Consider the following 120,475-nt stretch of genomic DNA (forward strand, 5'->3'; position numbering starts at 1 on the left):
TTATGCATAATTAAAGCAGTTTTCGGTAGTTACTTTGTCATTGGTCACTTAATCCATACGAATTTTGTGAATGTTCCTTTTCCTGTTCTATTTAATCTTAGACAAATAAATAAACATTTAATTATTGCACATCAAGTGAACATAGATAGCGTTGATAATTAGATCGCCAATAACCCAAATGTTTATAATTGCATGTTAAAATTGTTCTAACATTTCTCATTTTGTTCATTAACTCGATGACATTTACCCAATTCCAAATTATTCAAGTTCCTATTTCAATCACTTTGAATCATCTTTTTATCTAACTTTTAATCAAATCTTATAGTATCATAAAGTTAATAGTAACACATAAGTCACCATTCCACTTGAAGAAACTGCACCGCACGATTAATCCACCGCCGTCAATACTTCCGACTCCACATCACCACCAGCGGCGATGACACCTGCCTCCTCCCGTCCGACCACATCACCTTCCCCTCCTCCCACAAAGCAGTCCCCGGCCTCAACGCCATCTTCTCGGCCTTTATCCTCACCTTATAACTCCTCTTCTCACCCTTCGCCCTAAACATCATCACCGCCGGCATCACCGTCACACTCACCCCTCTCGGACTCGTTACCGCAGCCACAAACCTTGCCGCGCGGTCCCCAACATGCGTCACGGTTCTAGTAACCACAACCTCAAGATCACCGCCCGCCGAAGCCTCCGCCGCCTCAAACTGAACCACAATCGCCGGATAATTTACATCCCACGGCTTCAGTTGTTTTCTACCACAGCTAAATCTCTTTCGATAAATGCGCCTTATTTCATCGCCACTAAAATTCGACGCACATAGAAAGTTCAAATAATCAACAACCGTCAGATCATACACGAGACCAGGATCAACGGCTCTCTGTGGGTCCACGTGTCCAGCGCCTACATCCCAAATAGAGGAGATATTATACGATTGCTCATCCAGCAGGGGCATGCCGTCTCTGTATCGGCTGTACGCCGTCGTCATCATCGCCGACCGGATCATCGCTGGCGACCAGTCGGCGTGTGCACCTTTGAGCAGCGCCGCCACGCCGGAGGCGTGCGGGCAGGACATCGACGTCCCCGACGCCACGTTGAATTCGGTCTGCCGCGGATCGTCGGCGAGCTCGGTGGGCGACGATCCGGCCGGCCACGCCGCCAGGATGTTGACTCCCGGAGCGATCACGTCTGGTTTGAGAATGTACGGTGAATCAATGTTCGGACCCCTAGCTGAGAACGACGCCACCACCGGCGCCGGCTTCACCCCAATTTTGTGCCGCGAAACGCTATCGTCGCCCTAGGGTTAGGGCTCGAGTTTATGTAATCGTGGATTGATTTTCCCGCGGATTCCGTCACGGCGAGGCCGGGCAACACGAGCGGGTCGGCGATGAGGCCTTCCCCGATCGGCGCAACATTCGCCACCACCACACCAACACCGCCGGCTTTTCTCACGACGCCGGCCTTCGCCACCCGAGAATTGCCGCCGCGATCGCACACCGCGATCTTCCCGCGCACGGCGTTCTCGTCGAGGGATCCGTCAAGGCAGGTGGCAGAGGAGAAACCTCCGGCGCGCTTAGTGACGTCTCCGCCGATTAAAGCATTTCCGGCGTAAATCAAGGGCAAAAAGGTCTTTTTGGGAAGGGGCGGGCCACTATAAAGTGACGCGCCTGTGATCACCCGCCCATTCCCGAGCACGAGATCAGCGGGGAAAGTCCTATCAATTGTGCTGGCGCCAACGGTCATCATCCACGGGGAAACGTTACTGACGGTGAGTTTAGTAGGGCCGTCGTTACCCGCGGCGGCGGAGACCAAAATTCCCTTCTCCATAGCTCCAAACGCGCCGATCGCCATCGGATCAAGGTAGTAGGGCACAACGCCGCCGCCGACGGAGATGGAGATCACATTCACGCCGTCCCTCGCCGCCTGGTCGAACGCGGCGAGGATGTCCGAATCCATGCATCCATACTGCCAGCAGATCTTATACACCGCGATCCGCGCCTTCGGCGCAATCCCGACAGCGACGCCGGCGGCGTAGCCGAAGAGAGAGGCGTTTCCGACGGCTCTTCCGGCAGCGGTCGACGCCGTGTGAGTGCCGTGGCCGTTCGTATCCCTGGCCGATTTCAATTCCTCCGACGAATTAATCCTCCCCCTCCGAGCCTCGTAGCCGTCGGAGAAGTACCGAGCGCCGATGATCTTCCGGTTGCAGAGATTTTTTGTGAAATTATCTCCTTCCACGCACTCGCCTCTCCAATTGGAAGGGACTGGGCCGAGGCCTTCGTCGTGGAAGCTACGGTGCTCCGGCCAAATTCCGGTATCGAGGACTCCGATAACAACATTGGAGCCGGAATCGGATTCAGTGAGCAAACCGCCGGGATTGTTGTTGGATAGGCCTAGGAATCGCGGCGAGCGAGTCGTTTGCAGCTGGCGCACGCGATCGGGGAAGATCGCGACGATTTCCGGCCGTTTTTGAAGCTGTCGAGCTAATTTTGGAGTTAATTTCACGGAGAATCCATGGAAAACAGTTTGGTAAATATGAAGAAATTCACTAGATTTTCCGATTCCGCTAGGGTTTGAATCCAGGTTATGAAGAGTGGATTTGTACCAACGTTCTACATCAGAGAAAGCTGAGGGTTTCAACTCATTCTCGACTCTAACAATGAATGTTAGCACGATTTCGCTATCATCATCGTAGAATTCACCGGAAACGGCGGCAAATAGGAGAGGGGATAAGAGTAGGAAAGACCAAAAACGGAGCATTTGGATTCAGCTGTGAGAGTTAAAAGGAGAAATTTAATCGGATGAGTCATCGATTTGCAACATCGTATTTATAAGAAAATGATCGGAGAGTAGAGACAAAAATGATGAAACGAAGTTGTTAGAGAGGGGTATGAAACGTTGAAATCCCAGAAAATGGCTAAAAATATATGTGCGAGAATTGCATGCGATGCCTATTTCACGCCATGCGAAGGTGGCGAAACTTGAGTGTTCTTTCCTTTTTCGAGTAGGGAAAGTGATGCAATGCACTTTCTTGCTTACAACTCATGCAATCTTTTAGTACTAGTAGTAGTGGAGTACTATTTTTTAACATATATGGAAGTGTTAATTTCATGTGAGCATCATCAGTTTGGAACATTAGCTTGTTTAATTCACATCTACCATTATTTTTTAATTTTAATAACTTACATAAATTACTGTCATTAATTTTACAATTTACATAAAATATCAAGCTTGACTACTTCTTTTTATTTTTTTATTTAAAGTTACAAAATATAAACAGATTGAACTTTCATTTTATTTAATTCTTAAACTTAAAGCATCAATAATGATCAATTTTTTTTGGATTATTTTTATAGCTCGACTTTGATATGAGACCGATACTGTCATTTTTGTACGACAACGTGTTAGGGCACCCACAGTGAGGCGGACGATGGGCCGCCCGATGCCTCGAGCGCGCCATCGTCCGCCACTGTGGGTGCACGGATGATGCGTCGTCCTCGCCCGACAGATAGTCCGCGGAGGAAGCGCAGACGATAGGGCATCGTCCGTCCACTGTGGGCGACGCGGATGATGCAACGCGTTTTTGTTTTTTTATTTTTATTTTTAAAATTCGAAAAATTCATTTATATAAATACCCCCTACCTCACCTTCATTTGTAACGGCCTCGATGGTGCGAACGTTGTTGGACACGCATAACGCTCTCATGAAGTGTACGGACCCGGCCAGAGCCGAATACCTCCAGGGGTTGATCGATGAGCTGCGACAGAAGTTGAAGCTTTTGTAGAGTAGTCAACTTTTTTTTATTTCTAACTCCTGTAATTTTTTTTAATCAATGTAGTATTTGTCTTTTTTTAGTTAATCGTTGTGTTTTTTAATTAGTTTGTATTTATATATTTGAAAACATTTAAACTAATTAACAAAATAATAGTAAAACCTATAGGGCGCCCACTACAGGTGAAAGGGTAGGAGGATAAAATGCTAACGTGGCGGTGCATAGGGCGGGCTTTAAGGCGCGTCTTAGGGCGCCCCACTGCTGATGCCCTTAGTCATTTATGAATGTCTTATTTGTGGAAAACATTATACTATTACGCAAAAATATCCAATTCCGCTAATTTTGATCATTTAAGGCGGTTTGCTAAGTGTATGTAAATTGTGCAGCAAATAAGAGTGTAAATGCAGCTACACTACGTCAACAGATCACGCAACCCTCATTATTCATTTGCCATCTTAAAGTTAAAACTTAAAATAATGTTGATATCTTGCTCCATATCAAATCTGTTAAGATATTATTTTCTCAAAAAAGATTTAAAAAAAGAAAAATGTTTTGGAGACATAATGTCTAAGACATAATAAGGTTAAAGTAGTCATTTTAGATTGTTTTATATTTTTATTTAAATAAATGTTTTGTACATATACCATAATACCCTTGTGCATATAAAAACATTTTTTTATATTTAAGAATTACTTGCTTAGGAAAGTTGTGTGCATTTATATGGATGACATGATTTAAGCAAATATATACTCTAAAATCAAATAAAATCTACCTGTAACAACTAACAATTCAATTATTCAAATCTTGTGAACAAAATCTTGAAGCAATGAAATGGGAAATGATATTTTTAATTTAACATTATACGTATTTTATTTGTAATTAAATTTATAAGATGTTCATATACCTTATTACTCCTACATTTATAAAACATATTATTTGTTTATAAGAGTTTTAATTCTGGAACGTTAACTATATACATTTACTTTTAAAATACAAATTGTAAAAGGTTATATCTTACTTTCCAAAATACATCTTTTTATAATGAGAAAAAAATTATATACCTTCACTTTCCAGATTCAATTTATTAAAAAAATATAAAATAGTAGTTATATTTTTAAAATATTGGTTAGATGAATTAAAAGTACTCCGTATTTGATTATTTTTTATCGGGATTCAAAGTAAAGTTTCAAAATTTTAAGAATTTAAACAATTTTATATTTAATAGAAATGATACATTGTTACTAATGGAGTTTACAATTTTGATTTTAAGAATTTCATAATTTTAATTTAACTCTTTACATTCAAAATTTTTATTTCTTTAAATTCTTAATTTTTAGAACATTATGTTGAACCTATTACGCATTTTTAACTCATCTATTAAATATCTTAAAGTACATAGTTAATATTTCTCCTTTTCTTATGCAATATTAGAGTTCTTAGTCCAGTTCACTGTAACATACGACAAATTAAAATTTAAGAATTTCATACCTTTGATAGTAGTAATTCTTTACGTTCCAATATATTAATTTCTTTAAATTCTAAATTTAAAAAACGTTACAAATGTACCCCAATCAAAAAATTAATTATATATTCTTTTGATTGAGTGTATTAGGTAAAATAGTGTAATTTGATATGAGTTGACTTTGATAATAGTTTGATTGATGTATATTTAGATAAAAGAAAGTAATTTGATATGAATTGTCTTTCCTTTTATGATTAATTGATATATATTTATTTATTCAATTATTATTTAATTCAAAATAAAGGGTATATTAGTCCATATTATAATTTGGCTTATGGCAAATTGACATAGGGGTATTATGGCTTGGAGACATTATGTCTCTAAATCATCACTCTTAAAAAAATCAGTTATGATAGTAAATAGAATTAATTCTCATTAATTGTCTCAATAAAGAATCTGTTAGGATAAGAGTACATCAAAGGAGAAAATTTTTAATACTTCTCATTGAGGAGTAAGGACCACTCAACTAATTTTAAAACTAATTAATTAGTAATTATTGTTTAACTAATTAGGGCTTAATAAATTTAATTGGAGGACATCAAACTGTAATTAGGAATTAATAAACCTTAATGGCAATTTTTGTAAGCAAATATTAACACGATGAAATGAAAGGGAAATGATTTTTAGACAGAATGGCAATGCCATAATGAGGAAAAATGAAATTAGTTTTAAGTGTATACTAAAACAATGCAATTGATATAAGCCTCACAAATATGGGCTTATTGGGCCAAACGTAGGGAAAATCCGAGATGATTTGGATTAATTATGGTCGAAATGCAACTAAGTAGTACTCCCTCCGTCCCAAGCTACTCGCACTTATTTCCTTTTTGGGCGTCTCAAGTTACTTGCACTCTCCCCATTTTTAGTAAAAATTTTCACCTACAGCCGTCATTTTTTACTTTCCTATACACTCATTCCTTAATCTCCGTGCCGAAAAGGAAATGAGCGAGTAGCCCGGGACGGAGGGAGTACTAGAACTTAGTATGGAGTACAATTTTATGAAATGAAATTAGGCATTTTGGATTTTTTTGATTTGGGAAATGTGACAATAATTACATACGCGTAGTGCATAAAAGGTTGTCGGTGAAGCAATCTGACTGAATCCATAATGAATAAATCAATGTTCCGTACTATTATTAGGACGTATGATTTCGATTATGGGGGTCCAATACCGTTAACAATTATAGTATACGTAGTATTTTTTTCGATACTATACATATATAGTTAAAGTTGTGAATGTTGGGGGCAATAGACCCAATGTAGTACTACTTGATGAATTTGATTCATTTGCTTATATATACTATGTGCTTTTTTACTGTGTTAATTTTAATACTATAAGTTGAAGCAAAAACTTAGATTTAAAAACTCGAACAGCTTCTGTTAGTACTACAAAAAATAGTTAATGTAATAAATAAGAGCAGACTAAACAATACTACTAGTATTTTGTTTTCCTAAGTTTTTCAGGGTGGGTGGCAAAGCAGTGTGCGGCCGCCGCCTTTTGACTATATGCGAACAAGGCAGTAAAATACCTGCCAGCGCCCACTGGAATCAGCGCACACTTAATTATTCATAAATGATTAGGTATTAGTACAAGAACATTTCAAGTAAATCCGAATTCATTTATATATTTTTCCCTCCTAATTATATACTAAGAAGAAGGGGATAATGATAGTGTTCGTACAAGGTTACTCATTATTTTAATCAAGAATTGCTCGAGTTATATGATAGTACTATGAAGGAATCATACTCTTAATTCTGAATATCTTAATTAAAAAAACAAGGTTTTTCTAAGTCGTAGTGTTTTAATGGTACCACCAAATAAAATAAAATTTTCGTAGTCTATTCGACGTTTCTATTAACTAAAAGTCTAAAACATTCGTACAAATTTTCAAACGGCATTATCGCTAAATGATAATCAATAAATTTATCTAATATTAAAATTATCAGACTCCTTGTCGTTCGATTCTACTTTGGACTTTTGAGTAATACGCATTCGAAAAATTTATTAAAAATAATTGGATTGCATAAAAATTAGTACTGCAAAAATAACAAATTTTGCAATTACAACGAATAATCCATGATTAATCAATAATTAACAACACAAATACACAATTAACACAAACTACTAACACTCATCGTCTCCGCTAGAGTTCACCGGAAACTTCATCGAAGCTCCACAGCTCCACCGTATCCGGCGGCGGATTACTCGGCGGTGGCGGCGGCGCCGACTGGCCGTCGTAATACGGAATCTGATAGAACTTCATGTAGTTCTCGTACGCCATCAGCTCCTCCGACAGCTTCTGCACCTGATCCTCCGCTGCAAGTTCAATCGCCGCATTTTTACTGTCAATCCCGTCCACCTCAGGCTTCGCTTCGGCGGAATTATTAACGGCGTAGAATGATTCCACATCGTCGCCAATCCCCAATCCAATTTGATCGAATTCGGCGTGATGCTCGAAATCGATAAGTTTTCTAGGGTTACGATTGTAGCTGCAGCTGTAATCAGCGTCCTCGTTTGGGAAATTGACTTTGGCCTTTTTGCCTCTGATTTTGCGCGCTTCTATGTCGTAAGCGCGGGCAGCTTCTTCAGCAGTGTTATACGTCCCCAGCCAAACGCGGACGCCTTTCCGCGGATCGCGAATCTCCGCCGCCCATTTCCCCCATGGCCGCTGCCGTATTCCTCTGTACAGATTTTTCCTCTGCTTCCTGTTCTTCTCCGGAGCATAGCTCGCGACGCGATCATCGCCTACGTAGATTTAAATCTCCGTAAATCAGAAATTGAATCGATTTAAATGAATTAGGAATTCGGAGATGGATAAATAATAAATTCATCGAGTCAGATTACCTGCAGAGGATCTGGATCTTTTGAGAAGAGGAGTATCGGTGTGGTCAGAATAGGTGAAAGCAGCGGGCCAGAAGTCGGAGGCGGAGGGGAGGACGTCGGCGCAGGAGACGCGGCGGCTGGGAATAAGTCCGGCGAGGATTGAACCGCCACACATTATAGGTGAAATGACTCCGAAATCCGTAGAAAAAAATTAATTTGGATAGAAAAGTGAGAAGAAGATGGAGAAATGAGGGGTAGAACTTAGAATCTTTATGGTGGTTGTTTAAGCTTGCGAGTTGGCGATTTCAAATTATGAGTGAAACAGACGAAGTTTCATGGTTATATATAGCAGTAGCACTGAGATCTCTGTTTCGCGGTGCTCTACCTAAAAGCGTAGTAATAGCCTAATACACTACACGGTACAAGCCGTAAGCTTTGACGTAGCTTATAATTCGATCTTTTTTTAAATTGCTAATTTGCTAACTCATATACTATGATGATGAGTTAACAAGTTAGCAACTTAAGAAAAGTTAGCTACAGATCACCTTCGTACAAGTTTATGCCCCATAATAATTAATTTTTATTTATCCCATAGTAAATTAATTCTCCCCATTCCAAAACTATTTTTTATTTAATTTTCTGCATGAAAATTGTTATGGTAGTCACAGAATAACAACTGCAAATATAATTAAATAAAAACAATTTTTAATAACTGTTTTAGTCGTAAACGAAGAATATTGGAATATTATTTTATACATAGAAATTAAAAATGAAAATAAACAACTGGCATGAGTAAGTTATTACTCCTACTAGTATTTCCATGCTTTAAAAAATCCTGATATTTGATTAATAAGTTATGTACTGGATTGGACCATTGAATTGCATTGGATTGGACCGCTAATTTCGAATTGGGCCCTTCTACTTAAAGGAGTAGTTCAAATCAAATAACTTAATGGCTGATGTCAGCTAAGTCAGTACGAGTACCAATAAAAATAAAAATACTAACATATACTACATGTGTGTACTTAACAAATTTTAATTTGCTTAGATTATAAGTATAAGATAAAATATCAATTTACTCCATTTTATTTATATGATTAATGATAATCTCTTTTAGAACATCCCAGGAACAAAAGATAATTAGTGTTGTATTTCCTTTGTCTCACAAGAGTAAACACTCTTTTTTTAGCCTGTTATATAAGAGTATGTATTTTTTAATTTTAATTTTAATTTTATTTTTTTTTAATGAAGTGAGATCCATATTTACTAGTAATATTTTAATTATTGTTATAGGAGAGATGAAGATGGAGTATTCTACCACTAAGGTTGAAAATTCGAATCATGAAAATCACAAAAAGTAGATGGAAATCAATATTGTTTTTTATATAAACTATTTTCCACAACTTAGTTTTAAAATGAATTATACTCCATCTTATAAGCCAAATTAAATGAATGTAAATATGTAGTTAGAAAAAGGTGATTCGTTCAAAGCTGATCTAAGGCAGGATTTGTTTGACAATAATCCCCAAAATGGAAAGCAAAAAAAAAATAAAACCTCGGAAGCACGTTGTATCTCCCATTTCTAAATCAAGTGAATATTTTAATATACGAGATTCAACAACTCGAAGAGAAAAAATATTAATTTCAATCATTATCTAGTTAGCTGTCTAAATTTTCATTTTATTCTAACCTTCCACTGTTCTATTGAACGTAGTTCAAACTTTTTTGTTTCTGTTTGTGTATGCGTGTAACATATAATACTACTAGTAAATACTGGAATAGTATCAATATTTTATTCATTTAAATACATACATATATATATATATATATACATATATATATAATTTTAAAATTAATTGAAGTATAATAAATTGGTATACATAAGGTGCAATTTAAAATTCATTTGTAGAATCGTAGCTCACGGATTATGTATTATATATGTTTGATTATTAATTTCATAACGTACGAAAAACAGTAATTCGAATTAAAATTATAGATATATGACTTTTTCAATTGGATAAAAATATCGATAGAGAAACTTATGATAGTATTTAATACATTAATATTAGGAAATTTCAGTAGCACCAAAGGACGTGCTAGCTTCTCACCTCTATGTGATTGCACATCTTCAGTATAAGTACCGTCAGATATCAACAACCAAAATTTTGGTTTTAAATAAATATCCATATGCAATTAATACATTTTACAATAAATGAATTTTGAAAAATACTCCATATCTTAACTACTAAATCCGCCACATCAATCTTGTGAGACCGAGAGGCTTTCGTGTGCTATGTACATATGCATAAACTTTAGTCTACATGTACACTAGTAATATGAGATGCTAATTCCTTGGAACATACTATGTTCCAATTTGCATGAGCTATTTTAATATTACAGTCATAGCAATGAAAGTGTTGATTATATTTGCACTATGGCTGCGAACACAAGATTTATAATACTCCTATAATATAGACATAAATTTGCTAAACTCCCCTGTAATAATGGTATGGAGTTAATTACCAATATTTATCCTGAATTAATTAAATTTTAATTAGATTAGATTAGTTAGATAACAATTAATCTTAGTTAATTGTAACTAGTACCTAATGACTCTATGACATGCATTGATTAAAAATATAATCCTATAAAATAATATTATTGCAATTAAAAAAACCCAAACCTCTTATAACTAATTAGAGCATTAAAAAAAAGAAAATATCGTGCTGGCAAGTAAAGCAAATTACAAAATCGTGCGTAAACATCAGACATATTTATGTATATAAATAAACAATATATATGGGTATAAAAAGCAGTGGATTTGAATCAAAAGAAACAAACGGAGTTGAAGAGTCGAACGACATGGCTCTGGGAAACGGCTGTTCGTTGTTGCTAACGTTGTATCTGTTTCCGTTGACTGTGGTTGTCGGAGCTTCGGCAACCGGTTACGGGTATGGCCCGAATCCGAATTCATATGTTTCCAAGAATAAGTTTTTTCCAGAAGTTTTCAGCGTGCAAGGAGTCGTTTACTGCAAATCTGCCGCCGGAGTCGTCCCGCACAAAGGTCTACATTTTATGTCGTTTTTCTATTTTCATAAATTAAATTTTCATTAAGTGAAGAATGTATTAATATGACAAAAAGTAAATTGTAGATATTTTTTTGTGATTTTTCAAAATAAGAAACACAAAATATGGTTGATGCTATAACCATGCTTGAATAATTACGTGTCAAATAAAATAACATTTTTATCATCAATTTCACAATTTTATCATCACTTTAAAATGTTTCAAGGAGGGCTCCGCAATTTAAAGGTTTCAAATTTAATATTCCACATTAATTTGACTATTGAGCAATGAAACAATCAGAGGCGGATGGGTATTTTTTCAAAAATATATATATTTATAGTTTTTATACTCTTACTGGCACACCCAATAAATCATGCACACCTTATAACTCGTTTTTCAAATTACTAGCTGAAAAACTTTTTAGCAGTTAAATAAATTTACTCAACAAAAATATCTTTATAATTAACTCATATTATTCTCTCTATTCATAAATTAAACATAGGAAGCGTAGTAAGAATGACATGCCTAGGGCTTGATAAAGACGGTTATGAAACGGCTCCATTCTCGGTTTTGAGCCGGCCGACCGACGCCAACGGCTACTTCCTAGCCAAACTTTCAACCGAGCTGCTTGAAGCCGAAGGCTTCAGAATTACGCAGTGCAAAACCTTCCTCCACAGCTCAAAGCTAAAGGCTTGCCCTTACGCCACCAACATTGGCAGTGGCATGAGCGGCGCGCCTCTATCGGCTTATCGGACGCTCGGCTCTACCAAAATGAGGTTGTACTCCGTCGGCCCTTTTGTTTACGATTCTACCCCTCAACAAAAGACACCTTCGCACTATTGAAGAAGGTCATTTACGGTAAGATAATCCTAAAGAAATCATCATGCATATTGTATCTTACATTTTTATTTGTTTATTCATATCAGAGAACTTGTTATTATTATATACTAGTATTTTTTGTTTTGGCCGTGTAATCAATGAATATGTATATTGATCCCTCATAATTTTGTCATATACTCTACCAACTGTTACATGTGACCAAGAGCTTATTTGGTGGTCCAATTTATGCTTGCGACAAACCCAATTATATTAAGCGTATAACTATTGGGTCAGGCCCGACATGACATATTTTTTTCTTTAAATTGCTTGGGCTCTCAGAATAAAGCAAGTCGGGTTACGAGGTGGTCCGTACAATATGTTGATCAGTAGTATAGTACTTTTTTTAAAGATACATACCCCATACTAGCAATTGATGATGAATTACTGTTTAGATTATCTCTTAAGATATACTATTAATAACTTAAACTAGACAATTACTCAAAAATCAATCTCATTTTTTGTTTTAAGTAAAATATACCCTAAAATAAACTCAAAACATTTTTTCAAATATTATGATTAAAAATAGGTAGTGAATAGATAATACTATTATTTAAGTTTGAGTTTTATTTAAATGATTGGAGTAAAATCTCTATTTGATGTGACATTTACACTAAATTGGTGTAAATGATTGGAGATGCTCTTAGTTGGTAAAACAAGTTATCTCGAAACAACATGTCAAACGTTCGAGTCATATCGATCACGAGGGTAAAGTAGGAAATTTCATTCTGCATTCTAAACCAAACTTGTAGCCTTGTAGGATATTGATTAAATTCGAAATATAATGCCTCGATGAAATAAATTGATCTTTAAGAGCTTCTTTAATAGACTGTTTTTGTTTGTCATAATTTAGCATGTATCCTTACTAATGGATGCAAGTGTCTCAAAAAAATCACTAATCACAAGAAAAATAAGTATAGCTTGATTTTAGTAATTCTTGGTGAGGACTGAGAATATTAAAAATACATTCAGTAACTATTGAAGGGATATTATTATAAAGGGTTTTATAATCACACCAAACATTTGATAGTGAATAGTAATAATTGTTTGTGACCGAGGCCCATAAATCACCATGTATGTTACAACCTTATTCTAATTTAAATTAATGCCACGGGGTCACTATTTTGGTTTGGATATTTGTTTTCAAACTGATAAATCAATATTTGTATTTAATTCTATATAGTTAACAGTACACTAAAATTTATTAAACAATGATACCGGTCATAAACAAATTACTCACTAATAAATATAGGTACCTGGTATTTGACTATACATGTAATAGACATATTCTTTATTAAATAAATGAAAATTGTTGACATGTATATCAATGGTCCCCAAAATTAAAAGTGCTCTGCAGTCAATACATGATTAGGTGGGCATCAATTCACTCGCACCAGGCGAACCAATAAAATTTCTACTAATCTGAATGTTTAAAATTGGGACTCGCCAAAATTAAATCAAATTTATGAGTTTATGCCAATTTTGACATGTTTTTCAACCAATAAGTTACCAAAAAAAAAAATGATTTACTCCGTAAAATGGAGTGCGACGTCCGCTTCAAACTCCGAAAGCGTATATTAAGAATCAATGAAAAAACTAGGCATTAATTACAACAAAAAAGACACGCATTCACACACACCCACACACACAACCAATACTGATTTTTGGCTTGATCACAAAGAAAGGAACATCATATTGAGCATGGCCGAAACCGAGAGATCTCGATATGAACAACGAGGGAGCAACAAATTGGACATAAAACTCGGTGGTGGAAGCGGCGGCGGCGCTGTTGGAGTTGTTGTTCTGTTAGGCGGCGCGTTGGCTACCGCAGCCTTTGTGTTCGGCCAAAAGAGGTGGAGCTCCGGCAAGCATAACCGCCGCCGGAATTCATCAACTGAGATCGACGAGAAGAGAGAGAAAGAGCATAAACACATAAGGTTTGTGTGATTTGCGAGGATTTTTTGTATATGATTTCGAAGAGTTGTTTGTGTTTATGGTAGATTTTTGTGTAAATCGGAGATTGATTTTGTGCAGGAAAGGGGGAAAAGGAGAGGTTCAGTTGGAAAAGGTTTCTGCTCACAGCTTGAAAGTGGTAACTCTGTTTTTCTCTGTGTTATTTTAATTTGGTTATGCAACTGTGAAGAATACATATATGATTTACGAGCGTGTTTATATGATAATTTTGAATTGAATTTGATCAATTTACTTACTGGAAATTTCAATTTACGAATTTCTTCAGGATGTAGAGGCAGAGGCAATTTCTGATGATGGCTTCGTAATTGTCAGGCCTTCACCAGAAATTCCTTTGTTGGGTAAGAAAGAGGAATTGGGCAAAGTTGTTTCGGATGATCTCTCAAAAGATGAGCAAATCTACATTGAAGATGATAGTGCAGAGGGAGAAAGTGATGGCGATGGTGAAATTACTGAGGCATCTGAGGGAGAAGAAGAAGATAATGGAATTGATGATAAGCATTTAGATATGGAAGTGAATGAAAAAGAATTTGTGGTGTTTTGCAGTGGTAAAGGAAGAATTAATGAGGAGAAATCTGTACTTCATCTATCACCAGCGAACATTCTCAACGCCGATAAGGAAGAGCTGATTTCAACGGAAGAGGTGGAGGAAACCACGAAAAATGGTAAAAGTGAGGAAGCTCCCCAAAATGTGGAGCTGAGTGAGAATGGGGATATGTTGCAGCAACCAGACGAGAAAGATCATTTGATTGATAACGGAGATGGTGAAGCTACAATGAGTGAAGTTGCAAATGGGGAAGTTGATAGCGAAGATGGTGTGGTTATGGATTATGGTTTTGATAGAAGGGGGGATTCTTCGAAGTGGGAGGCGCTATGGCAAGCAGAATGGCCAAAGAGGTCGTCTGTGGTGTCTCAGAGAGTCAAGCTCGTGAGCTACGAAGTGGGAGGGAAAGTTCGGGAAGATTCTGAGGCAGTGATCAATAAGTATGCGATGGAGACGGGGATGGTGAAGGAGGACCAAGCTAGTTCGACTAGGGTGAAAATGATGGTCTGGGCGCTGTCTGTGCTATCTTCGCTCTGGTGCTCCTGGTTCTTCGACCTGTCCTTTGCTAAGCTCTGCCTAGTCGTGTTCCTCACCGCGTTCCTGCTGGAAATCTACGGCTATTCGCTGATTAATCGCCAGCACGCTGCGAAAGGGGAAACTGAGAACTTGGGTAATATGTGATGATATTTAGTTTAGCAGAAGTTAGACTTGTCCTAAGATTGGAGGTGTTTGTCACTGAAATAATGTATTGGCAATTTGGCATGCTGTAATAATTCTTGATCAGCTTTGAACTTTGGCATGAAAAACACAGTACACACAGTGTGATAGTATATCGATGATTGGTTTTGAGTCTTTTGACTAAGATGTGACGTAAAACAAAAACAAAAAGAAGGAAGAGAAAACCAATGTTTTAAAAATCAGACTAATAAACGAACCATCTATACTGTCGGTTCATTATTTGATACTCATCGAACCGGAGTGTATATTTTAGTACTATGATTGTTCCATAAAGTCCTTATCTTACAAATACAATAAATCTAACATTCTAACAAGTAACAAAGCCCAAAATGTAAGAGAATAAACCACAACTACCCCAACACTAAATGCTGCTACATCACAGTTCAACAAAATAAACCTGCAACACCAAAAAAATATGAACATTCTCAAATTTGCCAAAGAATATTCGAAGACCAGAACTCCAAATTTCATTTCTTTTAGTTGGGAAATGTAAATTTAATCAATACTTTAACTAGATATTCCAATAGTGACATAGTTTTTGTCTTTTTGGAAGAATTATCCGTGTCGCTATACAAAATTGTAACATCTTGTGATGAGTAACTATTATGCATCTCTCAATTAAATACTCCTTCGGTCCCATAAAAATAAGAACTTTCTTTTTTCTTTCGACGCATAAAAATATCTCATTTCCATTGGAAAGTTCTCTCAACTCATTACACATATAATCAATATATTTACAACTTATACCGCTAAGACCAATCAATAAATACTGTTAATAGTGTGGATCCCACTATCTACTTACACCATTTTCAATACACTTCTCTTCGGCTCTCTTACGTTACCAATTATGCATTAGCCCCAGTCGTCTCAAATGTCTTTATTTTTTGGGACGGAGGAATATAAAAGCACATCATAACATTTAGTGACATTAATTTGGGGGTGTCTCAATTTTTTTAAGTAAGAAAATACAATATGTTTTAATGTCACAATTACAACAACCCTAAAAGTATTGTATCATAAAAAAATATGAGCAATCATATTTGAGAAAATGAAGTGCTATTTGTATTATGATTGGAGAACTTGTCTCTTACATATTTACTCCATATTATAAGTAGTAGTAATATAGAAAAGGAAATAAAGAGTTGATGAATAAAAAAAAACTTGTGATTTATTCAAAGGAAATGCAATAGAAAATGAGAAGTAAAAGGCTAGCATTTGGGAGCAGGAGGGTTGAGGACGCCGGAAGTTTTGATTCCAACGGCGCTCTGACAGGCAGACGCGACGGACTTGGCTTCTCCCGTGGGTTTCAAGTCTATGTCGGCCAATTCGATGTTTGAGCATGGCTCCTTTTTGCTGCAGTTCAACAACACCGGAATCTCTGACGTGGTCGTGCCCTTGATTCTTCTGAAGTGGACGTCGCTAATCTTTACGCTTGATTGCTACCACCAAAATAATGAACGATATACGAGTTTCAGTAGTGTTGATCGAGTCTCTCTCTGTGTCTCTCAGTTTTGAAAAATGAAAAAAGAAATGAATGTATATGTACCTCGGGTTGAGTCTTGGAGAAGTAATGTTGATCGATGATGATGGGGTTCTTGACATTATTCATAGTCAAATCTTCGAAGACGATGTTGGTGGCGGACAGCACCGGCGACTTGTGGTAGCTCTTGATCCTGGCCCCGTTGGTTGTGCCCGTCAGAGTGCAGCTCGAGAAGGTGATGTTCCCCACGCTAATTTCGTCGGGGCGCTTCCCCAAACTCCCCACTCTGGGAGTTATATAGTATATTTTAATTAATACATATAAAAACCAAATACTCATAGTATTATACTACTAGTAATAGGTGCTCACGCGAGTCCGTGTCCAGGGCCACATTTGAGATTTTTGACTAAGATGTTTTTGCTGCCGGTGCCGATGGAGATGCAGTCGTCTCCGGTTCCAATGACGGAGTCGATGATCTCGACGTTGGTGGCGTTGCTCAGATGGATTCCATCCGTGTTGGGGCTCTCATCGGGGGCGGTGATAGTCATTTTGGACACCTTGATGTTGACGCTGTCGATCAACTTGCTATGGAACCCCATTGCGTCCACGAATTTCAGGTTGCTAATATCTCCATTTGATGACGATTGGAACGTGAAGCTCTGTCATAAATATCATATAGGGATAATTGCAATTTAAATTATACACTACTCTACTATATATATATATATATATATATAGGTAAACTTACGACAGGCAAATGGTTGGATTCTCCGGCAAACTTCCATACGCCGGCCCCTTGGGCATTGAGAGTGCCTCCTCCACCGATCTTGATGTTGTCGACGTGCTCGACCAAGATCCACATCTTGTTGGAGTAGGAACTCGGGTCGGGATTGGCCATGATGGTACCTTGAATGTCAACGATCAGTGGCGGTGGCGCCGTGCACTTGCCACTCAGGATCACCTCCCCCATCATGAATGTCCCTGGTGGGACCACAATCTTCGCCGGTGTTTTGCTTTCGCATCCTGCCCTAAATGCCTGAATAAAAGACTGCATGCCAAATCACATTAGTTATCTTCTTTATTACATCACCACAATTTAAATACACTACTTATGATTTCACACCATTGCGTCATCGGTTTTGCCATCGCCCTTGGCGCCGTATTTCGTGATGTCGTACGCGGTCTCACCCAGGAGCCGCCGTTGATCCGCGCCAACCGCCATGCCATACATAATAATCAAACAACTTAAGCCTAAGGCCAAGGAGCCCATCATATGAGAACAGTTACCCATATATTTTTTTCACTTGATTTCTTATCAACTTTATTTTACTGTTTCTCATTTCTATTGTGTTGCCCACGCATTATATATGCCATCGTCTGCGAAACTTTTAATCCTATTTTTGGCTTCAAATCGATAATTTCTCCCAGCTGTTCATTAATTTGAATTGATTTCCGCCACAGACAGAATATGAAAAAAATTGTGAGGTGATGTAGAAATAAGTGGATCTTGAATTATTCATAGCAAATTGTTACGAACAAGACTAGATTTAATTAAGCAAAAATATTAAAAGGATTATAATATGTGCTTCTAATAGAAAAAGAAACTAGATTCAATAAGATTAAATTATCAGAACGGTATAAGTAGGACTTCAGAAACACTCTAATTAAGTATTGTCAATATTAATATATTTTTTTTCTATTTACTATTTATATTCGGGTTCAGTTTATCATACTTCATTACTCGCATTTAATCTCAACATTTTATCAATGATAAAAACCAAATCCAAACTCATTGATATATATGTACGTATCATGTTACGCGAACATTACACAATAGAAATTTAACATATTAATCAACATAATTATGTGTGTAAAATAAATTAGTGGACGCAAAAATTTGTTTCGCTAGGAACTATATATTTTAAAATCAGAGTTTGGAATTTTGAGAAAATAATTACTGTATTATATGTTATGTTGAGATGGTAAGAGCTTTTGTACAATGATTCACGCAAAATACAGTAAATTCAATGATATTATACATATAAATAAAAAACGACTAACATATATGCCATGGGGCTTAAGCCATCGATTATGTCAAACTTTATCGTATTCATTTTTTGTCGGCTTGATGTAATACAAATTACAAACACAATAATTTTAGACTGAGTTAGGGCTCTCGAGTTTGATTCAGGTCGGATTCATATAACCTGTTAATAATTAACATCATTACTCTTAAATTTATTAGAATTAGAAATTTGAGTTTCATATCCTCAGTTTACATATGTTGCCACCATTCCATTATCTATATTCACTGCCACGACTATCACTACCACGTCGTCGTCGGTTCATATCTCATTCGCAATGCGCATGAATCATTCACGTAATTATCATGAAGTTGTCATGTCGAGAGTTTGTACTGTCATTATCGTGTTGTACGTCGGGTTAATGCCCTTATATATTGAATTGTTATCGTGTCGTGTCAACAAAATAAAATCATGTCGTCAACGTATTTCTGTCATGTGCGAGTAGTGTTCGAATTTGTCATCCTTAACCCTTTAGGCATAACTAACGTCTAAGTACACATATTACAAAACTTAGATCAAGATATACACGAATGAGATTTAAGAAAATACGCTTCATTACATCGGTATCAAAATTTTGTTATGAGGCTAAAATCTCCCATAGTGTGATTTTGATCAGTTGATTTATTTTAGGAACGATCGAAATTTTAGGCAACCAAAACTTCACCATGCACACGGTACGAGATTGAAAGGAAAATTGTCTTATTACATAGGCATGAGATTTTCATATTGACAACATTAGGGATATCAATTTAGTCTGAAACCCGCTGGTCGACCTAAATAATCCAGGAAATCATAGGGTTAGGGCTTGAAAATCGGAACACAAATGTAGAATAGGGCGACATGGGCTGACCCGTTCGGGTCAGTGGGTTATGAGAGCTGGCCCGGGTGGGTTGCGGGTTAGCCCATGGGTTGAGCATTTAAAATAAAAATATAATTAAAATTTTAGGTTATATATCTATATGAAGTATATATGATAATATTAATATTAAACGCAACATTGAAATGAAGTATATATGATAATTATGTCTTCTCTCACAAATTGAAAGATAGGGTTATATGGAATATGGTTGATATGAAGTACTACTATCTATACTATTTTTATTAATTGCTTAAAATTTATTTTTCGGGTGTACAATTAAGAAAGTCATTTAACTCCTTTGAAATGCATGATTTTCATTTAATTGTAGTCAGATTCAAGTGTGCTACTAAGAGCATCCGCAATGGCGGACTTCCGCGCGGAATTCCCACGGACGTCCCGGAATTCCGTCGCGGACGTCCGCCATTAGGCGTGCCCGCCACGGATACGGAATTGGGCTGAGGACGTCGTAGGTCCGCGGCGTTAAGCGGAATTCTGCGGGGACGTCCGCCATTGCGTCGACTCCCGCGGAATTCCGCTTTATTTCATTTTTTTGTAATGTCTATATATACCGCTCGTTGAACTTCGACTCCATAACGATATTAAGTGTGGCAGCGTAGGGGTCGTCGTTGATGTAGTTTTTAATTATTGAAATGTATTTTTTTTATTTGGTGAAATGTACTTTTCTTATTTTAATGGATTTTTTCCCTTATTTTCGTCAAAATTTTAATTACGTAAATTGTTTACTTCCGGAAATTGTTTAACTTGTGAATTTATGATTTTTTTAAGGTGGGAATTCCACAGGGGAATTTCGCCGTTGTGCAGTGGGAAGTCCGTATGACGTGGCAGTGCAGTGGGAAGTCTGTATGACGTGCCAGGAGGTGTTTTTGAGAATTCCGTGGGGAATTCTGCCGGGACATCCGCACCATTGCGGATGCCCTAATTAAGCGATATGTTTATGTATTTTGTTTCAATTTTCAATTGTTATTATTTTCTTTCTCTTGATCACTTTGGTAATACTTTACTATTTGCGACAATCTGTTTTTTTATAAGTTAAATTATTGGATTTGATAGAAAGTAACACGTAAGATCACTTTTTGACCCGAATAGCCCTTGGGTTAGCTCGAAACCCGAAGATTTAGGATTATGGTCAAAAATTTATAACCCGAAAAATTCACAACCTGAACAACCCGAACCCATTAGCCCGAAAACCCGAGTGGATTGGCCCGAATCCATGCGGGTGAGCTCAGTTGACATCCCTAGACAATATGTTTAACATATATAATAATAAACTATCATGATCACTCATGTGATGACAAATATAAATGATAAACTACATCAAATATAACTATACTATATCTCATAATGAATATTACTACTATGTAATATATAAAGATTTTGTAACATTATGATGACAAGCAGTTAAAACTGTGATGAAAATTGACGAACATCTCGTGAAATCGAAAATCAAAGGATATATTCACGTTAACTATGTTAATCGAATCAAAGTGGACGAAAATATAGTTAGATCATAATTGGAAAAATTGAGCGACACTACATATTTACACTTATATATGGTTTTTTAATTAGCAAATGAACAGAAATTTAAAGGTTTCAACCAGTAATTATCACTCTACGATTATATATGCTTTCAATTTAATTAATACTTGCCACATGTCTTATTAATTACTACATATTTATTAGATATTCCAATTTATTGATTTATTAAGCATTTGTTATCTAATAGGATTTGGTTATGATTTTAATATAACATCCCTATTCCTATACATTATAAAAATTCGACTAAATTAATGAATTAGAAGGCACATTTTGTTCACCAAACAATTGATTAAGAAGTAGAGGAACATCTCTATACGTCTAATGGTTGATAGATTTGTAATTGTATATATCTTTTCAAGTTTAATGTTTCAAAGTGAACAATATTAATTAAATATAAAAAATAACAATTTTCTTACTTTGTGTCTATTTTTTTTGTTTACATTAGCAGAACAATCATGAATTAATTAAAATATACACATTGTTAAACACGAGATTGAGTTCAAACAGCAGTTTTGATTGAATCAGAATGCAAAATTCTAAGCGACAGTACAAGTAGTCGGAACTGGCGGGATTATGGTGCCGCTGACTTTCAAGTTGGTGGCGCTGACGCACTCAGACGAGCTCTCGGTCATCGGAGGCACCGGTTTCAAGTCAATGTCGGCCAATTCAATGTTGTCGCATGGATACTTCGAGCTGCAGTTCAATAGGATTGGAACTTTCGAGATGGTCGTGCCCTTTATGTTTATGAAGTGAACGTCACTGATCTTCACGTTCGATTGCTGGAGAGAAGACGAAGACGAAAACCACGTGAATGAGCATTCAATGCAATCGGTTTTCACGTTTTTACTTCAATTCTAAATAGAGAATGGATTAGATGAACATTTTCAGGTTTTTACATTTGTTAATTTTACTACATACCCTAGTCTTTTAAAAATAGAGACTTTTGAAACTGACACGTATTTTAATGCACAATTGGTAAACTAAGAGAGACAGAAAGAAAAAAAGTGATTGAAGTATTGTTAGTGGAGAATGGTCCTACCTCGTCAGAGTATAAAATTTTATCCTAAAATAGAAAGTTTCTACTTTTAAAGGACAAATGTAGTGAGTATGTGATTTATGCACGTGTAATTCGTGTTTACTAGCGTACCGCTTTCTTGGTCAGAGTCGTAATGTTGATCGATGATGATTGGGTTCTTGACTTTACCCATTATGATGTCTTTGTATATGATATGGTCGGCGGTGAGCTCGGTCGAGTCGTGGTAGCTCTTGATCCTCGCGCCGTTTGTGGTCCCCGTCAGGCTGCAGTTGAGGAAGGTGATGTTTCCGACGGACAGTTCGTCGGGCCGCTTTCCCAAGCTCCCCACACTAAAGAGATTATTTTAATAAAATGAGTTTTGCATATGATTTAGGTATGTAGCTTCATATTGTATGTTGAATTAAAATGTGGTATGTATGTACGAGAGTCCGTGTCCGGGCCCGGATTGGAGTCGCTGGAACAACATGTTCTTGCTACCCGTCCCGATGGAGATGCAATCGTCCCCGGTCCCAATGACACAATCGGACATGTCGACGTTCATGGCGTTGCTAAAGTGCATTTCGTCGGTGTTGGGGCTTTCCTCGGGAGCGGTGATCTTCAAATTGCTCACCTTAAGTCGATGATGTCGATCAATTTGGTATGTGTTAAATTATCTAAATTATGTCCCACATCGACTTGGTGAAGATCCCATCTAATCTATATAAGTGTGGATAACCGTCCCCCTTATAAGACCTTTTAAAGGGTGAGTGACCCATTTTTAATATGGTGTCAGAGCGGGTCCAAGTCGATGATGGTTTTCTCTTTATCTCTTATCTACCTCACGAGTGGAAGACCGATGTCATTTCCGGCCCACATCGATGATGGTTCTCTTTTCTCTTGCATGGCCTACCCACGTGATGGAAGACCGATGTCCTTTCCGGCCCACGCGTGAGGGGGCATGTAAAATTCTCTAAATTTTGTCCCACATCGACTTGGTGAAGATCTCATCTAATCTATATAAGTGTGGATAACCCTCCCCTTCCTTATAAGGCCATTGCATCCACATATCTAATAGTTTGGAATCCCATTGCATCCACGAAATTTAGGTTGTTTATGTCTCCGTCTTTGGATGATTGGAATGTAAAACTCTGCCAAAATAACAATATCAATTACTCCGGCCAATTCTATTCACACAATTCACTTAATTCTAACCTTTAAAATTACCTCCAACATATCTTAACAAATTAACCGTTTTAAAATTACTATAAAAAGAAACTGGGTAAATAGTTGGTGGACGGAGGGAGCATGTGATACTTAAAAAACGCATACACAAGACAAATATTTTTTCGAAAAGTGTCATGTGTGAAGTATGTAGGGTAAGGTGTACGATTACTCTACATACTTCACCCATGACACTTTTTGGAAAATAAGAATGAACAGTAAGACATACGACGGGCATATGGTTCCCCTCATCTGCATACTTCCAAACATTTGCTCCTTGCCCGTTAATGGTGCCTCCACCAGTGACAATAATGCCTTCGACATACTCGATCAAGATCCACATCATATTGGAATAGGAGCTGGGGGGCCCGGATTGGCGTTGAGGGTGCCCTGGATGTCAAGTATAATTGGCTTCTTCGCGTTATCATGAACGATTTCCCGGCCGGGACTAGAACCCTAGCTGCCCCAGTACTATCGCATCCCGCCCTCCATGCCTGAATCAATGCCTATGAAAGATATATGTATTGTGTTTTATTTAATTAAAATTAGACTGTTAAATCAACTACTACTATGTTTTCTTATACTAATATAGATGCATGCATGCATTTCATATATCCTAAGTGGTAATGATACTAAATTAACACTTTCGATTAATATGAAAACACAGAAAAGTGTTAAGTTCAACTTCTCCACCATTGCATCGTCTGTAGTGCCATCGCCCTTAGCGCCGTAGCTTGTGATATCGTAAACAGCTCGCCCTGCAGGATGCGGCCTTTGGGGGCACCATCAATTCCAAGCACAACTTAGCTAACCAATATGCAGAAAAAACATGTCTTTATCATATTTGCAATGTTTTTCTTGTCAACTACAACAATCTAAATAAAAGCTAAGGTTTATATTTATATGTGTGTGTGTGATTGCTTGAGAAATTAGCTCTTAAGAATTTCTTGTGTGTGTATCACTGGCCACTGCACAAAATGAGCTGAAATTAGCTCTTAAGAAAATACCCAAATTGAACTTTCTGTAATTGCACTTCAGTCCTTGACTTCAGCTATATTCATTAAAGTAACCACACCTCAACAAATAATTTAAATTTATGTGTTCTTTTATGTTATTAAAACAAATATCATACCGATTCAATTAATATATACATATGAGTTCATTTTGTAGTAGGAAAGATATCGCCACTCGTGGAAGTTTTGTCACTTTGTGTGCCTTTTTTTCTCCATGTTTGATTTAGGGTTAAAATACTTAATTATTTATTGGATAATATATAGCTAAGGAAAATTTGATTTAGAAAAGTACAATTGTTAAGTGTCTTTTGGAGGAATGATCAAAAGGTCTATCACATTTTTTTATATATATAACAATCATTGTTTTTTTTCATGAATAAAATGCTCAAAATCAGGTGTTGGCAAGCAAAGTTTATCAAGATTGATGACCATCCAAAAACACAACATACAAATGTTTACTGAGTCTCACTCATAGAATAACAAAAAATACTAGTAATATAATGATCATTGTTAGTTAGCTAGTTAACATATCCATATACGTATGTTTTTTCGTGAAGGTTTCGACTAATTAGCTATAATCAGTTTTTGCAATTTTGTTTGATCATTGTTATGCAACTTAACTTTTATGATCCCATATTTCATTTCCTTATAATTTATTCTTCAAAAAAATTCCATGTATGGCATTGTACACTGAAAAATAAAACATACTCGTAATTCTTTAGATTAGAATTATTGAAAAATGATTTATACAATTTGCCAGTATTTCACTTTTACATGTGTAATAGTTTGTCAGTTATATCAAGCCTAATAAATTCCAATCCAACTACTCGCATCGAATCATTTTATACCCAAGTGAAGCCCCATTTTTATGGCCTGTGGGCATGATCCAAACCCAATAAACAACATTTTGCTCGATAAATAATTGTTGTATCTCAATATCTTTTATTGGATTAACTCAACATTTTGGGTAGAGCTAGCTAGTAGTTAGGACTTAGGCATGGATATAGCATTCCCTTATGTGTGAATTGCGGTTGAATTTTGTAGTCACGTAACATATAGTAGAAGAAGAAATGAATTGTAATCTTAATTGAGTGAGAAACATACTCCTATTAATTGGCGGATTCAGATAGGTCGGGTCGGGTCGACGATCTCATGAAAATTACAATTGTACCCTCTTTCAATATTAATGACCACCTTCATTATTATACTTACTCCTATAAAAGAGACGTGTAGCATTTTTACACATACTCTATTTGTTTTGGAAATTGTAGAAAAACCATGTGACGCACATAGTTCACTATAAACCGGACACGAATACAGTATTCTAATGTGCATTTTCTATTATGGGTGGGCCCCACGTTTTAATCCTGATTATCCAATTCTTTATTAAATTATTTCACTTCTTATCCAAAATATTTTTATCAAAAGTTCTGTACACGGCTTGTGACTATTAAAGCTTATGGCGATGCATTATCCATCTCAATTATACATTCTACAAGTTCTTAATATGCCATTCAAATTTTCCTACTTCTGGGAAACCATTAAATGCACCACATTTATTCGACAAGATCACGATTTTAGTATATAACAATATACTACTACAAATTATGAATTCGAGATAATCAAATAAGGTAAGACATGCCCAGTCACACTTATTTGAGTTTATGTATGCTAATTACTAGTAGTATTTGTTCATCTCTAATTTCTATATTGCATCTCAACATCTCATCTCACTTTCTACATAAAATCAAAATGCGCATAAGCATATTTTGAAAATGTAAATAACTCATTTATAGATGAAATTCTATAAAATAAATAACATTTTTATTTAAAGAAATACATTCCTAGATGAGTTATTTTTTCTACCAAAGAACTTAGAAGAAGCGATGAGATATTTATTGAAATGTCTGTTAGTATGTTATATAATAGTATAACAATATCATGTCTGATTGGTTTTATACTAGAGTAGTATTTTTCACACCGATAATAAATGCTTAAGAATGATGATCATAGGTCATGGGTTGAGAACGTACGTGTCTCAAAAAGGGAAATTGCACATTATTTACTCTCTTCATCCCTGAAAATTTGTCGCATTTCATTTTCTGCACTTATTATTCTCTCTCTTATTTTACGCTTTTTCTATTTTAATTATTTATTATCATTTTTTCAAAATATATGAAGAAAATGAAATGTGACAAATTTTTAGGGAGGGGGAGTATAATTTATGAAATTAGGTATATAGAGATTTTTTTTGCTAGTTTTGATTTATAAAATTTTCATTTTATATCAAACAAATTGTTATAATGTTAGTAGTTACTATATTGGAAGTAACTTTCAAAATCTTATCGTGACCAATAACTTGATATATCCCTGTGTTATGTCACGTGGTGGCACTTAATTTAACCTACACTTCCAGAGTAATCCATCAACCGCCACCTTTTCTCTCTCTCTCTCCGTCACAGCTCTCTCTCCACTCCATTTGGGTACAAATTGAATCAGCATCACTCCGATTCTCTCGCGTCTGATTTTAATTTCAAGTTATAATCCCCAGAAATCGGAGAATTTTAGGTCAGGAATTTGTAATTATTTGTTTCACGCCACTTTAGATCTCAATGGGGAAATCGAGATTACAGAAGTTGCCCAGCATGAGAGAAAGGGTTGAAGACACTCTTTCCGCTCACAGAAACGAACTCGTCGCTCTCCTTTCCCGGTCTCTCTATCTCTCTTTCTTAGATTATCTGAAAATTCCATTAATATCTCAACCTTTTTCCCACGCAATAAACTAGTGTGTGATAAGCAGCGATTTCTTCAAAGTGCAGATCATATTATATGATTTTTTTTTCAGCTGCTAATTTGATCGGTTAGGGTTTAAACCAGAGAGTAATTTCGCTGATTACTGTATATGCCGCGTTACTGAATTTCTACTGTATGTGAAGAACAGAACTAGTGCCTGATACGCCCCTGTTAGGTTTCTTCAAAGTCGAGATCATAGTAGTATTATTTAATTATTTTGGTTTGATATTTCTGTTTGGTTTTTAATCTGAAGTGTGTATTTCACTAATTACTATACTGAGGTTTTGTTTTTTGTTAACCATTTCAATACAATGGAGAGTATTTGTGTGAAGAAAGGAGAGCCAATAATCATATCTGAATTATGCATAGACATGGCACCTAAACAAGAGACAAAGAGTTGGAGAGATATTGTTGCAGGACCACCAAAAAGGAATCCGGATGCAGAGAGAAGCCAGCATATTGTTTGTGGTCCTCACAAGATTGCATTATGATGTGTTGCCACCCAATTGGTTCAATGCTGGTTACAATGTTCCCTAATCAGCTATAAATGTAGTGAGACGATTATGCAATTCTCATTCTGAAATATACAAGTTTTACAGAGCTATAGAGTTTCCATTTTCATGTCTTTCGCTGCAATTCTTTCAATTTTCTACTGTGTGTTAAAAACTATGTTTAGTGTGCCCCTTTAAAGTTTCTTCAAAGTGGAGATCATGTTATTTACTTGTTTGGTTTATCTTTTTAATTTTAGCTTGAAACTATTTGATTTGGATTAAAATCTGAAGAGTATTTCACTGATTACTATGCCGTGGTCCTGATTTTCTACTGTGTGTGAAGATATGTGGCGCAGGGGAAGAGTATACTTCAACCCCATCACCTGATTGACGAGCTAGAAAACATCTGCGTTGATTCTGCAAAGGAAACTCTATGTGATGGCCCTTTCAGCGAAGTTTTGAAGTCTGCTCAAGTAATTATATTTCAAATTTTTAAATATTTTCCATGACTACTGGCCTAGCTTCATTCATTTATTTTTCTCTAGAGGAATATTATAATGGGGGAAATTCTTGCCGAGAACGCTCTAGTTTCTTCATATTGTTAAGTTCTTATTTGATGATTTGCTTGTGACCGAATAGTGCGGATTTTGAGTGTGTGTTTTGACAAATTCATTATGTGGTGGCGGTTTCTATGTTTTAGTTGAAAGGGAAATCTTTATTTTGATCTCAGGAAGCTATTGTTTTACCACCTTTCGTTGCTATAGCTATTCGGCCGAGGCCCGGTGTTTGGGAGTTTGTGCGTGTCAATGTGTATGAACTCAGTGTCGAGGAGTTGAAGGTTTCTGAATATCTACGTTTTAAAGAAGATCTAGTTGATGGGGAGTGAGTAACATTTATATTTGCTGCTTAATGCTCGTCGTTTTAAGTTGCTATATTGATTCTGTGATATTAATTTTTTTCACTTGCAATGTTATTAGGAAGGATGATCCCTATTTTCTTGAACTGGACTTTGAGCCATTTAATGCATCATTTCCTCGCCCTACTCGCTCTTCATCAATTGGCAACGGGGTTCAATTTCTCAATCGCCATCTTTCTTCAATCATGTTTCGGAACAAAGACTCTCTCGAGCCATTACTTGATTTCCTAAGGGTACACAAGCATAAAGGCCATGTAAGTTCTGACTGTCTTGCACTTATACCACCTCTCTGTTTCAGCTTGTATCAACTTGTGGGATATTATGTTTAACCAATAAATCCTGATTCGTTCTTGGGGATTGTATTTCAATTGCATATTTATGCCTATCAAAAGAGTGGACTGTTTTTCAAAAGTTTGTAACTGTCCAAGTGAATCAAAATAATGTTATCTGTATAGGTTTTGATGTTGAATGATCGGATAGGGAGGATCTCCCAGCTTGAGTCTGCTTTGGCGAAGGCTGAGGATTATGTTAACAAACTAGCACCAGAAACACCTTATTCGGAGTTTGAATTCGCGTGAGTTTTGTCTACAATTTCAGGCAGGGACGTACCTTTGAGAAGTTAGATTCATGTCATTTCATGCATTTTTGTGCCCTTGTGCAGATTGCAAGGATTGGGTTTCGAGAGAGGTTGGGGAGATACTGCTGAACTGGTTGTTGAGATGATGCATCTCCTCTCTGATATCCTTCAGGCTCCTGATCCTTCGACTCTGGAAAATTTCCTCGGCAGAATACCCATGGTGTTTAATGTTGTCATTCTATCGATACATGGATATTTTGGACAAGCAAATGTCCTAGGTCTGCCTGACACAGGTGGTCAGGTAATAATCTCTGAAGACTGAATATGTTATTGGGTTAATAACTGATGAGTTCAATATAATACATCAGCTATATGAAGAGGCTCTCAGAGACAATGTTTCGTGGCATTATCTGGGATTCATGCAAATGAAAGTGTAACCTTAATTGATTGTTAAAGAGTAAAATGGAAAAAATATTCAATACTGTTGGGATGGCATCAAGAAAGAAAGTGAACCCAAAATATGTTCAAGTTTTCTAGTGTTAGTGTGGGTAGGTATTTGGTTATTACTTTGTACCTGTATTCTTATTTTATTCTTCTGCAGATTGTGTATATACTAGATCAAGTGCGGGCCTTGGAAACTGAGATGATCCAAAGGATTAAGAAGCAAGGACTGAATATTATACCTCGAATTCTAATTGTAAGTTCATGTAATAACATTGCTTTGTCTGCTCGTTTATGTGATGCTTATGTTTTTCTATCTTTACCTACCTTTTCTTTTTCCAGGTTACTCGATTAATTCCCGATGCAAAAGGCACCTCATGCAACCAGAGACTGGAGAAGATAAGTGGTTGTGAGTACTCTCATATTCTACGTGTTCCTTTTAAAACAGAGAATGGGATACTTCGCCAATGGATTTCGAGATTCGATGTCTGGCCTTATCTAGAGAAGTTCGCAGAGGTATGGATGACATTTATTTCTAAATCATGTCTTGAAAATGGCTGTTGTGCTTCATGGTGGCATGAATGAATTGCCAAAAAAATTGTCTTTTTTCCGCTGTTAGGATGCTGCTGGTGAAATTGCTGCTGAACTGCAAGGTGTACCAGATCTAATTATTGGCAACTATAGTGATGGAAATCTTGTAGCTTCATTATTATCCCATAAGATGGGAGTCACAGAGGTGAAACCCGATACTTGCATATTTCTTTACTTAAACAGAGTTGGTTGCTGTATATAACTATTGTTCTTGGTTCTGTATCCAGTGTACCATTGCACATGCCTTGGAGAAAACTAAATATCCAGATTCCGACATATATTGGAAAAAGTACGAGGACAAATATCACTTCTCATGTCAGTTCACTGCTGATCTGCTGGCCATGAATCATTCTGATTTTATTATCACCAGTACATACCAAGAAATTGCTGGAACGTAAGTAACATAATTTTGCTTATTGTTGTCAATATTTGCACTGAACTTTAACTTGCATTATGGTTCTGTTTAGTGGGTATTTGATGCCTTTGCTCAATTCTTGTTTCTTTTATGGTCTCATTTCTTTCTGAAACTGCCACGGGCCTTGAGTAAATGTATACCTTGAGTTCTTTGTGCCATATACTCTGTTTTCAGATTTTTAAAATATTATATGACCCATATGTCCTTATAGATGCTGCAAGCCAACTAAAATTATCATCATACAACCTGAACTTTGGTAGGTCTAGAAACTATACTACTTACAAATAGCATCCTTAAGCTGTTTAAGTGCACAGAAGAGCAACTAGTTTGCATCTCAAGTTATCATGACTGACAGCTGCTTTGGTTCCAGGAAGAACTCCGTTGGTCAATATGAGAGTCATACAGCTTTCACTCTCCCTGATCTGTATCGTGTTGTACACGGAATCGATGTTTTTGATCCTAAGTTCAATATAGTTTCTCCGGGAGCTGATGAGAGCATATACTTCCCCTACACTGAGGAGGCAAGGCGACTCACTTCTTTCCATGAATCCCTTGAAAAGCTTATATATGATCCTGAACAGACTGATGAGCACATGTAAGTGGAATTTACATGATTGCAAGTCCCACTTCCAATCTCTTGTTAGATTATTGTATTTACGATGAATATATTGTTTAGGAGTATATAGTTGTATTGTGTACAGAAGAATTTTTTACTTTCACTCTCATTCTGTATGAACCAGTGGTACACTGAAAGATTCATCAAAGCCCATAATATTTTCAATGGCAAGGCTCGATCGAGTGAAAAACATCACAGGACTGGTGGAAATGTATGGTAAAAATCCGAAGCTTATGGAGTTGGCTAATCTTGTGGTGGTGGCTGGTTACAATGATGTAAAGAAATCAAGTGATAGAGAAGAAATAGCAGAAATTGAGAAGATGCACGCCCTCATTAAGGAATACAGCTTGGACGGCCATATAAGGTGGATATCAGCGCAGACAAATAGAGCCCGTAATGGAGAGCTCTACCGCTACATAGCTGACAAGAGAGGGATTTTTGTTCAGGTAAACACATTTGCAACTAACTCATCTGCTATTACTTGAACTTCATTTTCTTGGTTAAAATATGTACTTTTTGTTTCTTGCTTCAGCCTGCATTCTATGAAGCATTTGGTCTAACAGTGGTCGAGGCAATGGGTTGTGCCCTCCCGACTTTTGCTACTTGCCATGGTGGTCCGTTGGAAATCATCGAAGATGGTATATCTGGATTTCATATTGATCCGTACCATCCAGATAAGGCTGGAGCCCTGATGGCAGATTTCTTCCAAAAATGCAAAGAAGATCCTAACTACTGGGTGACTATATCAGAAGGAGCTCTTCGCAGGATTTTGGAAAGGTATGGATTGTGAAATTCTTCACTTTCAGCGTCCAGTGGACTTCAAACTGTAAAAATTAAGCATTCAAAATCGCACTCCTGTTTTATGAAGGTATACGTGGAAGATTTACTCTGAGAGGCTGATGACCTTAGCTGGTGTGTACGGCTTCTGGAAATACGTCTCGAAACTTGAGAGGCTTGAAACTCGTCGTTACCTTGAGATGTTCTACATCCTCAAATTCCGGCCGCTGGTGAGATCCTCTTCCTTTATACCTCAATCTTTTTGGCGGATATACCATGTGACGAACACGTTGTACCTATGTTTTTGCCTGACATGTGAGATATGATGTGTGCATTCTTAGGTAAAATCGGTTCCTTTGGCCGAGGATGGTTCATCTTGAGAGCTATTGAGAGTAAAAGCTATAAGGTTGTGCAAGAATAAGCAGAATATGTATGTATTGTTTTCTGCTACTGTGATCGAAGAGAATGCCCATTGCTGACCTAATGTTGCTCTGTGGTAAGTGTTGTTGGCATCTATTGTATATTATGTTATGGAGTAATAAAAAGTAAGCTTCAGCTTTGTAAATACAAATAATTGTCAAAACTGCGAACTCTGCGTTTTCATTTTTATGGTAAGATTAGTATGTTATGCTATCCAGATTAAATCAGTCTGTATATTGTGGAGATACTTGGGTCGAAATGGGATGAAAAAATCGATTGGTTTTGTAAAACTCCTACTAGTACGTCTTTGTCATTAAAAGAAACAAAATTAAAAGTGAATAATTAATAATACTAGTATATAATTTGGATTTCTCATTCATATATTTGTAGATTACAAATCTTTATAGGAGAAAATTGAGAAAAAAATAACATAAAAAAATAAAGTATGTAATTTTCATTCAAATTATTGATTAAGATATTTTATACTACTACTAATAATTATTTAAATAAGATAGCAATAAGATACCGAATCTCATCCATAATTTGATTGGAAAGATATTTCATAATAATCGTTTAAAAATAATAGCAATAATAATAATAATACAACAAATCAAACTAATCCTACCCTCAAAACCCCCTCAACTCAACTCAACTCAACTCAACTCAACTCACCTCAACTCAACTCAACTCAACTAGTCGCCGTCAAATTGGGAAAAAACGGCACCCCCGTCGCCGGCAGCCACTGATTCCCCTGAATAAAATTGGCGACAGTAAACTGCGCCGCCTCATCAGAGCTATTAATAACCCGGTAACCCGGCCACGTGACCCGGTCCGTCGTATTGGAGCCGGGGCCCCGGTTCATATACTCCCCATAATAAAGCGTATCAAGCGCGAAATCCCCATCCCACTCGAGCCACCCTCTCCGGTTCACCACACTCTCCATGTTACAATACATGAAAACCGTCCTCGAATACTGCTTCCACGGCCGGCCGAGGTAGGTCGTGAAGTTGGCCAGGACGGGGAGGAGGTCGGCGGCGGCAGCGACCTTGGAGTTGAGCACGGAGATTCCCGTGTTCTGGTTGGGGTCCTCGCGGCCCTGGGCGGTGAAGATGTTGCGCTGGTTCGGGTCGGGGCGGCGGGCGTAGAGGTTGCAGTTCTGGAGGACGACGGCGGCGTTGCCGAAGATGAAGTCGACGGTGCCGTAGACGTCGCAGTCGCGGTAGAACTGGCGGAGGGAGTGGACGTAGAGGGTGTCTTGGTACGCGATGAAGCTGCATTGGTAGAAGGCCGAGAAGTCGGCCCCGCTGCGGAGGGCCACGGCTTGGTGCTTGCTCGGGCCCGCGTAGTTCTCGAAGCTGATGCCCTTCGCGATGAACCCGTTGCCCACCACGGCTGTCCAACATTCCAATTCGTGATTAAGTATTCGTGTATTTACCAGCAAATAACTATCATCAACCCTAGTATAAATTTTAATGATAACTTCCTAATATATTCTGATTGGGTTGAGTAAATATAATGTATCTACAAGCAAATAATTTTATACTAGCACTTCTTATTAACCCTAGTAATGAACTATTCCTATTACATACCTAACAAAAAGTGAAATTAATGATAGTAAAACTAATTTTATATTCTGATTGGGTGGAACAACCCACAGTTAAATTACAACACATAAAATTGAAATTGAAAAAAAAGAAATTTGAAATTAAAAATGTTTTTTTCGAAAGTGTGGATGTGCATTGTTCAACTAAATGCACTTGATATAATATGTTAATAGGTGTGCTATTCGCGAAGCTAAGATGTCCCACGCAGCCCGTGACTTTTTAAAAGGTTTCCTACACTCTTACTACTTTCATATATAGATATTTGTATATATTATAAATATCAAATTTTCCATCGTTGTCAATGTAGACCAACAAAGAGGAAAAAGGGGAAAATGTTGGGTTCACCACTGCTGATATTGGATAAAAAGAAGACCAACAATGGATAATGGTCCATACACTTCAGAAAATTTAGAAGTGTCATGCACTACTTTGTACTTGGAACGTCGGTGCATGCAGGGGTAATTAGGCAGATAATAAGATTAATGGATAATAAAAAATACTACTCCCTACTCCTAGTAATAAGTTATTAGGTGTAGCAATTAATATTGAAACGAAGAAAATATAGTTGGCAGTTTCTAAATGAGCTGTCTCTAGAAATCGGACCGTGTTACACAAATTAATTTATATTCCACTTTTTTCATTTTAGCTATGTCCAAGCACTATTTCTTTAGATCACCGACGGCGGATGTGGCATTATGTGATAATTGCATCACACTACATTCTCAATCATGTTTTCTTGGGACCCTAATTTGAAGACGACGTGCTTTCAGATAATCTAAATAAAGTTAGTGCTACATCTATAATTTTTTATTTACACATAAACCAAGGCTATATTTTATCGAAATTAATCTCGATATGGCTTTAGATACAAATGAAATTATCATTAAAAAGGAACGGCTCTTCTATAAAGTATGGGAATTTCAATGGAATTCGAAATTGTAAAGTAGGACAAAAAAAACCCACATATTTCAAATTATAATTGTTTTATGAATACATTACCTAGACGGCTAGACCTACATTTCAAATTTACATGTGTAATTCCCTTGTTGAATTTAATGATTTTTAAAGCCAAATTCATTTTTCAGGTTAGCATCCACACACGCGTTATCGTCTCGAAACCAAATTGTTGAATCCACATATTTTTGAAAATTATTCTTAAATACCCTCCTCACATTTAGATTTTTATACATAAATTACCAACCAACCAAAATCCTCTATTCAAGACAAACAGCATGGATAAATTTAATCATTAATGACCAACGTGACATTCCAACATTCCAATTTCGCTAGCTCATTATCTCAAGCCCGTGATATATCATAAGTAATTTTTAATCATGATAAATATTATACTATTAATGTATGCGTAATAATTACCTAAATCAGACAAAAACCCTAGAGCATATTCGATTCAGTAATCTTGGACCACCCATTTCACCCACTTCACTCAATTATCTTAAAAAAGAGTTGTATAATTATTTATTAGTACTTACTACTATGTTGGTAGTCCTACATTAAAGTTACTAGTTAACACAAATTTTACTGCAATGGTTTCCAAAGATTAAGCTAATGCATGCAAAGAGGACCCACACCGCATACATGCATATTCGTATCTAATAAATTAAATAAAGAGTAACTGCAGAAACCGCAGAGAAGAAATTGATTAACTGAAATAGTAGTGCTCACCAACTGTAGACGACCGGAAAGTCGTCCATCCGTCAACAACGCTCCGGTTCCCTTTGATCCACGTTTTCCCAATTCCATCCCCCAAAAACATGATGTTCATCTTCTTCCTCTCCAGCTCCACATACTCGAAATACGCCCCCGCTTTGATGTAAATCACAAATCTCGTGTCGCTATTGTTCGGCGCCGCCGCCACCGCTTCATTCACGGTGGTGAAATTGCCGCTTCCGTCCTTGGACACCACCAGATCGAACCTCGTCTCGTTCGCCGCCGCCTGCAGCAGCCTCCGATCCGATCTATTCAGCCACGCCGGAAATCCGCCCCGCATTTTCCCGTACTCGGGGAATAATTGCTCGTCCTCCGAATTGATCAATTTCCTACCTTTTTTCTTCTTCAGCTTCTGCACCATCGCGAGCGAATTGCTGAAATGGCGCGAGATGCGGCGGAGGCGCCCCTCGATGAAGCGGCGTGTGTTGTTTTTGCTGTAGGCGAATCCGTCGAGGCAGGTGTTCTGATTCGTCATCGCGCCGCTGAGGAGCGTCTGCAGATCGGCGTAGTGCTTCTCCGGAGATGCGGAGGAGGAGGAGAGGTCGGAGAGGACTTTTCCGAGCTCGGCGACGGTGTCGGCGAAGAGCTCGAGGCAGTCCTCGAGGGCGCGGAGCTCGAGCGGCTCCAGCCTCTTCAGCAGCTTGCGCCGGAGGCTGCTGCAGTTGGAGGCCGAGTCGCGGACCTCCTTCATCGTCACGTTGATCGTGTGCGATATCACCTCCGGCAGCGTCTTCCGCCGCAGCTCCGGCAGGGCGGCCACGGTGGAGACGCAGAGGTCCTGGTACATTGCGCCGTCGCACGCGGCCGAGGCGGCGAGTAGTTGGACGTGTTTGTGAATGTGGATTTTTCTAGGGGCATTTTGGAGGAATTTGGGGTTGAAATTTAGAGAGAAGAGTGTGAGTGTGAGGATGAGAGAGAGGATTGAGAGAGCGAGTTTGGACATTTTGTGGGAAAGGGAAAGTTTGAGGTGGAGAAGATTGAATTGGTGTTGGTGGATATATAATTGAATGATTTTTTGGTCAAATTGATCAAATAATTAAATAATGAATTTTGATGGTTGTAATTAAATACTGCATAGAACTGAGGGAAAGACAGTGAATAGCAACGTGGCTGGGCCAGGTGGCAGGTTATATAATTGTGAACTTTTATCCAATATTAATTGTACTAAGATCTAAAATTATTTTTATATATTTATCATAATTGTGTCACCAGCATTAATTGCCTACCGTTGCAAATTTTCAGGAAAAAAATACTTTACTACTGTATTACAAATTTTTTATGTAATTTATTACTATAACCTAGATATTTTAAAAGCAGAACATGGAGTAGTTTTGTATAAGAAGTTGTAAAAAAAAGATGTGAAATGCATGTGAAAAATCTTGCTGATGATTACCTATGATGGAAACTGTGTCAACTAAAACTAACTGTGGGAGTCATATTTGAGGGGGTGGAGTTGCTTGAAATGAACTGATCAAACAGAAAATTTTCCAATTTTATTCGTGTTTGTTTTATGCCTTTCTTTTCTTTTAGCCGACAATAATATATTATAGTCAAATTTCTTGGAACTGAAAAAAATAAGATGACAATAATAGTGCATCTCAGCTGACCTCGATGGAAATTAAATGATTATTTTGCTCTTGCATGGGAGGTGGTGATTAATCAATTAATAAACTTGAGATGTAATCATAGATCGAAATTTCAGGCACTAAATTTATGCATTGAAGTTCAGAAATTTGTCAGACTTTAACGTTGCAAAGTTTTGTTGTCACAGACCAAATTCAAGGACGGGAACCCAAGAAATTATACATTAAACATACATTTTTTTATTAAAAGATAGTAGTACAAATAATTATAGAACAACACAACATGATTTCATTTTCATATATGTACACACAACTTCTAATTTAAGTATTTTTTAAAAATTAAATACTTAATACACCACGAGACTTTCGCCGTTGAATTGGTTGCCTTGTTTTTCTGGAGTTTCTCAATTTATTTGTATAATATCTGTAAAAACGTGTTTTCTTCAGACAAACGAGGTTCCCTTGTCTCTCAGATTTTTATGATTTCCTATTCACCGCCTTCAAGTTTATAGCTCGGTTTGATCATATGTTGAGCAGATTCAAAATTTCAAATATGTTAGTATGTTTTTAAATAAGGCTTGTTAATTAATAACAATAGTGAAAAGTAATTAGTTTGCTTAGTTAGGTACTATAATATACTACATAAATAGTCGTCAAGTTTTTAAATATTTAAACCATAGTTCTTGTTTATGTAAATAGATTATTTTCACCGATAGTACTCCATAAAAGAAGTCGTGTTTATATGAAAATGAAAGGCTCACACAATCTTTCACTCTGAACGATTACGTGTGAACTTTCAATTTTCATACAAACCCTCTACTTGGATTAATTTTACATTACAAATTATTAAGGGTAATTTGGTAAGAATTTATAAATTTTAGCTAGAATGTAGTACTCCCTCCGTTACATTATTTCTTCTATTACTTTACTTTCTCTCTACATACGCACTATTTTTTTTAGTTCATCCCACAAAAATATGCATTTTCTAAATTTGAAAACTATTTTCTCTCTAATAAGGTGAGACTCATTCTCCACTAATAATATTTCAATTTCTTTTTTTTTATACTTCTCTCTTACTTTTCCAATTGTGCATTAAAACTTGTGCCCAACTAAAAGTGCATATTCGTGTGGGACGGGGGGGAGTATCATTTTTTCAAAACGAGTGCAGTAAATGAAATGACTAAACTATCGTAGAACAGAGGCCGTACTAACATTTTGGTAAGTGAAATGGCTATTTGTTGGTTCTAAAATATATGCATAAATATTGTTAATAGTAAGATATTTTATGGCATACACCTTCATTACACATGCATTTTAATTAATGGGCTTAGTACCGATCGAATTCTGAGTACTCAGTCCAAAATTTCCGCGATGAAAATTTACCCAAATAGGAGTGAAATAGCAATTTGTGGAGTATATGGTATCATCTTAAAAAAACATTGCCCCTATATTAATGTGTAACTAGCTGGAAACACATTTTGTACTCCATAACTTTTGACTTTTATTTATAAAATATTAAAGTCATATGCTAACACTTGGTATGTTGTTTGAATCTGATCTGGACTCTGGGCCACAGGCCTACAAGTTAGCAACGTTAAACTCTGACTAATTACTGGTACCGATGATTAAATTTTTTAATGGTAAAAAATGAAACTTGATTGGTGTAATATAGTTATATAACTTCACAGCCTCGCATGATGCAAGAGTTGAATATACTACTACCTCCGTCCCACAAAGATTGTCTCACTTTGACTCGGCACGAGTTTTAAGAAATGTAATGTAAAGTGAGTTGAAAAAGTTAGTGGATCGTGGGTTCTACTTTTATATATTGGTTTTATAATAAAATGTGAATAGGAATGAGTTAGTGGAATATGAGGCCCACTACAAAAAATGGTAAAAAGTGAAATAGGACAAATTTTGGGTGATGGACGGAAATGGAAAAATGAGACAAACTTTCAGGGGCGGGGGTACGAGGTTTTTATATATATGTATATAAAATGCAGAGTAACGTGTGTTCAAAAAATAAAGTTAACTTAAGTGTGCATTATTTTGTAAAAATTCTAAATTGGAATATTGTGGACTATTTTATGGGTTCAAAAAGTACTTCTAGAAAAATATACTAATACTAGTATGATTTTGTGGCAATTATGTGAAATTGTAGAGGTAAGACAGCCATTTTGTAATGGTATAAAATTTTTGAACACCCAAAATATCAATGGATGCCCGGATTCGATCGCGAAATTTTATGAGTGTGTGAGTGACTGAATAAATATAATAATTTTATAGTTCAGATCTAATAAAAAATTTATACAATACTATAGTAAAGAACTGAGCAAAAATAAATTTAGTGTCGGACTACGTACAAATGAACCCGTGACACTCCTCCCAAATGAAAGAAGAGAAAACCCCAAAGTGTATTGAGTCTAAAAATTTTCCGTTTGCTTTGACTTTTTTGTATGATGATTTTGCATAAAGTAACCAAGGATATAAATCTGGTTGTGGTTCTAGTAGGAATAATTTGTTAGTTTAAGAACTACTCCAGAAACCAATCGGATCTACACGAATCTTGATTAAATGGATGGCTATGATTGATTTTCATATTGAGCATACCTGCTGAAAGAGTAATCTTATTTGATCATGTGCATATATAAATAGATAGGTTGTAGTTTTGATGGATTTTGTATCGGGATTTCACCACAAGCCCAAAATGAGCCTACATCAAACAGCCCGGCCCATCAACATATACATATGCTATGGATGTGAAAATACAATTTTCATATTATATATTAGCCTCTTATAAATCTTAGGGCATGCCCAAGTCAATTGCTTTTTTTGGGGAGGGGGGGTTATAATTGGTTGGACAAAACACGTGGCAATATGTCCGAACTCCGGACCATTGAATTTTTATTCCAAGACCACATCATCATGCTCTCGGTTTAAATATTACATTTGCGTATAAATACATATTGCATAAGATATAACATAAACATAACAAAATAAACACAATATAACAATTAATCACTCACAGCACCTTTTGCATTAATTCAATCAATTGTAAGAATGTTGAGAGCGGCAGACAACAATTGCTTGTGCAGAACAACGTATTTGGTAAGATCTCTTGCCATCTCAACACTTTCTTCGTCTTCGCAATCTGTTTTCTCCTCGAAATTGCTGTTTTTGAGCTGAGAAGTGCAGAGATCAACACTGGAGAGAGCAGCCATGATGAATTTTTGAGCATCCGGGTAGTTGCGTGCGCCCACTCCATCGTTCGCATCCTCGATCAAATCGTCGAGGGATTCGTATTGATCCAAACAATCGGTTAGAGCAGATTGGAGCTGTGGATCAACATCTGAATCTGCGTTTACCTTCTGTATGCTCTCTGTTATGTTTTCTGCATGATTTTCTACGAACCTGCCATTTAAAAACTAAGGTGTTAGATTTCTTTTTTACATTTCAAAATGTGAAAATGGTACCTCAATATTTTTATTAGTTATTATCTATTTATTCTAAATTAAATTTTGCATCTAACTTTTTAATTCAGAAGTCATTTGTTTATGAAAAACCAGAGGGATAGAAAACACAGAGAGAATTAAACAAAAAAAGAGAAGAAAAGAAGGAACAAAAGGAAAAAATATATCTGTTGTTGCGCTGTGTGTCGATGGCAACTCAACGGCAACATGATGCCCATAGCTTATTCGGCTCTCCCTATTGATGCTCATCTAGAATACGGCTGGCAAAATATACCGAAATACCGCACTTACCGTACCGAAAAAATATCAAAAATACCGCATTTTTGGTATACCGCATTTTTCGGTACGGTATGATACCTTACCGTTAGATTAAGGTGCGGCAAATGTATGAATTTTGCATATACCGCGGTATACCGCATCATACCGCAATTACGGTATATACCGTAATTTTGCGGTATATACCGTTAATAATTATATATATTTAATATATTTATTATTTATAAAATTATAGTAATATTTAATATATTTATTATTTATAAATCAAACAAGTATGATCTGCGGTATACCGCAACACGGTACGGTATACGGCAATGTCGGTAAGGTAAAGGTTTTTCAAATATAGACATACCGAATTTTCGGTATACCGCAATGCGGACTAGCACGTACGGATGTGGTCTAAATTCAATATTTTTATGTGCCTAGCACGTACCATTCTACAAATACATAGACTATAAATTCAAATAATTTTCATAAAATGGATGTCCATACTTGAGGGTGAAAAAGGCGAGGGCATTAGCTTCGGCCTTTTGATTTGGTGTGGCAGCTTGCAGGGTTGATATGCAGTCTGCTTCGTTGCCGCCGACGCCGTGGCATGCGGCCTCCACCAGCGCGTCGCCGGTGAGTTTCGATATTTTCTGGCTGTGGCGGATATGAGGCCGCGCGGCGCCTACGAGGCCCAAGAGGAGTGCCAATAGCAAAAACAATTTGCGCAACATTTTGTGAAAATTTGCTTTTGAGTTTTGATTGCTTTCACTCCTCTTTGTATAATATTTCCCCCCTTTTTTTCTACCGTTCAACTGCGAAAATGAAAAGCAGGAATTTGCTTAAAACAGATTTGTTTTTCCTTCAAAACAGGTTCGCCTCAAAATATTAAGCTTATTATATGTAAGTGCTTTTTAAAAAATAATTGTTGGTTTTGCTAGATATATATGCTAAAATCAAATCAATAATTATGTGAAAAGGACTAGTGATTTGTGGAAATTTTGAAATATATTTCGTGTCCTCACATGAAATATTGCCATATTGCCTGAACACTTTCTTGATTTATTATGCAAAGCCCAAATTATCTAGTAGTATTTTGACATTCATAATTATGGACTATAAATTCAAATGATTTATGAGGTTATATAACTATAGGAGTGTAATTTATTGCTCCTTATAAAAAAAATGTTGTCAATATAAATGGGGCTCGAACAATGGTACATTGACCAATTTACAGACCATTTCATCCCATTGATCGATTTCCATATAAAAAAATTAATATTAAAACATCGACCTTTGATCGATCAGAGTATAAATTTTTTCTACTGGTACTCCCTTTTTTATCCTCTCCTTTATTTGGATTTTCACATTATAAACAATACTCCTTTCGTCCCGCTTTAACAGTCTCAATCACTTTTGAGCACTCGTTTTGTAAAAATGATACGGAGTAATAAAGAGTTAAAGTGGAGAAATGGTAAAGTATGAGAAAATAACGTACATAAGACTATTCTCTACATTATTCTCTCTCTTACTTTACCATTTCTCCACTTTAACTATTTATTTATATCATTTTTACAAAATGAGTACTTAAAAGTAACTGAGACTGTTAAAGCGGGACGGAGAGAGTATTTTATAGTTTCAACCTTTTTCATTTATTTACAGTGCAGGTCGCAATTAAATATCTATAGTTGATTATGTCTCCGCTGATATTAGAATAAATTCATGCTCCAGATGTATGTGCACTAACCTATAAATCACAAAAGATCCCACTCGCTTTTGCAAAACCAATTGGACAGAATTAATAAAGAAAATTATTAATACAATTCGACCAATGAACTTAGGCATCAAAACCCCACTCTATTATTAGTGTGACCATATTTTTTCGAACAGTCATAAAGTTTACATTATATTAGTAATATATATAATAAATTTTTTTATCAAAAACGATTTTTAAAAACCTAATGCAAACCGAAAATCAAATTTGTTGATAATTTGATGCAAAATTTTAAAAAATCCAAACCAAATTAAATAATTTGATTCAATCATTAAAAAAACGAGGACATTTTTAATACCATAATTAAAGACGTTAATTTTTAAAGACGTTAATTTGTGTATCAACACTTAAAAAAACGTCCTAATTGTTGGTGTCTCAATTAAAATTAGAGGAAGCAAATGGAAGCTTCCTAAAAAACAAAAGATTAAGTTAATTTATCCTTAATTTTAGAACGATTACATTTGCATCCTAAATTGTTACTCCCTCCGTCCCACAAGAATATGCACTCTTTCTTTTTCAGTCCGTCCCACAAGAATATGTAATTTCCAATTTTGAAATCTCTTTTCACGCTAATGGGGTGTGACTCATTCTCAACTGACAATACTTTAATTAATTTTTCTCTCTACCTCTCTCTTACTTTCCCAATTTTCTATTAAAACTGGTTTCAAATTCAAAGTGCACATTCTTTGGGAACGGAAGAAATATTATTTTTTAAAATATTCCAATACAAATAATTGCATCTCAATTTTTATGCCTATAAAGAATAGCATAGTACTCCGTAGTAGTTATTTTTAGTGGATGCAGTTCTATTATTATTATGTGGCTTAATTAAGGATCCCGTAATCTTGTCAAATGTTTGATTTGTCATATTATAGATGTCAATATACAATTAAATAATTCACAAAGCAAATCCGTAATCTATTAAATGAGTAAAAGACAATATTCACAATCCACACTCATTTTTTTGGGTTTCACTTTTTATTTAATAATACTCCATGTTTTACTTTTTCATGGATTCTACAATACCGGCTTCACCTCATTTCTCATATAAAAACAACAGTCGCAACCAACAATACTTTCATGGATTCCACCTTTTTACTTTCTTTTCATTTGTTATTGTATTTTGTTTATTATATATTTTAATTAAATTAAAATTACAATCTAATTAAACTACTACAAAATTCTTAAATATTCATTTCAATTAAACACACAACAAAAGTAAACGCATTACGTAGCATTTCGCCATTTTCATGAATCAGTATTACATTTGGGCATCCACATATGATTAAAAAAATATCCACAAATCGACCCACCCGGAAACCCGGGTACTGATCCAACATCCGACCCAAACCCTCACCCGGATCCGGACCCACTTCATTTCAATTCATTCACGCCACGTCGGTTACTTTCGAATATCCAGAGCCTCCGATGACGAAGCGGATCCAGTAGAATCCAACCCGGAACCCGACCCGCGAACATCAATCGAGACTTCCGCACAGCCGGTCGGACTGCCAACGGGTCGACCCGTGACCCGGATCCGGCAAAGCGGGCAATGCCTCTGCGAAAGAAGCCACGCGTCTATACAGTCCACATGGAAGCAGTGCTTGCATTCGGGCAGGATCCGACCCGTTTCCCTCACCTCGAACTCCGACAAGCAAACGGCGCATTCCGGCGGAAATTCCTGATTTTCCGATTGGTAGATGAAGGTGGGAATCGATCTCACAGCGCGGGGGTCGAGGCCCCTGGAGACGGCGGCAATTTGCAGCGGTGCGGCGGAGGAGAGAGAGGTGACGCGGCGGAGGCGCTGGTCGGAGCGGCGGCGGCGGTAGACGTGGAATGCGACGATGATGAAGCAGGCGAAGAAGAGGATGGTGATGGATGAGATCATGATCTTGCCCTTGAAGGCGTAGCCGATTGAATCTTGATTCTTCTCATCCATTTCTATCCAATCGTAAATAGTGGGGGAATTCAGATTTTGGATGGGTTTTTTTAGGGATATCTACATTTACATATATAGATCCCTATTAAAAAGCGTTTGATCTTGAAAAGGCTAGGTTTTTGGATATTTATTACAATTTAATTTTTTTTTGTAACAAAATTACATCATTATAGTCATAGATGTACAAACATTGCGCCTAAAATTGGACTGGTTTACTTTGAAATCAAATCCCGTTAATTTGTTTTAGGCTTTTAGCTTTTAGCTTTTTGTGGCTCATTGCCTAGCATTTTTGTAATCCATATTTGGATATAGTCCAATTCAAAGGGCCCAATCTCATATGTAAGGTCAATTTTTATTTAGTAATATTAAGTATAATCTTCTACATTCTCGCGATAATTTTGAAGATAATAAGTTATATTGTATAAATATATAATAATCATTATTAATTATTACTATAAATTAGTTAATATTGGATCATACCCCATAATATTGTAAAGTTTGCGTATATAAATAAATAGTACTCATGTTGGGGAGTTCTACGTCATTATTGGAATTAATGCGTGACAATGTGATTTGTGAATATATGGTTACATTAGATTTTAATGAAAATGTAACCTTAAACGACTTAGGAAAAGTAAATTAACTTTAAATTGAGTGGCGTTCCTATCCGTTTTAAATAGAGTGGATAAAGATATTTATTAGTAGTATTGTGGAATGTGAATGTTTCCATTTCCCAATTCCAATTATGCCATTTGACCTTATACCTCTAACCTCCCTCACCCTCCTTCATTATTATGTTTTTTTATTACATTAAAAAAATAAATGGAGTACTCCATAAGAGAGATTCTAATTCACTAGTGTATACCTCTGTTCATTTAAAAAAAAGCTTTTTAGCAGTTTAAAAAATCAAGATAAGTACTACTATAAGCTTATTATGAAATAGGAACTTAATTGTAAAAAAATTTATTTCCTAATAATCTTTAAACAAACTCAATTAACCTATTTAATTGACACATAGGAGTAATATTTTGCTAGTTTATATACATAGAAAAAGAATTAACTAACAATCTTCTAGTATTAGCAAGTAAAAGGTTGGGCAATATTCGAATGGCTAAAAGTTATTCGCCATAATGCATTTTTCCAGGTTCAATGGTCTAGACTTGGGACCATTTCTAGAGGTGACAGATTCTTGATTCCCAACGAAATTATGAAATACATATACAAATTTTATGACTAATCACTCCCCCAACGAAGCAATAAAAGCAATAACAGATACAGATAAGATCAGGTTAGATGAAGGTCATAAATTTCCATTAAATTCAATATTTGGAGGCATTAGAAATGATAGACACACTACTCATATCCCTTCCTATGTTGCTACGATGACCTTTTTATTGTTGTGACCCTAAAAATTTCGATTGTTGAATCTTCAATTGGACTAAGAGCTAGCCTTGAGAAGCTAGTCCATAAACAATGAGAAAACCCACTAATGACCTATTTGTGTCCGATCCAAACCCACTAGTCAGATTGGAATCCATTACCATTCAATTAACAACTTTATTTATGTTTATTGGTTTGTAATTTCCTGCAACTTTCAAAAATATTAATTTTTCCTATCAACTTCAAACTTGGAAAATAATATCACAAACTTTGACCGGAATGTCAATTATTTCTCATCTAGTTGACATTTAATTGATGATTACATGGAACATGACTTAGTATTCGGTGCTCAAATCCGACAGGCCAGGATTTCAGATGCAGAGAGAGAAATAATCTTCTGTTTTTGGATGAATTTCTCTTTTCTTGTTTTAGCTCTTAAATTTCACCTAAGAAGTCTATGTCGAGTCCATTATAACTCATACGGTATTCAATTATTCATTTAATGTAGCGTGGTTATTTCTTGTTTTTTTTATTTTTTGATTCTTTATCTAAACGGTGGTTTCAATTTAATGGAGTAGTATTGTTTTGTAGTGCACACACAGTATTTTTTATTTAATAAATTGTTTGCTTTAGATTCTTTCTCAATAACATCACTACCGCTAGATTTGTGTCCCGGTCTTCGAGTGTCGAAATAAGCCTCTCTAGCATGCTTGCTGTTCATAAAAAGGAAGTTGCATTCTCAACTGAACTGAATGGTTGACCTAGGTATGGCCTCAACTCAGCAACCAATTCTACAACATAATTGAAAAATGTCAACACTACCTATATCAAGAGGAAGTATACGGAATGTCAACAGACAATATTACCAATATCAACCGGCTTTACATTGAATGTCAAAATGCAATATACAAGAGGTCAATAAACTATATTACCAATGTCAACATAGCAACAATGGATATTCCAAAATATCAATTTACCAATAAATTACTAAATTCATAAAACAAATGAAATTCGAAGAATAAACATTCTCTCGGTTATGTGCTACATGAAGAATCCATATGAAAACAGATTGGACGTCGAGTATGAGATGAAATTCAATCTCAAACTACAAAAAATAAGTAAACTCAACCGATTAAAAACAAAATCTGGTTGGGCAATGATTAAATCAACATAAAACAAGAAAGTCGACAAATTCTACAACACAACTGAAGAATGTCAACAGACAATATAAGAGATGTCAATGGACAATATTACCAATGTTAACAGGCTTTACACTGAATGTCAATAGACAGTATACAAGATGTCAACAAGCTTTACACTGAATGTCAACAGACAATATACAAGATGTCAACACACTATATTACCAATGTCAATAGTGCAACATTGAATATTCCAAAATATCAATTCACCAATAAACTACTAAATTCATAAAACAGATGAAATTCGAAAAATAAACCTTCTCTCGGTTCTGTGTTAGATGAAGAATTCATAAGAGAACAGATTGAGAGTCGGTTATGAGCTGAATTCAACCTCAAACTACAAATATGATTGGGCATCGATTAAATTAACCCCAAATTGGCCGATTAAATCAAAAACCGCAGAATCAGCAGAATTGATCATCCAATTTTGCGAGATTTTCGTTTTCTTTGTTGATCACATTCAAACTCAGAAAAATTAATCATGCAATTTATGAGAAATAGAATCACGAAATTACGGCAGATTCGATTGAGATCATAAAATTATAACAGATTTCATCTTGAATTAGGAAAAGATTGCGTCGAGGAATTGATTTGCAAAGAAGAAATCACGTAAAAATTGAGAGCACAATCTGCATTCATGCGCTCAATATTAATATGACATATACGCCCTTTTGATAATAAAAATTTAATTTAATAAAGCCACATGAAAAATTGTGGACCTAAAAATTAGTGGTTTAGAATAGTTGTAGTTAGCAATTAGAAGATGAGTTAGCAATTGATCACATCATTATAATTTATTTTATAATTTTTATAATATTATATCCGGGGAAGATTATCAATTCTACATAATATGGGAAGTATTCCTCCACTTAATATCAAAGAATGACGAACAATTCAGGTTTAGGAGTATTCCTCCCGATTTTTAATAAAATAACCAGGTTTGGTAGTCTCTCTTTTGCTTTTCTTAGTTAACTATCTGTCGCTTAATTTTGAGTTTTAACTAAATAAAAAAGTCTTTGTTGAAAGATACACAATTTGATATATTTTGGAATTTGTCACAAGTTCGAGTTTAGTTAATTTCAATTGTGATAAGTTTGATGAATATTTCGAATCTACTATTGAAAAACCATTTGTCTTCTTGATAGCTTTTTACCAATCCTCATTGTGGTCACATTTTAGTGGCCAAAATTATTGAAAATTGCCTCAAGATTTCTGCTCCTATCCAAATTTTAATTTCACTAAATACATACTCCCTCCGTTCCATAGTAGTGGAGTCATTTTGCCATTTTGGTACGTTCCATAGTAGTGGAGTCATTTTCCTTTTTAGTAAAAGTTAACACATTTCTTCTCACTTACTTTACTCTCTCTTACTTTATTCTCTCTTCATCTCTCTACTTTCTTAATCTCCGTGCCGAAAAGAAATGCTCCCACTACAATGGAACGGAGGGAGTACTAAAATCGGTCATAATTTGGTATGGAAAAGTAAAGAAAATATAAACAACATTCCCAACAACTCCATGCCAACTGAAATACTACCTGTTTGTAGTCAAACGTCATTAATCCTAATCCCAGTGGCATAATAGTCAATTTGGGTATGTAATCAATTATTTAAATTATTTCTCTTAATTTCAATTTCCCAAATAGTAGTAAGCAAATTCATTTCCTTTCTAAATCCTCTCCGAGTTTAACGGCTCCGTCACATTAGCGGTTACCGTCAAACCATGAATACCATCACCACCCGCCGGAAAGTAGTTCCGGTGGCGGAGAATGGCGACACCGCCGACAAGCAGGACCAGATCCTCCTCTCCGCCGCCATATGCAACGGCGAAGACCTCGGCTCCTTCGTCCGGAGGGTATTCGCCTCCGGCAAGCCCGAAACCCTACTTCTCCACCTCAAGCGCTTCTCCAAATCCAAGGAATCTGAGATCGAGGACGTCTGCCGCGCTCACTATCAGGACTTCATCACCGCTGTCGACGATCTCCGATCTCTCCTCTCCGACGTCGATTCGCTCAAATCGTCGCTCTCCAACTCCAACTCAAAGCTCCAGAACGTCGCCGTCCCGCTCCTCACCTCTCTCGATTCGTACGTCGAGGCCAGGAACAAGTGCGGCAACATCACTCTCGCGATCAATTCGCTCAACACGTGCGTCCGGCTGATGGAGCTCTGCTCGCGCGCCAACTCTCATCTGGCGGAGAATAATTTCTACCTGGCGTTGAGGTGTTTGGACTCGATTGAGACGGATTTTCAGGACCAGGTGCCGTCAACTACGCTGAAGAGGATGGTGGAAAAGCAGATCCCGGCGATTAGGGCTCACATCGAGAGGCAGGTAAATAAGGAGTTCGGTGATTGGCTTGTCGAGATCCGGACTGTGAGCCGGAATCTAGGTCAGCTCGCCATCGGTCAAGCTTCGGCTGGGCGACAAAGGGAAGAGGAATTGAGGATGAAGCAGCGGGAAGCTGAGGAGCAAAGCAGGCTTAGCTTGAGAGATTGTGTTTATGCGCTTGAAGAAGAAGAAGACGATGATGAAATTGATGGGGTTATCGATGGGGGAAACGGCGGTAATGGTATTTTAGGTTTCGATTTGACGCCATTGTATAAAGCTTATCACATACATCAAACTCTAGGGCTTGGGGATAGATTTAGGCAGTATTATTTCGAGAACAGGAAGTTGCAGTTGACTTCTGATTTCCAAGTGTCGTCGATGACCCCTTTTCTGGAGTCTCACCAGACGTTTTTTGCTCAAATCGCTGGGTTTTTCATAGTGGAGGATCGAGTTTTGAGGACGGGAGGAGGCCTGATAAAGAAGATGGAAGTGGAGAATTTGTGGGATACTGCTGTGATGAAGATGTGTTCTGTGTTAGAGGATCAGTTTTCTAGGATGCAAACAGCAAATCATTTGTTGTTGATTAAAGATTATGTTAGTTTGCTGGGAGTTACATTGCGTAGGTTTGGGTATCCAATTGATGCTTTGCTTGATGTTCTTAGCAAACATAGGGATAAGTATCACGAGCTATTGCTGTCAGATTGTCGTAAGCAGATGGCTGAGGCTTTGGCTGCTGATAAATTTGAGCAGATGTACATGAAGAAAGAGTATGAGTATTCGATGAATGTGCTTTCGTTTCAGATACAGACTTCGAACATCATGCCTGCATTTCCTTATGTAGCGCCCTTTTCATCTACAGTCCCTGATTGCTGTAGAATAGTGAGGTCTTTCATTGAGGATTCTGTGAGTTTCATGTCCCATGGTGGGCAGCTTGAGTTTTACGATGTGGTGAAGAAGTACTTGGACAGGCTTTTGACTGAGGTATTGGATGGGGCTTTGTTGAAAGTCATCAACAATTCAATAGGTGGAGTTACTCAGGCTATGCAGATGGCTGCAAACATGGCAGTGTTTGAACGCGCTTGTGATTTCTTTTTCCGCCACGCTGCACAGCTCTCGGGTATCCCTTTGAGGATAGCAGAGAGGGGGAGGAGGCAGTTCCCTCTGATCAAAGCCCGTGATGCGGCTGAGGAGACCCTCTCGGGGCTGCTGAAACAGAAGGTTGATGGGTTCCTAACCTTGATGGAGAATGTGAATTGGGTCGCTGATGAGCCTCCTCAGGGTGGGAATGAATATGCGAATGAGGTTATCATTTTCTTGGAAACCTTGATTTCGACTGCTCAACAGATCTTGCCAGTGCAGGTGCTGAAGCGGATCATGAAAGATGTTCTCTCTCATATATCAGAGATGATAATTGGGGCTCTACTTGGAGAGTCAGTTAAAAGGTTCAATGTGAATGCTATCATGGGTCTTGATGTTGATGTTAGGTTATTGGAATCATTTGCGGAGAACCAAGCTAGTCTTTTGTCTGAGACAGATGCTAGTCAGTTGAAATCAGCACTTATTGAGTCAAGGCAGATGGTGAATCTGCTTCTGAGCAATCACCCGGAGAACTTCTTGAATCCGGTGATTAGAGAGAGAAGTTACAGTACACTGGACTACAGGAAAGTGGTTACAATCTCCGAGAAATTGAGGGATCAGTCGGATCGCCTATTTGGCTCTTTCGGAACAAGAGGCGCTAAGCAGAACCCTAAGAAGAAGTCTCTGGATACGCTGATAAAACGGCTCAAGGATGCCAACTGAAGTCACTCAGCAACTGTATGTTCCATGTACCTTGATGATATCTCTGTTTCTCTAGAGTTTCTTGATTGCCAATTATATGCCGTAGTGTTATTGCTGTTGTTGCTTTCTCTTGAAAACTTTGAACCCATTCTTGTACGTATAATGTCATTTTTATTGTATTAAATTCTTCAGAAAACATGTTAATGAGGATCCCTTTGTTTCGGAGCTTTTGCAAGAAAACTGATGAAATGATTTGCTGAATTCTGTCTTAGTTTCTATATTATGGTAGTGTTCGGTTGCCAAGATAAAATAATACCAAGATATAATGTAGGATTGAGTTGTAAGATTATTTTAGTCATAGGGGTTTAACTATAATTAATTATCTCATGATTATCCATCTAGGATTGAGTTGGAGGATTGAATTTCATAAACTAAACACACTACCTATTTAATCTCAGATATAATCTTGCAAATTGAACACCCCCTATGATGATTATATATTACTCTCTCCATTCCAACTAAAGTTGAACCGCATTCATCTATGGGATGCCCCAACTAAGTTGAGTAATTTCTTTTTTTTTAACAAAAAAACAAAACATCTCATCACTCTTACTTTATTGCAAGCAGTGGTCAAAGGTGAAGTACATATACTAGAAAACTTTAGGTTTGTGTAATTTGGAATCGGATCCTCTGCTGTGCCCCTTGGCACAGCAGGAGCTGCTGTGTATTAAACGCAGCCTCCAACAAATGAAACGCAGGTATGTTTTTTTCATTCTTTTTATTTCCTTTTCCTTTCTTTTACAATTTCAATCCTTTTTGCTTTCCTTTATTTAACTAAATTACAAGTGCAGATTTAATATGGGTATTTGTGCCTGAATTAATAGCCGACATAGACATTATCAAACTCACTTAAATTATGCAACTACCATAAATTCATACGCAAACATACAATAAAAGAAAAGCAAAAAGGAATGAAATTGTAAAAGAAAGGAAAAGGAAATAAAAAGAATGAAAAAAACATACCTGCGTTTCATTTGTTGGATGCTGCGTTTAATACACAGCAGCTCCTGTTGTGCCAAGGGGCACAACAGAGGATCTGATTCCGTGTAATTTGTGTTGGAATTGATTGAAAGCTAAGAACAGAACTGTGTGGTTCGGTTTAGCTTATGAGTTTAGTGGGTTAGATAAGATTTAGTTTTATACTCCCTGTCAGTAAAATGTTGTTCAGTTTTGTCATTTCGGTCCGTCCGTAAAATGTTTTCTATTTTACTTTTTTCCATTTTTTGATAAATGGACCTCATTTTCCACTGACTCATTACACTCACATTCTATTATAAAATCAATATATAAATGTGGAACCTACATTTCACTCACTTTTCTTCACGTTTCTCAAAACCCTTGACGAGTCAAACATGAACAACATTACCCGGACGGAGGAAGTAATATGTAGTTCGGTGAATGGACTTGATTTGGTACATCGTCTTAGACTCGAAATGGTGCTGCGGAGAACTAGTCTTGCCTTTGAGTGTTGGTCTATACGAGCCAATTCAGCTTCCAGATCATTGTCATCTCGAATAAACCAAACACTAGTATTATATTGACGACATTTTTGTTAGAGCATCCGCAATGGTGCGGATGTCCCGCGCGGACACCCGACGGCAGACATCCCAAGGACATCCCGGAATTCAGCCGGGAAATCCGCCATTGCAGATGCTCTTATACTCCTAAGTTTTTTTAATAAGATACATCAAGAATGGTTTTTTATTTATCGCATCAATTTTTCTTTATGAGCAACAGACATTAGCTATACACAAATATGAAATACTCAATCAAATATAAGAAGCTAGCAATAGTAGAAGATTTTTTTTTTATGATCAATAATATAGTAGTAGTAGTAGAATTCATCTATGGGTGGGAATTAGCATCTATCTCAATACACTCGCAAAAAAGGTAACTTCGTCCATGTAAAAAAGCTGCTTTAACCTTTGTGCAAAAACATTTTCTCCATATAAAAACGAAGATGCTCAAGAAAACCCAAAACTAACATGCCATAAATATAACTGATCTTGGTCTTTGGCTAAAATCTTCCATCCAAACTCACTTTTTCACCCCCAACTTTTTCGACAGTAGCTTCTGACCCCCACCATTTCTCCACACACCACGAACCGGGGCATGTGCATCTGGCCCGTTCGATGAAGGTTCACCCTCATCAGAATCTGGATCCTCCTGGTTGGAGTTTTTCAGATCTAAAAGAGCTTCATCAGAGCCATCGCCTAGACGTGCTCGGAGAAATTTGGATGTTTTCTTCCGTTGCTTGCCTTTCCCACTGCCGTTGGAATGATTCTGATTAGTTCCACCAACAGCAACTGCACTTGATTGGGAAGGTGAAGCACCAACTGTAACTGCCAGCTCCAACCTTGCACTTCGATATCCATCCTTTGACAACACTTCGACCTCTTCCTCTGGGGCGTTGTAGCTCGATTGCAACGCTCTTACAGTGCTTATCACATTATCAGCAAGATTGTTTTTAACGGAGGAGCTGGTGCCAAAATCTACAGGCTTCCCTTTTCCTTTGCCTTTGCCTTTTTTAGAGCCGTTATTCCACCCATTTTCTCTTGAAGCCATGTGAAGATTGTATGCATCTATAAGCTCTTTCTGCTTCTGAGGATTAGGGAGGAGTCCGGCCAACTCAAGAACAAGATGAGACAAACCAAACTGATCTACATATGTTAGGTATGTCTCGACATCCATTGTGCCTAGCCGGTATTTACCAGAGATATCTTTGAAAGCAGAGAATTTGTCTTCGTCGGATCCTAGAGCAGCACGCATTTTCTCCACCAGAGATTTGTTTGCTGTTTGAACATTCCCTGCCTTGCTAGCAGATTGGTCATCGGTGGTTGATTTGCGTGACTGGGCTACTACTGACACTGGAGGAAAGTCGGCAGTAGAAGCAAAAGACTCGCGGTCTGAAAGACTAGGGGCTGATGAAGAATGACCTAGCCGATTATTGCTTCCAGATGCCCTTGATGAAAGCAGAGAACCAGCAAAGGATGTAGTAGCAGCTGACTGCGGATGAATCCGAACAGAAGTTGATTGGCTAGAAGACACAGATCCAATTTCTGGAAATGCTCTGCTCTGTCCCGAACTAGATGCTGATCCAGAAATAGCAGTTACTGGAGGCCATGCACGAGAATTGTTGACTGGCTGTGCAGGTGTAGGACTACCTACTGGCCAAGCAGGAGCTGAGCTTGAGGAGCTAGTCTGTTTTTTATTCTGGCGGGTCTTGACTGGCAGAACTGGCGTACGACTAGCTACCGGCCAAGCAGGAGCAGAGCTTGAGGAGCTAGCCTGCTTCTTGCTCTGGCGGCGCAGATGAGCAGCCATAGAGTTTGAGGAAGCATCAGTTTGAGAGCTGTGTTGGTTACCCCCAGCACCAGCTGCGAGAGGAGGAAATGCAGAGTCTCCCAGTGTTCCACTCATTGAACTTTGAGACACGGCCTGTCGGTATCTTGATGGTAGCTCATAGTCTGTGGTACCGATAGATTCCAGAGGTGATATAAGTGAGTCAACATTAACACTTTCTCCATGATCATTTCGAGCTCGACTATTTGGTGCTGCAGCACTTGCTGTCTCAAGACTTGCTTGGATAGCCAGAGAAAGTTCATCTGCAAGATCCCGACGAAAGGTCCGTGCTCTTCCACGACGATTCTCTTGGTCACTGCTTCTTCTATATCGAAAACTCGTAGGTATCTATACAAATTGCAGAGCATGTGGAAAAATTAGGATGCCATCACTTGGGAAAGTTAGTTGGAACCCAAACAGTGGATCCAATTAAAGGGATAGACTAAAAATGAGCAGAAGCATCCCTATTCTCCTCACCACACCCCAACCACTACAGCATGTCCCCAGAAAACACTCGGCAAAGCAAAAAGGCTAATATGACAAAGCATCTTATTCATATGGGTCAAAATTTTATATATACCTGAAGAGCAGCACTGCGTTGTGAACGTGACATACGCCCTCCATGCTCCGTAGCATTATGCCTCTGATATATAAAGCACATACAGGAAAAAGGCTCAACTAAAAGAAAATGATTACTCAATCGTATGCCTCATTTTCAGTACGCACAGTAATTTACCTTTATTTCAGATTCAGAAGTGAAGACAACAAACTTTTTGGCAAGGCAGCTTTCATCCTCACAGAGGAAATGATCTCGACGAAAGTGGATCTGCAAACAGTTAAATCATTTAGAATTGTAAGGTAACTTGATGTTGAACATGATTAGCCGAACAATGTTCTACCTCCAAATTATCATAATTCCCATAGTACTCATACTCTCCTGGATGCTGCCTGCACATAACAGGATAGAGTCACTTGTTCAATATGCACAGCAGACAATATGATTCATACTTACAACTATAAATTAAAGGTTTACCTTCGACATATATGACAAGTATAATGTTCAGTCTCCATGTGAGTATAAAGCTCATTGTCCCCATAAAATGGTGTCTGGCAAAATTCACAAGGGGGGTGTCCTGAGAAGCCACCTCTTTCACTTTCAGTTCCATCCACTTCCGAGTCGCCAGTGCTTATATGCTGACTAAGTTGTGATCTTGTATACAACTTTTGCTCACATATAAAAACCTGAAAATCCAGGACAATTCTATTTTTTATTTAGGCAGAACTAAACAAGCTAAACTGAGCGGATAGGAGAGTATATAAATACAAGGGAACAATATTTTTTTAAAAATTGCCCACACAGCCCCATCCCCTATATAAATTCTCCACCTTGCTGACAACCCTCCTTTCGGATCATTTGCAGAAGTTAGTTAGGAAATGCACACAAGAAGACTGAAATCCATTAATCGACTATCTCTTCCATATCGAAACAAAGAGGTTGAGTATTTCGACCAAATTAGCAATATCATGTGTAGCTGGTAGTCCTAATGCAAAAACTCTTTATTTTTACATTACCAAAACTCGCAAAGCACCAAAACCTAGTCCATGCAAATGCTTAGCACAAAAGAATTATCAAATGCAGGCCAATGATATAAGACACTATAATTAAAAATTAATTCAAAACACAAGCCATATTCCATTATATTGCCCATGGAAACCAAGGAAAAATTTTAAGTTATAGCTTCTGCAGCATCAAACAACGGGGATAAGCCCTATCAAGTATCATCCATTGCTGGAAACACCAATTTTCAAGGATGGTTCTACCAGAATATTATGAGAATACCATTATGGTATATCCCGAACAGCGGACATAATAATATCCCTCAAACTACAACAGGGAGAGCATCTCCCAGCTAGTCAGTAGTCAACAATCTACTCATTAGTTATAGTCCTTTGTAACTGTGTAAAACCAAAAACAATAAGCAAAATACATTTTTACTAACAGACTAATAATCAGACTAGACTCTCAGCTCACAAGCTAATAGTAAGTGTTTCTTAGACCATCAAACTTCCATCAAACCAATCCCATTCTGACATTTAAGAAATTTCCAAAGACTAAAAGTCAAATATAAATGTGGAAGTAAAGATCATGAGATTTATTTACACCTTTCTTCCCTCCAAGCACAAGCTGCACATGAGCAACCTATGCTTGTGAAACAAATGGCCCTTCAAATGATCAATGTTCCTAAACTTGGCTCTTCTCCTGGAACCATCATCCGGTTGGTCCTCCTTATCACATTCAGCGCAAGAAAGCCTGCACATCGCCTTGATCATCTTATAATGATCTGAATCATCAAAAAAGGCCAGCGTATCATCATGATACCAGTACTGTCCCATCTTACCCTCTCTCCTTTCTGGGGGGAATACTGTGAAGTCACTGATCGTCTTCGTATAGCCCCCCAAAGCCTGTGCCAGATGCAGCAAATTTGATTTAGACACAATGTCAAAACAACAATAATTTTTCAGCAATTCAATATACAAACTAGTTCATAGATGCGAATCCGAAAAATAAGGCGGCCTAAAGTGCACCTAAGCCCAATAAAACTTCGCATTGAAACCCCAAATTCACAAAAACAAACAGTTAAATCATGAGTTGTGGAGAAGAGGATATAACCTTGGTGACGAAAACGACGTCGTTCTCAGTCTTGCAAATACAGCAGCTGCGGTCATTGCAGATAAATCGGAGGCGAGAGACGCAGGTGGAGCAGACATCCTTGTGGCCGCAAGCGCCGTATGCCACCCACTCCAAGCTTTCAGCACAAACTGCGCAGCTATCGTCCATCTCAACTATCGAATTCGTCGATGATGAAACAAATCTAGGGTTTCTGGATCGGAATTTCACAAATCGCGCCTAATCGGTTGTGTACGCAGCTGCTGCTATCTGTATTTTGTATGAATCTTTCTAGGGTTTCAGATGTGATGATTTGGGAATGGAAAAGGAATACCGAATCATTCCACCAAAATTGATTAGACTTTTTTGATGACTGTAACAAAATTGTGGGAGTAAATGAATAAAGAACAAAATTAAATGGAAAAAGAATATCGAATAATATTTCCAACAATATGTTCTAATTATAAATATGTCTTGACGATATTTTTCTGGGTTGATATAATATGATTTTAGGTTTATCACAATTATATGTCATAAAGTTTTTGAAAATACATGTTTTGATATATTTTTATTGGGATATTATACTTTAAAATGGAGATATTATTATATTTCAATTTCCATAACTATACGATTGATAATATCAAGTATTGTACTCCTAGAACAATAAATTATTGCATAAAAGTTAGGTGCCTTTAAATACTTTACAAGGGAAGTTTTATGTTGTGTTATTTGTCAATTACTTAAAATTAATTATTCGCCAATTACTATCAATAGTTAAAAGAATAGTTTTCTTTAGGCCATCCGCAATGGGCGGACGATGGCACGCCCGATGGCGCGCATCGTCCGCGCCCACTGTGGATGTGTGGCATAGTCCGCGGACGATAGTCGCGACCTATGCTTCAGGCGCGACTTAAACCGCGGACGATGGTCATCGTCCGCCCATTGCGGACGTCGCGGACGATGGTCGCGGACGATGGCCATCGTCCGCGACATCGTCCGCCCCATTGTGAAGGTCGCGGACGATGACACGCGGTTTCGTTTTTTTATAAATAGCGTTCATTTGTAACATTTCATTTCACACGATTTCATCTTCGAAACTTACATTTACATAATTACTACGAAATGGATTCAAGCCCCAATAGCCCTACGTTTAGCGGAGAGGCGCATTGGCCGGGTACAGAACCCGGCGATTATCGTTCGTTCGGCGACAACACCCATTAAGATCCCGATTTCAGTACGGAATCGTATGGGTTGTCTGATATAGAGCCGTTGCCGCACCGCCCAACCGCATCGGCCGATCCCGCCCCCGCAGCGACCGGCGCCGCCAAGGGGAAGGCGAAGCGGAACCGGCAGCGGGCGCAGAAGTTGCCGCCTCCCGGTGACTGCGATGAGTACGCCCCCGGCCGTACGAACTACACCGACGACGAAACTCTCACTTTGGCCCGGTGTTGGGTAGATATATCGGAAGATCCGATATTCGCCAACAACCAGAGACAGACCGCGTACTGGGAGCGCATCGCGGACCTCTACAATTCGGTCAAGCCGCCGACCGCGTACAAGCGCAAGAGTGAGCAACTCCGCAAGCACTGTGATCAAATCAAGAAGCAAGTGAACTTGTACTCGGCGGAGTTCGAGAAGTGCGCGCGGTCACAGGGGGGCGGCGAGAGCGTGCACGACGTGCGCTCTAAAGCGATGTTGTCATACCGGTCGATGTTCGGCGAGTTCAAGCACGAGGCCATCTGGGCGCTCTTGAGGGAGAAGCAGAAGTTCCAATGTGGAATTCTACACACTGGTGCGCCGAAGAGGACGAAGGTCACCGAAGCTGGTGACTACACGAGCAGCGGCAGCGGCACTAACCCGGTTGACCTCAACCGGACGTACGTGAATGAAGGGAGTTCCGGCACACCGGTGTCCTCCCGGCGTCCTCCCGGCATCAAGGCTGCGAAGGCCAAGGGGAAGGCGACCGCGACGTCATCGTCGACCGCTGCCGCCCCTGTTCCGGACCCGGATGAGCTCCCGACGCAGACGGCCACCGCGTTTGCGTCGTTAGCTACAGCGTCGATGGCAAGGACGATGTAGCAGACGCACAAGGCCCTCAAGAAGTGCACCGACCCCGAACAAGCCGAGTATCTCCGTGCATTACTCGATGAGTTGCGTAGGAAGTTGGGAATTGACCCGACTTAGTTTTTTTCTTTTTTTAGTTGAATGGTGTAATTTTTTTTTATTAAAACTTCACCGCTTGTTATTTAGTCGTTTTTTTTTTACTCATTACGTGTTATTTGAAAACAGTTAAATTAATTAAATAAAACAACAAAATGATGATGTGACGCGTCATAGGGCGCGCCTTAGGGCGCCCCACTGCAGGTAGAGAAGGAGGAGGATAAAAATGCTGACGTGCCGCGTCATAGGGCGCGCCTTAGGGCGCCCCACTGCTGATGGTCTTACATAGATGGGCATGCCATTGTTTTTCAGCAAGCTTGCCAGTGTAAAAAAAAAAGAGAGATAAATTTATAATAGTACTCCAAATCTGTTGAGGAATGTTGAAAGAATAGACTTGCGGACCAAGTAGTAGACCAATCATAGAATCATAGTCAAACTTGGCAAGTATGGAAAGTAATTTTTTTTTGTAAAATGCAGTATTTGTAAATTTATAATACCTTCGTCCTAAAATAGATGATCTATTATTCAATTTACAAAGTTTGCAATGTTGTTTAACGTGCAAGCGAAAACCGAAAATAAAAATAGTAGATAATCATAAAGTTGAAACAGTAATTTTCAATTTGTAAGTAGTACTTATTTTCAGTAGAATAGACCAAAAATGTAAATCTTCTTCTTCATTTAAAGTTGAAACAAAATAGTACTCCTAATTAGAGCATTTGCAATGGAAGGGCTAATCGAGAGGCCTTGGATCGGCCCTCATCGGCCTTCCACTGCGGGGAATGAGCAGGTCAAAGGCCCCTCTCATATGGCCGATACAACGGCCTTGGCCGATAATCAGCCACCCATTGCTGGGATAGGACCGATCGTAGACCCTTAATTTTTTTAATTTATGATTATTTTTTTAATCCATATTTTCTACTATAAATACACCGTCTCATTCTTTTCATTTTCCACACCACCATCTTTTTCTTTTCTTTGTATTATTTTTTCCAATATTATAAGACAACGAAGATTTGCATATTACTAATATTTTTGCATTTTGATTTATTTAATTTGATATCATAAGTGTGAAAAATTAAAATAAAATAGTAATGATGTGATAATGAAATGAGAAGTGTGATGGGCTATGGGATAGGCCCTAAAATGAAATGCTGACGTGGAATGAAAAGACCCTTTCATTGCTAATGCTATTTTACATCCAAATTTTAAGATTTATTTGAGTACTAGTAACTATATAAGCTAGCTTGTGCACAACCAATTTTGAACTTCAACATGCTTTAAACATTGGACATTTAGTAGACCATATACTATCGTGGCCTATTATTATGAAGCATGTTACGAGAGTGAAATACGAAATGTTACACCAACTAAACTAAATTGCATATTCTGACATTAATCTTAATCATGTTCAAATATTGATGGTTGGGCGAATTTTTGATGGTAGTGAATGCGGGTAAAAAATATAGATCACGACACAGGGAATTACGTGGTTCGATTTACTGAGGTAAATCTACGTCCACGGGAAGAAAGGAGGGCAAGATTGTATTGCTTGATCTGGTTTTCAGCTTACAAATACAGACTTGCTATATGATATTTGATGTCTAGAGCGTTCCCCCTTCTAGTCTATCTGATCTAAGTTCTATTTATACATTGAACTAAGATCGTGGCTTGCATCACCACTAACTAGGTCGTGGCTTACATCACCACTAACTAGGTCGTGGCTTACATCATCAGTAATTAGGTCGTGGATGTCGTGGAGGTCATGAGATCCTGCATGGGTCCACTATCTCTTTGTTTGGTCCGCTATCCTGCATGAGATCCTGCATGAGTTGACACCACTATCTCCCAGTTCGGTCGAATAATGAGACCGAACTGCTGAACTATTGCCGAGCAGCTTTTGCCAATCTGAGAGTAGAGCTTGATTGGTCGGCTTTTACCGAGCTGTAGGCTGGGGCCGAACTCTTTGGTAATGCCGAACTGATACTCTTCCTTGGGGACCGAACTGCTGAGCTATTGCCGAGCAGCTTTTGCCAATCTGAGAGTAGAGCTTGATTGGTCGGCTTTTACCGAGCTGTAGGCTGGGGCCGAACTCTTTGGTAATGCCGAACTGATACTCTTCCTTGGGGACCGAACTGCTGAGCTATTGCCGAGCAGCTTTTGCCAATCTGAGAGTAGAGCTTGATTGGTCGGCTTTTACCGAGCTGTAGGCTGGGGCCGAACTCTTTGGTAATGCCGAACTGATACTCTTCCTTGGGCTTGGGCTGATGGGCCGTCACTGCTATTGGGCTTGTTTAGTACGTACCCCATCACTACCCCCCCCGAAAAGCGAAGTGAATCACTTCGGCGAAGCGAGTCACTTCGGCATTCTGGATAAAGGTACGGGGAAGGCTGACGTCAGGGGACGTGCCTTGCGCGTGACTGCATTAAATGCGACAGTAAAATCCGGCCGTTGAATCCTGAAAAGGTGGGATTCGAAACGGTGCGATGATTTTGAAATCTTCTCCGAATCTGATAAATACGTCCTTTCTTCATCATTTGAACACTTTTGCTATTGCTTCTTCTGCATTCTCTCTCTTTCGCGTAAAAATTTCCTTCCGCTTTCAAGAATTTCTTCAGAATTTCTTCACTTTCAAAGAGTAAGAACTATGTCTTCTTCTTCTTCTTCTGAGTCAGGTAGCGGTAGGAAAGGGGATAAGGGGTCTTCTAGCCGGAAAGAATCCGGGGAGAAGACCGTAGAGTATTTTCACAGCATCTTGAGTAAGGATACTGTGATATCCCTACACGAAAAATATTTTTTTCCTGGGGGGAAGGTTGCGATTCCCGACGACCTTCATAGGGCTGACTCGCCGCCGGAGGGTTACGCCACCGTTTATGAAGCCGGCTTGGAATGCGGGCTTCGTTTCCCTCTTCCCCCTGCCTTTGTAGAGCTGCTTGATTTTTTTCAACTCCCTTTAGGTCAGGTGACTCCGAACTCTTGGAGGCACTTATCGGCCTTTGCTGCCGAACTGCGTAGGTTAGATAAGGATCTGTCTCTGAGGGCAATCCTTAATTTCTTCCAGTTTAAGAGAAAAGGATCTTGGTTTTACTTGATCCCTTTACAGCCTTTTAGGGCCTTCTGCAAAACCAAGTGGCCAAAGTGGCAACATCGCTTCTTTTTTTATAATAGGACAGCGGCTCCGGGCTTTCCCTGGAGAGGGCCGAAGTCCGTGATTCCTCATCCTCGGTTAGAACCGTTGGACGAGCTCGAGGGCGAGCTCAATAAGATTCCTATGATTAGGAAGCAGTACCTGGAGTCTGAGCTCGTCAAGGGCGACTTCGTGTTCGACTCCTCGTCTTCGGACGAAGAGACCGAGGGTGAGGAATTCTTTTTTGTGCCTTACTGCTTTTGTGGCGAAAACTAACCTTGCTTTCTTGCTTTTTGGCAGTGAACATGCTAAATAAGATTAGCCGCAAATCCTCCGAGCTTAAGGAGCCGGAGAAACAGAAGGCTACCAGCTCGGCGCCTGATGCCGAGAAGAATCCGAAGAGGCAGAAGACCTCTTCTTCGGATCCAAAAGAGCCGGAGTCCACTTCGGCAAAGAGGAAGGGGAAGACCCAGAAGCCCCCAAGAGCGCCGGAGAGAGACATCGTCTTGGCGCCCCCTTCGGAGCATGTCTGTGAGCCTTTTGCATGGCCAACGGACTTTGCCGAGGTAACTTCTCTTCTTGATTCTTTGGCTTTGCTTCTTTCCTATGTTTTTTTGGTGGCCCCTCTGTTGACTCTTTCCTTTTTCCATTTTCAGAGGAATAGCATGCTCAGCAAGCTCGTCGCGGTCGAACTCTCTAAAGCGTCCAGCGACTATGCTGAGATACAGAGGAAGTTGGCGGCTGCTCGTCACCAGGCCGAACAGGCTAAGGCAGACTTTGAGAAGGCCAGAGCTGCTAGGATCTCGGCCCAGGATGAAGCCCAGTTTGCCAAAAACCAGCTCGTCATCCAGCGAGAGCAGACGAAACGGAGGGATGCTGCCGCCGTGGTTGCCCAAGGGGAGGTTCTCCGTGCTTTCGCGGAGAAACTCTTTCTGAGCAATCAATTTTCGGCCTTTGTCGGTGATCTGCTGAAACTGATGACCGATAATGCCGAGCAGGGGCCCGAAGTCGTCCTGCCGTTGTACGGCCGAGAGATAGCAGCTCGTCTCCAGAGTCTGCCGCTCCTTGAGGAGCTTGCTTCGTCCTCGGTCCTGCTTTCTGCTGACCGAGTTCGTAGTTGCCGAGCTGACCGGGACGAGAATATGGAGGCTATCTTTGCCTCCTTAGGGCCAGTTTCACCCGCTCCAATTTTCCACGGAGAGGGTGAGACCGAGCAGCTTGATCAGCAGACCGGAGACAGGCAGGCCGAGCAAGAGGTGCTGCTGATCGGTGATGGGGGCACCGAGCAGGCTGGGGGGAGCAGGGAGGCCGAGGCTGAAGCTGAGGCAGACAAGGAGAAGGAAGCTGAACCTCACCGAGGAGCCGGAGACGAAGCTGGCGGAGTATGATTTCGTCTCCCTTCTCTTAGTTTAGTTTCTTCCTTGTTGTAAAATGGCCTTGAAGCCCTCCTTGTGTAAAAAATTTTTTCTTATGAATGAAAAAATTCTTCTTTCTACACTTGTGTCTTCGTATAGCTTTTCGTACTCTCTTTTACTCCTGTTGTGGTTTACTACCTGCTCAGTAAACTGAAATGCCGAACTGACATAGCTGCTTTGTATTCTTAACTCTTAAGGAGCTGGAGGTACTTCACTGGAAGTGGCTGTACTCTTCCGCTTTAGACGAAGCTGAGAAAAAAGCCATAGCTGACCAGATGAAGAATGACGAACTCTTGGCTTGTTTAGTGAAGCTGGAGGCCGACAATAAGGACTTAGAGTCCGAAAAGAAAGATCTGGAGGCCGAGCTGAATACTGCCGTCGCTGAGAGGACTGCGTATGAGGATTTCATCTGCGGACGCGGGGGAATGAGCATATCTGAAGTTCAGAATCAAGTTGATGAACTGTGGGAGGAGCTTCATGTACTCCGGAGGAACAATGCGCTGGAGAGCTCGGCTTGCCAACAAGTCGTGAAATCATTGCGGCGCTGGGCTTCTCGGTACGACATCATTCTTTCCCGGCGTCCCTCAATCGAGAGATTCCTTAGGCATTTCCCGCCAACAGATGGTCGCACTCCAGCTCAAACCCCTGATTCACTTGCTCAAAACCCTACTCCAAGTCAGCAACGAACTCAGGAACAGCCGGAAACGTCAAGACGAGAACGGACTCAGGAGCAACCGGAAACGTCAAGACAAGGACGGACTGAAGTTCGTAGAGGAGCTGTGATTATGAGTGAGCAAGATCAACAAATGCTTCGTGAAGAGACTCTTCGCCGCCGAGGTGCTAGAGCTTCCCGGGCTCTGGGAAGAGGCGGTAGGTCGATTAGAGCATCTCGTCGACCTGCTTATTCTTCAGCTGCCGAGAACGCCCGAACTCGGCTTCACGAGGATTTTTTGAATAGGTGGCTCAACTTTAGCAACCGTGGACAGTAGAATAGTCCTTTGTAATAGCGTAACGCCTTCTCGTAGGGCAGCGGAGTTTTATGCCGAACAAGATTTAATAAATGAAATTTTCATTTCGCTTCTATCACTGCGTATTTACAGCTCAGCGAAAAAATTTCATCGTGCTTGTCCTCGGTCTTATGAAGTAAAGTTCTTTGACCGGACTCGTCCTCGGTCTTATGAAGTAAGATTCTTTGACCGGACTCGTCTTTGGTCTTATGAAGTAAACTTCTTTGACCGGACTTGGTCCTCGGTCTTATGAAATAAACTTCTTTGACCGGACTCGTCTTTGGTCTTATGAAGTAAATTTCTTTGACCGGACTTGGTCCTCGGTCTTATGAAATAAACTTCTTTAACCGGACTCGTCTTTGGTCTTATGAAGTAAGCTTCTTTGACCGGACTTGGTCCTCGGTCTTATGAAATAAACTTCTTTGACCGGACTCGTCTTTGGTCTTATGAAGTAAACTTCTTTGACCGGACTTGGTCCTCGGTCTTATGAAATAAACTTCTTTGACCGGACTCGTCTTTGGTCTTATGAAGTAAACTTCTTTGACCGGACTCGTCTTTGGTCTTATGAAGTAAATTTCTTTGACCGGGCTAAGCTTGTGTCCTAATTTGGCGAGTTTTATCGCTCGGATCGGACTTTCCCTTGTCCTAATTTGGGGATCGGACTTTCCCTTGTCCTAATTCGGCGAGTTTTATCGCGTGGATCGGACTTTCCCTTGTCCTAATTCGGCGAGTTTTATCGCGTGGATCGGACTTTCCCTTTGTTGCAGTTCGTTTCAGACGAACTGCTTGTTTCTTAAGCTGAATTGTGGTCTTGTATCCTCCTTAGAAGCTTGGACTCACAATCGTTGGCTTATATATGTTCTAAAAAGGGGATCAGCCTTCGAAGAACAAGATACCTCAGCGACATTTGTAAGAGACGACACGCACATAGACGGACAAAACGCACATAGACAGACAAAACGCACATAGACAAACATGAAAAACAAGTAAAAAACAAAGCATATACCCCTAGGACCGAACTAGACACAAGACTGACTGACCGGACTGTCTCTTACAAATGGAACTTCTTGAGGTTGGAAATGTGCCATGTTCGGGGTACTTGTTCTCCTGACATGTGAGTCAATTTGTAAGACCCTTTGCCGAGGACTTCTGACACCCGATATGGACCTTCCCATGTGGGTTCGAGTTTGCCCAGCTTTTCTGCTCGGCTTACTTCGTTGTTTCTCAAGACGAGATCTCCCACTTGAAATTGCAGCTTTTTCACCCTTTGGTTATAATACCGGGCTACTTGCTCCTTGTACTTGGCTGCTTTTATGCAGGCCAATTCTCTTCTTTCTTCGGCAAGATCTAGTTCGGCTCTCAGTCCGTCACCATTCATTTCTGAGGAGAAATTTAGAGTTCGGGGACTGGGTACGCCGATCTCAACCGGAATCACGGCTTCAGTGCCGTACACCATCGAGTTCGGCTCCGGTGTGACTTCGGTCATTTCGCCTGCCTCTGACTCCGGCTGCTGTGATTGCTATGCTTGATGGTGCCGATCTGATTGCTCGGCACTTTTAAGCGCAATCTGCAAACACTCGCTCTTTTTTTATCACCTCGGATGACCGCTATCCCTCCTTTAGTGGGGAAGGAGTTCGGCGAGGAAGCCTCTGATCGCTATGATCGGGCTTCTTTTTGTCTTCTCTAGATGAGCTGTCTAAAGACCGTTTTCGACGGTCTGCCTCATCGGCACGAGAAAACTGGTCCGCAATGTCCCACATCTCTTGAGCTGTTTGCGGACTGCATTCTACGAGCTTTCTGTAGAGAGCTCCGGGCAGGATTCCATTTTGGAATGCCGAAATGACAAGTAGATCATTGAGATCATCTACTTGTAGGCATTCCTTGTGGAATCTCGTCATAAAGTCGCTGATCTTTTCGTCGCGACTTTGACGTATAGAAAGCAGCTGAGCCGAAGTGATTCGGGCTTCCGCTTTCTGAAAGAACCTCCTGTGGAAAGCATCCATTAGATCTCGGTAAGATCTAATGCTGCCTTGGGGGAGGCTATCGAACCACCTTCTTGCGTTCCCGATAATGCTATTTTACATCCAAATTTTAAGATTTATTTGAGTACTAGTAACTATATAAGCTAGCTTGTGCACAACCAATTTTGAACTTCAACATGCTTTAAACATTGGACATTTAGTAGACCATATACTATCGTGGCCTATTATTATGAAGCATGTTACGAGAGTGAAATACGAAATGTTACACCAACTAAACTAAATTGCATATTCTGACATTAATCTTAATCATGTTCAAATATTGATGGTTGGGCGAATTTTTGATGGTAGTGAATGCGGGTAAAAAATATAGATCACGACACAGGGAATTACGTGGTTCGATTTACTGAGGTAAATCTACGTCCACGGGAAGAAAGGAGGGCAAGATTGTATTGCTTGATCTGGTTTTCAGCTTACAAATACAGACTTGCTATATGATATTTGATGTCTAGAGCGCTCCCCCTTCTAGTCTATCTGATCTAAGTTCTATTTATACATTGAACTAAGATCGTGGCTTGCATCACCACTAACTAGGTCGTGGCTTACATCACCACTAACTAGGTCGTGGCTTACATCATCAGTAATTAGGTCGTGGATGTCGTGGAGGTCATGAGATCCTGCATGGGTCCACTATCTCTTTGTTTGGTCCGCTATCCTGCATGAGATCCTGCATGAGTTGACACCACTATCTCCCAGTTCGGTCGAATAATGAGACCGAACTGCTGAACTATTGCCGAGCAGCTTTTGCCAATCTGAGAGTAGAGCTTGATTGGTCGGCTTTTACCGAGCTGTAGGCTGGGGCCGAACTCTTTGGTAATGCCGAACTGATACTCTTCCTTGGGGACCGAACTGCTGAGCTATTGCCGAGCAGCTTTTGCCAATCTGAGAGTAGAGCTTGATTGGTCGGCTTTTACCGAGCTGTAGGCTGGGGCCGAACTCTTTGGTAATGCCGAACTGATACTCTTCCTTGGGGACCGAACTGCTGAGCTATTGCCGAGCAGCTTTTGCCAATCTGAGAGTAGAGCTTGATTGGTCGGCTTTTACCGAGCTGTAGGCTGGGGCCGAACTCTTTGGTAATGCCGAACTGATACTCTTCCTTGGGCTTGGGCTGATGGGCCGTCACTGCTATTGGGCTTGTTTAGTACGTACCCCATCACTACCCCCGAAAAGCGAAGTGAATCACTTCGGCGAAGCGAGTCACTTCGGCATTCTGGATAAAGGTACGGGGAAGGCTGACGTCAGGGGACGTGCCTTGCGCGTGACTGCATTAAATGCGACAGTAAAATCCGGCCGTTGAATCCTGAAAAGGTGGGATTCGAAACGGTGCGATGATTTTGAAATCTTCTCCGAATCTGATACAGCAGCTGCAAATACAGCAGCTGCGGTCATTGCAGATAAATCGGAGGCGAGAGACGCAGGTGGAGCAGACATCCTTGTGGCCGCAAGCGCCGTATGCCACCCACTCCAAGCTTTCAGCACAAACTGCGCAGCTATCGTCCATCTCAACTATCGAATTCGTCGATGATGAAACAAATCTAGGGTTTCTGGATCGGAATTTCACAAATCGCGCCTAATCGGTTGTGTACGCAGCTGCTGCTATCTGTATTTTGTATGAATCTTTCTAGGGTTTCAGATGTGATGATTTGGGAATGGAAAAGGAATACCGAATCATTCCACCAAAATTGATTAGACTTTTTTGATGACTGTAACAAAATTGTGGGAGTAAATGAATAAAGAACAAAATTAAATGGAAAAAGAATATCGAATAATATTTCCAACAATATGTTCTAATTATAAATATGTCTTGACGATATTTTTCTGGGTTGATATAATATGATTTTAGGTTTATCACAATTATATGTCATAAAGTTTTTGAAAATACATGTTTTGATATATTTTTATTGGGATATTATACTTTAAAATGGAGATATTATTATATTTCAATTTCCATAACTATACGATTGATAATATCAAGTATTGTACTCCTAGAACAATAAATTATTGCATAAAAGTTAGGTGCCTTTAAATACTTTACAAGGGAAGTTTTATGTTGTGTTATTTGTCAATTACTTAAAATTAATTATTCGCCAATTACTATCAATAGTTAAAAGAATAGTTTTCTTTAGGCCATCCGCAATGGGCGGACGATGGCACGCCCGATGGCGCGCATCGTCCGCGCCCACTGTGGATGTGTGGCATAGTCCGCGGACGATAGTCGCGACCTATGCTTCAGGCGCGACTTAAACCGCGGACGATGGTCATCGTCCGCCCATTGCGGACGTCGCGGACGATGGCCATCGTCCGCGACATCGTCCGCCCCATTGTGAAGGTCGTGGACGATGACACGCGGTTTCGTTTTTTTATAAATAGCGTTCATTTGTAACATTTCATTTCACACGATTTCATCTTCGAAACTTACATTTACATAATTACTACGAAATGGATTCAAGCCCCAATAGCCCTACGTTTAGCGGAGAGGCGCATTGGCCGGGTACAGAACCCGGCGATTATCGTTCGTTCGGCGACAACACCCATTAAGATCCCGATTTCAGTACGGAATCGTATGGGTTGTCTGATATAGAGCCGTTGCCGCACCGCCCAACCGCATCGGCCGATCCCGCCCCCGCAGCGACCGGTGCCGCCAAGGGGAAGGCGAAGCGGAACCGGCAGCGGGCGCAGAAGTTGCCGCCTCCCGGTGACTGCGATGAGTACGCCCCCGGCCGTACGAACTACACCGACGACGAAACTCTCACTTTGGCCCGGTGTTGGGTAGATATATCGGAAGATCCGATATTCGCCAACAACCAGAGACAGACCGCGTACTGGGAGCGCATCGCGGACCTCTACAATTCGGTCAAGCCGCCGACCGCGTACAAGCGCAAGAGTGAGCAACTCCGCAAGCACTGTGATCAAATCAAGAAGCAAGTGAACTTGTACTCGGCGGAGTTCGAGAAGTGCGCGCGGTCACAGGGGGGCGGCGAGAGCGTGCACGACGTGCGCTCTAAAGCGATGTTGTCATACCGGTCGATGTTCGGCGAGTTCAAGCACGAGGCCATCTGGGCGCTCTTGAGGGAGAAGCAGAAGTTCCAATGTGGAATTCTACACACTGGTGCGCCGAAGAGGACGAAGGTCACCGAAGCTGGTGACTACACGAGCAGCGGCAGCGGCACTAACCCGGTTGACCTCAACCGGACGTACGTGAATGAAGGGAGTTCCGGCACACCGGTGTCCTCCCGGCGTCCTCCCGGCATCAAGGCTGCGAAGGCCAAGGGGAAGGCGACCGCGACGTCATCGTCGACCGCTGCCGCCCCTGTTCCGGACCCGGATGAGCTCCCGACGCAGACGGCCACCGCGTTTGCGTCGTTAGCTACAGCGTCGATGGCAAGGACGATGTAGCAGACGCACAAGGCCCTCAAGAAGTGCACCGACCCCGAACAAGCCGAGTATCTCCGTGCATTACTCGATGAGTTGCGTAGGAAGTTGGGAATTGGCCCGACTTAGTTTTTTTCTTTTTTTAGTTGAATGGTGTAATTTTTTTTATTAAAACTTCACCGCTTGTTATTTAGTCGTTTTTTTTACTCATTACGTGTTATTTGAAAACAGTTAAATTAATTAAATAAAACAACAAAATGATGATGTGACGCGTCATAGGGCGCGCCTTAGGGCGCCCCACTGCAGGTAGAGAAGGAGGAGGATAAAAATGCTGACGTGCCGCGTCATAGGGCGCGCCTTAGGGCGCCCCACTGCTGATGGTCTTACATAGATGGGCATGCCATTGTTTTTCAGCAAGCTTGCCAGTGTAAAAAAAAAAGAGAGATAAATTTATAATAGTACTCCAAATCTGTTGAGGAATGTTGAAAGAATAGACTTGCGGACCAAGTAGTAGACCAATCATAGAATCATAGTCAAACTTGGCAAGTATGGAAAGTAATTTTTTTTTGTAAAATGGAGTATTTGTAAATTTATAATACCTTCGTCCTAAAATAGATGATCTATTATTCAATTTACAAAGTTTGCAATGTTGTTTAACGTGCAAGCGAAAACCGAAAATAAAAATAGTAGATAATCATAAAGTTGAAACAGTAATTTTCAATTTGTAAGTAGTACTTATTTTCAGTAGAATAGACCAAAAATGTAAATCTTCTTCTTCATTTAAAGTTGAAACAAAATAGTACTCCTAATTAGAGCATTTGCAATGGAAGGGCTAATCGAGAGGCCTTGGATCGGCCCTCATCGGCCTTCCACTGCGGGGAATGAGCAGGTCAAAGGCCCCTCTCATATGGCCGATACAACGGCCTTGGCCGATAATCAGCCACCCATTGCTGGGATAGGACCGATCGTCGACCCTTAATTTTTTTAATTTATGATTATTTTTTTAATCCATATTTTCTACTATAAATACACCGTCTCATTCTTTTCATTTTCCACACCACCATCTTTTTCTTTTCTTTGTATTATTTTTTCCAATATTATAAGACAACGAAGATTTGCATATTACTAATATTTTTGCATTTTGATTTACTTAATTTGATATCATAAGTGTGAAAAATTAAAATAAAATAGTAATGATGTGATAATGAAATGAGAAGTGTGATGGGCTACGAGATAGGCCATAAAATGAAATGCTGACGTGGAATGAAAAGACCCTTTCATTGCTAATGCTATTTTACATCCAAATTTTAAGATTTATTTGAGTACTAGTAACTATATAAGCTAGCTTGTGCACAACCAATTTTGAACTTCAACATGCTTTAAACATTGGACATTTAGTAGACCATATACTATCGTGGCCTATTATTATGAAGCATGTTACGAGAGTGAAATACGAAATGTTACACCAACTAAACTAAATGGCATATTCTGACATTAATCTTAATCATGTTCAAATATCACATTTGATCCATAATGGTTCAATGAACTTCCCCTTCAAGTCATCCCCATTTTCACCAACCAAACTTAGTCGAGACAGATCGATCTCGTCGCGCAAGACCTTAGGGTGCCACGTAGGCACCCCGTTCTCATACGCATTACACGTCAGCCTTTGCAAGCCGCTCCCATCCAACCTCACCACGTACAAATCCCCATACGGCTGGAACTGATTCGGCAGCGCCACCGTCTCCGCCGTCACTCCTCCCAAATTCGCCGTGAACAAAAGCCACTCCATGTCCGCGCTGAAGCACACGTGGTTCAACCTCTCCCTCTCCTCCTCAAATCCGGCCACCTCCACTCTCCGAACTTCCGATCCGTCCGCCCTAGCTATGTATATACCGAACACGCTCGGATCGTCAGGCCGATGCCGATTCGAGGAGAATGCGATCGTCTCCCCATCCGGCGACCAGCTCGGCATCGTGTCGATCCACGCGCCGTCGGTCAGGCGGCGGATCCCGGCAGATTCGCCGGCGCCGGCGTCGATGATGTAGAGGTTTTTGTGACCGTCTCGGCCGGATCGGAACACGACGGATTTGCCGTCGGGGGAGCAGGATGGGAAGGCGTTGTTGCCGGTGCCTTCTTCGGTGAGAATTTTGATATCCGCGGCGATTTCGTCGCGGTCGTTTGTTAGATCTGATCGATTGAATGTGACTCGGGCGATATGGACATTCGCGGTTACGGATTCGAAAACAGGGCCGATCGATACGAAAATCACGTTTTCATCGGCGGGGTTCCAGCAATTGGAGAAGGTGGTTCGATTTTTGAACAGATTCCACCGCTTTGTGCCGTCGGATCTGAGGATTCTGAGGCCGGAATTCTGATCGAAGTCGCCGTTGAGTGCGATGAAATCGCCGGAGGAGGAGAAGGCGGGGAAAGAGCCGTTGATCCTGAACATGCGTAGGCCTTCTAATGGACTCGAAATTGGATCGAGATGTGGAATCGTGGTGGTTCCGGCACCGCCGCTTCCTCTGAAGCGGTGATAACCGAGAAATGAACCTCCCGGCGATACAAAGGGGTTGTAATGGTGGAAATCAGGGTTTATCAGCTCGGTCACAGGTTGGAATTTCTGTAACTCTGTATCGAAAATCTCAATGTGGCGATGATGTTTCCCCTTCCGCCTCGTTGCAAAGGCAATTTTCGCGCTATCCGGCACTGCGGCAGGGGTGAAGCAGTGGATCCCCGGCGGCGTCACGCGGCAAGGCGCGGCGGAGAATTCGTAATCATGGGAGAAATCGGAAGGCAAATCAGCTCGGAAAATGCTCCACCATCCATCATCGGACTGGCGGTGGAAATACAGTGTCGAATCGCCGCACCACGTCGGCCAGCCGCCGTGATTGGAAACCAGAAAACGCTTCGCCGGATTCGACTCACTAAAAACAACAACCTCCGTACGGAGATCGTGGAACTCGCCTCCCCACCGTCTATCTCCATAGGAAGCGACGGCGATTAGCTTACCCGATGGGGAGACGGCGGGGCTGAAATCGACGGAGCCGTAAGGTGTCAATCGCTCGACTTTTTCATCATCGATTCCGGCGGAATAGAGAGCGCACCAGCTCGTGAACAGCTTCTCGGGGCGCTCGTGGGCGGAGATGAAGTAGAGGCGGCGGTTATTGACGGCGGGGCGGTCGTGGAAGAGGCTACCCGCGGCGGAGGGGAGGGGTTCGGGATGAGCGTCGGCGCCGCCACGGTTGAGGAATATCTGAGCGGAACCGGTTCTCTCGGAGATGTAGACGATTGTGTTGTCGTCGTCGAGGAAGCTGCCGTTGAAGTTGATGGATGCGCCGTCGGTGAGGCGGCGCTCGGAGAAATCGGTGGAGCCGTTGAGTTGAACGGAGAAAATGTCGAAGCCGTAGTTGGCGCGGCCGACGGTGGAGAAGACAATGGTACCAGTAGGCGACATATTTTGCAGTAGAAATTATCGAAACTCTTAGAATTAGAGACGAAGTGAAATTTTTATCATAGTGATATGTCATATGGAGATAAGTGCGACAGGTGGATAGCATAAACCGACAAAATAAGTATGATAATAATTTTCAATATTCTGATATACTCAAATTTCCACTTTTGTCACCTTTCATAAACACGCATCAAATCTTGAAAATGATGCTACTACTCCGTAAATCACTGTACACTGCAGATAGAAAACATAGAAAGAGCATTTTCAATAGAGAGAGCAATAGTCCAGTTATAGGCCCGTCATAGTCTAGCCATAGGTCACATCATCAGCATTAAAAATTCCTCCTATCATATCATCAAGATAATCAATAGGTCAGCCATAGCCTAGCCACAATAAACAATATTATAAAAAACAAATAATTAACAATCACACAAAATACGGAATTAAATTTACGACACAGATACGAAAAAATTCAATAATAATATTAAAAATTTTAAAAATACATTAATTAAAAAATACATTAATTAAAAAAAATTAAATTAATTAAAAAAAAAACTCTTCCTCCACACACGAGCCACCGCCTCCGCCTCACTCCTCTCCGTCGTCGTCGTCGCCGCCGTCGCTATCCGGGACCCCCAAATCTGCGGCATCTAAGCCTGCGTCTGAGCCCCCCAACTGTGCCGCGGTGGCATTCAAATCGGCCCGCATACTCACGAGCTTTGAGTGAAGAAAACTCTTCTCCTCGGGATCAGTTGTTGTCTTCCAGTCAGCTAATATCTTGTACATCCGAGCCAGCGTTTGTTGACGCGCGAAGAAAGCGAGCTCGGCTGTCGACCTGCCAACAGGGGGGATGCCGACTGGACCTCCTGGGACCCCTGGCGAGCCCGTTGCGCCCGCCTTTGACCAACCGGGCGAGTGCGGCGAGTAAACGCGGGAGGGGACGGGAACTCCTGAACATCCTCGGGGAGGTTGTGGGAACCGCCGCTGCTGCCGCCGCTGTAATCACCGATATAGTTCAGTCGCTGCTTATTCGGCCAGCCAACATCGACACCTGCCCGAAACTTCTCGGAGTCCATCAGCACCTCATAGCAGTTCCAGTAGGTGAACTCCTTATAAAGCCCGGGCACGGGGAAGGCTTTCTCCGCCATCCTTCTGCAGTCCTCATCAGTTTGACCACTAGTCTGCATGAGGAGGGAGTTGGTGTACAAGCCCGAAAATCGGGAGACCGCAGCCCTGATTCGGTCTCACCCCTTCCGGCACTCCTCCCCGCTGCGTGGCCTCCCCTCCGGACAAAATGCCTTGCAGGCTGCTGCTATTTTAGCCCACAAGTTGACGATCCTCTGATTGTTCGAGGCGAGGGGATCATCGCAAACACTCACCCAAGCCTTGGACAGTGCGACGTTCTCCGCATCCGTCCACTTCCTCCATGCCGGGCTCTCGTCATCAGCCGGCTGCGACGACTCGCCGACCACCCTCTTGCTCTTCTTCTTCTTTGGCGCGCCCCGACCCAGCCCTACTCCCCCCGTTTGAACGGGAGTGTCCGCATCCCCTAGATCTATCCCCAACTCCTCTAAGGAGAAAGTATCACACCCACTGAACTGCGTCTCCGATGGGGTCGATGTGTGCGAAGAAGCAGTCAAAAAATCAAAACTGAGGCGATAGACGCTGTCCCCCCCGGCGTCCCCTGCATCCTCGGCTGCCACCCCGACATCATCTGCATCCCGGGTACCCCCTGCCCGCCCGGCATCGCCGGTCCGCCCTGCATCCCCTGCCATCCCGGGCATCATCTGCTGCCAAGGGTACATGTTGTAGTACCCGGCCATCGAACCCCATCCACTTCCCCCGGGTACCGTGGGAGTTTGAGACTTTCTCGTCATTGGAGTAGACTCGTTATTGTACTCCATTTCGTGTTGTTGCTCTTGTACAAAAATTAAGATAGAGAAAAACTCATTAAAACAAGTGGTGCGAATGAAAATGACATGCAAATCGCGCCGATCGGGAGCCTGCAATGGCGGCCAGCCGACCCGCGAGTGCATTGGCCAGCGCCCGCGAATCGGCGTGCGCTCGCCGTTTTTCTCGCCGATTTGGCGCTCGCCTACTGCAATGGTTCGGCGAGCGGACCGGCTAGCGCCGGGAATCGACTAGCCGATCCGCTCACCGCCATTGTGGATGCTCTTAGAGTTCAAAGTTCAAACTTAATTAATCTTTTCTTTTTCCAATTAATAGAACATGCATACATAAGTCAATTGAGCAAGTAACCTAGATTAAGTCGGTCAATTGAAAACACACATAAGTAGGTCAATTAACCAGATATTCTATAAAATTATACTCATGCTAATTTTTTAATAAATGGTTGATTTTCTCCCTTTATTTGGGATGTTTACCTAAAAATGACTCAAATTTAGATATTTATTAATGCAGTACCAATTTTTTCATTTTTAGATATAAAATGTCATGTAAAAAAATCAGTGATCAAAATATTAAAATGATGGCCGAAATTGTATGCTGCTTGAGTAATCATGTGTAACTGTGGATTCAATGTATTTGATTGAGTACCAACGGATTATAGCGCAGTTGGCAGCGCGGAGCTGTTGTGATCTTGAACTCACGAGTTCAAACCCCACCATCCGCTGGGAGACTTTCGGTCTTAATCTGCAAGCCCGATCGAGCAGGATTAATCCGATTCCGCCGAAGGCGGATTCAGACGCATGTGGTCAAACCAAAAAAAAATGTATTTGATTGAGTAAATTACAGGTGTCATATAGATATTATAATTTCGGGTGTCATCTTGATATTTCAATAGCTAAAACTTTTTATAGAACATTTTATTTACAACAATAGAACATTTTATTCACAACAAACAATCAAACCATGAGTATTAAATGATATAGTATTTACCTTAATAGTAAAATATTAACCATGATTACTAAAAGATAATCCATCTGTCTCACGTGACTTGAGTCACTTTTTTGCATTCGGTTTTAGTAAAATGATAATAAATAGTTAAAGCGAAAAAGAGTAATGAGAGAGAATAATATAAAGAAGACTTTTCTCACATTATTGCCTCTATTTACTTTTTCTTGGCTTTAATTACTTATTTCATTTTTCCAAAACGACTGCGAAAAAGAAATGACTCAAGTAACGTGATATAGATGGAGTATCTAAGAAATGGAGTACAGTTGATTTGAAATTTAAAGTACTCCATCTGTCCGCCATTACGAGTCTCGGTTTACCATTTCAGTCCATCCGCTATTAGGAGTTCCGATTCACTTTTATTATTAGGAGTCCCGATTACACTACCTTTTTTTATCCATTTTTTTTTCATACTTCTTAAAACTCGTGTCGAACTCAAATGAGATTTTTAATGACGGACAGAAGGAGTATAAATAAATGTATGTACCAAATGAAGTCATCCCATGAAATACTTTGTTTCTCACTTCGACGATAATTAACAAAATTAACCAGGATCCCAAACTCGGCCCAATATAAATAGGCCTAAACAACAAAGCCCACCAAACTACCCAAAACACCCTTTTCCAACAAAACCCTAATCTATAAAATCTGCGCCTCCCCCAACTTCGTCCCCTCAGCCTGAGTTCACCCCCACCCAAACCCTAGCCAAATCGCTTCCCCTCCGCCACAAAGATGCAGATCTTCGTCAAAACCCTAACGGGTAAGACGATCACCTTGGAGGTCGAATCCTCCGACACAATCGACAACGTCAAGGCCAAGATCCAGGACAAGGAGGGCATCCCCCCGGACCAGCAGCGCCTCATCTTCGCCGGAAAGCAGCTCGAGGACGGCCGCACCCTCGCCGACTACAACATCCAGAAGGAGTCCACCCTCCACCTGGTGCTCCGCCTCCGCGGTGGCGCGAAGAAGCGCAAGAAGAAGACCTACACCAAGCCGAAGAAGATCAAGCACAAGCATAAGAAGGTGAAGCTCGCCGTGCTCCAGTTCTACAAGGTGGATGACTCCGGCAAGGTGCAGAGGCTGAGGAAGGAGTGCCCCAACGCCGAGTGCGGCGCGGGAACTTTCATGGCGAATCACTTTGATAGGCACTACTGTGGTAAGTGTGGATTGACCTATGTCTACAATAAGGCCGGCGGTGATTGAGGTTCTTCTTTGCTAGTGCGATCTCAGTGAGAGGTTCGCTATATGTTGAATCGTCGTTTCTGAACGATTTTATTTCTATAATTTTGACAATTTAAATCTAGCTTTCTGGTATTTTGAATTATGGATTAAGTAATGTTATGTTTCTGAAAGTTCAAGTTTTTGAATTTGGTTTACTCTTGGTTGTGATTTCTCTTGGTTTTTGCGTGTCTGTTTTGGTTAGGTTTAGTAATAGATATGTTGAATTCAGCATATTTTGCCGATTCTTTTAGTGTTTACACTCTTCATCCACTTATACTAATACTGCTATAAATCTAGAAACTATATGATTTCGCCCTAAAATTTGTAACATACTCCTATGTTATATAGTCGAACGTGTTAAGTTTGATAAACTTTCTTACCATAGAGAGGTTCCCATGGTGTTAAAGTATATCATAACATTATTGGTAATCATATGTACTGTATTTGTGTAATTACCATTTGATGCAACTAGCCTGAATAGCCCATTGGAAGTAGATATTCAAGTCACGGCTGGAAAATGGGATATGGTTGATTAGGCAATCTCTTGTTGATTCAATGAATGATGTGGGGTTAATTTCTGTATTTCTCATTCTCAAAAGGATGGCCTGTGTGTAGCTAGATAATGTTGGATTGCTATGGTTATAGAATCAAAACCATAATGAAGGAGAGTCTTGAGTTATTAAGATTAACAATATTCTCTGAACTCCTAGCCCCTTCTCCCCCGTCTTTCCAAATCTCCCTCCTTATCTTTGCATAATCACTTGTTATCAGTCTCTGTTTGCAACTATTGTCCGTTGCAAGAATTTTGGCTGCCAAAATTTGGTCAAAGTTCAGCATATAAGGCGTGATCTGTGGGATTGTGTGAATCGAATTTATTGACATAATGCTATTTTATACGCTGGTTAGTGTTTAGAGCAGTCATACCTTATAAACACTGAGTTGCAAATGTCCTTATTACTATACATTTTATTAAACTCAATTGTTGCATGTCACGTGATATTTACTTATGTTAATTCAAAATTAAAATTTATTTATGTATGCATTTTTCTTTCTTTTTACTACATACTTTAACGACTACTCAACTGTTGAGTGTATGCAAACATTTTTCGCGCCAACTAAAACAAAATGTAAAGTTTCCACTATACTTCATCTCGCAATAATTCGAAGTTGTAGACGGCATGAAAGGTCGGTGTAATACCAACCAGGCAACCCTACATAAAAGTCATTTGATTGGATTGTCAATTTATCAATTTTTGTAATAATTCACTCTCCTACATTATGAATTACTGTGAGAATCAAAAATATTTTTTAAAAATGAATAAGCGCATATATCCTTATTTTCGATTTTCCTAAACTGAACTAATTAAAAAAAAAATCATCATGACCTAAATCCATTATTTTGTTCGTAAATCCATTAGTGTTTATATGGCACCATAAAATAGAATACCAGATGAAATACTACTACTACTACAGTACTACTCTATTATGAGTTATGACAGTCTGAGATACCAAAATGGCAGGTTTCAATAAAATATTCGTAATTAAACAACAAACTTTGGGTCGAGTCGAGGCGTTGACCATTACAGTTGATTGAATTAGAGCGAAATTCAAAATTCAACTCAACTCACATAACTCGCGTATTACCAGGAAAAGCAGCACATGCATGCAATATCTTAAAATTCCATTATATTAAAAAACTAAAAAGAAAACAAATATAGCGTGTCAAAATACCAAAATGGAAATATCCTATCCAAACTTCGATCAAAACGATGCCGAAGAGTAACTGTGGTTCACCACCGCAAATCCTCCGTCAACAGCCAGGTTCTGGCCGCTGACGTAGGCGGACTCATCCGAGGCCAGGAACAGCGCTGCCTCCGCGATGTGCCTGGCCTTGAGCACGATCCCCTTGAGGTTCGCCACCGCGCAACTATTCGCCTCGATATCCTCGGGCTCCGCCCCGTAGGCGGCACACACCATCGGCGTGGCGACCCCGAACGGCGAGATGCAGTTGACCCTGATCCCGTGCCTCCCGAGCTCCCCGCACGCCGACCTCGCCAGCCCCACCACCGCGCTCTTCGCGGCCGAGTACGCGTGGGGCCCGCTCCCTCCCACGCACGCCGCCACGCTGGCGGTGCAGATGATCGACCCCCTCACGCGCCGCGCCACCATCGACCGCGCAGCGTGCTTGATCGTGGCCGCCACGCCGCGCACGTTCGTCGCGAGGACGCCGTCCATCGCGGCGACGTCCAGGTCCAGGATGCTCGAGATCGGCCCGAGGGCCCCGGCGTTGCTGAAGAGGACGTCGAGGCCGCCGTACCGCTCCACGGCGTATGCCACGGCGGCGGCCACCTGCGCCTCGTCGCGGACGTCGCAGCGGCGGTAGCTCGCTCTGTCCGAGCTCATCGAGGCGATGAGCTCGGAGGCGAGCTCGTCCTGGATGTCGGCGACGACGACGGAGGCGCCGTGCTCGACGAAGAGGCGGGCGGCTTCGGCGCCGATGCCGCTGGCGGCGCCGGTGATGAGAGCGACCTTCCCCTCCAATCTGATGGAAATTTGGGGATTAGGTTATGCATGGATTGAAATATTTAGGAGAAATTGAAGCTAATTAATTACCTTTGCTTTGACATTGCGGAGGATGAGAGCGTTTACACGAGGGGGATTTGATTTGATTTGATTTTGCAGAAAATGAGCTTCTTGGATCTGCTGTTTTTGTGTTATAAAAAAGATGGATGAATGAATGAAATGATTATTAAAGTTGTGGCTTTTAGTAGTAGTAGGTTTCAGAGCTCGAGAAATCGGCGTGAAAAGAATTAATGCCAACTTTCAATGTGAAACAGTCGATTACTACTGCTTATGGCATTAGGCTTGTCACTTATATATAATCTCGTCGTTCATTGGTCGCAGCCAGCACATAAATAAAATACTCCTACATTCACATATTTTAATGGGAGTACACATGTTATTTTAACACTAAATACATTTCTTAATATAGAGCTAATAAAATCTTCATCTCACAATTCATTTGTTTTGAGTATATATTTCATCCCAAATATATTAATTTTCTTTTATATTTTTCATTTATTTGAGTATTTCATCCCAAACTATTTTAATTTTCTTTTATATCTTGTTACTTTGATAACAAAATCCCTAAAATATGGAGTGTATCATCTTGATAGTGTTAGAGATCCAAAGTTGTCTCTGGTTCATGTGATAACTATATTCGTACACTAACTTTAGCTATATTATAGTAGTAATTGGTCAATCAACTTATACTTTTAATGCTGATAGAAATAGTAGTATATCAGTGCGTAAGCTTGAAAATTGCTTGATGAAATGATTGATAAGATTTTACTTAAACGCATTTTTCAAATAAAAATTGAATCTTTATATGTGTATCGGATTTTGTGATGTTAATGTTATTTTTTAAATCGGACTACGAAATGGCCAATGAAAATAATTACATGTTACATTTATGAATTTGAACCCAATAGTCACAACTTTTTACATCAATAAGCATAAACTTGAGCAAACTTGGTTTATTTTCAATGATAAGTTAACCAATTTAAACATCAATTAGCAATATTGGGGCGGCCCATCGAGTCACCAAAATTGATACTCATTTTTTGTTTAATTTATCTTCTTCTACCTTTCCTTGTTTCTATTTCCCCCCAAATTTAGCAGCAGCAGGGGCAAATCTCTGTTCTCATCTCTGAGATTTATTTGTTACGATTGATTTATTGATAAATAAATGGTATTCCTGCTCGCCGCCGGGAGAGGCGCTGCTTTTGTTGCAGGCCGCCGATTGCACACTTGTTTATGCACAGTGAGTTCTCTTCAGCTAAAATAATTGTTGATGTTGCTTGTATTGTCCTTTTCAATTTCAGCTTTAGGATTGCAAATGTTTCAACTAAGCCACTTGCATCGATAATAATTGACTGTTCTATGATGAATAGTTTGTACTGACGATTATGCTGGTTTTTGTTTGGAATTAGCAGAAGAAGAAAATCAAATTAATAAAATAAATTAGTGGTTTTATAAACACGATTTGTAGTTGTAAGCATTGGCTTTAGAAGTAAGTTTTATGCTAGCAATGGAATTAGCAGAAAAAGGGGAAAGTAAAGTGATGGTTTATTGGCTAATTGTAATTGTGATTACTTATATTAGAGTATTACTTTTCTTCTTCTTCTTCTTTACACTGAAAATTGGGCTTGTGTTTTTATAATGTCAATGCTTAGTAATTTTCCAGCTATAAGACCAAGTGTTAAAACTGTATTGTGTTGTGGCTTGCTAAATACTAAGAATGTAGGATACTTTCAAAGAATGTAAAGCAGAATGTTTTGTCGTGTGCATCATCGAACTAAATGGAAAGAGAAGTAAATCGAATATTTTTCATTGCTCCTTCAGTCCGACATTTGAAATGATCACTATTTATACTAACATTTGTACAAAGTAGACAACATTGATCCTACTAGAAATGTAGAAACTTGATTCCAGATACCTCAACACAAACGTTAAATGTTTACTAATTCAGTACCATTTGGGCATTTCTGCCCCCTTCCTAAACTACTATCATCTAAACAGAGTAGACACCTTTGATCCTACTAGAAACGTGGAAACTTGATTCGAGATTCTGGTTATGTTGCTGTCTTCAATAGTTATCATGTTAGAGATTTTATTGGTGCCACAATCTCTGTATCACCAACAGTTTTCACCTTTACTTTCGCCTTGATTTTGGCTGTCTTCTATAGCTATTTTGTTGCGGACTGTTTTTGGTGCCTGTTCTCTTTATCCCAACAGAGTTGATGGTTGGCCCCCTTTCCGCATAGATAGTAGATAATAAATAAAGGCCACTTTTTTGGATCGAAGGAGGTCCTAGTGAAGGCCATTGTGCGGAATCCTTCTCTACTGACCTATGACTTCCACAACAAAGTGAAACCCGTCATTGCCATGTATGAGTCGTTGGGCCTTAGTAAAAATGACTTGATAACTGTGCTTCTCTCTCGCCCCACTTTGATCCCACGCACTAACCTGAACGAAGAGAAGATAGATTACATCCGGAGAACTGGAGTCTCAGAGCATTCAAAAATGTACAAACACGTGGTTTCCATAGTTGCCATATCACGCATGGAGACCATCCATGAGAAGATGATGAATATGGAGAAATAGGGGCTTTCGGAGGATGACTATCTTGGCCTCATCGGATGCTCTCCGCTCGTGCTGACGCTCTCTGTTGATAAAGTCCAGAGGAACATGACATATATTCTAGGTACAATGAAACTACCAGCCAGCGTGGTAGTTCATAACCCGTTCTTGATCTTCTTCAACCTGGAGAGGGTCTTGAAACCGCGTTTCCAGATAGCATGTAAAATCGAGGATATGGGACTTGCTCCCCAGATCAAGGGACCTTTGTTGTTGAGAGCGATGAGGATGTCGGATAAGAGATTCACCAAGGCATTTATATCTTGTCACCCCGAGAGCGTGGCAAAGGAGCTGCTCACAGCATATAAAGACGCGAAATGCGTGAAAAGGTTAGCAGAGTCCTCGAAGAAGAACTTGCATACAGGATTCCCTTTCTGAATGGTAAAAAAGAGAGATGTACTATATCTTTAGAACAGCCGTGGATGGTATTTCTCTCTCTTAAATCGTTTGTTATTCTTTTTTCCCCGTTGAATCAGTTAGAATAGTTATGTTTACGTTATGTAGTTTTATGTATAACATTTTTCTGTAATTTTAAATATGTGGTGCTAATAGTCTTAGATTGAGATTAGAAATGCAGTTTCATGTGTATATTTTTTAAGTAAAGGATAAGTATTAAGAATAAATGCATTTTTGGGCTTCGAACTATTACTGCTAAATTCTGAGGATTAGAATATCCCTCTGTGATTTTTTGAGTGTTTCAGATTTTTAATTATGTTGCGGTATTTAAGACTCCAAAAGTTTATTTTATTTTTATAGTAGCTTTTATTGGATATTAAACAAGCTTGTATAACTTGTAGATTGTGTTACAAATAAGTAGAAGCGTATTTAGGGAAGACAAAATTCAAGATGTACACCTTTTATTTTGAGCTGTCTCGAGTAAAATGTACAGAAGTTGTGTTTAGGTGATGAGAAACTCATTCAAACCAACCCAATTTTCCCTGCTTCTGTGATATCCATGAAAATTGAATATCCACACTTGCCGCCACACACCACATGTCCAAATATCCATAAAATAACATACTAGTACTGCTAGGGATGTCAATCGGGCCAACCCGTTCGGGTTCGGGCCAACCCGTTCGGGTTGTCGGGCCATTCGGGTACGGGCAATTCGGGTTATGATTTTTTCGGGTTATAAAAGTTCGACCCTAACCCTAACCCTTTGGGTTTCGGGCTAACCCACTGGGTTATTCGGGCCAATGAGTATTTTTAATTCTTTTAATATTTTCAAAAAAATAATACTTATTTTAAATTTTCTTTAATTATATACATATTTTTAATTAATCATTCAACAATGAAATACGTATTTTTAATTTTCTTTAATATTTTACAAAAAGATTAAGTTATTTAAATTTAAATAACTTATTCATTACATAATTATTTACAAAATATCTATCAATACTATGTTTATGTTTATGTATTTAAAACATAAATCAACACTTTATTTCAAAATTCAAACATAAATCAATTCGTAGAAAATTAAATAAAATTTTCATAACGTTAGAGGTGCATTGTAGATGTAACAAAAATATTTTGAATTGTTAAAGAGTGAATTATCAAGATGCTAGCTAATTGGAGTAACTCTAAGTTTTCTTGAATTATGATTGGTCAAATTTAATTTGTTCCAGCTGTAAATAAGTCAAATAATAAGTTATCTTTGTTTTAAGAATCATCAAAGTACGCATAATTCAATGACGAAGCGGCGTCAAAACACTTTGCACTATTATATTGGAAATATACTAAAAAAAAACTTTTATATACGAGTATTTATGAATCCATGAACCACATCGTGATTTTTTTAGTGATCTTATATAGTCGGTTGACATATTTGGATTTTGCATGGTTTTAGAGGGTTGTCTTGGATGATTTTGATTATATTTCTATATTTTGGTATGTTTACATCTTTGTTGAGAAATGATAGAAAATGGATTAGAAAATGTACACAAAATATGTGGATGTGCAGAAGCCTTGTTTGAGTCAATGTTTCTCGCGATTTTGAAGTCTGATAAACCTCTAATACATATCATTCTCTTCGTCTTCGAAAGAGCTTCGCGTGGATATATTGCACGCCTCAATCGGAGCTTTGTAGAGAAAGTTATGACCGTTACAAAAACTGCTCGCTATGCAGAAGCCTTCAACCAGACGGGCCGACCCGTAACCCGAACGGGTCAGCCCGCCTAACCCGACAACCCGAATGGGTCAGCCCGAATGGCCCGATTTTAAATTCGGGCTGTGAAATTACAACCCTAACCCTGTATTTTTATCGGGTTATTCGGGCCGGCCCGCGGGTTCGGGTTACATTGACATCCCTAAGTACTGCAAAGGATTTATATTTTCTCTAAAAATAATAATTTATGTGGCGGACGTATTTGTTATGACCATAATTTTGGTACAACGCTATATTTTGAGTTTTGACTCATTTATACTCCACTTATTTGTTACTGCTCCTTCCGTCCCACAATGATTGTCTCATAAAATTTGTCTCATTTCACTTTTTATTATTTTTGGTAGTGGACCATATATTCCACTAACTCATTCATACTCACATTTTATTATAAAACTAATATATAAAAAATAGTACCCACATCCACTAACTTTTTCAACTCACTTTACATTACATTTCTTAAAACTCGTGTCGAGTCAAGGTGAGATAATCTTTGTGGGACGGAGGGAGTATGACTTATGAGTATCATAGTTATTGTAGAACACTACTCCATTTTTTATGGCACATTTTTAAAATTACTGCATGAAATAATTACACTAAATATAGACTGTGAAATTTAAGTTGATTGCGCTTGAATAAATCGCCCTAATCAAATTCAAACTAGTTAAATGAGTCATATTCTTAGCGTGAGTTCTGGGTTCCAGTTTTATTATTGTACGTACAACACATATAAAACTATCGAATTAAACATAAAAAAATGAAACTTATCTAGATTCAAAACTAATAGTAGTTTTTTTTCAGTAAATTATACTACTACTATAGAACAGATTTAATAATTTTAAACCGTAGTATAAATTAGTACTGATTGAACTTATAATTCAACAGTTTTATACCGAAATGGCAAAGAGGGATTTAACGGCTATAAAAAGAAAGATTCATTTATTGTTATTTTAGTTTATAATTGGAATAACAGTATGTGATTGGATGCATTTTTCATTTTTGTTAGAGCATCCGCAATGGGGCGGACGATAGGCCGCCCGATGTCTAGGGCGCGCCATCGTTCGCGCCCTATAGATTGTCCGCGGACGATATGCGGACAATAGGGCATCATCCGTGCCATCGTCCGCCCACTGTGGGCGACGCGTACGATGGCGCGGACGATGCAACGCGTTTTTTTTTAAATTCTGAAAAATTTATTTATATAAATACCCCTTACCCCTCCTTCATTTGTAACATTTCCATTCACTTTTCCACACTCAAATTACACTATAAAATGGATTCCGGTGAATACCCAAGTCCGATGTTTGGGGGTGGTGCACGTTGGCTGGGTACAGACCCTGATGAATATCGGTCATTCGACTCCAACACGAAGTACGATCCCGAATTCAGTACGGATTCGTACGGTCTATCTGACATGGAGCCGTCTCCAACTTGCCCCGCCGCCCCTTCCCGCCGCGCCGCTGCTACGCCCTCCGTCGCCGCCACCAGAAAGAAGCGGAACCGGCACCAGGCGTACAAGGTGCAACCTCCGGAAACGAATGAAGAGTACGCCCCCGGGAGGACGAACTACCAACCGGATGAAACCCTCGTCTTGGCGAGGTGTTGGGTGGATATTTCGGAGGACCCTGTATTCGCAAACAACCAAAAGCAGGTTGCGTACTGGGAGCGCATCGTCGAGCGCTACAATGAGGCGAAGCCGCCGAGCTCGTACAAGCGGGCATAGGGAGCAGCTCCGCAAGCACTGGGATCAGGTGAAGAAGCAAGTCAACCCGTTCTCGGCGGAATACGAGAAGTGCTCTAGGGAGCAGGGAAGCGGCGAGAGCTTGAGCGATGTGCGCGATAGAACGCTGTTGTCGTACCAGTCAATGTACGACGACTTCAAGCATTTCAACATTTGGACGCTCTTGAAGGACAAGCAGAAGTTCCAGGGCGGGATTCTGCCATCGCCTGTGCCAAAGAGGACGAGGACCACCGAAGTCGGTGCTTACACAAGCAGCGAAAGTGGCGCTTATCCAGTGGACTTCAACCGGACGATGTACGGGGAGGAGGAGAGTTCCGGCACACCGGTGTTTTCTCGACGTCCCATTGGCGTCAAGGCTGCGAAGAACAAGGGGAAGGCGAAGGCGACATCCTCCTCGCAAGCCGCAGCCGCCCCCCGACCCCGACGGCACTTGCCTACGCATAGTTCGCAGCGGCAGCCAACCGGAGGGCGTTGTTGGACACGCACAACGCCCTCATGCAATGTCAGGACCCAGCCAAAGCCAAATACCTCCAAGGGATGATCGATGAGCTGGGCCGCAAGTTGGGACTTTTATAGAGTAGTCAACTTTTTTTTTAATCAATGTAGGATTTGCCGTTTTTAATTAATCGTGGAATTTTGTAATTATTTTGCATTGACATATTTGAAAACATTTAAATTAATTAACAAAACAATAGTGAAATCTATAGGGCGGCTTATAGGGCACCCCAATGCAGGTGGAAGAGTAGGAGGATAAAATGCTGACGTGGCGGTGCCTAGAGCTGGCTTGAGGGCGTCCCTTAGGGCGATATACTGCTAATGCTCTTAAGAGCATCTCCAATGGCGGACGTCCGGTCGGACGTCCGCGACGGGCGACCGGGACGTCCGCCATTGTGGCGTCGAAGGTCGGATACGGACGTCCCGTGAAGACGTCGGGTGTCCTCGGACGTGCGGGCGACGGGCGGGCGGACGTCCGCCATTGTGGAGTGGGTCGGACGTCCGGTAATTAATTTTTTTTTAAAACTCTATATATACGGCTCGTTGAACTTCATTTCATTCGCACCACTTGTGTTAACAAGTTTTTCTCTTCTTTTACTACAAATTTCATTTCTATGTATTTTTCTTTTTTGAATGACTATGTATTTTATTTTTTTTCTAACTATGTTTTTTTTTATGTTTTATGACTATGTATTTTTGCCCGTATTTTGCTTTCCCGTATTCCGTGTCAAAATTATAATTCCGTTTTTACGTAATTACATTATTGTGATTTTTTTTATTGCCGAAAGTTCTAGTGGGAAGGGCAATGGGAAGGGCGGATTGTGCAGGGGATATCCTAGTGACGTGGCAGTGGGATGAGAAGTCCTAGTGACGTGGCAGAAGGTGTTTTTGGGATATCCGAGTGGGACATCCGCCCACTGGAGATGCTCGAAGAATCCAAAGTGATTCCGTGTAATCCTAATACGGGTTGACCCGCTTGCATATTCGGAGCGACCCGACGAGAAAAACGAAGCTGAAACTAGTCTCAGAAGTCGGAACACGTTGAAAAACAATCGGCTATTTGTGAACAATCCCAAAAGGCAGATTGATCGCCGGCGCTTTCTATCATCCCCAATGTTGACGGCTTCAGCAACCGCGGTGGTGGCACTCATCAACCACCACGCCACATCCGGCGCGGAGAAACTGAAGCCGTGCTCTCTATCCTCCCATCATAATCCATTCGCCAAAAAATCGCTGCATATCAGCAGATTTTACGCCCCTTCAAACAGGACTTTTCACAAACAGCTTACCGGCGTCAAATTCCGGAGACTTTACTCCCCCGTCATGGAGTGGCAGGATTGCACGTAATAGATTTCCCCCTTTCTTCTTACTGTTTATGCTTTTCGTCAAAGTAATATATCTTAGTTTGATGCTATGTGATTGAGTGGAATTGCATAATTTGGTGATGTGTGATTTCGTATTGCAGGGTAAAGAAGGAGTTAGATGTCCCGATTTCGGTTGCTTATAAGTGTTACTCTGATCGTGAAGCCATTCCTGAGTGGATGCCGTTCATTTCATCTGTGAAGGTATGAGATTACTTCTTCTTTAATTCATACTATGAGATATTCTATGTTTTTTTTTTTGGATGCAATGAGAATATTGGGAGTGATGAAGATAAGGTTTGGAATTTGACTGTTATTCTCACCAATTGAACTTGAGCTGGTTAAATTGATTCAAAGGTGGTTGATTATGAGTGTTTGTTAGATTTTGGAGGATAAACCTGACCTATCAAGATGGGCACTCAAGTATAAAGCATTTGGGCGTGATATAGAGTTTTCTTGGCTAGCTCGAAATATGCAGGTACTGATGCCAAAAGGATAAAAGTATGACTAATTCCAGTGCTTCTTCCATCATCTTCAATGCTTTCTTGGTTGATTTGCCGAATTGGTTCTTTCTTGCAGCCTATACCAAACCAGAAAATCCACTGGAGATCTCTCGAGGGTCTTCCTAATAGGTACTGGAAAACTGGCGTATCTTGCCTAGTAGTATTCAGATTTTCACAGAGGATATGTTTTACATTTGAGTTCTATCTTGCTCACATTCCCATATATTCTGTTTCTGTCTTGAGGCTTTCGATATGAATCATTCAGGATTTCTTGAGATTTGCCATTTTTCTCAAGCTTAATAAGGGGAAGATGTTTTTTTTGTTAAAGCACTATCATATGCATGAAATCTCTTTGAGATCAGTTGTTTACTTCAATTATTTTACGAACATCTAGTTACACGTCAGGTGCACTTTGCATTCCGTGTGTAGTCTTTGTGCTCGTCTACATTTACAAAATGGCTGCCCTACAACAGTCGATTGGGGGGAGGGGGGTGTTTGGTTTAGTGGATATGATGGATGACAGGATTAGCAGATGATTAGAGTGTGGCTGCATTATCCATCACGAGCCAAGTCATGTAAACGAAAATATTGATCAAGTCTAATTATTTTATCAATCATGCCTTATCTCTTAAATCGAGCACCAAGTGCTTCAATGAATCTTCATCTTCAAACCTAGTAACTTGGAAAGGCTATTTTCTATCCAGCTATGCTTCACACTACGTTTTGTTTGCTTATTTGCAGGGGAGCTGTAAGATTCTTCCCTAAAAGCGCTGGTTCTTGTTTGGTAGAAGTATGTCTTCTTGAAAAATCATCCACTTATTTTCATATTCTATGTTTGTATATATGTTTTTGCAATTCCCAATTATATTTCTCTCTTAGCTTTGTACTGCAATTGATGATACCTTGCTAATTGCTACTAATCTAATACTTACAAACCTATACGATGAGTAGGTTTATAAGGCAGTTCATTACACACATCAACAATGTTTGTTACATCAATTAGTTTTATTTCAAGAAAGAATAGGATTAAGAGGGTTTTTCTACCATTTTTAGAAGCTTGAACATCTGTATATGTTGTCACAATAATCTTTCTACTAATCTTTCTTGTACTGCAGCTTACTGTTTCGTATGAAGTTCCACCACTGTTGACTCCGGTGGCATCTGTAAGTATCAAAAAAATCATTTTCCAGTTTGAAGCATTTGTTGTAGCCTGCAAGGAGGTCTACTTATGTCATTGTGCTGTGCTGTTTAGGCGCTCCAACCTTTTCTCGAAAGCTTGCTTGGTCGTGGCTTGGACCGGTTCGCGCAGTTTGCTAAAACTTATTCCACTGAATCAACAGCATAGGTACTGAACAATTGTTTGTGCAGATGAGAAGCTAAATGAGATACTTGTGTACTTGTAAAGATCAATTCTTGTTGGCAATAGAGTTTTCAATTGTTTCTAAACTGGTTTTCATATGTTGCCTGTATATACCTCGTATAATTTTAGTTAATAAAATGAATTTGAGAGAAATTAACTATATAGTTAAAAATTATTACAACACTTTTAATTTTATCAACCCACCAATTATATGTACACCACACCAGTGAAATAATTAGGATACATAACAGGAAAGAATGTCATAAACAAAACTTCTAAACAGCTCAGACTGCTGCTCATCTTGAAGCCACCACTGGTAGCTCTCCTCCCTTAAATAGTTGGGCACAAAAACGGCGATCATCGGTTGCTGCCTCCTTCCAAGAAACTCCGGAGGCTGCACAAAGCTTCCGCGGAGAGGCTGCAGCACCTCAGCTTCCTCTGGCGCGTCGAGGGTTGCTCAGTTTGATCCAGAGACGTAAAACAGACGATGATCACTGTAAGATTGTCGAAAGTGTTGAGACGAAGGGCCTCCATGACGAGGTCCTTAGCGCATTGCTCGGGGTCGTCGTGCCGTCTGAGCCCCCGACGGACGAGGCTAACGGCTTGCTGGCTAGACAAGACATCCCAGATTCCGTCACATCCGATTATGAGGAACTCGTCATCCTCCGTTAGAGATATTTGGCGGAATTCAGGCTCTGCAATGAGAGGCGAGGAGGAGCCTCGCGGCAGTTTCATATCCCAGTCGCCCAGGGCTCGAGTAACGGAGAGAACGCCATTGAGATAGCCGTCATCAATGAATCCACCTAATTCCTCAACACGCCTTCTCTCTGAAGTATAAGTAGGCCGGTGATCTTGAGACATATCGATTGCCTCACCTTTCCGGCAGAGAACTGCTCGGCAGTCTCCCGCATTCGCCACCATTAAAAGCCTGGAGCGAAGCAAAGTGTTTCTCAGTTTCTAGATAAAGACAGTTACTATAATCCAACTTCAACAATGTGCAAATTGCAAAAATTGAATCTTGGTGTTATAATTGCAAACCATTTAGAAGTGTTGTTAAATCGTGACGATAAACCTTGTACAACAATCCAATTGATCACAAAGAGTGAAGGACGAAAATGTACCTCCCAACGACGAGAGCTGTCAAAGCAGTAGTTCCGGAAGAAGTGCTCACGCTACTGTCCTCAGCCAATGCCATATCTGCTAGTAGAAATGCTTTCCTCAGGCAATTCTCAACCTCCAGTACAAAGTCATCGTCTACTTCAGAAGCTCGCGGGAAATCACCGTCTTCAAAAAAGAATCTCATCGCGTGTTTTTTAACATAAGCCGCCGCCTCAGGCCCTCCATGGCCATCAAAAACCTGCAAAATGCACCAAGACTTAGATGTTGCCGCCACAGCAATATCAATGGAAAAGAAAGGGCGAAAAGGCCACTCACCCCATAGAAGGCACTAGGTTCGGGGACTGTGATGAGAGACCCCAAGTGTGCTGACAGATCGTCTATCCTTATGTGTTCGTCTTCCATATATCTCCGCGGACCAATATCAGCAAAACCACCGGAACGGATGCTTGGGGCAAACAGCACAGGCGTCTCCGGAGGTTTAACATCCTTTACATACACACACACACACAGACATACTTGTGAGCAATCAATCGAATAATTTGAGAAAAAAGTGCGTAGAGATCATGCTAATTTACAATTAGTAGGATAAAGATTACCAACTTTCAGTAGATAATAAAAAAGGAGAGGTTGCAGAAAAAAGCATCAGGAATCTGATCTAAAGAAAAAAATGATTCCCAGAATTCTACTTAAATCTTCCAATGATTCAGCAACAATAGGAAACCCATCATTCATCAATTTTGTAAATTTCATATACAATAATACACCTTTCTTGACCAAAAAAACTATTCTACTCCCAAGAATCCAAGTACAGCTTGATATCTTTCCACCAGAAAGATTGAATTTTTTTTATCAAGAATCTTTCTATGATCTTTCCTCAAATCTCATAATCAAATCTAAAACTCACAACCAACCTAAATTTTTCCAGGGGGGGGGGAATAAATATTCCACCATTCAAGAGCTAAACCTACAACTCAAGCAACATTATAAAACCAATCAACTGTTACTCGTTAAATTTCACAGCAAATTCCACCATATCTACCCAAGAATCCAAGACCAGGCCATATATCTTTTCCCCAAAAGATTGAATCTTTTGATCAATAATCTTGCTATGTTCTTTTTTCCCCAAATCTCATGAACAAATCCAAGACAGACAATCAATTTTTCCACAGCCAAGCAGAAATGTTCCACAATTCAAGAACCAAACATATTACTCAACAGATGCACATGCCAGCTTAAATCATGAAATCAAAAAGTTTGTTTTTTGTTTTAAAAAGGAAGTTGAGATAGAAATCTTACAAGCTGGGAAGGGGGCACATCCAACATAGGGATGCTTGTTCGAACTACCACCTCTGCTTCTGCTCCCATCTTCAATCAGTTACACCACAAGATCGGCTTCCACTCAGCTCTTTCAGACAATTATATTCTTGAAACGGTGGAATTTTTCTCTTATACGAATCTGATAGTATTAACAAAAGATTGGATTTTTAGCTTCTGGGGGTTTCTTTGAAGTTCTGTCCGTGTGGAAAAGATGATCAAAACTGCTCCCAAGTTGGCTTGAATCAATACTTATAGCTGGGTGGGGGCTGCTTGAGACCGGAAACCGGCTGTCAACTTGTGGTGACCGGAAAGTGCCGGTTTAACACTATCACGCCCAGTTTGTATTAGGATGTCCACTCTCATGCGGACACCCCAATACCTCCGCTCCAGTTTTTGTCCATAGCCTCAGTTTTTTGTCTATAGCCCCAAAATTTTATAATCAATTTTCATTTTAGTTTCAATCAAGTATAATTAAAATCATCGCAATGTAAATAATTAGAAAACGAGATAATTGGACCCGAATATTCGTTGTATTTATAGGTGAATTAAATTGAATTAAAAAAATAAAAAATCGGGGGCTATAGCCGCGCCGGGCACCGCGCCACTATAGGAGCCCCACCTATCCGCCGCGTCCGCCCCGGAGTCGCCGCATGCCCGTCCGCCGCCTACCGCGCCCACACTCCTCGTCCGCCCCGGGGGCGGACGTCACCTCCACTATAACCGCCCCGAGATCGCCCCGGAGGGGGCTATAGCCGCGCCTCAACCATAGTGGATACTCTTACTGCTATGAATATCATGGATTGTGGATTCGTGGCGGACAAATCATAAAATAATGATGCAATTTTTTATACGAATATTAATAAAAAAATTTATCAATATAAAATAATTATGAAATATTTTAACAAAAGAGTTAATGACATCCAAATAAAAATAACGGAATATAATGAATTAAAACACGAATGAAACTTTTTATGATTTATATAAACTTCAAACTTAAATGAAATTTTTTATATGTGATTTATGTAAACTTCAAACTTTTTGTTATGATACGAAACAAAGCTAAAATATTTGCACTCCCTCGGTACTATAGCAATGGAGCCATTTTGTCATTTTAGTATTCCCTAATAGTATAGTCATATCCCGTTTAGTAAAAGTCAACACATTTTTTTTCATTTTACTCTTTCTTATTATATTTTCTCTTCATCTCTCAACCTTTTAATTTTCATATTTTATTTTTCATTTACTTGACCCACTTAATATAATTTTTTTTAAATCGCATGCTGGAAAGAAATATCTCAACTACTATGAAACGAATGGGGTATAAGCTATGAATTCATCCAGAATTTTGGTTTTCGTGATTCCTTCAAGACTCGAATCTAGTGGGGTGTTGATTCGTTTACACTTTTGTGATATCGCATCTTTTTAAAATTATTGTGCTCGTATTTTGTATTTTAGTCTTGGGATAATTTTATTCGAAATAACGATATATAAGTGGTTTCATTATATTTCTTTGCATTATTGATGAGTGAATTTAATGCATTTTTAGAAAATTTCTTGTTTTGGGATAGTTCTAGATCCACTGAATTTATAATGCACATATTTGTTTCAGAAAAAAAAGATATGGATAACGATTCATGTCTTTTTCAAATTGATATGTTGATTTTAATTTAGTATTTTAAAATAATATAGTGTGTAATTTCTTAATTTCGGAATAACTTTCATTCACAGAATTTGTAGTATAAGTATTTTTAAAAAGAGAAAAAGATAAATAATACTAGTAAGGAGCAATAATTAATCTTTTTAAAAATTTGTACCACTGCAAACTAAAATTTCGCTGTCCATCTATATAAGATAATATGATAATTTATCAAATTTATCAAAGTTATACTCCCTCCGTCCCATGTTACTTGCATTATTGTTTTTTGGCTAGTCACAAACTCCTTACTGTTTATAGTTTAAGTTAGAATTAATGCATTTAATTAATATGTTAGTTTAAGTTAAAAGCTCTTTTATCGTATCATTACTCTTAAAATTATAATTTAATTACACTAAAAAATCAATCTCAAATTTACGTCTTAAAATGAAAAGTGCGAGTATCACGAGACAGAAGGAGTAGTAATTATAAAAATACTACTGTAGTAGTAAAGAATAGTAATGTGTGATAGGTTGTGTAACACGCGACGCAAGAGAAGAGCCACGTCGAAACTTCGCAAACGGACACGTGCCAGTGAAGTGGGACCCAGACGCGTGACTTTGTAGGAACGCGCGAAACCTGTCACGCTTTGACGAAAAGATCCCTTACACCCCGTTGACCTGATTTAATAAAGATGTTTTAAAAAAATTTCTTTTCTAGAGCTAGTAATAATAAAGTTTTAGAAAAGTCAATGCTCCAATTAAGGGGACTATTATGACATATTTTTTTAATTAATTATTTCGTGAGTTTTAGAACACTGAATTCTTGATTCTCATTGGAACGAGTCAAAAAACGGCACAAGGCTCGTAATATGATCAATATGGGATGGATCTGTTCACACTCTGCATCATTTTATACAATTAGGTAAATGTCTTTTTATAGAATTCTATGATCTGTTCACTGCTCCCTACATTATATTATTAAATACCTAACGCAAATGGAAATATTCTGGCTATTGATTTTTTAGACAAAAGTCTCTACCTACTTGAGCTCTACATTGAAAGTTTTTGTTGCATACAAAATGGAAACTTCTTCCCTAAAAAGGGCTTTCTAGAAGATCATATCTTGGAATTAGATCAAGATTAAAATTTGCAATCGAACCTTTTAAATTATGAGCAAGGCATATCAAGAAATTAATGGGATTTCTTTTCCATTATCAGGGAACAACTGGCATACACATGTAGTTTAATTGAATGATAACACAACCTCAATTGAAGGTGGCTAATTTGTGTTTAAACTAATAGATCACACTAATTTGATGGAGTACTATTTAGTTTTATCATATTGAGTCATCTTCTTCCATTAGTTTAATCTCAATAAAGCAAAGTTCAAAAGCATCTCTTTTAAAATTGGTGTCCCTATGTGCATCAATCTATAGTATTTATCATTTAAAATTAAGTATTTATTGAAAAGAGTATCATTCTTATTACATGTTTCATTTCAAGTTGTTTCATAAAAGATGTCATATTTTAGTATTTTTAGTAAAATGATGCCAATTTCTTCATTTTAATTACTTTTGTTATCAATGTAATTACTTAAATTTTTCATTTTTATATCCATTCACTTTTTCAATACACGTGTTATATGGTAGCTAGAAACACTTGAACAACAAAAAACAATTATTTTTCGTTTTCATAAAGTGAACAAACTTTCTCAGTTCAATCGACAAATGTACATATTTTGTGGGTTAGAGAAGTTGCTAAGTTGAATTTACTTTCTTGAGGTATGTTGGTAGATTGATTTGATTGCCTTAAAAACGTGGAAGTGGATATCAATTTTAACCAAAAAAAACAAAAATATGTTTCTGTTGTCAGAGCACGATACGTCAGATTCCATATTCATTATGCATTTTAAGCAACACTTTGTTAGTATTTTTATTTCTTATTTATTTTCATTTTCATTATAAAAACCCTTGAATCTCATGATACGTCGCTTTCATCCCATAAACTAACAAATGTGCATTTGCCACCGTGCCAATATTCGTCAATATAAATAAAATTGATCGATATAAATGAATAAATGATGACACGTAGCCTCTATTATGCTTTAATTATATATAGTGTATTGCTTTTTCTAATGAGATTTTTATGTTGTGCGTTATCTGGTACAAAGAGATACATATAGGGGGTGTTCGGTTGATAAGATTAAATTTCATGATTAAATATGTATCATGTTTTGTTCATAAGATTGAACCCTTCAACTTAATCTTAGATGGATAGTCTCATGATAATTAGTCATAGTCTTCCCCTCCAACTAAAATAATCCCACAACTTAATTCTAGATGGATAGTCTCATGATATTAGTCATGGCCACCGAACGCCACCATAGTGTTCGCTTCTAATGAGATTTTAAGGACAAAAGTAGTAATTAATAATGTAGGCAAGATGAGAAATATTTTAAGCCATTGCATTCGTTATGAGATTAAGAGTGAGAGAAAAAATTGAATGTAGTGTGCTTGTTTTCATAATTAGAATAAATAATGATTATAAATAGTTTGATTGAATTTGAACTCATGTTTTGTATGATACTCTACATCTACGTGATTATAGGACTAAAAGTAATTTTCACATTTAATTCATTTTGATAAGGATTCGTATTCACTTCATCCTATGTTTATATTATTTTTGTCGTAATCTTTTGATACGACTCAAATTTATGTTTAATATTTGAAGGAAGTGAAATAGAATTACCGAGAAAGTATTGAATGATACGAGTTCAAACTTATTAGAACATCAAATTATAAGATTAAAGTATGTGAGGGTTTCGGTTTAAGTAGAAAATCGAACTTAATCAAAAAATTAAAGTATGATTTAGTTTAGTGGACTAATATCCTATATCTATTTCGATTTGATATTAAGTATATAACATGAACGTTTTAATGGTGCCGATGCTCAGTGATTGTTCTTTCTTGTTAGCTACACTGATTTTTAATAATCATTTTACTAAAATATTAAAGTAAAATGGCTTTCTTCCTATTTTTCTGAAATGGGCTATGAAGGTTAATAAGATGGGTTTAGAATGGGCCAGCTCGGCCCAGACTACCTGGCCGAAATTGGGGATTTTCCTAAATTCAATTAGTTTATATAGTGTCGCAGATAATTGCAGGTTTTACAACTAATTATTTATTCATTTTTTTAGCAGAGAAAAGGGGGATAGTGTAAATTGATGAAATAAAATAAGGGTCAATAATACTTGGATTTTGGTTCGAATTTTGGGTACTCTAAAAGTTCAAATTTAGAGCGAAAATTTTCCAAACTGAATCAAATATCCATACCTCATATACTAAATTAAATTAAGTAGTTGTAATGCTAGTTGTTTATAATTTGATTAATTCTGTACACTTAAACTAGTAAGGTACATAGCCAAAATAAATTCAGCCTTATATTTTGTGACGAAGCTAACAATTATATTTAATTATTTTATTATATGATAATCATTGCATGCGGCAAAACTTTAAGTTTTATTATATGATTTTGATATGGACATATAATTAACTAGGTTGATATGAAATGTGTGGTAGTCGATGAGGCTATATGGCCCATATTAGTGGAGTAGAATATGTCTATATTATAAGTGAATGAATCAATCATTGCATAATACAGCTAAGTATTCACCAACTAATTGCCAAAATATTCTGGAATCATCATTTTATATGCCATCTCATCTGTACCAAAAATAAAGTCATAGCTACTTTGTCTTTTTCTGTATATTCATACGTACTCATTTTGGTATAAATATATGTCATCATCTAAAATTATTTTATTTCATATGCATAGAACTAAATGTTTTTTAGCCAAGCATACAAGCTGTTAGGTATTCATATTTTCACTTTTTAGCTAATTGTTCTCAAATTTAACGAAATGTTCACATAATTTAAACTACAGATGTATTTTAACTTGTTACGGTAAATATGAATTTTGCAAGTTTGATAAACTATGTTAAGTGCTAAAATACTTTACACTTTATGTATTTATTATTTTAGTTCATAAACAAAATTAATACTTTTAAGATAGTTCGTGTATATATAAAAGCTGTAGCTTCTTTTTTGCATGTATACAAAAAGTTAAAAGAAACTAGTATAACTATACGACAAGGTAAAATGTAACATAAAAATTCACGAAGGAGTATATATCGTTAAAAGATGGATTAATATTAGTAGTATTAGTTATATATAATTAAACTTTGATTCAAATTTTGAGTGCTTAGAGTATATGTGACCTCAAAGCTAAGCACCCAATAGTATTGGCGCTTCACATTTGGAAGCACGTGCCTTCTCTTAAAGTTCTCATCTCTTTTATTGGTTCATTATTTAACAATATTAGATTAATTTTATCCCAAGTAAAATGTTCCCATGTGGTAGAGCAATGGCATTGAATCCGACAATTTTGAAACTTGCACCACCATCTCATCATGAAATAAGTATTCCATTCATCGATTTCTTCTCCAATATATATCCAATAATTTGGTGTGAATAAATGGATTATAATTCGATTTCTGGATTTTATCAACGAAATTAACTTAAATATTGTATAAATCTACGAAGTTATAAGTGACGACGTTTCTTATGATAGGAAACCCATTAAAATTAACTGAAACCCATAATACTTCTATTCGTTTTTTTTAATTTCATTTGTTGTATGAAATTCAAAACCAAAAAGAACCAATTCTTTATTTAAATTTTTTCCGGACGATTAGGTTTTTATTACCAAAACCTAATTAATTATTTGAGCATCATGTTATCATTATTTATTTTGTTTAAATACCTCAATATTATCAGTTAAATTTTATAAACTGCATGAAATTAAAAGCTTGGTTACCATTATATATATATTTATATTAAAGTAAATAAAGAAATAAATTAATGTCAATATGGGTTAACTAGAATAATGTTTAGTATAATTTCTCTGTATATATGTATTAAAACTCAATAAAATGTTTTTTCTTTGAGGATCGAAGAGGAATACAATTATGGAAGATGCGAATATTTTGTAGTAGTATTAGTACTATTTTGTTACATCTCTTTCTCTAGTAAAGTCAGAGTTAACCTCGGTCATTAATGTCGCCAAGACTTATCTTAAATATGGATAACATCAAATTGAAGGCAAATTATTACGACAGGCAAGTTCGAGTTTTGGTTAAAGCAAGGGGCCCACCATATGTAATTATATTTTCATATAAATGTCGCTAATAATAATTTGTCATATTATATCTTATGCAATGATACTAAGAATTAAGTGGATTGGCAATTGTCATCATCACTATAGCTTCACGTTAATCTCATTTTTAGGCTTTCAATATAAACAGTAATAATTTAATTATTCGGTTTAAAGTATGTCGTAGTGCTATATTTTATATTAAAAATATATATCATGCATCTAAAGTTAGAGGACGTTGACACATACATATCTAACTCATAATCTCACAATTTTAATATGTAGTATAATATCATTTCACCAGCTACTTTGCTAGATAAGAGATAATATATGTCTAGTTTAGATGTATATGAATAATATTGAATATGTCAATAAAGTCGAAAAAATTAAAATTTAAATAAAAAAAAAACTCTAAATCCTTCTTATTCCTTTTGAAACCAAATAGAACCCAATTAGCATGCCAAAACAAACATTTTGGTTTGTTTTGGTTTGGGGGAATCCTTTCTCATTTTTTTTATTTGATTGTTTACATATTTGTGTTGTGTATTTTAAAATTTAAATGTATCTCAAATTGGAGAACTTATAAACTCATTCTTATTCTTAAATTTGAGAAATAAAAAAAAACTATTCCTATGCATCGAATTTGGTCTAAACCGATTTGCTCCAAACCATTCCAAACTGAATTAGTCTCCCATCTTAAACCGAACGAATTGATAATCTCAAGTTGGGTTGATTAATTTACAAAATAGGTTTGAGTTTGTTCATTGCGTCGAGATAATCAGGGCATAAATCACTTATATTTTTTACGACCACATGTTACTCTGTTATGAACAAAGTCATAAAACAAGGATCATAAACATTAACATTATAAACCCAGAGATGCAATATGTTGACTGTTGATTATAACATTGGAGTCATATTATCGTAATACAATTGTAGCAACTATTAGCAGGATATGACAAGAAAACAACATATGGTTGCCCTAAATCATGATTGCCGCCTTGGACTCACGCGGTTTGTTTTTAGTCTGCCGATTTAGGCTAAACCTAATCAAAAAGAAATCTAATGCACTACCAAATTAATTTAACAATAAGCCGTTTTGTTAATTAATCTAGTACGCAATATGGAATGTGAGATAATGTATGACACGCTTATGTAAAATATCTTATACAATAATACATGCCGATATTATAGTAATTGATAGGTATGAATAATTAAATAATTAATTTGTTATAATTGTTATTTGTATTATATGTGCCCCACCTAGGAGGTTCTATTAATTCTTTTTCTAACAATTAGTCCATAAAGCATTGTTCGTTTTACATCAATTAAGATATTGAGATATATATCATCGATATATTATTAACTCTAGAATGAAAATATTACTCCGTAGTATAATTAGCACCAAAATGAGAAACTAGGATGTAATTAACCGAATTTTCAATCAGAGCCAAATAACCACTTCATTATATTTATCACAAAGTTTTAGACTAAAATACTGCACTAATCGCATGCGTTAAAAGAGTGGTAGAAAAGATTTTTGAGTCAAACGGCGCCGTTCACTGGATTAGCTCGTAGCTGAGGGAGGGGGGCCAATTAGGGTTTTGAATGAATTCGAAAACGTTAAATAAAATGTGACTGACATAATAATTTGTTTCGGAAAAGCAAAAGGGTTTGAATGGTCAAAAGCGGAGATAAAGTAGAACTATAAATTAATTACAAAATCACTATAATAATATTTATGATAAAATAATTATGAGATTTGATTGCTTTATTATATGCTTTCGGAGCCATTATCGTGTTGACTGTCTGACCCCTCCCATCAAATAGCTGGCTGCCTATTCACATTACCCTCTCATTCAAACATAATTCTGATAATTTCAGGCGAAAATCAGCGGAAAAAGAGGAATCGTTGATTCGTCGTGGATATATTTTGACGATTTCGGCGGTGGCTGATTCGATAGATTTCGTTTTCTTCGGGTGCGTTTTTTGGATCCGTGAGCTTTAAATTTTTTTTTTGTGATGCGTCACGGTATGAAAGTCTGAGTAGCTGAATTAGTCTGAGTGCCTGGATTTGTGCGTCGTTCTCGTTTAATTTGTTTGAATTTGAGTTTCGATTGAAGGTTTGGGTGGATTTTTTTTCGTTTTTTAGCTGAATTTTTTGTTGTGATTGATTTTATTCCGTTTGTTTCCTTCTCCTACTCGTTGTATCCTTGTTGCAAGGTTTTTTTTGTTTGTGATTATTCTCGTATTCGTTGGTTTTGCGTTTGTGTTGGTACAAATTGGGAATTAGTTGGGATATTTCATAAATTTGGTTTTTCTGGACTTTGTAATAGATGTCTTACTTCGTAGATCTCGATCTGATGATACCGACCGTTTTTTTTTCCCGCTGTCTATGGAAGCTGCTGGGGAATTTTCTGCGTTGTAATATTAGAGATGCTCTGTACTTTTAAGTTAGATTTTAGATGTTGGTTCTGTGTTTATGAGTGTCTGTTCAGCTTCATTGTTCAAACTACTTCATATACAAAAATATCTTTTAATTGGTGGCTGTCGCTGTGTTGTTGTTTGATGCAATTATTCTCAATTTTCGTTTCGTGTTTGGGTGGAATTGTTGCAATTTCTACCTTGATGAAGATTTTGCTTAACCTTAGTTGGATTTCTTGCAGATAGGTTCTGGGCCAGCTTCTTTATCTTAGCCGGGCATAACTGGTGAGAAATCCTGCCTCGATTGTTACTATTAAAAGTGAATGGCCTCAATTAGTGTAGCTCCTCCGAACGGTGTAAGAGATCCTGGTCGAAAGCCTGGTGGACTGGATAAGCTGCCAGATGAGATGAATGAGATGAAACTCAAGGATGACAAGGTACAGATAATTACGATAAATTAATCATTCTGTATTTTGTCACAGGCTGTTGCTTATAGATGTGCTAACTCTAACCCTATGTGATAGGATATGGAACCGGTTTACGTAGATGGAAATGGAACAGAAACTGGTCATATAATTGTGACCACAATAGGGGGCAAAAATGGCCAACCAAAACAGGTTACATTCGATACTCAGTATTTGTATTATACTCAGATTTGCTAAGTTTGTTATTTTCCTATTTATAATATTCAATACCTTGTTTTTTCAGACAATCAGTTATATGGCTGAGCGTATTGTGGGGCAGGGATCTTTTGGAGTAGTGTTTCAGGTACTGTCTGCTGTGATGCCTTCTCCTTGCCCAGTTCAAGGAAAAACAATATTTTTCATGCATTTGCAATTCAGAACTCTTATTTATGCTAATGTTCTCTTTCAGGCCAAATGTCTAGAAACAGGTGAAACTGTTGCCATAAAAAAGGTTCTTCAAGATAAGAGGTACAAGAACAGAGAGCTGCAAACCATGCGTCTCCTGGACCACCCCAATGTTGTGTCTTTGAAGCATTGTTTCTTCTCGACCACTGAGAAGGATGAGCTTTTTCTTAACTTGGTGTTGGAATATGTTCCTGAGACTGTTCATAGGGTTATTAGACATTATAACAAGATGAGTCAGAGGATGCCAATGATATATGTTAAACTTTATGCTTATCAGGTATACTTTGTCCCACTTACATTGTATTGTTAAATTTCTAGAAATGCCTGGATATTGTATTTCAAATTTAAGTAATGACTTTTTTTCATAAGCTGAATCTTTTCTCTAAACCTAAAGTGTCTTTTCATGGCAGATTTTCCGAGCACTTGCATATATCCATGGCAGTATTGGAGTGTGCCACAGGGATATTAAACCACAAAATTTGTTGGTAAGTTTATTTTCAATTTAATGCATATGATAGCAAGTTACAAACAACTTACTTTTCAACATACTGTCTACAGGTTAATCCACACACCCATCAGGTGAAGTTATGTGATTTTGGAAGTGCAAAAGTACTGGTGAGCACCATACTTTCCTCTGCCTCTGATGAAGGCATCTTTTAGCCTCTTAACTTAGTAAGGTTATTTATGTTATTTGACTCAATATGTAGGTCAAAGGAGAACCAAACATTTCCTATATATGTTCAAGGTACTATCGTGCTCCCGAACTCATATTCGGTGCAACAGAATATACTACTGCCATTGACATCTGGTCTGCTGGATGCGTCTTGGCTGAATTACTGCTTGGACAGGTTGGTGACTAAACTACCATTTTCCTTCAACTGATTCTTGATGATGCTCTTAATTTACTAAACAGATGTTCCATTTCTATTTCAGCCCCTTTTCCCTGGTGAAAGTGGAGTTGATCAGCTTGTTGAAATCATTAAGGTAATCATGGTTGATCTTTACTATGTTAATAGTACATTTACTCTGAAGCACCTGGCCTTCCGTTTGTTAGATCACATTCATATTGCATTGATTGTCCATTATGGTTTATGTTGACTAAGCTAATGAATGTGAATTTTACACACTTCTTTGTATGTAGGTACTGGGTACCCCAACAAGGGAGGAGATTAAATGCATGAACCCCAATTACACTGAATTCAAATTCCCCCAAATAAAAGCTCACCCATGGCACAAGGTAATGACATTTAACTTCTATTTGTGTCGATGATGATGGTTTATGTACTTCATGCATAGTTTGACGAACTTTTCTCATCTGCAGATCTTTCACAAGCGGATGCCACCTGAGGCCGTTGATGTTGTTTCAAGGTTACTGCAGTATTCTCCAAACCTACGGTGCACTGCGGTGAGCATTACTTTATTTCATTATTTTCCGAATACAACTTTGTGCATCTACGGAAACATTGCCAATAAGCATGATTGCGTCTGGAAGTGTGACCCCGAGTATATGATATTTTTGAAGTTTTTGATAGACATTGGCCTTTGAATGTGGTTTAAGTTTCTTTAGTAACAATTTCCTGTCCATATTATACAACTCTGCTAATTCTTGTTCTCAATTGAGTTGAAAGTGAAGAGGATATTAATGGATCGTCAAGATTCTCTTTCATTTCTATGACAAGGGTTGAAAATCATTCTCATAATCATCTGCAATGTTTGTTTCTTTAATGCAGTTGGAGGCGTTAGTCCATCCATTCTTTGATGAGTTGCGCGATCCAAATGTTAGACTACCTAATGGGCGGTTTGTTCCGCCATTATTCAACTTTAAGCCACATGGTTAGTCGTCCTTCATGCTATATTCAGTTTTCATCTCCCTAATGGTGTGCTATACGTAACTGTATCTAACTCGTTCCTCCCGGTACCATTGATCAGAGCTCAAGGGCGTCCCAGCAGAGTTATTGGGGAAGCTGATCCCCGAGCATGCAAGAAAGCAATGCGCGTTCCTTGGATTGTAATATATAAAGTGCTACTACTACTTTAAGACTTGAAATATGTTTCTAACCTCGTTGAAGCGATGACCCCTCTCCCCTTTCTTCTGTTGGTATTGAGGTTTCATGTATTTTTTAAAATTTGATTATAGCAGAGAACAAGAAGGTTTTATTATGTATCTGACCATTTTTTTTTGTTGTTATTATGATCGACGAAACTGTAATAGTTGAAGTGGAAGAAGCTTACTTGTGTTGTCTGGTTTGCCCTTGGCGCTTTGAGAGGTCGCGTTACTTTAGCTGTTGTAAATGTATATATATGAAGAGAAAATACTTGGGCTAAATTAGTTTAGCTTTTGTTGTCGCCTGCCTTGTTCACAACAAGAATTTTTTTGGTTCATGGGATGATGAATCACAGAAAGTAAATCCACATTAATGTATTTTTATCTGAAAAAAATTGAGTTTCTATATATTTTGTGTTAGAATTTGATACTACTAGTACTATTTTTGAAAAGAAATAGCCTTGGTCAAGGATAATTGCTTCCTATATTCTGATTACTATACTAGTACTCTAATCGTTTAAACCTTTTCTTCTCAGTCTACGGTTACCTAGAGCAATATTGTTATCACAATTGAAAATATATTTAATACAGTATGCAGTATCTTTTTTACTGGATCAAAATATCCATATTTGACAGTGCATTATGTGCATATGTAAAAATACATGTAAAAATTTGAAAAATTTTGCATGGAAATCAGTGGTGCTCTGACATTGATTGTTTGAAATAGTTTTTTGACAAATATCAAGTAGTTGCCGACTAGTTGAAATAAATTAGTAGGCCCTATTACTTCATCAATTCGTGAAAAAAATAATTTCAACCTATTCGTAATGACGTGTCATTGATTTTCATACATTTTTTTTGAAATCTAAGGATTTTTGTCCCACTTAAAATTTGGGGAGTTATAACACGTTTCTGTATATAGAGCGATTTTCTTTATTATATGCACCTTCAAAACATAAGTATTTTTAATTTTCAACCTACAACGTATTCCTTTTTGGAAACAATAGTATATATATGGACTAGATTTTCATTTTATCTTTAGCTTTTTTCCGTTGGTAAAGTTGAAAAACGTAAAAATGGGTTGAATAGTCGTTTGTAAAGTGGTATTCAAGTGTGACATTCTTAATCATGTACTAGTGGTGCTCGTTTTATGTTTTCATAATTCGAAATCAAGGTAAAAGTGTTTTTTTTGAAACCAGTCCAGATTGTAGATTTGAAGTTTGATCCTAAAAACACATAGTAGATAGAAATGAAATGTGAACACATATACTACTCAAAGTTACATACAAACACACTTAACACAAGAAAAGGGAAGTGCAAAACTGTGTAGCTTTGGGCGGTGAAGAGCTCTGTCATTCTGTCAATATCGAGTTTGAAAAATAAAAATAGAAGTCAATCAAAAGCTGCAACTCTGTTAACGTATCACATCTACAAGAAATGGAAACGTGGTCCTCGTCTATAATGACCAATAATTGATGTATTATTATTATTATTTACTTCATAATTGATGACTTTAGATTCCTCTAATTTATATAAGTATATTTTGCGGAGGAGATTCCGCAGGTACAGGCGTATATAACCATATTATGGACTCAATTCACATTTCCAACATGAGAATCTTATCTTATATGAGAAGGCTAAATTGATCTCGTTTGGGATTGGGCCTTGCTTTTTTCCGGACCTTTTGAGATCATATTTCATAACCAACAATATTTGTGAAAGGCAATTATTATTTCGTTAATTTATTATTGAAAAGTAGCTAGAACGGACACAAATTTTAGCATTTTACATTATCTCATTCCATTTAAAGGATTAATAAGGATTAATAATTTCAAAGATCTTCAGGCCACCTGCAACGCGTCACGCGGGTGGCCCGTATTTCGTCACGAAGGGACGGGACGGCAGCGTGACGCGTTGCAGCGCCCCGTCTCGTCCCCAGCCCGTTCCGCGTTCCGTCACGCCGTGACGGTTGGCGAGACGTCTCGCCGCGCGCCGAGGCGACGTGGCGCGCTCCGACGCCATGCGTGACGCTCACTTGCCGACCCGCGAGTGGGCATCGTCACGCTGACGCAATAATTCATTTTTTTAAAAAAAGTTGAATTAAATAAAAAATAAATAAATAAAAATGAAAAACGGTAAAATTACCATTTTTTCAATCTATTTATTTATTTTTTATTTTTTATACTCAATAAATACTCCTAATTCAACCTCATTTCACACACAAATACACATCTATTCTTCCCAAATCATCTTCATTTCCTCTCCAATTTTCATCTAACCCCTCATCACAAAATGTCCGGCGACGGAAACTCTGGCAGTGGCGGCTCCGGCGGGTTCGGCGACTGGGGGCATGTACAATGTCCTCGGTGGTGGTTCCGGTTCATCGACGCCGGGGGGTACCAACCACCCCATTTTGATGTGGATGCATACGCCCATCCCTCCGCCCCGAGGTATTCGCAGAGATTATCCCAGATTCGGGAGGATTATTCCGTTGATCCCACTCCGGAAGAAGGCTGAGGCGGGGGAGGAGGCCGAGGCGGTGGACCTCCACCGCTTCCATGGGGATGATTCACCGGCGGAGTAGTTTTTTTTATTTTCTATAAAATTGTATATTAAATTATGTCATTTTTATTTTTTTAAGATTTTAATTATGTATTTTTTTATTTTTTTGAATTTTAGGTTGTAATTTTATTTTATTTTTAATGAAGTGTGTTTTTTTAAATTGAATTTGATTGGAAATAGAAAAAAAATGAAATTGAATGAATAGTAATTTAAGGGACGGTTAAGGGACATAGGGTTGCAGGTTCCGTCCCTTAGTTAAGAGATGGAGTAAAAAAGTACAGTGGGGCCCATGAATAGTAATTTAAGGGACGGTTAAGTGACAGCGTTGAGGATGGCAATTTCATTTTTTATTTTTATTTCCAACAAATTCAATTAATAAAAACACACTTCATTAAATAAAATAAAATTACAACTTAAAATTCTAAAAAAAAAACACATAATGGATCCATGAATGGATTAAATTTGGGAGAAGAATAATGTTTTGAGATGAAGAATGTAGAGTGTTTGAGTGAGAATAAAGAGTTTTTTTTATGGTGAATTAATTTGTGGGAATGATTTGATATTTATAGAAGTGATTGGGGGCTTAAAAAATACAAAAAAATTAAAAATTTGTAAAAAAACGGCTAGTATATTTTTGGGATTTTTTTATTTTTTAATTTTTCCTGAATTTTAAAAAAATATTTAAAAAAATATTTTCAACGGAAATTAAAGACGCCCGTTGCTGGCCGGCGAGTGGGCGTCACGAATGAACCAACGCTCGCCACGTGGCCAACGCGCGTGGCGAGCTGTCTCGCGCGCTGCCTCTCCGCGGCGAGACAAAGGACGGGCTTGGGACGAGATGGAGCCCGCATTGCTGTCTCGATGCGGTCTCTCTCCGAGACGAGATAGAGCCCGCATCGGGACGCAAGGCGGGTGCTGACTTAGTACCACACACACGCAATAAGCATGTAGTATGAATAATACTAGTATAATTACTATTTGATGACATGTATATGTACTATATTCCACAACGTAAGCATATGACATCACATCTCTTACGCTACAAATGTCCGAGTTATTAGTCCAATTTCAACTCTTCACAATTTTCAAAGCCATCATAGTCAAATTGTCTCCAAGTTCCAACTATAAAAATCCTAAATTCTCGTCCCCCACCTCTATTCAAACAACTCTTCCCGACACAATTTGCTGAATTTCTATTTTATTTTTCGTCAATGGAAACGAGCGAGAACTGTACAGCCCCGCACCGTAGCGAAGCTGGGGAGGAGGAAGACGAGGAGAATATGGAGATATTTTTGGCGCTGATGAGGAATTTCAGGAACAAACTGCACCAACTGCAGGAAAACCACAGTAGCAAGAGAAAGAGGTCGTCAACATCGGGTGGCGGCTGGGCGCCGGCTTTCAAGCTAGAGGATTTCACCGACGACATACAGTTTAAGAAGCCGATGCCGGCTTGTATTCATAATGTTGGAAATGTGGAGATAATTAACGGACGTTTGCTCCGATCAGATCCGCCGTCTTCTCCAAACCTTAAACTCGAACTTTGAGTTACATGTCAGATATTTAGGCCTTGCACTTTTATCATGTTTTTTGTTTTGAATTTTACATTTTTACTACTCTATTTACTATGGGCCAATGGATAATAAAATAAATATTTTTCCCTTACTTGTTACTCCTACTATTTTGTAGTATTGAATTAACAGGTAAAATTTCTATTAATAAATGAATTATATCCAAATTTTAATTTTTTTAATCTAATTTATTCTATTGTTCAAAACGTACAAAATTTTTTAGCTTTCACAACTTTGGAGATGGTCCAAATTTCTTTGGACGGTAACGCAAATTGTGGAGTTCAATTGACAACTCGAAGGTAACGTTGGTTAAAATGATACTCTTATTGTTTATTAAGTATTGGGTTTAATTGTCATAAAAAATGGTAAAAAAAATTTGTTGTTACGAAATTCGCTCTATTTGTGGAATTAGGATTCATGTACAAATGTACTATTAGGAAGCTATTGTTGAGAGCTTTCGATCAAACCTCTGGAAATTAAATTATTAGCCAGGAATTTCTGGACTTATCTAATTAAAATAAAAATACAAAATTTTATACATTCTTTTTAGCAAACCAAATTTTTTGTAGTATATTTTTTGTACTAACGGACAATTAGGACTTTTCTTATTACACAATCAAGTTATTTAATATTGATAATGAATTGTTTGTCTAATTGAAAAACTATCAACTTGGATTCTAACTACCAAGATCTTGTAAATTTGAGCGTGGGCCATGGGTATGTGTTTCATGCGTACTTCAATCAATGTGTTTCACATGGGCCGACTCTAAGATGGATCACGAACTAAATGGGCTAAGAAGATTTGGAAGGGCCCATCATAGCTCAAATTGGAACAGATGAAAGCCCATTTTACATCTTCACGGATTCACACAATCAAGTGATCCGAACCGTTCGATCTATTGATTGAAGGCCAACGTTTTATACGAAAAATATAATTTTATTTTCAAAATTAATCCCAACAGATGTCAAATTTTTCATTTTGATAATGGACTTATTATTATACTGATATGTAAAATTAGTACCATATACCACTAACTTTTTTAATTCATTTTCTTTTACATTTTTAAAACTCGTATCAGGTTAAAACGGGACACATTAGGAGAGCGAAGGGAGTATTTTTTATAGATTACATTTAATGAGACCACTATAAAATATTTTCATGGGTGTAGACAAGCAATGTCTGGTTTATGGTTTCTCTTAGCTTTAGCTATATGATTTATTCAGAGAAGACGACAAATGTAGCGATGAACCTAACTATCTGGTGTGGGAATGGAGAGGTTTGGAGAAGAATTTTTGGTGGTAGAAAGTTAAGCAACTATCATAATCAATTACTATTAAATAAACACATTTATCACAATATCAAATCCGAGAGGCATTTGAAATCTATTATTAAAGATAGAAAGTAGTAATTGAGTAGTACTACCACCAACTGCTATTATTACAGAGTGAAGTTAAAACCAATGAACATAAGCTTAGTTTTATCTAGGGGAGGGGGCATCAATCGAATGGACCAAAATAAACATGTTATTATTTCAATCTCAAATCATAAGCATCACAAAATTTATTCATTGTTTAATAATTAATTACTTATAAACTGATAAGCGAATTCATACTATATTTCAAACAATTTTTAACTGAATAGACGCACTGAGATGCTTAAGTTCTCACCAACTTATTTTTTTATTTTTTTTGTAGATCTTCAAAATTCATCTAAATTTTATGTAAATTCTCATACAAAATCAATGCTAATAATCTGAATCAACTAAAAATTATATTCTCAATTAAATTTTAAAAATTGTAGCCTCTATCAATTTTTGTCTTCTACGTGTGAATTTGGTCGGTTTGTATTCACTACAAACAAATATTCCAAACAATGACAAAACTCCATATTTTCATGATCATACATTCAATCTAATCAAAACTGCAATAATCCACGGAATTTCCTGAATAGTAGTATTATTGCATTCTATTTTGATGTAATAAGCCAATTCTAGATTGGAGTATAGAGAAATATAATTGAGATGGCCGACCTTCACAACAGACAAAATATTCAAAAAAAAATACATTCTACTTTAATCCTTGAAAATCGGCTTGTGCTTTTGTTTGAAAGCGAACAAAGATTGTATGATATGATATGATTAGAAAAGAGTTTGTAATCTGCTACCACTGCCATAGTCAATGCTCTTCATACCACAACATTCTCTTTCTTGTTTGCAATCAACAACGTAGGACCCTTTTCATCTTCAACTCTATTTTATAACCCTTGCTTTTCTTTGTGGATTCAACTGTTACTTTGCTAAAGGAAACCCCCTTTCTTCAAACTATTTCCCTTTTTTATTATCTTTCTTTTCTTGCTTACTGACATGATTGATGGTTAATGAGTTAAGGGATTAAGGAACTAAAACACATGCTAACATCATGGATTAATGATGATCACATTTGAGTTAAGGATGCTAACCAAATCCGAACCGAACTGAAAAGTCCAAAAACTTTCAAAATTCAAAACAGAACGCTATATGCGTGTAGAATATTTGGTTTTGAAAAACAATCACAAACTGAATGAAGAAAAAATTCCAAATCAAATTTGATATTTTGATCAGTTAGTCAAATTCTGACATTGCATGCTGTCAAGTGTTAATCAAATGTCGTGAAAAGTAGATTTAAAGACAGAAATAGGAAAACAAGTCTTCATTATATGGTATTCAACAAACTTACTATTTCCAGCATTTAAGGAATCAATGTAAGATTAATTATACATGAGGTGGGAGAGTTTTTTACAATAACATAACCAAATCAAAGCTCTAAGAGAACACTTGGACAGCTCTATCGCTCGGATAAAGGCGCCCGCGTTTTTCTCACTGGTTTGAAGTTGAGTTATGTGGATTCATCCCCAGATTAGACGCCCCAACTTCTCCGGTCTTGGGGCTGTAAGGTCCTCTTGGAGTTCTCCCGCCTCTCAGCTCGTTTATGCGCGGGCTGTATGCTGTCCCGGATAAACGGGGGCTCTGCAGCTTCAAGTCCTTTGCTGGGGTTGATGACGAACTTGTGACCTTTGGACTGCAGATATGCTTGATCTCACCGCGACTCCTTGTGATGATCCCGTCTAAGATCTCTCCTCCATCTGCAAAGGAGAGCCTCGACCCGAGTTCGCCCTCCTGCATAAGAATTCCAGAACATAAATATACAAACATTTCAAGCTACGAGTCCAAGTAGACATTTAACAAATATCAAATAATCCTATTTTTATTACTCCATATTTTCTTGATATTAATCTTAGAACATATGGGAATAACAAAGATAAAGGAATGAATTAGCCATAATATTATTTTAAAATGTTTGAGAAAAGAGACTCTTAGAGCATCTCCAGTGGGCGGATGTCCCACTCGGACATCTACTAGGACATCCCAAAAACACCTCCTGCCAAGTCACTAGGACTTCTCATCCCACTGCCACGTCACTAGGACATCCCCTGCACAATCCGCCGTTCCCATCGCCCTTCCCACTAGAGTTTAAAAAAAAAATTTTAATTACCGGACGTCCGACCCACTCCACAATGGCGGACGTCCGCCCGCCCGTCGCCCGCACGTCCGAGGACACCCGACGTCCTCACGGGACGTCCGTATCCGACCTTCGACGCCACAATGGCGGACGTCCCGGTCACCCGTCGCGGACGTCCGACCGGACGTTCGCCATTGGAGATGCTCTTAAAAGTAAAGATGTGAAGGAGTTGAAAGAATGATGAGATACCGGTGGGATGTTGAATGGCACGGCCGGAGCCTCTTCATAGTCTGCAGCGTCCAAATCTTGAAGATGAGCGCCTTTGAAGAACTTTGGCAGTGCGTACTGCCTCACCGGGACTAGAAGCATGATAAGGAGAGGGAAGAGGACCCCTGCAATCGGAACCCATGTGATCCCGAAGCAGAGAAGCAAGTACGTCGTTTGGAATAGGGTGAACATTGCAATGGTCTTGAAAGGCACAGTCTCGACAAATGAGGCGTGGTAGTCCTCCAAAACCCTATCAGTTCACACAAGGCCGCTAGTTAGTTTAGAGATCTAGAATTAGCAGGTTCTTGAAATCACGAGACGAGGAAAAAAACAGACTTGTATCGCCTGCCCGGTGCAGTGAAGAGAAGTAGGATCCTCTCCCAGAACTGGTTGCCGGGTAAGCTCTCAATGGCCATGAAAGCGAAATATCCCCACAGCACGGAGGTGGGGATCATTCTCAAAGCGGGCATTGCAGCAACGCACCCTCCAACCATGGTGGATTGCAGCAAGTTGCTGAGACGTTGTTCTTTGACCTCAATGGGGAGCAAATCATCAATCTCCTTTTCAACATCGAAGATTGTCTCGTCCACGGGAGAATCAAAGCTTCCCATGCTTGAGGCCAGCTGAATTGTGGACTCTTTCAGCTCCTTCAGACCCTGATGTAGTAAACAGAATTTTAATGTTGGCGCGTTTGTAGCTACAAAGATCAACACAGCAAACACGAGTAAATACGAGAAAAAGTGGAGGGAAAAAGCATACACTATTTGATGGCTGCTGGTAGATAAGAGGGGTCTGCATTTGCTGATAAGCTTCTTGCATGTTTCCATACAATTGTGCCAAATTTGAGTTCTTTTGAATGCTTTCACGTGCTGTGGCAACGAGCCGGTTTCTGAGTAACTGCATTATTCGTAAAATAAGCTTTAGAGAGCAACCAAACACTACAAACACTGCAAGAGGAGCCACTGAGATGGGGAATCACCTGATGTTTGAGTGTGGCTAGGCTTTTCGTGTGCATTGGCGACTGTGGAATTACACCGTTTGATGGAGGGATGCCTAATAGACCGCACATTAACGTCTGAAAGAAACATGAGAAATGGATCAGGAAATGGGAGTACTATATCAAAAAAGACGATTAAAAGTCTGATCAACGAACCAAAAAACCGAGAAGTAGTAAATCATAATGGAAGGAAGGTGGCTTTCTCAGATTGAATTCACTCTGCTGAGCCAACTGAGACGCGACACTGTGGTCAAAATAATAAAGGACTGCAATCATCGTTGCAGGAATGAAAGCTCCAAGTATGTAAAGGATCGGTACATTTAGCATATCCTGAAAAAGTAAGGGTACATTCAGCATATTTTCAAGTTGTATTGGAGAACTGAGGAATTTTGTTTAACTAGTTTGGGGGGGCTTGCCTTTATCACTGTCCAATTCTCGTAGGCACCCGGTGACCATGGATTTGGGCTGGAGAGACGTCTTGGAATTCCTTCCGGAACATTCTTAGAAGGAATATACGAAACTGCTGTCCACACCAACACCATCAATGGCACGCCATAGTCAGCTATAAGGCTCCTAAGAGAACCTGCAAGGAGACAGTAAGTAAGCAATCGTGCTACCAATTCGCCTCAAAGACGCTCTCGTTTGTATGACAATAATACTAACCAGACCCATAACGCCATGATCTAGCCTTTCGGCTTCTCAGTGCAGTTAGCAGTAGACCAAAGGACAGCACTAAAGCAAACATGCCATTAGCAAACCGCCATGAAGTCATGAAAGCGGGTAGGCTCGTGTCTGCCCTTTTTGGTATGCGAAACTCATCCACGATTCCCTAACACAAGTTATATTTTAGAAGCTGAAATTACAAAATTCAAGAAAAGGTATTTCTATGCATTATCCTTACTTTGATTGCTTGCTGCATAAAGAGCATGGCGATGAGCATACCAAACAATTCCCCGGCCAGACGGGTAAATCTGTTGATGATGGAGCAAGCTCCAAGAATAGCCAACAGAAACAACAGAGCTGCAGTCCAAACACAAACCCTGTGTTTTCGTTTACACATAAAGCCATTAGGCAAACAACAATAACAACAACAACTCAAATCAAATCAAACAAGAATCACCACAAAGCCATAGAAAATGTGGAGACAAAGGAAGCTCACCATCCAGTCCACGCGAGAAACAACTCACGGCCCAAGTCGGATCTTTGCTTTGCAAAGTTGAACATGAATGTGTACATTATCACAGTAGGCTCAGCAACTCCAAGAATCAGCAATGGCTGCCCCCCAATTATTGAGTGTATGATGCCACAAACAGCAGTGGATGCTAGAGTCTGAACAGCAGTTAAAACCCCCTCTGCAATTTTCAGGATACAACTATCAACACATCATCAAACTCAAACACCAAGAAAATGAATTCTTGCAAGATCCTTTAACAATATAATCAATGCAACAATTTCTTTGAGTTAAATCATCTATACCCTCAACATACCAACAAATCTTCATCATCTCTGAACTTATTTACAACTATCCCAAAACATGAAAAATCAAGAATTTGTAATGTTGTGATGAACAAGGCCAGATGAAATCTAACCTGTGCTTCTCTCAAGCTGCTCCCCAAATGAAATGACTGGAATAGCAGAAGCAAAGAATATGTATGTTGTAGGGGCCAGTATTCTGCAAATCAAAAACACAATTACAACTAAAGAGATTGCAAAAATCCCCTAAAAATTCATGAAAGTGAAAGGCATACCTGAAGCCAGCCTTGAATCCACCACTCCAATCTTGCTTGTAGCAACGCAGCCGGTTATTAATGTCATTCTTAATCCCACGAAAGGGCACAAATGATTCCTCCATTTTCGAATAAAACTCACTCCCAAAGTATTTTCTTCAAATTTCAGAGGAAAAAAACAGCTCAAAAAGGGCTATGGGAGAAACTGCATTGCCATTGAATGCATCAAAGAGGAATAGGATTAAGCAGTTTTTGCCCAATGATTTACATAAAGTTTGTAAAACTAATCACCCCTTCAAGTATCAACAAATGCCAGCACTCCCAATCAAGATTCTTGAATCTTGATTGATAAAAATGTCAGCTTTTGACCTTTCCCCGTTGTTTTATAAGCAATAAAACGGAGACTAAGAAAAGAGCAAGAATGAAAGAAGAGTAGACATTCAATAATCTTAAGTGCAATAAAGATATCAGAAAACGGGTAAGAGTAAAACACAATGTGATTGTGAGCGCGCGAAGAAGAGAGTGGAAGATCCCAAATATAAAGGAAGTGAGTGCGTGTGTGTGTGTGGAAAAGAGAGAGATTAGAGAGAGGCGGGTCAAAACGAGAGCAGAAAAGGGATCTGCAGTAGTAGTATTATTGAACAAACAATGCGCCTTTGTATAGAGAAGTTAAATGAAATGAATAAAATAAAAGCTATACAAAATGAAGAGGAGAAGGAATACAGTTGGAGAGTAGCTGGCGGTGGAAGTGTTATTAGGCAGTGAAACAGAGACATCTATCAACACAACTAAGCCCTCTTTCCTCCCATTTTCATTATCCTACAAAAAGAGTATTGCGAAATTCAATAAATTCAGTTGTGTTCGGATAAACAATGATGAAATACCAATTTCATTCATCTGGCATTTACTCAGAATTAGTAGCAAATTTAAAGGCATTTAGTCATCCAAATCTCAATAGAGATAAAGAAAATTTAATAATTGAAATACTCCTACATTAAATGAAAAAATTTACAAAAGTAGGACATTAATTTCTGCAGATACTTGATTACTAGAATGAGTCAGAGTTAGTGAAGCAAATCTGTTGGAATTAATTGCTTAGCATAATTCATGAGATCAGCATGCGGTGTGTCTCTGCCAATTAGAGATATGAAATTAAAGTAAGCAGCATAGAAATTGATGTTTAGTTCAATAGTGAAAAAAAAAATAACAATGAAACATACATACGTAAAAATGTAGCATGACAGCAAAACTGTCGTAATCAAACCGCGTACATGCATACCAGCAGTCTGTCTAGCCTCTATTTTAAACTCAATAATTTTTTTAGACATCTTTCCACCAACCTCTTTATTTATTTATTATTACCGATATTTTTTCTGTAAAGGTTGACTTTTTTTATTTATCTATTATGATTCCAATTTGAAAAAGAATTCATGTATGTTTAGTTTTTGTACTCGATCTAAAAAAACTAAGATAGTTATTTTTAAATAATATTTTTATGCAGAGTTGCTTGATTCATAATTGAAAGCAAATTAGAGTTAATAACTAAATGAAACCATGACTAGAATCATTCGTCTGCCATGTGTTTGTTAAATTGTTTGTTAGAAGTTAGAACCCTTTTATTAGTTTCTTGTGATATTTACTCATTATTTTACATTCTATACAGCATTTAGATAAAATCATGTTTATAGTAATTTTGGGGCTGGTTATATTTTATGGTATGATCTTTGTCCCGACTTGTAACGAATAGATTGAATTTAAACATGAGTTGCAAAAATGATATGACATGCATTTTTTTTTGTCGAGGCCCGAATTCAACGTGGATGTTTTGATTTATTTTTAATATTTTCAAAATGAAATATTTTCCTACATAAAAATGACATTCACTTTGATGCTCAAGTGAAAAATGATTTTTCCATACAATTTATTTAGTAAATCAAAAGATAAGTTCATTTTTTAAAACATGGATCAAAGGAAAGACCATAAACTATAATTAATCATAATTTTGAAGTTTATTTGCGTATGAATATACAATGAAAAGACAAGAGGTTCAAAAGGAATTCCTAACACGCCGACTTACAAAAGCTAAAAGTATATATTGTTAAAAAAACAATTGATTTCTATTTATTTGGCTAAATGTCCTTCAAATTTTAAAAGTTTGAGGAAAAATATGTCTTTTCTAAATATCATTTCATAAATAAACTAATTATTTCATTAAATAATCTTAAAAAGGTTGCTTCATCATTCGACTGATTATTACTTCCATTAATACTCTAATAAAAGGAAAGGTGGAATGGAGAAGCATCTTATTAATTAGCAGCGTCGTCACCATTATTGGATTCATTTTGTCCATGCAAAAACACTTCATATAAAGTGAAAAGGAAATAAAAACAAAATAAATGTTTATGGTATTAAAACAGGGTGCATAAAGGAAGTGGAAAGTTAGATCGCAAATACAATGTTTAAAATATATTATCATGCTAAAAAATGGTGGGCAACGGGAATCTCGTTTTGATTCAAAAGCATCACCAAAAAAAGAGTTTGATACATAAACTAGAGATTGGGATTCATTATATAATATTCATAGTTCCAAAGATTTAAAAATTATTTTAGCTTAATTATTTAGAACTCTTGTTTCCAGTAAGGATGAATAAATATCTAAATTGTTCATACCCACTCAGGGTAGTGCATGATTCATAGGTTAAGGCATCTTTCGATAATAGCAAATTAAAAAAAATTAATAATTGTACACTTTCCAATTAGAAACATATTTCTCATTAGAGAAATATTTGTCAAAAAAATTTAGTGTTTGCTTTATAAATTATAAGCATTTATAGGAGTTTGAATTTATGGAAATTTGTAAGATACAAAAAATTGAGTGGTTTAATTGATTTATAGGAAAACATAATATTCCTTAACAATCAGTAGATTTGTAGCCATTTAACCTTATTATTTCCTCATCATATATATGAAGCTCATTTATTTATACAATATTCTTAGTCTTTAGCTTGTTAATGCAGCAAAATGCTTCTAATTTCTAAACCATACTAATGATGAATTGAGTGGTTTGATTAATTTATGAATGTGCATTCCCCTTCAGAGAGAAGAAACCATTTATTTAGCAAACAATTATTGACTTCATATTAAAAGTTAAAGCTGTCATTCATAATAACTATTGCACCCATTAAAAAAGGAAAACATAGTCAAACAAATGATATTAATTGAACTAATACTTTTTTTTTGTTTTTTCCACTTTATCAACTATTAATACCCTTCAAATTTGGACACATTCTGCTTTGCTTTCGACTTTCAAGGTTGTCAAGGCACATTTTTTAGGACAAAATTGATTCCACTAATCTCCATGTCATGTATAGACCCATTTGCTATTACTTATCCTATTTTATGATGTTTCATATGTATTTTATTTTTATTTATTTTTGAAATTTCAATTTCCAATGGTTCATTAAACTAATAAAGTAATTATTAATTAAGGTGAGCTTTGGCGGTTAGGTTGAGTATTCCATAGTAAGGATATGTAAATTTATTCAAACTTCAATTTTTAATAATAAATGTTAAGTATGCACTTATTATATAACTATAGATTTATTTTTACATTATATATACTATATTATTAAATTCACAAAATTAATAATGAAAATTATGAAACATGATGAATACTGAATACAACAAGAAACTCGAGATACATAATGTGACGAATTTATTCAACATCTCTTGATAATAAACATAAGTGGATTTTGGTTTTAAAAAAGTGGATTAATTTTTTACAGATGGCTCGAACCAAATTAAAATGTAGACATATATCTAACTAAACAAACATAGATTTATTTTTTGTATTGATACTCCCGAGTTTGCAAAAGAATATTGAGTGCTCTAAAACAAACAAAAATAATTTTTGTTGCCGATGATATTAATACTTATTTTTTCCATTTGCCAATTCTATGCAGCTAATGATGTTATTTTGTGTATCTCGCTTCTGAATTTGATTTACTAACTTTT

The 120,475-nt window shown here is 38.4% G+C and overlaps 17 protein-coding genes and 3 pseudogenes across 20 annotated transcripts in view; 8 read left to right on the plus strand and 12 right to left on the minus strand.

Moving 5' to 3' along the window:
* The window catches only part of LOC121750687 (60S ribosomal protein L44), a 1,600-nt gene extending 1,572 nt beyond the window's left edge, over positions 1 to 28 (plus strand). Inside the window, exon 4 of the mRNA XM_042145267.1 lies at positions 1 to 28. This exon is cut by the window's left edge and continues 167 nt beyond it. The gene's annotated coding sequence lies outside the window, so the exon portion shown is untranslated.
* A 203-nt stretch (positions 29 to 231) lies between these two features.
* Positions 232 to 2,911, minus strand: LOC121751226 (annotated as a pseudogene).
* A 4,391-nt stretch (positions 2,912 to 7,302) lies between these two features.
* Positions 7,303 to 8,447, minus strand: LOC121750429 (ethylene-responsive transcription factor ERF071-like). Its single transcript, XM_042144965.1, has 2 exons — positions 8,147 to 8,447; positions 7,303 to 8,047 (listed from the first exon to the last, which is right to left on the minus strand). Exons 1-2 carry the CDS (start codon positions 8,298 to 8,300, stop codon positions 7,446 to 7,448), a joined length of 756 nt encoding a protein of 251 aa, XP_042000899.1. The 5' UTR covers positions 8,301 to 8,447; the 3' UTR covers positions 7,303 to 7,445.
* Positions 8,448 to 13,654: 5,207 nt separating this feature from the next.
* LOC121753041 lies at positions 13,655 to 15,412 on the plus strand. Its single transcript, XM_042148190.1, has 3 exons — positions 13,655 to 14,004; positions 14,102 to 14,159; positions 14,307 to 15,412. Exons 1-3 carry the CDS (start codon positions 13,655 to 13,657, stop codon positions 15,261 to 15,263), a joined length of 1,365 nt encoding a protein of 454 aa, XP_042004124.1. The 3' UTR covers positions 15,264 to 15,412.
* A 920-nt stretch (positions 15,413 to 16,332) lies between these two features.
* Positions 16,333 to 18,113, minus strand: LOC121751394 (polygalacturonase-like). Its single transcript, XM_042146132.1, has 5 exons — positions 17,924 to 18,113; positions 17,549 to 17,848; positions 17,170 to 17,459; positions 16,867 to 17,086; positions 16,333 to 16,759 (listed from the first exon to the last, which is right to left on the minus strand). The coding sequence occupies exons 1-5, from the start codon at positions 18,089 to 18,091 to the stop codon at positions 16,529 to 16,531; spliced, it is 1,209 nt and encodes a 402-aa protein (XP_042002066.1). The 5' UTR covers positions 18,092 to 18,113; the 3' UTR covers positions 16,333 to 16,528.
* A 3,723-nt stretch (positions 18,114 to 21,836) lies between these two features.
* LOC121751853 lies at positions 21,837 to 24,367 on the minus strand (annotated as a pseudogene).
* A 2,583-nt stretch (positions 24,368 to 26,950) lies between these two features.
* On the plus strand, positions 26,951 to 32,799 carry LOC121752340 (sucrose synthase 3-like). 2 transcript variants are annotated; one of them, XM_042147348.1, is made up of 15 exons: positions 26,951 to 27,259; positions 28,177 to 28,306; positions 28,564 to 28,715; positions 28,811 to 29,003; positions 29,205 to 29,323; positions 29,411 to 29,627; positions 29,928 to 30,023; positions 30,110 to 30,283; positions 30,387 to 30,503; positions 30,586 to 30,752; positions 31,144 to 31,368; positions 31,514 to 31,835; positions 31,922 to 32,166; positions 32,258 to 32,396; positions 32,508 to 32,799. In XM_042147348.1, exons 1-15 carry the CDS (start codon positions 27,162 to 27,164, stop codon positions 32,544 to 32,546), a joined length of 2,433 nt encoding a protein of 810 aa, XP_042003282.1. In that variant the 5' UTR covers positions 26,951 to 27,161; the 3' UTR covers positions 32,547 to 32,799. The 2 variants fall into 2 exon arrangements, with proteins under 2 accessions (XP_042003282.1, XP_042003283.1); XM_042147349.1 differs by having other exon boundaries at positions 31,562 to 31,835.
* Positions 32,800 to 33,118: 319 nt separating this feature from the next.
* LOC121751108 (pectinesterase-like) lies at positions 33,119 to 36,872 on the minus strand. Its single transcript, XM_042145823.1, has 2 exons — positions 35,874 to 36,872; positions 33,119 to 33,978 (listed from the first exon to the last, which is right to left on the minus strand). The coding sequence occupies exons 1-2, from the start codon at positions 36,859 to 36,861 to the stop codon at positions 33,275 to 33,277; spliced, it is 1,692 nt and encodes a 563-aa protein (XP_042001757.1). The 5' UTR covers positions 36,862 to 36,872; the 3' UTR covers positions 33,119 to 33,274.
* Positions 36,873 to 40,371: 3,499 nt separating this feature from the next.
* LOC121751109 lies at positions 40,372 to 42,030 on the minus strand. The gene is made up of 2 exons (XM_042145824.1): positions 41,740 to 42,030; positions 40,372 to 40,912 (listed from the first exon to the last, which is right to left on the minus strand). Exons 1-2 carry the CDS (start codon positions 41,964 to 41,966, stop codon positions 40,546 to 40,548), a joined length of 594 nt encoding a protein of 197 aa, XP_042001758.1. The 5' UTR covers positions 41,967 to 42,030; the 3' UTR covers positions 40,372 to 40,545.
* A 2,147-nt stretch (positions 42,031 to 44,177) lies between these two features.
* On the minus strand, positions 44,178 to 45,046 carry LOC121751128 (RING-H2 finger protein ATL5-like). The gene has a single exon (XM_042145840.1). The coding sequence runs from the start codon at positions 44,943 to 44,945 to the stop codon at positions 44,409 to 44,411; it is 537 nt and encodes a 178-aa protein (XP_042001774.1). The 5' UTR covers positions 44,946 to 45,046; the 3' UTR covers positions 44,178 to 44,408.
* A 3,924-nt stretch (positions 45,047 to 48,970) lies between these two features.
* LOC121752941 (exocyst complex component SEC15B-like) lies at positions 48,971 to 51,888 on the plus strand. The gene has a single exon (XM_042148044.1). The coding sequence runs from the start codon at positions 49,246 to 49,248 to the stop codon at positions 51,646 to 51,648; it is 2,403 nt and encodes an 800-aa protein (XP_042003978.1). The 5' UTR covers positions 48,971 to 49,245; the 3' UTR covers positions 51,649 to 51,888.
* Positions 51,889 to 53,477: 1,589 nt separating this feature from the next.
* On the minus strand, positions 53,478 to 58,152 carry LOC121750706 (E3 ubiquitin-protein ligase ZNF598-like). 2 transcript variants are annotated; one of them, XM_042145290.1, is made up of 8 exons: positions 57,701 to 57,777; positions 57,429 to 57,492; positions 57,193 to 57,340; positions 56,063 to 56,271; positions 55,929 to 55,977; positions 55,766 to 55,855; positions 55,610 to 55,672; positions 53,478 to 55,377 (listed from the first exon to the last, which is right to left on the minus strand). In XM_042145290.1, the coding sequence occupies exons 3-8, from the start codon at positions 57,220 to 57,222 to the stop codon at positions 53,725 to 53,727; spliced, it is 2,094 nt and encodes a 697-aa protein (XP_042001224.1). In that variant the 5' UTR covers positions 57,223 to 57,340; positions 57,429 to 57,492; positions 57,701 to 57,777; the 3' UTR covers positions 53,478 to 53,724. The 2 variants fall into 2 exon arrangements, with proteins under 2 accessions (XP_042001224.1, XP_042001222.1); XM_042145288.1 differs by having other exon boundaries at positions 57,193 to 57,492; positions 57,701 to 58,152.
* A 14,133-nt stretch (positions 58,153 to 72,285) lies between these two features.
* LOC121750707 lies at positions 72,286 to 74,372 on the minus strand. The gene has a single exon (XM_042145291.1). The coding sequence runs from the start codon at positions 74,270 to 74,272 to the stop codon at positions 72,326 to 72,328; it is 1,947 nt and encodes a 648-aa protein (XP_042001225.1). The 5' UTR covers positions 74,273 to 74,372; the 3' UTR covers positions 72,286 to 72,325.
* A 3,470-nt stretch (positions 74,373 to 77,842) lies between these two features.
* Positions 77,843 to 78,558, plus strand: LOC121753198 (ubiquitin-40S ribosomal protein S27a). The gene has a single exon (XM_042148403.1). The coding sequence runs from the start codon at positions 77,915 to 77,917 to the stop codon at positions 78,383 to 78,385; it is 471 nt and encodes a 156-aa protein (XP_042004337.1). The 5' UTR covers positions 77,843 to 77,914; the 3' UTR covers positions 78,386 to 78,558.
* A 1,505-nt stretch (positions 78,559 to 80,063) lies between these two features.
* Positions 80,064 to 81,157, minus strand: LOC121751420 (short-chain dehydrogenase reductase 3b-like). The gene is made up of 2 exons (XM_042146157.1): positions 81,017 to 81,157; positions 80,064 to 80,945 (listed from the first exon to the last, which is right to left on the minus strand). Exons 1-2 carry the CDS (start codon positions 81,028 to 81,030, stop codon positions 80,165 to 80,167), a joined length of 795 nt encoding a protein of 264 aa, XP_042002091.1. The 5' UTR covers positions 81,031 to 81,157; the 3' UTR covers positions 80,064 to 80,164.
* Positions 81,158 to 82,493: 1,336 nt separating this feature from the next.
* On the plus strand, positions 82,494 to 84,247 carry LOC121751855 (annotated as a pseudogene).
* A 4,756-nt stretch (positions 84,248 to 89,003) lies between these two features.
* On the plus strand, positions 89,004 to 91,309 carry LOC121752445. The gene is made up of 7 exons (XM_042147521.1): positions 89,004 to 89,342; positions 89,465 to 89,564; positions 89,743 to 89,838; positions 89,940 to 89,992; positions 90,605 to 90,653; positions 90,979 to 91,026; positions 91,116 to 91,309. Exons 1-7 carry the CDS (start codon positions 89,113 to 89,115, stop codon positions 91,206 to 91,208), a joined length of 669 nt encoding a protein of 222 aa, XP_042003455.1. The 5' UTR covers positions 89,004 to 89,112; the 3' UTR covers positions 91,209 to 91,309.
* A 37-nt stretch (positions 91,310 to 91,346) lies between these two features.
* On the minus strand, positions 91,347 to 93,887 carry LOC121752444 (probable protein phosphatase 2C 2). The gene is made up of 4 exons (XM_042147520.1): positions 93,639 to 93,887; positions 92,658 to 92,828; positions 92,345 to 92,580; positions 91,347 to 92,151 (listed from the first exon to the last, which is right to left on the minus strand). The coding sequence occupies exons 1-4, from the start codon at positions 93,705 to 93,707 to the stop codon at positions 91,581 to 91,583; spliced, it is 1,047 nt and encodes a 348-aa protein (XP_042003454.1). The 5' UTR covers positions 93,708 to 93,887; the 3' UTR covers positions 91,347 to 91,580.
* Positions 93,888 to 102,292: 8,405 nt separating this feature from the next.
* On the plus strand, positions 102,293 to 106,132 carry LOC121752159 (shaggy-related protein kinase alpha-like). Of its 2 annotated transcripts, none has more exons than XM_042147072.1 (13): positions 102,293 to 102,485; positions 103,176 to 103,366; positions 103,454 to 103,546; positions 103,638 to 103,697; positions 103,803 to 104,075; positions 104,209 to 104,283; positions 104,357 to 104,413; positions 104,506 to 104,646; positions 104,732 to 104,782; positions 104,940 to 105,035; positions 105,120 to 105,203; positions 105,529 to 105,631; positions 105,728 to 106,132. In XM_042147072.1, the coding sequence occupies exons 2-13, from the start codon at positions 103,253 to 103,255 to the stop codon at positions 105,808 to 105,810; spliced, it is 1,230 nt and encodes a 409-aa protein (XP_042003006.1). In that variant the 5' UTR covers positions 102,293 to 102,485; positions 103,176 to 103,252; the 3' UTR covers positions 105,811 to 106,132. The 2 variants fall into 2 exon arrangements, with proteins under 2 accessions (XP_042003006.1, XP_042003005.1); XM_042147071.1 differs by having other exon boundaries at positions 102,294 to 102,485; positions 103,172 to 103,366.
* A 6,513-nt stretch (positions 106,133 to 112,645) lies between these two features.
* Positions 112,646 to 117,164, minus strand: LOC121753365 (boron transporter 1-like). Its single transcript, XM_042148648.1, has 12 exons — positions 116,483 to 117,164; positions 116,324 to 116,406; positions 115,894 to 116,086; positions 115,636 to 115,774; positions 115,398 to 115,563; positions 115,151 to 115,317; positions 114,891 to 115,064; positions 114,717 to 114,812; positions 114,497 to 114,634; positions 114,074 to 114,393; positions 113,720 to 113,987; positions 112,646 to 113,127 (listed from the first exon to the last, which is right to left on the minus strand). The coding sequence occupies exons 1-12, from the start codon at positions 116,584 to 116,586 to the stop codon at positions 112,828 to 112,830; spliced, it is 2,148 nt and encodes a 715-aa protein (XP_042004582.1). The 5' UTR covers positions 116,587 to 117,164; the 3' UTR covers positions 112,646 to 112,827.
* Between the last annotated feature and the right edge of the window lie 3,311 nt (positions 117,165 to 120,475).

This window comes from Salvia splendens, chromosome 10 (genome assembly GCF_004379255.2).
Source record: "Salvia splendens isolate huo1 chromosome 10, SspV2, whole genome shotgun sequence".
Lineage (NCBI taxonomy): Eukaryota > Viridiplantae > Streptophyta > Magnoliopsida > Lamiales > Lamiaceae > Salvia > Salvia splendens.

Coding starts and splice junctions, on each gene's coding strand:
- LOC121751109 (XM_042145824.1), bottom strand. CDS start 41,966: ATGTTGCGCAAATTGTTTTTGCTATTGGCACTCCTCTTGGGCCTCGTA. Junction 40,913..41,739: donor CTCGCCTTTTTCACCCTCAA/GTATGGACATCC, acceptor TTTAAATGGCAG/GTTCGTAGAAAATCATGCAG.
- LOC121752340 (XM_042147348.1), top strand. CDS start 27,162: ATGGGGAAATCGAGATTACAGAAGTTGCCCAGCATGAGAGAAAGGGTT. Junction 29,628..29,927: donor TGCCTGACACAGGTGGTCAG/GTAATAATCTCT, acceptor ATTCTTCTGCAG/ATTGTGTATATACTAGATCA. Junction 30,284..30,386: donor ATCTAGAGAAGTTCGCAGAG/GTATGGATGACA, acceptor TTCCGCTGTTAG/GATGCTGCTGGTGAAATTGC.
- LOC121750706 (XM_042145288.1), bottom strand. CDS start 57,868: ATGGACGATAGCTGCGCAGTTTGTGCTGAAAGCTTGGAGTGGGTGGCA. Junction 55,978..56,062: donor ACTTGTCATATATGTCGAAG/GTAAACCTTTAA, acceptor TGTTATGTGCAG/GCAGCATCCAGGAGAGTATG. Junction 55,856..55,928: donor GGAATTATGATAATTTGGAG/GTAGAACATTGT, acceptor AACTGTTTGCAG/ATCCACTTTCGTCGAGATCA.
- LOC121750707 (XM_042145291.1), bottom strand. CDS start 74,272: ATGTCGCCTACTGGTACCATTGTCTTCTCCACCGTCGGCCGCGCCAAC.
- LOC121753041 (XM_042148190.1), top strand. CDS start 13,655: ATGAAAAAACTAGGCATTAATTACAACAAAAAAGACACGCATTCACAC. Junction 14,005..14,101: donor AAAGAGCATAAACACATAAG/GTTTGTGTGATT, acceptor GATTTTGTGCAG/GAAAGGGGGAAAAGGAGAGG. Junction 14,160..14,306: donor CTGCTCACAGCTTGAAAGTG/GTAACTCTGTTT, acceptor GAATTTCTTCAG/GATGTAGAGGCAGAGGCAAT.
- LOC121753365 (XM_042148648.1), bottom strand. CDS start 116,586: ATGGAGGAATCATTTGTGCCCTTTCGTGGGATTAAGAATGACATTAAT. Junction 115,775..115,893: donor TTTCTCGCGTGGACTGGATG/GTGAGCTTCCTT, acceptor ACGAAAACACAG/GGTTTGTGTTTGGACTGCAG. Junction 113,988..114,073: donor GCACCGGGCAGGCGATACAA/GTCTGTTTTTTT, acceptor GTGAACTGATAG/GGTTTTGGAGGACTACCACG.
- LOC121752941 (XM_042148044.1), top strand. CDS start 49,246: ATGAATACCATCACCACCCGCCGGAAAGTAGTTCCGGTGGCGGAGAAT.
- LOC121751108 (XM_042145823.1), bottom strand. CDS start 36,861: ATGTCCAAACTCGCTCTCTCAATCCTCTCTCTCATCCTCACACTCACA. Junction 33,979..35,873: donor TTTCCGGTCGTCTACAGTTG/GTGAGCACTACT, acceptor AATGTTGGACAG/CCGTGGTGGGCAACGGGTTC.
- LOC121752159 (XM_042147072.1), top strand. CDS start 103,253: ATGGCCTCAATTAGTGTAGCTCCTCCGAACGGTGTAAGAGATCCTGGT. Junction 104,076..104,208: donor TTAAACTTTATGCTTATCAG/GTATACTTTGTC, acceptor TTTTCATGGCAG/ATTTTCCGAGCACTTGCATA. Junction 104,783..104,939: donor AGCTTGTTGAAATCATTAAG/GTAATCATGGTT, acceptor CTTTGTATGTAG/GTACTGGGTACCCCAACAAG.
- LOC121751394 (XM_042146132.1), bottom strand. CDS start 18,091: ATGGGTAACTGTTCTCATATGATGGGCTCCTTGGCCTTAGGCTTAAGT. Junction 17,087..17,169: donor GGCCCTGGACACGGACTCGC/GTGAGCACCTAT, acceptor TATAACTCCCAG/AGTGGGGAGTTTGGGGAAGC. Junction 16,760..16,866: donor TCTCCAAGACTCAACCCGAG/GTACATATACAT, acceptor TTTTGGTGGTAG/CAATCAAGCGTAAAGATTAG.
- LOC121752445 (XM_042147521.1), top strand. CDS start 89,113: ATGTTGACGGCTTCAGCAACCGCGGTGGTGGCACTCATCAACCACCAC. Junction 89,565..89,742: donor CGTTCATTTCATCTGTGAAG/GTATGAGATTAC, acceptor AGTGTTTGTTAG/ATTTTGGAGGATAAACCTGA. Junction 91,027..91,115: donor TGTTGACTCCGGTGGCATCT/GTAAGTATCAAA, acceptor TGTGCTGTTTAG/GCGCTCCAACCTTTTCTCGA.
- LOC121753198 (XM_042148403.1), top strand. CDS start 77,915: ATGCAGATCTTCGTCAAAACCCTAACGGGTAAGACGATCACCTTGGAG.
- LOC121751128 (XM_042145840.1), bottom strand. CDS start 44,945: ATGGATGAGAAGAATCAAGATTCAATCGGCTACGCCTTCAAGGGCAAG.
- LOC121750429 (XM_042144965.1), bottom strand. CDS start 8,300: ATGTGTGGCGGTTCAATCCTCGCCGGACTTATTCCCAGCCGCCGCGTC. Junction 8,048..8,146: donor AAGATCCAGATCCTCTGCAG/GTAATCTGACTC, acceptor AAATCTACGTAG/GCGATGATCGCGTCGCGAGC.
- LOC121752444 (XM_042147520.1), bottom strand. CDS start 93,707: ATGGGAGCAGAAGCAGAGGTGGTAGTTCGAACAAGCATCCCTATGTTG. Junction 92,829..93,638: donor ATGTGCCCCCTTCCCAGCTT/GTAAGATTTCTA, acceptor GTGTATGTAAAG/GATGTTAAACCTCCGGAGAC. Junction 92,581..92,657: donor AACCTAGTGCCTTCTATGGG/GTGAGTGGCCTT, acceptor TGCATTTTGCAG/GTTTTTGATGGCCATGGAGG.